The 143,561-nt window shown below is 47.3% G+C and overlaps 1 protein-coding gene across 4 annotated transcripts; it reads left to right on the top strand.

The window, feature by feature from the left end:
* Nucleotides 1-35,072: 35,072 nt before the first annotated feature.
* On the top strand, nt 35,073-122,587 carry Znf831 (zinc finger protein 831). Of its 4 annotated transcripts, XM_027946354.3 has the most exons (6): nt 35,073-35,420; nt 57,545-61,287; nt 61,983-62,122; nt 79,337-79,473; nt 116,628-116,782; nt 117,487-122,587. In XM_027946354.3, the coding sequence occupies exons 2-6, from the start codon at nt 57,580-57,582 to the stop codon at nt 118,333-118,335; spliced, it is 4,989 nt and encodes a 1,662-aa protein (XP_027802155.2). In that variant the 5' UTR covers nt 35,073-35,420; nt 57,545-57,579; the 3' UTR covers nt 118,336-122,587. The 4 variants fall into 4 exon arrangements, with proteins under 4 accessions (XP_027802155.2, XP_027802156.2, XP_027802157.2 ...); XM_027946355.3 differs by lacking the exons at nt 116,628-116,782; nt 117,487-122,587 and adding an exon at nt 85,756-86,891; XM_027946356.3 differs by lacking the exons at nt 116,628-116,782; nt 117,487-122,587 and adding an exon at nt 79,910-80,420.
* Nucleotides 122,588-143,561: the final 20,974 nt, after the last annotated feature.

Here is a 143,561-nt window from a genome sequence, read left to right as displayed (position 1 = left end):
GGGTACATGGAGGGACAGCATGCTGGACTGTTTATAAAAATGGCTGCCAGCCTCTGTCCCTCCTGGTCTTGTGCTCTTAGCAATGTGACTTTCAGCTCTTCCCAGCAAGAGGAGACGTCTATTTCCTGGCCGCCTGCTGTGGGTCTTGGCCATGGGATATGGTGCAGGTTTTGCCAGGACAGTGGCAGACCTATGTCTCCAGAGCCTCATGGGCTTCTGTTGGCTCATCCTGCTCCTCAGAAACCTACTGCTTCCATGTGGAGAGCCTGGGGAAGCTTGCTACAGTCTGGGAACCCTGTAGAGGAAACCCTGATCATTCCTGGTAAGGCTATCCCAATCCAGTCCATAGCTCCAGATACCTGAGAGCTCAGTCAGGATGGGAAGCTTGCTATAGACAGATGAAGCCCTGCTGAGACCTGGAGAACCCAATTGAACTTCAGAGCCACGTGAAGTGCTTACTGTATGATCTTGCCAAGTTTTGGGATTGTTTGTTACTCAGCAAAAGCTGACTGTTACAGACATCACCAGTTAGGCTTATTGGGCACTAAAAAGTTGTCCAAACACAATTTAACTCCACAAGTCCCAAGGCTTTGGGAGGTCACTGACTTTGAAAGCATGAGGTATTCTTGTTGCCATGGATACCCCCATTGAGACACTGGAGTGCAAAGAGAGAAACCTAGTGTTGCCTTGACAACAGGCTTGCAAATCCAAGTCTGGGAAAGCAAAGAACTATAAAAAATAGGAAGACTCAGGAGGAGGGGGAAATTAACTTTAAAAAGCACCCCCCCACCACCAACAACAACTTGCCTCCATGCAGTTGACAGTCTATTAGAAGCAAGCGCTGCCTGAATTGGGAGCTATAAAGTGAGCAACAGGAAGCTCTTCCCTTTTCACGGCCCATCCCCACAGCAGGAGAAAATCACACAGCCAGAGAGCAGCGTGAAACGGGAGTCATTAAGTGCTTCCTCTAAGAGTTTGCAATTTGCTCTCCACCAAGTTCCATTCCGAGGATCAGAGCCTGCCCCAGCTGGAGGGGGCTTAACGGCATCCCGCTCCTTGCTCCTTCCCTCTTTCCATGGGGAGGGAAACCAAGGCCGGAGGAAGGAGCAGATTGCTGAAGGTCAGACAGGACGAGAGGATTTGGGTCCAGTCTAGTGGGTCACACTCAGCCCCAGAGTCAGTCAGACGGAGTAAAAGTCCCAGTACATGTCCAGTGACACTGACTGGCTCTGTGATGTTATGCAAGCCCCTGGCCTCCCAGACTGTCTGGAAGATGGGGCTGCCGTCACGTCAGCCTCGAGGGTGCCGAGAGCTCCCTGAGCGGAAGTGTGGAGAGCACACGGCGCAGGGCTCGGTGAGCTGAGGTTTGCAGCAGATTGCTCACGATGATTCCCATTGTCATCATGTCATTCTGCCTCTGCTCTTTAGGGTCATTGAAGTCATACTGGGGAGGCCCAACGGCTCCCGCATCTTCAGGGAGAGGCTGATGGCACATTTTAAGGTGCATTTTATGGTTGGATGCGGCAGTTTATAACTTTCAAAGAAGTCACAGCTTCCAAGTCCTCCTCCCTGCAACCTGGCTGGACAGGCAGGAGGGGACACCAACCTCATGTTTTTCACTTTGTCAGGGGGGAAGCCGAGCCATAGGCTGATGATTTGCCCAAAGTCCCCAGGAAGTGCCTGGCTCTGCTGGAGGGCACCTACTCAGCTCCCTGGACTGCATCTGCCCCCGGGGGTGGCACATCCACACAGATGGCCAGATGTTGGGTTTAAGGATGTCTGGGGTGTCTGTTTATGAGAAGGTCACCAGTCGTGCAGGGTGTTCCTGCTCATGGTGATGAGCAAATACCCACTTGCATATTCAGAGACACATCTCAGACACAAACAGCTCCAGCTGAAAGGCTTGGGGAGAGGGGTGGAGGAGGTTTTTCCAAGCCTTCATGTGATCAAGGCCTAGTGATGATGAGGAGGAAGAGGCCACAGGCCTCAGGAGGTACCACACTGAGCCAGCAGCGAGGCAGGGCCTGGGGATGCCATCTGGGGAAGCAGAGGTGGGCTCATAGGTCCACCTGGGAGCACCTGGGTTTAATCTGCTCAGCAAGGAGGAAGAAGGATGCAGAAGGGTGTGTGGAAGTGATTCCAGGTCAACATTGTGAGGGGAGTGGGCTACCCCTGAATTCCTAGAGCAGGGGGTCTTCCCAGTATTGGCCAGAAGCTGTCGAGGGCGCTCACCTTCTGATAAAAGCCTGAGGTGGGCATGTGCTAAGAGCAGCATCTGTGGGTTCTGGTCCCATTTCTTATTTGCACACGTGAGGTGAGCCCCATGCAGAGCTTATGCATAGTGCACCTGAAGGGGTGCAGGTGAAAGACTATCAAAGCCTCTCCTGGAGGGCTCCCTCCTGCCGGGGTGCACAGGCCTTTGCCTTGCTGTTGTTCACTGAAGGTGAACAGTGTTGGTTCAGGTGTGGGGAGTGGGGAGGGAGGGAGGAAGGGTGTCCGGTGCAAAATAATCTGTGTTGGTGGCAACGTCAGGTGAACTTCCAGCAGCTCGAGAAAAATAAACTCTCCTCCTATGGCTGCTTCCTTTCAGGAGGTTGAGGGAGACAGTGGGCCGGCTGTCTGTTCTCTAACTTCAGCCTCCAGGGTCCTTCCTTAGGCCCCACTGGCAAAGACAAATGGTTGTTGTGTTGGTGGCCTTGTCTGGCCTCGTGTTAGAACAGGCTGGCTACAGGCACAGCTGGGTATGGATTCTGATTCTGAATAAAATTGTTGCCTCTTTTGTCCCTTGGCAACATCCCCCAGTGCCACGTAGGGTTTGTTTTTGTGTACCCGACTGGCCATCTGTCTCAGGGTTAGCCATCCAAGTCTGTGTTAAGCCAGGCTCCGCAGCCACAGTTGGCTGTGGATCTGGCTTTATCGACCCTGAACCCTCCAGTGGGGACTACAGATGCAGAGAAGCAGGCTCCACAGGGGGTCAGTCACCTCTGTGGGTACAGCATGTTCAGGAGTGTCCCCTCTGCCCCTGGATGCACCATCCTGACAAGGAGGAGGCCATACAAAGGACACGGAGATTAGAGTGAGTCAACAAGGCTCAGATAAGTCACAGAACCTCACCTGAGATAAGTCTGAGAACCTCACCTCCCCCAGGGAAAGGGCTGGCCCTGGGGGCTCTCATTCCTGGCCACTCCTTGTCCTTGCAGGTGGGTGACCAGCCTCCCTCAAGCCATGAACGCATGGAGGGTGAAGCCTCCCAGGCAGGGGGCTCTAGTTAGACATAGTAGTCCTGGCCATCTCCCTGCTCTGACTGGGGTCAGGGGCTTTTGGAAAATCAACTCTTGAGGAGGGGCTCAGGGCAGATGTGGCTGTTTCCCTGGGGTGCAGGTTGTTAGGACTGGGTGTGACGCTGTGATGGCTTCAGCCATCTTGGGACTTTGATAGCCTAGGGGCAAAGCTTGCAGGCTGGGGTACTGGTCTGAAGAGAGAAAGGCCAAGGGTCTCTGCAAGGAACTGTGAAGCCCCTGAATTTGCTATTCCTGGCCCTGCCCTGCGGCCAGACCTCTTGGTATATGAGATAATGAGAAGTCCTTGCTGGTTCCACCTTCGTGCAGTGTTGACTTCCGCTGCAGATCCTTCAGTTCTTTCTAGTGACCCTCAGACCTGTGGCACTGGCACTCTTAGTCTTGTTAGAAATGCAGCTCTGAAGCCAGGCGCAGGTGGCCTACTCTCGTCATCCCAGAGACTGGGAAGCTGAGGCAGGAGAGTCACAAGTTCCAGACAGTCTTAGGCCACTTAGCAAGACTCCATCTCAAAATTAAAAAAAAAAAAGTCCTCGAGATATAGCTTGGTGGTAGAGCACCCCCAAATTGAACCCCCAATACTGGAGAAAAAAGAAAAGAACAGAAAAGAAAAAGAAATGCAGATCTGGGTATCAACCCCAGACTTGCAGCCCAGACCATTCCTGCCTTAGATGGGGGTGCCCAGTAGTTTGAGAAGTCTGGTGGGATGTTTTTTGTTCAATAAGCCTTACTGAGGAGAACCTAGTTTTGACAGTGATGGGCTTCTCTTCCTTCAAGATGAGTAGGTGCTGGGAATGAAGGCCCTGGAATCTCATCTACTGCCAAGGAGTTGGGGAGAAGCTCAGAGAGATGGGGGGCTGGCCAGCCTGGCAAAGGAGAATAGGAGAGAGCTGTTTATTAGTTTCTGCCGCCCCCAACTATTGTTCATCGACTGGCATTTGGGTACAGCATTGATTTTCATCTGGAGCCATGAAGGCACTGAAATCTCATTAATTCAAGCCTCACCAATTTTGAAGTGATAATTGAAACCAAGGCCAGGCTGAGGGCTGGCTGGAGTGAGCAAGCGGTGTTGAAGGGCCTCTGCTCTCCAGGAGATGCAAGGAGACCTTCCAATCACAGATGAACCTCGCAGAGATCTGCTTCAGCGGGAACCACACTTGAAAATCAATCCATCAACAGATATTTATTGAGTGTCCTTTATGCTCACATCCCTGGTCTGCACAACACACTTCGTGAGAAGACTTTTAATCACTGGCCATGCTGGAAACCAATATGGATTTCTTTAGGAAGCGCAGTTTCTCCCACCGCCCATGTCCCCATCTTCTGCCAACTTCTCCACTGCCCCTCCTGCTCCATCTCCAGTGTCAGCCCTCCTCCCAAGGTGTTTAGAACTCGCTGTTATTTCCATCAGCTTACAAGAAACTCTCGAGTTTTGATCCCATGTCTTCTCTGCCCCTCCACCCATTTCCTGGATCAACTCTTCACAGGGTTGACTGTTCCCTTGTGTCCAGTGGTCCTCCATTTCCATCTACATTCGAGGCCACTCCTCATCCCTGGAGGATGCTCTTCCCTGGGCCGAGGGTACATGGAACCCTGAGTGTGGTTGAGCTGCAGACTTGTCCTGGCAGGTGGTGGTGCTCTTAAGCAGAGACATCATGGTATTATATCCACTGCCATCCCTAACCCTGTACCATGAACAGCCCCTCCCTCTTTATGATTTGTCATTTTGAGTAAGTCACAGACATTGAATGGCACTGTGTGCAAGGCCTCTCTTTCCACTCTGCGTGAAGTCCTTGAGGTGGTCTGCGTGTTCACCATGCTTGCGTGCACAGCTCACTGCTCCTTATTGATGACTGTCTGGTACCCTGAGATATGAATGTACCCCATTTAACCATTCCCCTGTGGAAGGACATTTATACTATTTACATTATTAACTAGACTTGGACCTTATGCAGATTTCAAGATGCCTGATGTATGGGGACCTTGAGCCAATGGCCCGAGTGCTGGGAGTGTGCATAGAGAGAAAAACAAACCACACAGCCTTGTTTTCCCCATTTTTCATTGAGGACAGAAGAGTCCTTTCTACCTAACATTGTTATTAACAAGAAAGGGCTGCTAACATGCGGGGGCAGGTGCTAGGAGAAGGTGGTCTTGGGTTTTCCAAGTGGCATGGCATTCACGCCTTGCTTTCTTCCCTCCCTGTGTTTTTTCCAGTGGGCTGTGAACCATCGTAGCCCTGAGATGATGTGGGTCTCCCCAATATGGAGGCCCCAGTTTCCAGGGTGTGCTGGCGGGTGCTGGTGTCTGGCCCAGGACTGAGCAAACAGCCCCCAGACGCACCTCCTTCCATCCCACATGTTGCTGAGCGAGCGCCAGAAAAATATGTTTGGGGCCTTTGGCTCATTTCCCTCCTAATGAATAAATCAGGCTTTATAATCGGGCTGGTAGAGGCTGTGTGCTTTGGCTTTTTTGAATGCACAAGGGCACTTTTGAAATGCAAGTTACTTTCTCTTGTGCTGGGAGCTGTTGCAGATGAAATGCCCCAAACTCTTGATTGGTATGAGTCTCTCATACCTTTGGAGTCTAAAGGGGATTATAAATGGCTCTTTGAGGCCCAGGTTTTCTGGTCTCTGCTCTGGGACTTGGGAATCCTGCATCTGAGTGGCACACCTGGCTCTGACATTGGCCCTGTGACTTCAGTAGTCATCTACCTCGGTGAGCCCCAGTTTTCTCTTCTGAAGCAAGGGTTGGTAATACCTTCACCACAAATTGTGGTGAGCCCTCCCCCCTGCAAAAAACAACAACAACAGGTGTGGACTTGCATTGTGCACAATAGGTGCTCAGAAACATGACACCTCACGTGTGGGCAAGGGGAAGGAAATGCCAGGCTCTTGCACTGACCTAGCAGCTCTAGGGGTGCACTGCTTGGTTGGGGTTCAGGACAGACATTCCCTCTGCTCCTCCAACTCTTGCCATCCCCTCCTTCCAGATATAGTGCAGATCCCTGACCACCAATGCCCAAGGTCATCATTTCTATACTTAAAATTCTCCTCTAGAGAGAGTGCTGATGTTCATGAGGGGCAGGACCACAAATTTAGAGATGGTGGTGACTTGTGCCAACTGTCTGCTATGAAGCCCAGGCTCCAGCTGGGACATGGATGTTCACAGGTACTGGCTCAGGGTCCTTGGGAGAGCTGGTCATTAAATCTCACCCCACAGAAGAGGGGTGGCACCAGAAGCCTTGGCCCAGAGGGACTTCAAGCGAACCTTCTCTGCCCTCCACCCAGTGGTGGCCCGTGGCCCCTCCTCCTTCAATTCACAGGCCTCCGTTCCATGGGTGTCCCTCTGGGGAGGGATCTAGGTTGGATCAGGGAGGCTGCTTCTCTGCACCAGCAGGAGCTTACTGGGAAATGTGGGATGGGAGGTGCAAGGCAGCACTGGCCGGGGGCTTGCTGCCATACAGAGCCCTCCTCTCCAGCCCGCAGGTGGGCTTATCTCCTAGCCAGGCGAGGCGAGTTCTTCAGACTCGCATTCTTTGTGCCTCATTAATTTCTCTCTCTTCTTAAAATGGAAACTGTTTTTATTGTACTTTTTCTGATTATAAAAATGATACAAGATCATTGTAAAGGATTCAAAGCACACAGGAAAGCATAAGATGAAAATTAAGATCCCTTTGGTTCTCTCCATGTGGGGGTAACATTCTGGTTACTTCTTCTCAGTGTCTTGCTGCGCGGACACACGCACACCCCATTGTATGAGCAATTTTGCATAAATGGGAACATCATCCTGTGCTGTTCTATAACTCGCTATTTTTCTGCCCAATAATGTGATAGAGACATCTTTCTAAGTCAAAAAAGTGTGGTGTCGTATTGGTATTTAAAGTAACTCATTTCTTCTCATTGTGTGGATGTCCATCACTTGCCTGGCCATGCTTCTTTTGTTGGAGATTTGACATATATATTTTTTTTTTTTGGTCATTGTCTGGCTTCAACAGACTACCCTGTACATATATAGTGTGAATTTGTCTGATTATGTTGTCAGGGAAAATTCCTAGGCGATTAATCGCTGTGTGCCAGTATTGCCAAGTTGTTCTCCACAAAGTTCACCACCCGACAGACTCGGCAGCGGGGCAGGAGCATCCTGCTCCCCAACCCCAGGACCCGGGCCTTGGCAACACCCACGTCATTGTCAGTCTGGTAGATAGAAACACCATCCTGATTTTACCTGTTTTCCTTGTGCTCAGAGATGTGAAGCATCTTTTCATTTGCCACTTGGACGTTGGCACATCTTCTGGAAACATCTTTGCCCATTTTTCCCCCCAACTGGGTTTTATCTTTTTTATACTCATTTGAAACCCTTGGGTCCCTAAATGGGGAGTTGCGTCCTCTGCATACTTCAACCTGATCTCCAGCAGCCCACAATGGAAGGAGGTGCGCCGAGTGGGTCTAACAGGCTATTTCTCTGGCCTCGCTGGCCCACGAGGGGACTGAGGCCCTGCTCTGCTGCCTCTTCTAAGGCCAGACAGCAGCCCCTTATGCTGCTGACCACAGCTGGAAGTGTCTCAACTGATCTGTTAGGGCCTATTCAACCTCTGGTGCCGCATGACTTCCATGGGGTCGCCTCCGGCAGTTGCTATGCTTGTTTTTCCAGTAAGAAAACACACCTCACCTGTCAAACTCTCACCCAAAGTCAATTTTTGAGATGATTTAAGGCAGCATATGTTAATGCTGATCTGTGCCTAGGTACCTCCATGCAGTCAGACAGCCCTGCCTGTGGGCCGGCCGGGTGGCCCCACGAGTGCCTCGATTTGACAGTTTCCAAGAAGAAAGAGGGAAGAGAAAGAGTCGATTTACAGTTATGAATGCAGGGCTGGCACACAGCAAGCGGCAGGTGAAGGCTGGCTGAAAGGGAGCAGTTAGCACCCTGTCCAAGCCGAGGAGCCAATGGAGACTAGGGAGCTCTGCTTCCTGCTTTCTCTCACTTCCTAGCCTGGGGGACAGGGTGGGGCTCACAGCAGAGATGCATATTCACCTCAAGGACTAGCTGGAGCCTGATCCCTGGCTCCTCCTCCTTCATCCCACACTCTTCCATTCTGCCCACTCTCAGGTCCCAGAGCCATGAGGTATGGCCCTAGCCACTGCAGGACTAGTGGCACTCTGGCATGCAGATAGCTCACATCCCAGTTACCTTCGTGGTCCCCAGGAAATGTCTTGGGCATGTTGGAAGTCACCTCCCTGCCACCTTCCCAGTGGCATCCACACTGTCCCAGAGCCCTCTAGTAAAGGCAACAATGCCCAGAATCCTCCCTGACCTTCTCCTGACCCAGACCTAAAAGGCCCTGCCATGACTTAGATATGGTTTGTGTGTCCCCTAAGTGGTTAGAAGTGGGGTCCCCAGGGTGATGGTATCACCTTTACTAGATGGGGCCTAGTTGGAAGAAATTAGATAAATGAGGTCTTGTGGGACCCCTGTTAGTTCTTTCTGAGGATTGTCATAAAGGGCAGCCTGGCCTCTCCTTGCTCTCACCAGCTGATCACTCTTGCAAGTGCTCCTGCCATTGAGATGCCATCCTCTACAAGGTCCTCATCAGAGCCAGGCCAATGCTGGCAAAGGCCCTTGGACCTTCAACTTGTGATCTAAAGAAACCTCTTTTCTTCACATTACCCAGCTTTAGGTATTTTGTTATGCAACAGAGCATGGACTAACACAGCCCCCTTCTATCCAGTTGGTCTTATGTGCTTATTTCGTTACTTTCTCACCCCTTGTCTGTATCTCCTTGCAGAGACCTGACCCATTTGCTCATTACTGTGACCCAGCACCAAGGACAGGGCTGGCATGTAGAGGGAGCCTCAGCTGCTTCCCTGCTTCGACTCTCACAAAGCTGAAGTGAAGAAGCCATCAGGCTGTGCTCTCTTCAGAGGCTCTGGGAAAGTCTTCCTCCAATATGTTCAGGTTGCTGGCAGAATCCGCCTCCATGCGATTGGGGCTTTTGTTTTCTTACTAGCTGGGGCTGGGGGTCATGCTTCGCTACTAGAGGCTGTAACCTTGACTCACAGCCCCCTTAAGGCCAGCAGTGGTGGTCAGGTCCTCATGAGGTGGCCCTGTCTTCCCTCCTGTTCTGGCTTGTCTCCTGCCCACTTTTCTGCTTTGAAGTGATTACACTGACTCCACCTGGATGATCCAGAATAACTTTCTTATCTGAAACTCAGCTGATTAGTGACCCCAATTCATCTGCAATGTCCCTTTGCAGCAATGCTTAAAGTTTGGAGGTCCAAAATTTTGGGGGGAAATGTGAAGAATTCTGCCTTCCACATTTGCCCAGAAGTAAATGGCAGGGCAGAACCCCAACTCTGTCCTCTGACCCTGAAGCCCAGGGTTCCCTCTGCTGCCCAGATCCTTGGGGTGCGTGAAGTTTACCCTTTAGCCTGTAAGGATGCTTTGTGGTAGATACTGTAGCTCCCTTTTGATTTCTTGATTTTCCAATCTCTCCTTTCCTCCAAGCTTTCATCCTGACAGGTGTTTGGCTCATTCTAAAATGAAATGTTGAGTTGAATCATGTTCTTTTTGACCCAGCAGGCTCCAGGTTCCTGGGTGAACCAGGCTTGGGCTATGAGTTGCCCCACACCACTTCCTTTCAGTCTCACAGTGAGCATACCTGGTTCTAGCTGCACAACGTCATGAAGAACAGGCACTTTTATCTTTTGGTGTTGCTGGGATGGAACCCAGGGGCTTGAGCATTCTAGGCAAGTGCTCTACCACTGATCATACAGAAAAGAAACAACTTTCCAACTTTTCTTGCAGTTGCATGTGATCTGATGGCTAAAATCTGGCTAAAGAGCCTTGTGCAGAAATGAATTGTGCTGTTTCCGTGTCCAGCCTTTGAGGGATGGGCACACATCCCACTCCTTGTCCATTCTGGGAGACTGTGTGTGCCATCCTGGACCATGTGGCCAGGGCTTTGCTAGAGGGAGCACAGCCAGCCAGAAGTGGCCTGGGTCCTGTGTGGCTCCATAGCCATCCCTGGACTGCCTGTGTTGTGACCGTAGCATAAAGGGAAGGTAAGCACCCTTCTTGCTTAAGCCACTGTTTGTTTTAAGTCTTCATTACAAAGCCAAAACTTTTATCCCAAGATGGGCAGTTACAGGTGGTTGACACATTACACATGCAGCATGCCTTTGATATGTTTTTTTTTTCCTGAAGGCTCAATGAAGTGTTGTGCATAAGATAAAAATGCCTGGCATTTCCCAATATTGTGTGCAACCCATCTCTCTTTACTGCCATTCACCAGTGAAGTCTGCGTGGGGAACTGTGAGTTCTGAGATGTTACTTGATGACCCTGGGTCCAAAAAGTGGGTCAACCTCAGATGCCAGCCTTTAATTTCTCAAGCTTTCTAGGGATTTCAAAGCTGAGATGCCACCAGGTAAGCATTTCCTTTCCCTCCCTCTCAGTTAAGTTCATGCAGGGGCTGGGATTCCTGTGCAGAGTGGCAGTTTGAAGCCGCAGTCAACCTGAAGCCTCCAAGTGGGAATAGTGCCAATGGAGCATTCATAGCAAATGGCACCAGGCAGGGAGCCTGGTACTGCCCATATGTTCTGGGCACAGTTGTGTTACTCTAACCATGCTAGGCCCCCTCTGACAAACCCAGCCCTTCATTTTAATGCCTAAGTCCTGTCTGTCCCACCCCTCAGTATCAAGGTCCCAGCCCCCTTCTCTCAGGTCATCTCAGAGAAAATCCCAAAGGTCCTTTGGACTTTACTGTTGGTTACCTGTGTTCAGAGAGGCATTATTTTCAAAATCCAAACACCAGGTGATAAATGTGTATCAATTACTCAGTGTATTGAATTGCAGGATTAATGCTGTGACACAGTCATGTATTTAAGGACACATTAAATGTATTATTTTAAAACTGTGATTAGCACCGATTTTGGAGCATTTTGGAAGACTAATTAAATGATTGAAAACCACATTCTGGTATTGTGATGTTTGCTCAACAAAAGCATTTGTGGAAATTAGGTGTCATTCAACCACCTCATTATACAATTAGTTGTTTAATTCTGCCTGCAGACATTTAAGGTCATAGTTAGGATGAAACTGTTGCTTCCAGGGTGCACCTGGCCTTGGGGGTGGGCCTCCCCACTTTAGGGTGCTGTCTCCTCTGCCCACTGTCCTCCCTATGCACCTATTATGCCCTTGTTTGCCCTCCCGCTGGGCCTCATTTGGACCCAGAGGCTCCTGTGGGCCCCTCTTCTCTCTGCCTGTGTGGTCATCATTGCCGCTGTTCTCCGAATATTTTTGGTTCTGCTCACAAGCATGTGGGGTGCACTCAGCTCCCCACCCGCAAAGAAGTTCTGTGTCCTTAGTAACGAAGGCATCGTAGGCAGAAGGGACAGGTGCTGTTTCTTGGCAGAAGGTTCCAGAACCCTGAGGAATATCCCCCTTTCCTTTTCCTTTGCCATGGCAACTGGAGAGCTTCCAGACAGTGGCTTCTCCATCAACCTTGGGTCTTGACGTGAGGAAATGCTTCCTCCCACTTACAGACACGAAGCATAACTTAGAAACAAACCTTTATGGTCTTAAGCCACCGGGACTTGGGGATTGTTTGTTCTGAATGATCTAACCAGCCCTGATGGACAGTCAGGGTCACTTTCCCTGACCTTCCTGTGGCTGATGCCTCTGGAAGGCATTCCCTCTTCAGAAAGTCCTCTTGTCCCTGCCCTACCCCTCCTCACTTGTATGTCCTGCCCTAGGTTCTTTGAAGCCCTTGTCCCCTTCTGACATTATTTTATTTGTCCATCTTACTCGCCTTCATTAACTCTAAGATACAACATTTCCCGTGTTTGCATTTCTGGAATCAGAAAGGGTCTTAGGGGCATGGTGTCAATCAGGCCAGGGCGTGGTTGGATGCCTGTGTGTGTGGACATGCCAGTGATCTGCACCCAGACCTGAAGTTCCATTCGGCAGCGAATGTGTCACTAACATGTCGCAGGCCGCTGTCAGCACACGGGAGGAGAATGCGGGATTGGAGAGTGTGTTAGCTCCTCCAGACATCATGGCTGTGGATCACATGTTTAGCCACTTTGCTGAAAGATGACACAAAGCAGAAAACCTGGACCCGATTTTAAAGCCTGCTCAAGAGCCTAGTGCTCACGACCCCTCATCCTTTTTTGGGTTCTGGGAAGAAATGCCACACCGTTGGTGTGCACGGATGAATGCAGGGATGACAGAGCGTGGAAAAAACCCAGTCATTGATGAGTCGGAGCTGAGCAAGCAGCTCGGAGGAGTTGGCCTGGGTGTGAAGTAATTTGAGGAATAACAACCAATTTATTTCACTTGTATTTTCATTTTTATGTATGCACAATAGTAATATGTGATAAAAATCTGTCTAATTAAGTCTCAAAGAACTCTTTCAATAAGTAAAATTAAAAACTCTAAGTGATAAGAAAGCATTGTGTCACGGTTTAATTGGCTGCATATTTTTCTTTCATAGCGGAACAAAAAATAATGGTTCTTCTTGCAAGTGTGCGTCTTAGGGCTGATGAAATGTGGCATTTTCGTCTGAGGCTGCCCTGTCACGAAGACATCTGCTGTGTCATTCAATTTAGTTTCAGTTGAGTTTAAACAAGGCCTCCGGCAGGTTAGAGTTGGCTCGTTTAGACCCAGAGGCTCCTGTGGTTTTAAATTTGATCTAACCTGGACAGGAGAAGAGCTGGTGTTCTGCCTCCAGGACCCATTAGGTGCCTAAGGCTTGGCTGTCCAGAGACTGTGCTCCTGGCTGTACCAGGTCCCCAGCACCTAAAGAAACAGCAATCCCAGATCTCAGGCCTATCACCATCACAATTTTTTTTTGTATTCACAAATCACTTGTACTATTATTTAATATTCTCCTTTTATGAAACTTTTATTTTTCAAAAGTTATAAACCCACAGGAATTTCCAGTACAGAGAGGTCCCATAGATCCTCATCTGGCTTGCCCAGTGATAAGGTCCTTATGGAACTAGAGTGTAGTATTTAAGCAGGAAACCGATACGGGAAACCGATACAGTGAGCTGTTCTGCAGAACTTATTCAGACCTGCATGTGTGTGTGTGTGTGTGTGTGTGTGTGTGTGTGTGTGTAGTTCTACAGCACTTTATCATATGTATAGGGTTGCGTGACCCTGGACATTATCTGGTTGCAGACTTGTCCCTGGGCATAAAGATGCTCATAAGGCCCCTTCGTTGTGGTACCCTATTTCCATCCCTAACCCTGGCAAGCACACTTATTTCTCTTGTTCTAATTCTATCTTCTGGGGAATGTGGCACATATTGAATTGATACATGATGTTTTTTCTCCACTCCACCCTTGAGATTCACCCAAGTTGTTGAGTTTATCATGGCTGGTTGCTTTCTGTGGTGTCCCATGGTCTGGATGTACTGCAGTTTACTTTGTCACCTACCTGTGGAAAGGCATTTGGGTTGTTACGTGCATTTTGTATGTGAAAATACATTTTTATTTATCTGGGATATATGCCCAAGAGTGCAGCTGTTGAGTTGTCTGGTACGTACATACTTAATTTTATAAGAAACCACCAAATTGTTTTTCAGAGTGACTGTCCCATTTTATGTCCACACCGGCAAAGTGTGGGTGATTGGTTTATCTACAACTTTGCCAGCATTGAGTGTTGTTGGCAATTTCACTTTTAGCTCACCTGATGGGTATGCTGTGATATTTCAGCATGGTTTTTAGTTTGCATTTTTCTGATGGTCAATGATGTTGAACATTTTTCACGTGCTTTTTGGCCATCTGTGTGTCCCTTTTGGGGACTGTCCTTTCATATCTGCTGCCCATTTTCAAATTGGATACTGTGGGTGTGTTTACCATGGAGTCTTGAGAGTTCTTGATGTATTCTGAATATTAGTTGGATATGTGGTTTGCAAATATTTTCTCCCAATTTAAAGTTTTTGTTTTAGTCTTCTTAACAGACTTTGCAGATCAAAGGTTTTTAGTTTTAATGAAAGCTAATTTAATGATTTTTTCTTTTATGATTTATTTATTTTTTGATATTATGTCGAAGGTCTCTTTGAATCCTAAATCTGAAAGCTGTTCTGTCTTTTTCTCTTAAATTATTATGGTTTTACATTCAAATGTACGATCCATTTGACTCATGCTCTATATAAGGAGTGAGGTTTACTACAGCTTTTCTCTTTCTCTTGTAACCTTCCAAGTCCAACAGCTTCAGCATCAATGAAAAGGTTACCCTTCCTCCACGGAAGTAACTTTGTCCCTTTGCTAAATCAGTCCAGCACCTCTGTGAGGGTCTATTTCCAGGTCCTTTATTTGATTCTATTGATCCCAGTGTTTAATCTCTTGATTACTGTTGCTACATAGTAAATCTTAAAGTTTGGTACTGTCATTCCTCCGAATTTATTATTTTTAAAAATTATTTTAGTTATTCTAGTTCCTTTACTGTTTTTCTGTAAGTTTTCGAGTAAAATCAATGCTTTAAATTGATGCTTAAAATTTTACTTAAAAAGGAAACACATGAGTTAGGTATATTAGATCTGTACTGTCAAAAGCACATTAACATGAAAATATAATTAAAAACTTCATCTATGAACCATGTTTAATGATTTCATGAATCAGCAACTGATCTGCTCTTCATCTCCCAGCATCCCAGCACTGGAAGGTCCTGAGAGCTGGCTGTGCTTCTCTGGGGAGGCTCACTTGGCCCTGACCCTTGGCTAGAGGGTCAGTGGTGGCTGGTGCTCCCCCCTCCCCCCCCAGCAGTCATCTATAGTCTGGTTGCAGCTACACAGTTGGCTCTAGGAGCCTCTGCCTAACTGTGAGGCTCCATGTGGACTAAGGGAACTGTCAGGCCCTCACTCAGCACAGCTGAGTGTTGGGTAAGAAAGTCAGTGGTTGGCAGTGGGCATGGGGCAGAAGTCACGTGGAAGAAGGACCAAGAGGGAGCCCAACAAGCAGAAAGTAGGTAACTCGTGTGGAGGGAGTAGCCAGTCCTGTGGGTGGGAACAGGAGCAGGGAGTGGCACACTCCTCTGCCCTGGCAGGGGCCTGGGAAGAATGAGGAAGTAGACTACCAGGCTCCGGAGCTGTCCTAGGTCCTGACAGCCTCCTCTCAGGAGGCCTGACGCCCAGGGTTGAGCTGGCTGTGTCCCCTCCCTGTGGACAACTCCCACCTCCTACAAGTAGTGTCATAGAACAGAAGACCTAGCTCTCCAACGGTGTTAGCCAAGACCAAGAGCAGGTCGTTGGGTTCTGGCCCTTCCCAAGTCCTTTAGAAAAAGAGGTGGCCTTGGCCTTAGGGCTCTGAGTGAGCCACACCCTTAAGGCTGGAGCTTAATAGTATGTTATGTTTTCATGGTGGGTTTTGATGGTGATCCACCTACCTACATTTTCCTTCATTGGATAGCACCTAGTATGTGGTAGAGCTTCAAATCACCACCCAGTGAGTGGCGGAATTGGACATTTTTTTGTCGTTATCACTCTTTGATTTTTGACTTTTCATCCTGATTGACTGTGAACTCTGAGAAGGCAGGGACTGTGCTGTCGCTTCTTCTTTACTGACTTATTCCTAGGGCTCCATAAAGTGCTGGCCCAGGAGGCCTGCTGGTGTTTCTTCAACTTACCCTCTTCCTTCCTTCCTGGGCTGGGCCTTGTCCTCACCCCACCATGTTTCCATCTACCAGGGACCTCTCCCACCCAGGAGGGAGCCAGAGTGAAATGTGGCCAGATTGTCCACTCTGAAACGGGGTCATCTGCTGTCACCTGCACCTCAACTCCAGCTTCACGTTCTCTCTTCATTTTCCTCTGATAATTTGCTGTGGGCCGAGGGCTGTGGTGAAGCTGGCTGAGGACTTCCTTAAAAGAAAAAGCCCACCCAGGCTGGATGCATTAGCATGGTCAGCGTGACCGTCCGCCTCCTTCAGAGAGAAGGTCAACAAATAATTTTCAGCTTTGTTTAAAACCTCTTTAGTGGATTCTATAAAACGCTCTAATTACAAGTGATTACCTGCCTGAGTGCTGGCAAGCTTCTAGAGCTTTCTTTCCTACACCCTTTCCACTCTGTTCACACAGAGTTCAAGTTATCTGATGTACTTAAGCAAGAAGAGGCATTTCTCTTTTTCCTTCTCATCCTCCTCCTCCTTTTTTTCATTTATTATTTCCACCCCCTCCCCCACAAAATTATACAGCTTAGAGCATCTATTGGTCAGGCCAGTTCTTTCTCTCCCTGTCTAAAGCAGGGAGTTTTTGTTCTACTTTGTTTCTGTCTTATCACTTAAAAAGAAAGTAAATGCCATTTAAAGGATATGGAAGTCTCTTTCTTACCAAATAGAAAGTTATTGGTCTTTGTTTTGCATAGAATTCTTGCATGTTGTCTCATCTGGGATCCACAGGTGGAGAAGGGAGAGGACACTTAGTCTGGGCTTCTCTACCTCAACACTGGGGACAGTGGGGCTGGATCCTCGTCTGTGGCTGGGCTGTCCTGTGCAAAGAGGAATGGTCAGCAGCATCTCTGACTCTGCCCAAAAGATACCTATACCTAGCACCATCCGGAGTTATGAGAACTAAAATGTCTCCAGACACTGCCCAGTATCCCCTGGGGGGCAAAATCACCTTTGGGTGACAATAGTTGACTTAAGTCATTTTCAGAGGAGACCAAGGCTCATGTGAAGGGGCCATAGCCAAGGGCCCAGAGATGATGTACTGTAGGGCTGGGGTCTGTCAGTCTCTTACCTTGCTTGTGTGGATGGCCCGTGGAAGCCCCAAACCCAGGAGGGGGCCTCTCTGTCTTCACCTCTCCTTGTCTGCTTCCTGCTTCCTTCCTGATAGTTATCTCAGTATGAATGCCACCGTTCAGTAGCTCCCCGTTGCAGCGCTGGTATCTTGCATGTCTGCCTCACACTAAAAGACCTCTCTTCTCATCTTCATAGTGCCAGGGAGGCCCTTCCTGCTCTCCGTCACAGGATGCCCTATCCCTGGAGGCCCACTAGGGTGGAGAGGAGGCAGAGTGACAGCTGCCGTAACAATGAGAGATATAAACTCCCACATCTTGGTCCAGTCCATGTTCTTTTCATGAACCAGGACCCAAAGTCTCAAGTTCATTGATAACTCCATGTGGCAACCAGTGTTGATGCAAACGGAGAGTGCCCTGAGGTGTGAAGCTTGCCTCGTTCCCATTCTTAGCATTGAGCTTTTCCTGTCCTCTCTGGCTATGATGGTTGATTTGGGTCATGCTAACATTGGTTGGTGTGAGTGTGTTGTGCTCTAATCATTGGTAAGAGGGGATCCTTTCATCTAAGGTCTCCCACATTGTGAGAATGTTGCATTAAACCAAGTAGAACAAGATTCTGTATTGCAGGATTTCTCCCAGTCTTTCTTGGCTGAGTACTGTGTGATGACCCAGAGCAGTGTGGGACGAAACATTGAGGAATTTGACCACAGACCCCTTTTCTGCTATCCATGGGGTACTTCCTTCCACTGTTCACAGAACATTCTTTGGGGAAAGCGCCACATCCAGAAATGAAGGTACACCTCACCCTAGTCATGTTGGCTGGTTCTCAGGTAGCTTTGACACTAGGAAACCTGAAAGAACATCAACTACGGACACCCAAAACCTCTTTGGGTTGGCTGGCGCTCAGTAGCTAGACTCTGGGAGATTCCAGAGGAAAGGGTATCTTCCTCAAATGACTGGACGTTCTCAAAGCAGTGGGCACAAATCTTCAGAACTGACCTACCTGTGCATTTTGGTGGCCACAGGGATGGTGTGGCTGGAAAACAAGGGCTTGGGGGTCCCTGCAGGGGAAGTGACCACCCTCACTCTCCTCCTCAGAAACTCAAGAAGAGAGGTGAAGTGGAGAGAGTGAAGAGAGAGGAAGGGAAGCAGAAGTTTCCATTTGTACCCAATGGTTTTGTTTTTTTTTTTTATCTGTTTGCAAATGTTCAGTGCAATGGTTTGAAACCCAGCCGTGTAGCTGCTGCCGCCCACACAGAGCTGCCGTGGCGCTCAGCTCCAGCAGGAAAACCATCTCACCAGCGTCGGCCATTACCCCCGAACCCACACCAGGGCAGGCTGCTCACCTACCCCCCGGTGTCCCCCTGCCGCCCCCCAGCGCCCCGGCACCCCCGACACCCACCACCCTCCACACACACGGTTCTTCTTTTTTTAAACCTCCAGCACTCTGTTTTCTCTAGAGGAGGCATAAAGAGAAGGCAGAGATGGGACGAGCAGGGAGAGCACTCCTGCCTCATCGGAGCCACCGGCTTTCGGGAGAGAGCAGCAGCCCCCCCTGCTTGTGGACTGACCACTGAAAGGTGAGAGAGGACTTTGTGATTTCTTTGTGCACCTGGAGGTCTGGGATGCAAGGCCAGGTGAAGGGGTCTTGACCACTGAGCCTGGTTTGCTGCCTCCGAGTGAGTCTATGAGGCAAGCGTGGTGGATGCCCCCTCCCGACACTCGCCCTTGTCTCTGACACAAGCCCCCATGCAGGGCCCGCAGAGCTTCCCACCCGGGGGCGTCCAAACCCCCTCCACCTTCCAGCACAGCCCCCGACACCCAAGTGGGATGGAGGTGTGACCCCGCCTTCGGTTGGACCTGTTGATTCCCAACCAAGGCTGCTGGCTCTTCCTCTCTGGAGTGTGTGGTGACCCACGCCGTGGGGGCCATATGGAATGCTTCTCCATCCAAGGGGCTTTGGGAAACCTGTTTCCCTAGTGGCCCCAAGCCCGGTAATCAGAAGCAATCAGACCCAGCTGTCCAGCTAATCTGTATGAAATAGGCTTCCTTCCTTGTAGAAATCAACAAAGTTTAAAATAGAAGGGACTGTAATCGGAAACGAAGCTATAGAGCTCTCTGTGTGATGCCACGGGCAGAGACATCCGCATGGAAAATATTAAGTACAGATGACATGGCTTACAACCCTGGGAGTCAGGAAAGAAGTGATTTCCTTGCTTATTAAGCATGTTTATGGGTCGGAGGGTAGCTGAGTAGGGACATCACTTCCGGAAGGTTGAAACCTTTCAACAAGAAGGACAGAAAGAAAAGGAAGAACAACAAAGATGGAGAGAAAGGAAAAAGGCCATAACGTAACGTTCATGTAGAAGAGAAGCAGAGAAAAAGGCTCCGAGTTCTGTGCAGTCGGGGGATGAATCAGTTGGCAAAGATCTATTTTTAGTTTCCAAGATCTGCTGCTACATTTTGCCTGGCATTAATTAATGTCACAGGCATGTTCCACACACGGTTCTGAAGGGCCCTAGCATGTCACCAAAACTGGAGGTGTCCGTCCTGAGCACAGGCATTCCCTGGCCCTTCGGGTCTGGTCTCTGATACAAACACGTGTCCAGGCTGTTCTGCCCTCTGACCTTGTCCTCTCCGGGTGTATCCGTTAATCTCTTGGCTCCAGCCCTTGGATGTCTGGCCACTGGCCAAGGGAGAATTGCAATTGTTATGCTTTGTTTTTCAAAAAGGAGAGGCTGTATAAGCTGAAATTTGAAGAAAAAAAAAAAGACATCAGATCATGGCTTGGAATTAAAAAAATAATTTAAAAAAAAAGGTTTTGGGGGCAACTCTACCACTGCTAGGAAGAAGAATGAGGTCCCCAATCTCCAATCTCCAAACGAGGTTGACTTTGACAAAGTAGATTTCATAACCAGGGAGCATCTTCCAACATAGCTTAGACAAAGAGCAATAGGCTGTTAGCAGGAACTAACTATGTGACTGGGTTGGGTGGATGTTGGCTGAAACTGTGTGTGGGGCACCCCCAAAACCTGTTCTTATTCAGAGATTAGGCGGTCAGTCTGAAAAGCAATGTCCAAGAAAGAGGGATCCTAAGGAAGGTGCTTTGTTCTGAGGTAAGGACAGAGGGTAGTGGCTAGCTTGAGCAGAGAGGAGGTCAAAAGCCAAGTGGAAGTTCCACACTGGGGCCACTGCTTTGTGCACTTGCATGGGTGTCAGGCCAGTGGCACCATTAGAGGTGACCTCCATACACTAAGATCATTTAAAATAGTCTCCGACTATTCTAGAATTACCTGAAGCCACGAGGGTCCCTGGTTCAGTGCCACCGTCGGGGGCTGACCACAGTCTCATTAGTTCATATGTCACCTCTGGTTGGCCCCTCCGACACGCGGCCTGGACAGGGTCCTGCTCTTCAGAGTGGGCTGGGAGAGTTCCCGCAGAGTCTTAAACCCTTTGTTGGGTACAGAGGAGCTCTGATGACCATTGGCAGAGTTGATTTTCAGGTCCTTGAGAAGAATTAACTCCCCAATTTAAAAAGTTCTTGAAAATAAGGAACAGAACAGAGGCTGTGACCCAGACAGGGCACTGACCTTGGGTCTCAGGTCACAAAGTGATTCGAGCCTAGCACTCAGATAGCTCGATCTGGGGTCCTGAGCCCACCCATCTCAGACCATGTATCTGAGGTGCACCTGCCCTTCTGACTGTCCCCAAGTGCCTTGGCCATGGCTCACAGTCTCCTTCACTGGGTGGCTTCAGCTGGTGAATGGGCACAGTGTGTGTGGGGTTCTGAAACAGGAGCACTGTGTCCACGAAGGGCAGGGCTGGTAGATGGGGGTCTCGCCCCCTTTTAGGCTGGTCATACCTGTGGCCACAGATGTGCAGGAGGGGTTCCCATCTTGGCAGACCACACAGGCAAATGGCTTTTAGGCCACTGTCTTTTGTTGGAGGTCTGATACCTGGAGGCCACTAGGAAGTCAACAGAATATCCGTCACTTTCCTCTGTGCCCCAAATCGAGACTCCCTTTTCTGCTTCCTGGTTTCTTCATGCACACGGGAGTCTGATGAATGGGACCTCAAAAAGGAAACTTAATCGCTGGGTCTGGTCTCTGTGGGAATTAATGTCCCCACAGAAGGTTATACTTGGCCTGCTGTGGCTGTGCAGGGTCTTGCCTCAAGTCCCTGCACTGTCTTTGCAAAAGTTCTTTGGGACTGCCCTCTCCATCACCACTGTATAGAGCAGAAAATGGAGTCGTACACACTTTACTTTTTGTATTTTATCTTAAAAATACAAGTCTGTTGCATTATACTCCACAGTACGTCCACTGATCTTACTGTAAGACAAGATTTCCCTCTCAAAAAGCTCTCACGGGAAAGCAGTCCCCCCTGGATTAGGTTCAGGTTCTCTGCTGGGGTCATCGGCTGCAGCACATCAATATTCAGAAGTACCTGTTCCCCAGAGTGCAGAGCCTGGCAAGGCAGGGCCCTGGAGTGCAGAGCAGATCATCCCCAGAGGTCTCTCACCCCACACCATCTAACACCTATGCCTGGTGCCCTCAGTATTGGTTCCAAATGAGTGGCAGAGCTGGGACTTGAACCCAGGTGCCCAGCTCTGTCCAGCCTCACAGGCCCCCAGTGCAGGCAAAGAATCTGGCAAGGCCCGTTTGCCCCAGTGCACTCTGGGAAGGGTCCCAGTGGACCTGTTATGGCAGGAAGTTGGGCGGTGGGCTGGTGCAGGCCCTCAGGCCGTGGGGCCAAGGCTCTCCAGGTAGACCCTGGCTCCAGCCCCAGGACTGCAGCCGCCTGGCCCACGGGCCCCCCTGTGTGCTCGCCTCTTCCTCTGCGACCCACCGTGAGCCTCACATCCTGAAAGGAACCCTAGAAACGAGCTCTGTTGATGAAAACACACATACCCTTCACCACAGGAAGCGTGGCCTCACGTTCGCAGCGATAACACTGCTCCTCACAGAGACCGGAGGGGAACAGATTTGAGATCTTTAACTAAATTAGGAAACACATGTTCTCTCTGGTCTCCCTCTCCCTCTTTCTCCCCTCGGCAATTTTCAATGTACCTCGCAGGGACCCCCGCCCTCCCTTCCTACCCTGGACTGGGAAGTGGACGTGTAGGTAGCAGAGACGTGCCCTCTGAGCGGAGGTACACTCTGCGAGAAAACAGGATGTGCGTGATAACAGAAGCCTCCGGGCCTTGGGTCCAGGTAGTGTGGTTGGACGTGCTCTGGGACTCCCAGTTAGAACTGGACTTTCAGGTAAACAGCGGACACCTTCTCACTGTGGGAGGACTGCACAGGACAGACTTCCCCTGAAAGTTCACTGTTCCCTTGAAATTCACATCCAGCCCTGCGTCCTATAGTTTTATATACTTGCTGCCACTAGTTACCAGAGCACAGGGGACCTTCCCTGTGAGCCTCAAGCAACATCGGGGCATAGTGCTAGGGAGAATTTCTCTGTCCAGCCTTGCTTCCTGTCCTCTGATAGGAATAAACAGCCTATTGTGTGCCAGCAACTGCTCAGCTCCGGGCATGGGCTGGGTTTTGAGCATGAGAAGCTCTCTTTGGGTCTGCCCAGTAGAGGTGTGTTGTTGTTTGTAGTCGAGGGGGAGAAACAGGCCCGGGAGGTCCCTGTGAGTCTCCGAAGCTCCACCATCTCTGGGCCTGTCTCCTGGCAGAGTATTGCTGGTGGTGGGTGGGGATGCAGCGTGAGCTCGGAGGAGCAGTAATAACAGGTTAGCTTGGAAGTGCTCTGCGCAGAGATGGGAAGGGCTGTGTCAACACATGCAAATTATATGCAAATACACTTGGCCTCCTGGCAAGCTCCCTTACCTGGATGAGAGACCCAGGAGCACAGCTTCCAGCCCAGCCGTCCATGGGCTTCCTGCAGGGGCAGGGGAGGAGGCAGGGAGAGAAGCTGAGGGATGCTGGCCCCGGAGGCCCACGTTTCCCCGTGCACGTGGGCTGGGGCAAATGCACACACGTGTGTTCTCTCGGTGTGGATGTGGAGGTGGATGCAGGAGGCTGTGGGGCGTGTTGATGTGTGCGTGACCTGCCACTGCGATCTGTGTATTCCCAGCAAGCCACAGGGTTTCTGTCTCCTGGGATAACCCCTCCTGAGCTTTTGGCATCTCTCTCTGAAGAGAAGGAAGCATCCCTTTTTCTGGGCATCCTCCTGATGAGATGCCCCAGGACAGGAGAACTTTGTGAATAATCCTGCCACAATAAAGGCCTTGTCAGCAGTGGTTGGGTGTTTAAGCACCTTGTACTTAATTCTTCAAGTGCGGGGTTTGTGTTTCCCAGACTTCATGGTTGAATATGCTGAGGTTTGGAAGGTGAAGGCCCTTGCCCTTGACTAGTGAGACTCAGAGCCAAGATGTGTTCCTAGCTGCCACTAACTCCTCGCTCTTCGGTTTGGTCAGTAGATTCAGCGGGAAGGGGAAGGATGAGGTAGGATAGCATGAAGACCATGTCCTGGGCCTGGGATTCCTAAAATGGGAGAACTATTTTGAAAAGTCCTCTATGGAGATTTGTAGCAGTTGCAACTGAGAGAGTTCGGGATTTGGCCTATGGGAGTTAGCTGGCCTCCAGCATTGGTGCTGAGGTATAGGGAGATATTCTCCATGCCAGGGGACACTTTGGAGAGGAGCTGCCTTGCCTTCCCTCTTTCACATGCTGCTAAAGGACAGCATGGTTCCCTGGTAGAACATGCTGGCGGGGCAAGGTGATCTCCTGTTGAGTGATCTCCTGGTGGTCACCTCCACCAGCTTCTTTCCTCATCTGTTAAATGCGATATTTGAAAGGTGTCTTTCTCTTACATGGCTTGGAGGTCTCACTGGCCAACAAGTATGATAATTATTTGTATAATAATAATAATAATAATGGTGTTAGCTCTCAGCTTTGATAATCTTACAGTTCAGTGAATCAAGCTAAATCCATTCTAGTGAGGAAGGTAAAGATTCACTCAGAAAGTGTAGCAGAGACTGTGATGCTAGGGTTCAGGACAAGGGGAAATCATGTCTAGCTGGGAAGTGCACCCTGAGGCCTTTGCTGAGGAGGCAATCTTTGGGATCCACTTTGATGGATGGGTAGGCTTTGGATATATGGATCAAGGAAGGAAGGAAATGCCACGCTGAACAGCCCACAGATTCTCCTTCATGCCATGTTTATACCATGAAGGAGAATCTATGGGCTGTTCAGTTTGACTGGGAGGTCCATTCACCATCCATCCACCCACCCACCTATTCATTCATTCATCCATCCACCCATCTACCCACCCATCCATCTATCCATCCACCCATCCATCCATGCACACTTGAGCATGGATGTGAGGCATAGAACAAGATAGAAAGGCTCCTGACCTTATGTAAACTGCATCATTAAACAACATTAAATAAGCAATGCTGTATCTGATAGTTTACTCATGATTATGGTGGGCTGGTGGGTTTCTGAGCTGGTCAGGGCATGGTGTCTAGAAGCTTCCCTGAGGAAGTTTCATTAAGAGGTAATGAGAATGCAAAGAGCACTTAGGGCTATGAGTGTGGCTCTCTGGGGACCCTGACATGCACAGGAGTTCAAGGACCTAAAAGGCCAGTGCGCGACTGGGCTGTGTGTGACAAGAAGTGGCTGGGAGGTAGAGTGAGGTTGGTGCACATGAGACCAGTGGGGCCAGGGGACATTACTTTATCTCAAGAGTAGCGGGTTGCTGGAAGGCTTTAACCAGAGGGGGGATGTGTGCATGTAATCTTGTGTTTGAAAATGTCCCTCTGGCAATGGTAGAAATGGCTTTGCTTAGGGCATGGGTTAAAGTAGGTAACTGCGGCCTGTACACTTTGACCTAAATCCTACTTGGCTACCAGCACTGTCCTCAGCACAACACTCTCAGGGCCTCACTGGTGTCTTGTTTAGACCCTGTTCCTGAGGTCAACATCCCGCTTGGCTTTCCACCACCCTTGCTTCAGAGAACATGTGCACTGGCTCCCGCCCCTGGGCTCTGAGTTCTTTCCATCAGAGCCAAATCCTGAGGAACTGGGCCCAAAGAGAACAGGAAGGAGTCAACAAGATATTAAGCATGTTTAAGACACACTGCCTGACTTTTGAGAAGGTCAGGGCCTGATTTCTGTTTGGCCCTCCTCACTGGGCTGGGCGCATCCTCATGGGGTGGATCCCTGGGGAGCCGAGGGCTTGGCAGGAGCAGTGGATTGCTTCACTGAGCAGCAAGTGCCAAGGCATACAAGGTGAAGTGCTTAATTGTGCTGGACTCTGCCCAGGCAGCCTGGGCCTCCCACAGCCAAGACCTGATTGCGAGGCTGGAGAGCATGTTTGACTGTCCCAAGGGCCACCAGCACCCGCTAGGAAGGGTGAGACAGTGGGGCAGGGGGCATCAGGAGGAACCCCAGAAGGTCAAAGACAGGGCGGATGAGGCTTTGGCCTTGTGGTCTTGAGAGAGAACCACTGCCCCACTACTTCTTCTACAATAGTAGACTCTTTCTTTGAAAAAGCCACAAACGATTTTTGCTCTCCCAGCAGAGAAGAGATCTCTTTTGGTAATTGCTTACCAAGTACTTACTCAGAGCCAGGCTAAGAAAGTTAGATTTTGTCTCCTTTGTCAGAGAATACATAGTCTGGTGGGAGAGACTGACATGTAAACCAGTCAGGACAATACACTGTCCTAAGGGCCCCAGTGGTGGAGCATGGGACTTTGGGACCTGAGAGGTGTCTGTGGTTCCCAACACCTGGAGGCTGGGTCATACCCTATAGAGGGTGGAACATTTGAGTAAGGCCTGGGTCTGTTTTTCCCACTTCAGGGCTGGGGAAACAGATGCATCCAGAGCCTGGCACTTCTCCAAGGATGCACACACTGTGTCTCCATGCAGCTTGGTAAGCCCCTAGAATGCATACGTAGCCTTTTGGGAACTGGGACTCACATGGCCCAGTCTCTGAGCAGTTTTCTGTACATTAGATTTGAAGCAGTGAACAGAACGCCATTTGATAACTCAAGTACTTGACTTGCTTGTATTTCTTGAGCTCTATGAAGAAGCATGATCCACATCAAATATTCCTTAGAGTCTCTTAATCTTAATTTCTTCTTTCTTTCTCCACCCACTTTTCTCTCTTCTCATAGAATTATGTGGAAAGTTCTTTGGTTATGACCCCTGGATTTCTCTCATGCACTGCCCCACCTCTGTGTCAGGTCCCATGCACTTGGAATCTGATTTCAGTTACTTGTCCCCGGCATCCCATCTGGCTTCCCTGTCTGCACTGTCCTCTTTGCTGTGGCCCTACAGACCCACTGACCTTGGGGCCAGTGAGCGCCTGAGACCTCTGTTCTCACTGCTCCGTCCACCTCTCCCCTCTGCCCTCAGACATCCCCATGCTGGGTCTTCCTGGTCTGCCAGGGTGGAGAAGGTGCCCTCTCAGCCCCCTGCTCAGTGCTTGTCACTGTCTAATTTTCCTCTTGTGCCATCTTTATATAAAATGGAGGGAGTGTCAGCCCAGGAGGGCAGTGACCTCATCATCCCCTTCCTCTTGGTCCTGTGGCCTCAAGCAGAGCAGGGACCTGGGTTGGTAGTTCATCAATATTTGTCCAACGAGTAACTGTTGGACGCAGTTTCCCTGACACCTGGGAGGGATTGTGACTTCTGTCACTATTTTTTTTTTTTTTTTTGCTTAGAATCTGCCTGTTTGGCTTTTGTCATTGTTTTTCTCTCCAATTATCTTGATTATGCGTTACACAAAGGATGATAGAACAGTCTGTAAAGACAAAATCCTCTCAGAGGAAGGAAGCAACGGATTGGATAGAGCTGGGCCGTTTCGTCTGCCGGGAGAGTGGGCGAGGCCAGGCACATGATGCTCTGCTGCTCTCGTCCACGTGCACCTGTGCACATGTGTCCGCGTTTGCTTGCCTCTGCTTGGAACGTGGTGCTGTGAAAGCAGCAGCTGCACCTTGGTGTTCTGGTGGTGGGTCGGTTCCCATCTCGCCCACGAGCTGGTCAGCTTTCCCTGCTCCATAGTCTTTAGAACAAGGAGTGGCAAACTGGTTTTAGCTCAGGTGCTAAGCCTCCTAGGGAATGATGGCCCTGGAGGCCTCGGGTGAGGCAGGTCTTGGATGAGCAACTGTGGTAAGAGGACTGTGGCCAAGCAGCCATGTCCACCCTGAGTGTGGGAGGAGGGAGGGCACCGCAGTGCACCTGGCTTTGCTCAATTCGATGATCCCTGAAGCACCCTTGGCTGGGATTTCAGGAGTGTCTCCACCTCTGGACACTGGTAAGAGATCAGCTGGGGACCCCGAGGGAAGAGGAGAATTCTCCCCATCAGGAAGTCTTCATTCAGGGTCTAGCCTTAGAAGACTCGATAGGGAAGCCCCTGCCTGGTGGTGTGAGGTGGATAGACCTGGAGGGTGTGCAGATAAACTTCATCCTTTCCTTGGTGCCAAAGACTTAAATCCTAGCACTGAAAATGGAGTCCTGTGAGAAGTTGTACATATGTAACTGTGAGCAGTTCCATCAAGGCCATGGGCATCCCCGTCACCCTGTTAACCCCAGCATCCTTTATTAAGATGTGTGGTAAGAACATTTTACATGAGATCTGCTCTCCCAGAAGACTTTAAGTGGTCTACACTATGGCCAGCTCCTGGTATTTGCCACATAGTAGGTCTCCAGAGCTAATTCGTCTTGAGTCCTGAGATTCTGTGCCTTTGACCACCACCCGCTTGCTCCTTGCACCCCTCAACTCCTGGCCAACACCAGGTTCCTCCCTGCCATCTTGGATTCCACAGGCAACTGAGACCTTCTGAGTCCAGCTTACCTCACCTAGCACGACACTCTCGGGGTCCAGCTATGCTGCTGAGAAGGCAGGTTTCCTTATGTTTTTTAAAAAGTTGAATAAATACTTCAATGAAGTAGTTTTCAAAGAGAGGGAAAAAAATAATAAAAATAAAAACAAGTGTTGTTGGGAGTGGGAACTGGTGTCCTTGCGCTCAAGGAAAAGTAGGACGTAGCTGGCTCTCTCTTTAGGGTGTGGGTGGGATTTGGAACTCTGCTCTTGGAGGCTTATTATTGGAGCTCTGCCTATTTCCAAGAAGAATTTGAGAGGACTTATGGAAGAAAGTACCCAGAGGACAGACAGCTGGAAATGAAGCTAGGCTGAGAGTCAGAGGACATGCAGAAGAAGAGCAAAGCTCAGGAAGGGCCAGGGTCTTGGGCCAGCACTTGGATTCGAGGAACAGCCATCATTCGGGTTCACAAGGACAAAAGCATCCTTGGCTCAGGAAGGCAGCTGGCAGAGGCTAATATACAAATCTGTGTTTTAGTCTGTTTATTGAAATATTGAAAACATATTGTTTTCCTGAATAAAAATACATCTAATGGTTGCGGCCGATGTGCCAGCCCCGCAAGCTTTGGGTGGGGCAGGCTTTTCACTTACTGTGTTGTTCCCCATCAGGTCTAGATTTTTTTTTTCTTTTTTAAAAATTTTTTTTTTAAACAGAGAGAGAGAGAGAGAGAGAGAGAGAGAGAGAGAGAGAGAGAGAGAGAATTTTTTTTAAAATTTATTTTTCAGCTTTCGGTGGACACAACATCTTTATTTTATTTTTATGTGGTGCTGAGGATCAAACCCAGCGCCCCGCACATGCCAGGCGAGCATGTTACCGCTTGAGCCACATCCCCAGCCCAAGATTTTTTTTTCCTTAAAAAAAAAAAAAAAGAATTGCTTTAGCTATTCTGGATCTCTTATTTTTCCAAGTAAATTTCATGATTGCTTTTTCTATTTCTATGAAGAATGTCACTGGGATTCTAATAGGAATTTGATTAAATCTGTATAACTCTTTTGGTAGTATGGCCATTGTGACAATGTTAATTCTGTCTGTCCAGGAGCAAGGGAGATCTTTCCATCTTGTGAGGTTTCTTCAATTTCTCTCTTTAGTGTTCTGTAGTTTTCATTGTAGAGGTCTTTCACCTCTTTTGTTAGATTGATTCCCATGTATTTTATTATTTTTTTTTGAGACTGTTATGAATGGAGTAATTTTCCTAATTTCTCTTTCAGTGGATTTATTGCTGATGTATAAGAACGTGTTTGATTTATGGGTGTTGATTTTATGTCCTGCTACTTTGCTGAATTCATTTATTAGTTCTAGAAATTTTCTGGTGGATTTTTTTGGATCTACTAGATACAGAATCATGTCATCAGCAAATAGGGATAGTATGAGTTCTTCTTTACCTATTTGTATCCCTTTAATTTCTTTCTTTTGTCTAATTGCTCTGGCTAGAGTTTCAAGGATGATGTTGAATAAATGTTGTGAAAGAGGACTACCAGACCTTAAACTATACTACAGAGCTATAGTAACAAAAAATGGCATGGTATTGGCACCAAAATAGACTTATAGACCAATGGAACAGAATAGAGGACACAGAGACAAACCCACATAAATATAGTTATCTCATACTAGACAAGGTTGCCAAAAACATTCACTGGAATGTTAAAAAGATAGCCTATTCAATAAATGGTGCTGGCAAAACTGGAAATTCATATGTAGCAAAATGAAATTAAACCTCTATTTCTCACCCTGCACAAAAATTAACTCAAAGTGGTTCAAAGACTTAGGCACTAGAACAGAGACCCTGTGCCTAATAGAAGAAAAAATAGGCCCAAATCTTCACCATGGGAGCCTAGGATCTGACTTTCTTAAGAAAACCCCTAAAGCACAAGAAGCAAAATCAAGAATCGATAAATGGGATCGATTCAAATTAGAAAGCTTCTCAGCAAAGGAAACAATTAATAATGTGAGGAGAGAGCCTATAGATTAGGAGAAAATCTTTACCACATGCACCTCCAATAAAGCATTAATCTCTAGAATATATAAAGAACTCAAAAAACTTAACACCAAATAATAATAATAATAACAACAACAACAACAACAACACAATCAATAAATGGGCTAAGGAACTGAACAGACATTTCATAGAAGAAGAAATACAATTAATCAACAAATATATGAAAAAGTGTTCAACATCTCTAGCAATTAGAGAAATGCAAATCAAAACTCCTTTAAGATTTCATCTCACTCCTGTCAGAATGGCAATCATCAAGAATACAGTAGGCAACGATAAATGTTGGTGAAGATGTGGGGGAAAAGGCACACTCATACATTGCTGGTGGGACTGCAAATTGGTGCATCAACTATGGAAAGCAGTACGGAGATTCCTCAGAAAACTTGGAATGGAACCACCATTTGACCCAGGTATCCCTCAGTAGATGAAGGGATAAAGAAAATGTGGTATATATACTCAATGGAATATTACTCAGCTTTAAAAGGAGAGTAAAATTATGGCATTTGCCAGTAAATAGTTGGAATTGGAGAATATCATGATAAGGGAAATAAGCCCATCCCACAGAACCATAGATAAAATATTTTCCCTAATATGCAGATGTTAATTCACAATAAGGCAGGGGTGGGTGTGGGTGGGTGGGTACTAGGGAAGAATAGTGTTACCTTAGATTAGGTAGAGGGAAGTGATGGGAGAGGAGGGAAGGGGATGTAGGGATAGGAAAGACAGTAGAATGAAACAGACATTATTACTGTATGTATATATGTGACTATATGACCAATGTGATTCTGCAACATGTACACTCAGAAAAATGAGAAATTATATCCCACCTATGTATGATATATCAAAGTACATAAATGCATTCTACTGTCACATGTAACTAATTAAAACAAATCAAAAAATTTAAAAAAAAGAAAGAAAACAAACTCCTTACTTAGGGAACTTCTGGGGGAGGAGATAGGGGAGCCAGCCTTGATCATTATAGTTAAAATACGACTTGTTCCTTCTGGACTGAAGAATGGACCTACAGAGCAGCGGGCGGCAGCAACAAGCTCAGGCCAGGTGGCAGCAAGGGCTTTGGTTTTAACTCTGGGGTTAAAGGTCGTGTGGTCATGAGCTCAGGAGCAACATCGTGTGTCCACTTTAGGGACACATAATGCCTGGCCTGCCACTGGCTTTCCCGGGGTCACCTGGGCACTGTCAGCACAGGGTGTGCTGTGAGAGCTGGACCCACAGCGGTCACTCAGGAATGCATTGAAGGGAGCCCTTCCAAGAGCGGGAAGACTGTCAGGCACGAGAAACCCCATCCATTCCCAAGAGTGCCGCGGCCAGGCCTGCTGCCCCCCACAGCCGGCTTGATAGAGCCAGCTCTGTGGCCCTGACGTGACAGGAACTGATCCAAAAGGGCCCTGGGGTATTTTTTTCCCAAATGGCCTTTGATGTTTTGGGAGAGGAGTGGAGGCAGCAGGGCAAAGAAGGTGAGAGTGGTCAGCTTGGGGGACACTGTCTTGCAGTCGCAAGGACAGCGTCTTGGCAGAGTCCTGTCCATCCTGTGCCCACTGAGCCACTGGTAAAGGCCACAGGGAGCACCGTTACTCAGCTTCCTCCCTCAGCTGTCCCCAGAGGGGGGTCTGGGCCAGGAACCCAGCCCAAACGCAGCCTGCAGCCTGTCCCATTGCTTAACCTGTCGAAAAATTCAGAGTGCAGTCTGGTCCCGAGACTGGTGGGCAAACCCCAGGAGGGCTTTTGTGTTATTGTTTCCTTTTCACTTTTTACCTTCTTTCTTTAACTTGAGGAGGCACTGGGTTTTTTTTTTTTTTTGGTCCTCCTTTTGGTCAACTTTATTTTGGAATTCTTTTAGATTTACAGAAAAGCTGCAAAGTGTGTGAGGAGCTCCCACATCCCTTTCACCCCCTGACCCTTGAGGGGCATCTGTCATGGCTGAGAAGTGTATGGGTCAGCAGCCGCCAGGCTGGAGCGCGTCTCTGTCTTTCATGCATGCTGCCCTTCTCTAGGAGGCAAGCTGGGCTCACTGATGCCTTTTGATATAGCTTTTTAAAAGAAGTGCAATACTTACCGAGGTATTTTAATGGATACCACAAAAATATATTATTATCATATCAACTAGTACTACAGCTTGGGGCAAATTAAACGATAAAAGCAAGTCAATTCGAAGGAAAGTGTCATAAATATGAATGGAGATGGCACACAGCTGGGCTAAGAGCAAAGCCACAGGGAGCGGAGGGCTCACTTATCACCCCCGCCCCCCCGCAAGTTAGAAGCAAAGTCCTGGGGGTGTGTAGGGATGGGGACGTACATCCCAGGACCCCTTATGCCCCTATAGTGACCCTCTTTTGGCCTGGGAGCTTGAGGGTAAGGCAGGAGGTGGAGAGGAGAGAAACCTCAGTGGGAATGAAGTTTCCATTTCAATTATTCAGCTGATCCTTGACCCCCATTACCATAGACAAATCAAAAAGTGGCTGGATGCACGAAGCTTTAAGTAAAAACAAGCATCAGTTAAGTGGCCCCAAGGATGGGAAGTGCAGCCAGATAATCGCAGGGGTGCTCATCCAGTTCCACATTTCCATATGCACAGAAGGAGAAGGACAGCCACCATCCGGCTGTCACACCTCTGTCGAGTGCTCCTTCCTGAAGGGGCTCAACAGGTACAATGCCGTTTTTCCTCATGCAGGGGTGATGGGGAGCCTCTTCTGACAATGGAGGGACCTGTGCAGAGGCCATTAGGGGAACCAGACCCCCAGAGGGAACCAGCTGAAGGTGAAGCTGAGTGAGTGTACGTGTGCAAGCAGACCAGCACTCCTCCGTGGAGTGTAGACCAGGGCCTGGAGCCTTCCTGGCCTCCCTCCGTGGGCAGGCAGGTTCCACCTGTTGTGTAGGTTGCAAGGCTCCCCAGGCTGGGTCAGTGAAGGCAGGGGTCTGGCCAGGGCTGACTGTGCCTGGCAGAGGTGAGGGGGTGCAGTGCACACGGGTGTGTGTTGGGCAGAGACAGGCGCTCACGCTGCTGGTGAGAGGGTAAAGGGCAAGGGCAGGGATCCAGAAGCAGAACCATATGTTGAGCATGGGAACAATGGTTATCTGTCGTGAGAGACTTGGGAGGTCTCAATTCCTCTAATTGTGGCTGTGGCCCCTAGGCTCATGCTGAAATGAACAAGGACATTCATCCTCCTCCACCCTGCTCATTTATTTATCACATATTTTGAGACCAGTCTCTGGGGAGAGCATGGTCAGCAGCAGGCTGTGGCGACAGGGCTGAGCCCTGGAGGAGCCATGGAGATGTGTCTGACCGTTGTCACCCACGTGGCTGCCCAGGCAGCAAGAGGTGATACACAGTTCCCTGCTTGCATGTGAGGCTGTGCTGGGCCCTTGTCCCAGCTGTCCTTTCAAACATGCCAGGTGACTCCGTTTGGCAAGGCTCTGCTGGTGACTTTCTGCCCCCTGGTTGCACATGTGGCACTGGGGAGGGTCCTGGGACCGAGCCCTGAACTCCCCCCCAAAACAAGGGAGTATCCTGCATCTGCCTGCTGGCTTCCTGCCAGCACATGGTGTGAGGCCGCGAGGCTTCTGTGGCCTGTCTGAGTGTGCCTTCTTCCCACCCGTGTGCTTCCCAACAGGGTCTGGTGTCCTCTCTTGTTTGGCTGCTTGTCCACTTAGCTGCATCAGAGTTTTGTCTTAAAGAGCAGCTTCACAGACTGCAATTTGCCAAAGAGCCTTGCTCTTGGCAAGAAAGTTATTTATCTTTTTTTGTTTGTTTGTTTCCTTAGAAAAAGAGGCCTGAGAAAGCGAATTGATTCTTTGAAAGTAATTTTTCTTTTTTTTTTTTTGGTGACTGTGGCCTGACGTTCCACTCTCTGGCTATCTGTTGCATTCTGTGTCGGTCAAACTGCATCGTGGTGCTTAGAGACATCGAGGGTACATTTGTTTAATACTCAGCCACAACTCACAAGACCATTCGAAAGTGCACCATGTGAGAGTGCAGTCAGTGGTTAGCACGGCCACACATCCTCATGGTGATCTGCTCCAGAGCCCTTTCAAGAGTCTGGAGGAAACCTGTGCCCTCCAGCACATGCTTCGGCTTGCCCCACCCCCCCAATGCCCAGACCCTGGCAACCACTGCTCTACCTTCTGTTGTTACAGATCTGCCTCTTGTGACATTTCATCGAAATAGAATTCCAAGGTATGACTCTGGTGTCACTTTCTCAAGGTTTCCCTGTTATTGCCTCAAGATTGTCCCCCTCTTATTGCCTCAAGATTGTCCTGCCTACCGGAAGCCCACATTCTTCTTTTCTGGTCCATATTTGATACTTTGTTTTTAATCAGACCACTCCAAAGTCTTTGTTTATAAAGTAGCTTTGTACAGGAAACCTTTCCATTAATTCATTTCAATGAAGTACATTCCCAGTGAAACTTAGAAGGAGAGGCAAACGGAAGTCTTTTAAAGTTCTGGAGACAGATTCTTTCCTGAGGATGTCCTTGGTAAAGACTCAAAGGACTGGACTGGCCAGGTCCAGCGGGGAGTGGGCTTGGCAGCTGCTTGGGAGACCCTGTCCCCCCTTTCTGGTCTCCTCTCCCCTTTTCATAACTCTCTGACTCTGTCCTTTGCGTCTTCAGTCCTTCCAAGGTCAGTAAGTAGAGCCCAGCCTGCAGCAGAGGCAGAGACTCCCCTTGAGAGCACAATTAAAGGCAGAGGCTCATCCTTCAGATCATAACTCAGTACAAAGTTTTAAAACAGAAATCAATGCAAATAAATTTATATTGAGCACAACATCAAAATTATTAAAGCCAGCATCCCAGTGACCATGGCTGCTCCCCATCCCCTGCCTAGCCACCTGCAATGGAAATGCTCATTCTGGACCCTTGGGAACCTCCAGAGTTACAGTGGAGGCTCTGCTAACCCCATCTCCAGGGAAATGCACACCCTGGCTCTCCTTCTTACTAACCTGTGCAGAACAGTCTTGTCTCTAATGCAATATTTTGTACACCTACCTTCCCGGGAAGCAGTCTCCATTCATAGGTTGTTAGATCAATAGCCACACTTCTAAAGATCTGAGCTGTGTCTGTACTTTTTTTTTTTTTAGGTCTCTGCTTCTCTCTCTTCCTGTTTTCTAAGGGTTGCTACTGTCACATAAAGTAACGTATAGACAATAATTGACTTCCTTTTTCTGAACCCGACAAGTTTCATCTCTGCTCGAGTCTCTTCCAGGTTACCCAAAATGGTGCTTTTCTCAGTTAAACATGGAGTTGACTCAAAGGACAAGCACTGGGAGGCCCTTCTCTTTTATTTTACTTTCTAAGGTGCTTGGAACCTCTCTGTGCTCTGAGATGCTGCCCATGGAGCAGGAACTGGTAGAGAACACCAGATACCTTCTCAGCAAAGAGGAGCAAGTCCCCTGCAGAGTGTGGCGAGGCGCCTGGAGTTCAGTTCTCCTCTGTGCAGCCAGCCTGGGGTCCTTTCTGGATCTGTGGATTTTGTCTCCAGACTGGGCCAGGCCGTCTGGGTCCGAACGGGTGTGTCTCTGGTTGGAAATGCACCTCTCTTTATGAAGGTAGGTGACTGCCCCAGGGCACAGATACAGAAGGGGCCAGTTATTTATTTATTTATTTTTAACCAACAAGCTCTTTTACCCTGTGTTCTTAATGATATATTTGTCTCCAAACCCACAGTTAAAAAGAAATGCTACGTGAAAACTGGGTCTGACCCAGTTCAGTAATTCTCCTGTGTGCCTACCACCACTGTTGTGTTTGTCAAAATATTTACTGCAATTTATAATGGCTGTCAGAAACCAGGCTCACAATCCATGTTCTGCTAAACTCGAATACATTTGTAAGGAAATTTAGTGCTTTATAAGCTGTATTTTTTTCCCCCAATGATGGACCTAATTACATTGAAGATGTGAATTGGTTAACAACATACATTATATTAGCACAAGAGTTTTAAACAGAGTATAATCTGACTATCAAGGTATTTGATAGACATGCTATTTATAGCAGCTGCGCTAATCAGTCACCCAAGGGTAGCATTTTTTAGTGAGATTTACAGGGGCCAAGGAACCATGTATTTATACACATATTTGGCTTCCCAGCCTCCAAAATAGCTGAGGGCTGGAGAGAATCTCAGATAAGCCATGGAAGCCAGGTTCTGAGTGGCAACATGTCTCTCCTTTCCCGTAGCAAATCTTTCTGTAAGAGTGACACCAGAGATCTTATCTGCTGAAATGCAGCCAGGACAGGATTCAACCTAGAGGACGATTACCGTGGCTGGTGGGGAGACGCAGTGTCAGCATCAGGGCCGGTCTGAAGGAATGTGCCTGGAACCACCCACACTCTGTATTCAGGACCACAGGCTCATACCAACCGCAGACCCCAGAAGCCAAGCCATGAGGATGGGCTGGGAAACTGGGGATGGGGCCAGTCATGGGGGGGTGCTCCACGTGAGCAGGGCAACCTGAAAGGACCGAATTGACCGCAGCACAGCTGCCTGGGGAAATGAGCTCACGGCGAGGGGCCAGGGGTCAGCAGCCAGAGAGACCTTTCTCCTGGCAGGCAGCGCAGCAGCATGTCCGCAGAGACCAAAGCTGGAAAAGGGGGTTGATGAGGGGGCAGACTCACGGGGAGCCCGCCCTGTGCCAATAGTCACATCTGTGACTCTTCTGATCTTCAACAAAGGAACGAGAGCCCACTGTGAGAAAAGGGAAACAGCAGGGCGCATAGAAGTGACTTGTTCAAGGTCACAGGGGTTGTAGGTAGCCAAGGGGCAAAGGTGGGTCCTGTCTCCCAGGCCCGGGGCTCCACTTCCCTTGCCGTCCTTGCTAGGGTGGTGCGGCAGAGGGGCCAAACCATTCTGGAACTTCACGCTGAGAAAATTCTGCAGCTGTAGCTTGGGCATGGGGCGGGGGCCCTGACCTGAGGGCTGGCTGACCCCCGTGTGCTGGCTCCTCATGTGTGTCTCTTTAGCTGTGCCTTCTTTGTGATGACTTCTGGTTGGCAGCCGCTCTGAAGCGTTTCCATGTATGGTAGCAACGCAAGCTGCCTTTGAACACAAGTGTATGTGGACAAAAAGTGAGTTGACACAAATGAAATGGGGTGGAGGAAAATGGCCTGTGAGAGCCGGTATTTCTTCCAGAGGGGCCAGGTGCCCATGGCCAGGGCAGGGTTTTAGGTCTTATGCATCAAATAACATTAAGTCACACTGAGAATGTTGTTCTGATTCTGTTTGTTTATGATTTTTTTAAAAATAGCCTCTTTGTTTTGAGATAATTGTAGATTCACATAGAGGAGGAAGAAAAAAAGCAAAGTCCCCGCGTATGTTTTACACAATTTCCTTCCGTGATAGCATCTTCAAGTTGTAGTCTGATATTGACAGTGACTGAGTCAAGGTACAGAACATTTCCATCACTGCCAGGACCCCGGGGCTACACTGACTTTCTCCTGCTCTTCCCATCTATTCCATCCCCCTAACCTGTGGCACAGGCAACAACTTACCCATCTGGTCTGCAGTTCTGGAATTGGTCATCTCAAGAGCATTGTTTCGTGCGCAGCCCTTGGGCATTGGCTTTTTTCACTGAGCATAATTCCTCTGGAAATTCATTCAAATCCATGTCAACAGCTTGTTCTTTTTTCACTGCTGAGTAGTATTTCACTGTAGGAAAGTTCTGTTGAAGGGCGTCTGGGTCGACTCCCACCTTGGACCATCATAAAGCCAGTGCTCTGAGCATTCACAAACAGGTGTTCCTGTGTCCATGTTTCCTTGGCTCTGGGGCGAATTTCCAGGAGCACCGATGTTGGGTGAAGGCGGGCTGCATGTTTAGCTGCACCCTCTTGGGATGGCTGTGCTACTTTACTTCCTAGCAGGGACATACCCAGCACGTCCGCGTCCTCACCGGCATTCTTTATGGTTGCTTTCTGAAAGGAGCACAGAGATGTCTCGTCGTGGTTTTCAGTTGCATTTCCTTGGTAGATAATGATGGTGAACGTTTTTTGGTGGTGTGTCATTTGCCATCAGTTTATCTTCTCTGGTGATTTGTCTCTTATATCTTTTGTTCATTTCCCAACTGGACTGTTATTGGATTTTTTTTTTTTTTACTCTTAGTCTTTACTCTTATTCTTAGTTCTTTCTACATTCTAGATGTGCGTCCTTTGACAGATCTGTTGCTGCAAATATCTTCTCCAGGTCTACGGCCAGTGTTCTCTAATTCTCTTATTACAAGCAGGGACTTTTACATAGTAAAAAGTTTTAATTTTAATGAGGTGAGACTTATCAATTTTTCTTGTGTGGCTCGTGCAAGTCTAGAAACTCCTTCTCGTGTCCTAGATTCAGAGCATCTTCTCCTACGGGTTTCCCCTAAAGCTGTGTAGTTCTGCGTTTCATATTCAAGCCTGTTTTGCATCTGAGTTAACTTTTGTGCATGTGAGGTGTGAGGTTTAGGTGTCAACTCTCAGTTTTGCTTTTGGCAATGGAAGTCACTTGCCCCAGTGCCTTTGTTGAAAGGCTGCACTTTTGCTACAAAAATTGCTTTGAACCTTTGTCAAAAAATCAGTTGGGCATATTTATGCAGCTCAATTTCTCTTTCATTATTATTATTCTTATTCTGCTCTGCTGATCTATTCCTATGTCTATTCCTCTGACAATACAGTCTTGATTACTGTAGCTCTATAATAAATTTTCAAATCAGGTAGACTGGTTCTCCCACTTTATTATCCTTCTTCAAAATTGTTTGAGTTATTCTAGTTCCTTTCCCTTTCTATATAAATTTTAGCTTTTTAGAAAACCTTACTGGGATTTTGATGGAAATTGCAAGAAGTCTGTATATCAATTTGGGGAAAATAGACATTTTTACTATGTTGAATCTCCTCATCTGTGAACACAATATGCCTTTCTATTATTTAGGGTTTATTTTTTTTTTAGTTTATTCATCAGTGTTTTATGGGTTTCAAGATATAAGTCCTGCACATGTTTGGCTAGATTTACACCTAAGTATTTTATTTATTTTTTTTTGAGTGAGTGGAAATGGCATTGTGTTTTTAATTTTGGTTTCCAATGATTCACAGCTAGCTCTAGACATGCAATTGATTTTTGAGTGTTGATCTTGTACCCTGCTGACCTCACTTATTAGTCCTAGGAGGGCTTTTTTGGGGGAGGGGTGGGGATTCCTTAGGACTCTCTACAGGGACAATCAAGTCACCTGCCAGCCGGGGCAGGTTTGCTGGTCCTCTGCTGTCATGTCTTCCCTGTAGTCTGCATTTCTCCCCACCCTACTGCACTGCCTAGAATTCCAGGGACCTGTTGGATCAGAGCAGGGAGAATGGGTGTCTCTGTCTTGCTGTCATCTCAGGGGAGAAGATGGTATGTGATGTTAGCTCTACGGTCATGTCAATGCTCTTTATCACATTAAGAGGATCCCTGTTGCTATTTCTTTCTTTCTTTCTTTTTTTTTTTTTGTTTAAGTACCAGGGATTAAACCCAGGGGCTCTGAGCCACATCCTTAGCCCAGTTTTTAAGACAGGGTCTTGTTAAGTTGCTTGGGGCCTTGCTCACTTGCTGAGGCTGGCCTGAAACTTGCCATCCTCCTGCCTCAGCCTGTGCTTATGGCTATTTTTCAGAGATATTTATTCAGGAAGGGTGTCAATTTCTCAGAGGCGTTCCCTTGTTGATTATTTCTCTTCACTGGGCTGGTGTGGTGGTTTGCACTGCACACACCCCTGCAGCCCCCGGTCATGGTGTGCAACTCTTTCATATCATAGAATATGAATCCTATGGCTAGTACCTTCTGAAAGCTTTTTTATCTATGCTCCTGCGGGATATCCGCCTGTGCTTTCTTTCTCATACTGTGTGGTGTCAAGATAATACCTAGGTTCTTGAAATGAACTGAAAGCATTCTCTCCTTCTCTGTTTTCTGGAAGAGATTATATAGAATTGGTGTTGACTCTTCTTTAAAAGTTGGGCAGAATTCTCCACATCGGGGCCTGGGGACTTCTGATGTGGGAGTTCAAAATCACAGGTTCAATTTGATGAGTTATAGTGCTATTCATACGATCTGCTTCAGATTAGGTGGGTTCTGGGTAGCTTGTGCTTCTTGAAGGACTGGTCCATTTCATGGAGGCTGTCAGATGTCAGTAGTACAGCGGCTTCCTCCTGAGCCTCCCGGTGCCCAGGGGGCTGTAGCGATGGCCCCTGGCTTGTTCCTGCTATCGACAGTCTGTGTCTTCTCTAATTTTTCATTTGTCTTTGAAGAGATTCTGAATCAATTTTATCAATCTTGCCCGAGAACAAGCTTTTTCTTTCATTGATTTTTCTCTATTATTTTTGTTTCAATTGTATCGATTTCTCCCCCATCTCTGTTATTTCCTTCCTTCTTCTTGCTTCAGGCTTTTCTTTCTTTCACTCGATGGGCGCAGGGCTTGGAACTTTGACTGGAAACTCTGTCTTTTCTAAGGTAGGCACACAGCGCTGCACCTTTCCCTCCCAACCCTGCTTTAACTGTGTTTCACAAATTTTGAGCTGTTGTACTTTTGTTCTCCTACACCAGCGTATCTTTTTTATTACTCCTGAGACTTCTTTCCTGACCCATGGATTATTTAGAAGCGTGTTGTTTAGTTTTCAAGTATTCCGAGTTTTCCTGTTATCTTTCTGTGACGGATTTCCAGCTTAATCCCACTATGGTCTGAGAACACACTTTGTGAGATTCCCATTCTCCAAATTCGACTATGTTATTTGACGACCTGGGTATGGTCTATCTTGGAGTAGCTGTCTAGATCCAGTCAGGAAGTTGAAGCTACCCAGAAGTTTAAGCAAGAGTGGTATAATGATAAGAGTGATTAACCACACTAAAAATGACTATGAAAAATGGGAAACTGCATTTGGTACCCCAGGATTGGGAGCGTACCCAAGGTGAATGTGGAAGGAATTCAGGTCTCAAGGAAGAAGGTGTGATCTGCCACTGGGTGACTGAGGATTGGGTCAGTTTGTCCAGACTGAATTTCCGTGTGGAGTTGCTGGGCAAACAGTAGGCAACAGTCCTAAGGGGAGGTAGGAGCCAGCCCTCTCGAGTCCTCAGAGCTTGCAAGCTGCAGGACTGGGTAGTGGGGCTGGTCACTAAGGATGCTCCAGCCCTGGCAGGCGCCATGGGCTGCTGGTGTTGCAGAGGAGTGTCAGATCCCCATGGAGCTCTGGGCCACAGGCGGACGGCCAGGGCTGCACAGGAGCTCAGGTTCCGTCCTGCAGTGCTCCTCTGGCATTTTCTGTTGGGAGGACTTAGCACTGTGCTCACTTTAAGGAGAAGAGCAGAGGGAGTTGCATTGTTTACTCCAGGTGCGCCCAGGTACAGTGGAGCAGGTAGGAGATCTACCTGCGAGGGACGCAGTCGGCCCTTCGTCCACTCAGCAGCAGGCGCACCCTGTTCTGCACGTTCAAACCACCTCATGGCCGCAGAACGGCTCTCTGCTTCTACGTGGCAAGAGCCACCATCCCCCTGTGAGTGAAGACTCTCTCATTGTCCTCACGATGAGAAGACAGTCCCTGTGTCCCGTGGCAACTGTATACATTGCTCTTCATACTCACTCGCAGTCTCGCCAAATATTCTGTTCCCTGAAGACTAAGTTGTAAAGTGAGCCTCTGATAACTCATGTGTAAAACTTAAAAACAGGAAGTAGGAAACAGGAGAATGGAGTGGAGACCGAGTCGTGTAGGTAAATAAACTCGTTCGTCTGCCATTCACAGAGAACATGTGCAAAGCGGCCCCGGCGGCCTTAACGGCCGTGTGATTAGATGTGAGGTCGCAGTTCACGCCTCTGGCCTTCTTTACGTGCCATGCCGCGTGGACCTTGCCCTCGGGCAGAGCCCCAGCTTCTCTGCTCTTGACCTCTTTGGGCATCTGGTGATCTGGGAAGACTCCGAGCATCTGCTTTTCCTCCAGTCAGTCATCCTGGTGTGTGGCCGCGGGTCCCTCAGGGGGCGCAGAGGAAGACAGACTCACAGTGTGTCCTGGTGGTGCCAGTTCAGGGTCCCCCATCAAGGGGATCCAAGCTTCCCTTCAACCAGGCGCCTGCAGGTCTGCGAACTGGCTTTGCTCACTTGTCCCTGCACTGAGGAGCAAATAACTGTGTAGATCGGGTGATGTCCTGGTGGGCTGCCCACCCATTCAGTCCTAGGGATGCCACGGTCCTTCAGCTGTTGTTGAAGGTGTCCGTGAGCCGGGCAGTCTGATTGCTGTCACGTCCGCATTGCCTTGTGGCGGACAGGCCCGTCTTGCCTTTGACAATGAGTTATGCTCCTTGGTCCTTGCTATTCTAGGATCCCTGTACCACCCTGAAACGAGGAAGCCCTTCTCCATGATGACATCCCCTGTGCCCTCCTGAGCCTGAGGAAGGAGCAGACACAGAGGTTGGGGAGGTGGGCACTTTCCCCAGTGCTCTGGGGAAGAAGGTGCTCCTGAGTCTTCCTGAGGAGTTGGGGTGGAGGTGAAGGCTGCGTGTGATGCCTCTAGCCCAGTCCTCCTATGGAGCTCTGCCTTTGGATTACCACCTTGGAAGCCCTGGCATGTCAGTCTCATTAAATGTAGGTCACCCTCACATCCAGATTTCTGCCAACCCACCTAGGAGACCCCTGAAGCCATCTGGCACTGCACAGCTGTCGCATGAGACTGAGGCTCTGGCAAGGCGCCCACACCAATTTTGACGTCTTATACATACCTGGAGTATAATTTATTTTAATTAGGATCCCACTCTTGTGGTTGTACATGATATGAAGTTTCACTGGTCGTGTACTCATATGTGAACATAGAAAAACAATGTCTGATTCAATCTACTGTCTTTCCTATTCCCATCCCTCTCCCCTCTCTTCATTCCCCTTTGTTTAATCCAATGAATTTCTATTACTCCCCTCCACATTGTGCATTGCATCCACATATCAGACAGAACAGTTGACTTTGGTTTTTTGGGACTGGCTTATTTCACTCAGCATGATAGTTTCCAGATCCATCCATTTACCAGCAAATGCCATAATCTCATTCTTTATGGCTGAGTAATATTTCATTGTGTATATATATCACATTTTCTTTAACCGTTCATCTATTGAAGGGCACCTGGGTTGGTTCCATATCTTAGCTATTGTGAATTGAGCTGCTATAAACATTGATGTGCTGGTTTCACTATAGTATGCTGATTTTACGTCCTTTGGGTATAAATTGAGGAGTGGGATAGCTGGGTCAAATGGTGGTTTCATTCAAAGTTTTTTGAGGAATCTCCCTACTGCTTTCCATAGTGGTTGCACCAATTGAAGTCCCACCAGTATGTATGAGTTTACCTTTCTCCCACATCCTCGCCAACATTTATTGTCACCTGTATTCCTGATAATTGCCATTCTGACAGGAGTGAGATGAAATCTCAGTGTAGTTTTAATTTGCTTTTCTCTAATGGCTAGAGATGTTGAACATTTTTTCATATATTTGTTGACTGATCATATTTCTTCTTCTGTGAAGTATCTGTTCAATTCCTTTGTCCATTTATTGACTGGGTTATTATTATTTTTTTGGTGTTAAGTTTTTTTTAATTTCTTTATATATCCTAGAGATTCATGATCTGTCTGAGATGCAGGTGGCAAAGATTTTCTCCCATTCTGTAGACGCTCTCTTTACGTTCTTGATTATTTTCTTTTCTGTGAAGAAGCATTTTGGTTTGATACTATCTCATTTGTTGATTCTTGATTTTACTTCTTGTGCTTTAGGAGTCTTGTTAAGGAAGTTGGGTCTCAAGCTTACATGATGGAGAGTTGGGTTTACGTTTTCTTCAAGTAGATGCAGAGTCTCTGGTCTAATGCCTAGGTCCTTCGCCCACGCTGAGTTGAGTTTTGTGCAGGGTGAGAGGTAGGGGCTCAGTTTCATTCTGCTCCATATGGATTTCCAGTTTTTCCAGAACCCTTTGTTGAAGAGGCTATCTTTTCTACAATGTATGTTTATTGAACCTTTGTCTAATATGAGATAACTGTATTTATGTGGGTTTGTTTCTGTGCCTTCTATTCTGTTCCATTGGTTTTCATGTCTGTTTTGGTGCCAATATTGAATGGTCATTTTAATTCAGCAACTTGCACCACTAAATTTTGTGTTTGGGGCCCAGCAAAGTCAGTCCTGCAGGTGCAGGAAATGCAAGATTCTTTCAGGGCTGTCACAGAAGCTGTCTGATTTTCAGACTGTGACTTGAGGTGGGAAGGGACCTGGGCTTGTCATTTTCTCTCTGTAAATGCTCAAGGACTCTCCAAGGAATCCATTTCACACCACAGTTCTTACAGTCGTCATCACTGTGGTCCATGGGAGTAGGACACGACCCAAGGCATGTGCCCCGACTGTGGCTTTATCACAAATGACTGAAGGTGGTAGCTGGATTACTTGTGATATTGTGGCATGCCAAGGGTCCTAAGCTGTGTTTCTTATTGGCAAGGAATTCAGCATCATGCTCAGGTCCAAGGCCAAGGCCAAATCAATCCCCAAGCCCCACATTTAGTGGGACTGCTCCCAGGATCAGGTCTGACCCTGTCTGTGTCCAGTTTGGAGATGTAGACTGCATGGTATGTTGTGCTGTGGAAGTGTAGCGTAAAAACAATTAACCATAACAAGATAATAACCATAAAACACAAGGACACCCTGTGCAGTGCCCGGGATCAAGGGAGAGTGTTCTGGGAAGGACAAACTTGGGAGGGGTTCAGTTCTATTGGAAAAGCTGAGCCTTTGATTACCTGAGCTGGTCTGGAGGTGCTGGGCGAATGGCTGCCAGCCTCCGGAGGGCAGTTGGGGAGCAGACAGTGACAAGTGGTGATGGGGTGTGTACTTGCAAGTCTGGGCACCAGTGAGGTCAGAGCGTAGAGATCCCAGGCTGCACGGAAGGGAGCGGGGCTGGTTGAGGGGGCAGTTGCCATGTGGACTCATGGCCTCAGGCAGGTCATGTCTTAGCTGCAGATAGCTTGTCACATCTTAGGCTGTGAGTTGCAGAGGGATCCCCTAGGCAGCTGGGGTTCAAGCAGCTTCCACAGGATGCCCTTCCACCGACTGTGTAGTTGCTCTACTGTATTGTATCTACAGGTTCTGCATCTGTGGATTCAATCGACTGTGGATGGAAAGTATTTGAAAAACATTGTGCCTATATTGAGCACTTACAGACTTCTTAGCATCATTCCCTAAACAATACAGTATAACAACTATTTACCCAGCAGCCATGTTGTACAGGGCAGGATGTGCATAGATCTTATGCAAATACAATGTCATTTTGCATAATATTTTTGGAGTTTGGTCTCCTTGGGGGGTCCTGGGAACAATCTCCTGTGTATACCCAGGGATGACTTGGTGTATAGGTATGTGACTTATCCCTGTCTACTGGGTCATTCTTTTACAGTTGGGGTGAAGTGCAGAAATTCCACCTCTTTTGATGCTCCCACTTAAATTATCTTGAATATTCAATTCTCTTAAACAGATCCTCTCCTTCCACTTAGAGCTATATCAGATGGCGTTATAATTTTTTGTTTCAATCACCAAATATAATTTAGAATCTTGAAAGGAAACACCGTTTCGCCCCAGTCTCCACTTTCTTCTTCCCTCCTGAGGTTCCGGGTCACCTCTATTATTATTCCCTTTGTTTTGAGAGCCATTCCTTGTGGGTAGTAGACCTGCTGGTGACAGATTCTTTTTATTTGAGAACATCTTGGTTCTTCTTCATTCTGGAAGCAGATTTCTCTGGATGCAGAACTTCGCACTGATGTTTCTTTACTCTCGGCCAGTGGGGAGCATCGTCCCCTGTCCTGCTGACCTCTGGTCTTGAGAAGGAACCTGCTGTGGCCAGTGCCGTCTCCCCCATGATGGAGGTGCTGCCTCCCTCACTGCCCTCAGGCTATGTGTCCATGTGGGTCTCTTTGGGCTCATCCTGGTGGGAGTCACTCAGCTCCCTGGAAGGTACTTCATGTCTTTTGCCAGTTACACTTTCTGGCCTCCTTCTCTGTCCTTCAAGGATTCCGGCGAGGCGAGTGTCGGCTCGGCTCTTGGCTTGGTCTGGTAGGTGCCTGAGGCCCTGCTCGGTCTTTCCCACCCTTGTCTTCGTTGCTCAGATGGGTGGCTTCTTGTCCCGTCTTCAGTCCCTCTGATTTCTCTTTTCTATCCTTTCCACTTTGCTGGGAAGCCAATCTACAGACTTCTAGACTTTTTGATTTTAATATTTTTATTCTGAAGTTTCGGTTGCTTTGGCCTTCTGTTTCTTTGACGGGCTCCCCGTTTTTCATGTGTTTTGAGTGTGTTTGTGCGTGTTCCCTGAAGTGCCGCCTCGATGGCTGCTTTCCTCTGCCACACAATTCCGACATGGGCACCTTGGTGTGGGCATCAGTCAGTCTGGTCTCCTTCTCTCCCCATGTGACTGGCACTTGAGTGTGAGAGGCTGGGGTTAGTAAGCCTTCTGTTTTAGCTTCCGGGGACTCTGCCCTGGCAGGGGAAGGGGGCTGTTTAAGCTCAGATGCCCACTGGGCCCCTGTTGACCCCGGTCCCAGGTCCTCACTGCTGCCTGGGGAGGGTAGTAGCTCTGGTAGTCCCAGTCGGCGAACATGGATGTCTCTCTGACAAGACAGAGAGGAGTGCCCTGTCCTGTCCCCGTGTGCCTGGCCCTGATGCCCAGCAGGTAGGGCAGTGGGCAAGTAGAGTGGACTGCTGCTGCTCATGGCAACCTGGGGGCTCAAGGGCATGGTCCTAAACCACAGGAGCCGCTGGAGCCAGCTGCTTTGTCCACAGTGCCATTTGCATGACATTGAAAAAAGCAAACCTATAGGGCAGAGAACTGCTCTGTGGCCCCAGGGTCTGGAGGCGCAGGAAGGGGCCCATCACAGGGAGGCGTGGGGAGAAGTGAGGTGACAGTGTTCTCCTGTCTTGATTGTGGGGCTGCTTGTTGAAAGTCATGCGACCATACACCAAAGGAGTGCATTTTATTGTATGTAAATAGCATGTGAAACCAGTGTCAATGCAGGGTGGCTCTGTGGAGATGGAGGGGTTTGGGGACCTGGTTGCTTGCCTCTTTCTGCAACTAGAGCGTCACCTTTTGTCCTAGATGCCTACCTTGTAAGTCTGAAACCCTCTGCTGCATGCCATGGGCATGCATGTTGTGATGAGGTGCACACCATCTTTGCACAGAGTACCCATCCACACCTTGTTTCTGAAGCAGGGGTAGCACTGGGAGTCACGTCAATGTTGGGGATGTTTTTTCTTACCTTTCTTTGAATTCAGCATTGCATCTGTTTGCTGTTTTCCTGGCTAATTATTGTAATTATATGAAGCAATCACCATCACAATACAATATTCTGAATTACATTATTTCACATCATAAACAAATCTGTTTATAGCCCGCCAGACAATTGTGAATTGGGGTGTTGTGTAGCATTTTATATTATGTGTTCCAAGCTTCAAGGATTGGTGACAGGCCTTCAACATGGCCAGGCTGTAGTGGGGAGATCCAGCCTCGGGATATGAGACAGTCCCTTAAACATGATACTCAAGAAGGAAGGAGGGCAATCCCGGGTAGTGGTTCCCACCTATGAGTTAGCCCTGTCTTCCAGAGCACAATAAGGCCTGGAGCCTGTTTCTCCACTTAGCGTAGAGGAGAAATCATCACACAGTAATCAAGACTGCTCCTGACTTGTCATCTGACTAAACATGGTGCTGCTAGTACTTGTAATTTCAGGCCACTTCATACTTGGACTTAGTTCTCCTCATTTCGCAGATGAGGAAATAGAAGCTCGAGGAAATAGAAACTCAAGGAAATAAAAACTGCCTTAAAAGAATCACAAAATGCTGTCGAGCAAGTTAGCATCTCTGAATGCAGTTCCTTGAGTTTAGGGATTCATGCCCCAAACATCCAGGCACTTCCCCCGCTCAGAGCCCTTGCTCGGGCTGTTTGCATTTGCCTAGGTCTTTTTATTGCCTGAAAACCTGAAACCCTTTTCTCTAGGTGCCAGCAGGACTTAGCGCATCCCATTTATTTTATTTTATTTTTTGAATTTATTTTTTTCTAATTAGGTATGCATGACAGCAGAATGCATTTTGATTCATTGTACATAAATGGAGTACAACCTTTCATTTCTCTGGTTGTACACAATGTAGAGACATACCACATGTACAGTCATACATAGACCTAGGGTAATGATGTCCATCTCATTCCACCATCTTTCCTACCCTCATGTCCCCCTCCTCTCCTCCTCTTTGCCCAATCAAAGTTCCTCCATTCTACCCCTGCCTCCTCATTATGGATCAGCATTCGCTTATCAGAGAGAACATTCAGCCATTGGTTTTTTGGGATTGGCTTACTTCGCTTAGCATAATATTCTCCGACTCCATCCATTTACCTGCAAATGCCATAATTTTATTTTCTTTTAATGCTGAGTAATATTCCAGTGTGTACATATACCACAGTTTCTTTATCCATTCATCTATTGAAGGGCATCTAAATTGGTTCCACAGTTTAGCTATCGTGAGTTGAGCCGCTATAAACATTGATGTGACTGTGTCCCTGTAGTGTGCTGAATTTAAGTCCTTTGGGTATAAACCAAGGAGTGGGATAGCTGGGTCAAATGGTGGTTCCAGTCTAAGTTTTCAAAGGAATCTCCACACTGTTGTACTGTATGGTTGCACCAATTTTCAATGCCACCAGCAATGTATGCATGTATCTTTCCCCCCCACATTCTGGCCAGCACTTATTATTGTTTGTATTCCTCATAATTGCCATTCCTACAGGAGTGAGATGAAATCTGAAAGTAGTTTTGATTTGCATTTCTCTAATTGCTAGAGATGTTGAACATTTTTCCATATATTTGTTGATGGATTGTATTTCTTCTTCTGTGAAGTGTCTGTTCAGCTCCTTAGCCCATTTACTGATTGGGTTATTTGTTTTGTTGGTGTTAAGTTTTTTGAGTTCTTTATATATCCTGGAAATTAGTGCTCTCTCTGATGTGCGTGTAGTAAAGATGTTCTCCCGCTCTGTGGGCTTTCTCTTCACGTTCTTACTTGTTTCCTTTGCTGAGAAGAAGCTTTTTAGTTTGAATCCATCTCATTTATTGATTCTTGATTGAATTCTTGCGCTGTAGGAGTCTTATTTATGAAGTTGGGGCCTAATCTGACATGATGAAAATTTGGGCCTGCTTTTTCTTCTGTTAGGTGAAGGGTCTCTAGTTTAATCCTTGGTCCTTAATCCACTTTGAGTTGAGTTTTGTGCATGATGAGAGATAGGGCTTAATTTCATTTTGTTGCATATGGATTTTCAGTTTTCCTAGCACCATTTGTTGAAGAGACTATCTTTTCTCCAATATATGTTTTTGGTGCCTTTGTCTAATATAAGATAACTATAGTTATGTGGGTTTGTCTCTGTGTCTTCTATTCTGTACCATTGGTCTACATTCTGTACCATATCTGTTTTGTGCCTATACCATGCTTTTTTTGGTTACTATTGCTCTGTGACAAACCCTCTGAATGAGAAATTAGCAAAACTACTCCATTCATAATAGCCTCAAATACAATGCAGTATAATGCAATACAATACAATGCAATACAATACAATACTTGGGAATCAATCTAACAAAAGATGTAAAAGACCAATACAATGAAAATTACAGAACACTAAAGAAAGAAATTGAAGAAGACCTTAGAAGATGAAAAGATCTCCCATGTTCTTGGATAGAAAGACTTAATGTTGTCAAAATGGCCATATTACCAAAAACATTATACAGATTTAATGAAATTCCAATTAAAATCACAAAAACATTCCTCATATAAATAGAGAAAGCAATCATGAAATGCATTTGGAAGGATAAGAGGCCCAGAATAGCCAAAGCAATCCTTAGCAAGAAGAGTGAAGCAGGAAGCATCACAATACCCCATCCCATTTAAAGTTGCAACCTCTGCTCCCTTCCTGACCACACCCACATTCCTTCATCAGAGTTCCAGACTTCTTCACCTTGCTTGGTTTGTTCCATGACAACCATCATTTTCCAATATATTACAACTTTATTTTTACAGTTTCTTGTCTGTATCTCTGACTGGAACATAGATTCTGTAATACAAACTTTTTCATTTACTGGTGTCCTGTACCCCTAGGGAAGCTGGCTCATCCTAATTTCCCCTGGACTTGACTGGTTTAAAAATGTAAAGTCTGGCATTCAAGGAAGTCCCTCAGTTCCAAGCAAAACAGGACCCAGCACCCAATAAGTGCTCAATAAACATTAGAATGAATTCACAATACATTTTCAATAGGTGGGAACGAAATTGAAATAGTCACCTTGCTTTTGAAAAAGTTATATACTCCATTTGGTGTCATCCCAGAGAATACTGATTCACACTTTCACTTTTTGTTTGAAATAATTTACTAAATCAAATGTAATGCTCATCAAAGTGAGTTCCTGAGCATTCCTGCATATTCCCAGCTAATGAGATCCAGCATGGCAGGCAATGCCGTCCACTCCAGGCAACCCTGTGCTGTGAGCTCTCTGGGTCACTGGGAGCTGTTTGGAGCTACTCTGCCATTCAGCATCATGGGGCTTCTCTCTCTCTCTCTCTCTCTTGCATTCTAGCAAAAATTCTGACCTAAAATTGATGTCAAAAATCATGCAAGTGCTTAGTGGGACTGACCCAAGAAGCAAAGGAAGATACTTTTGCTATATGTTAAAATAAAACCACTGCTGAGGCCCTTCAAAGAAATGGCTGAGAAAACAGGAGGTAAAGGCCAGCTGAGGGAGAGGCTGTCCTGGACAACAGGCCTGAAACAGTGACCAATGATTCTGAGGGAAGTTGAAGAAACTCGTGGTGGCTGTTAGGACCTTGGGATATCGGAAGTGATGGGAAGGGTAGGGCCATGTCCAGAGGGAGTCATCAAAATGATATTAACAATTTCAGCAGGATCACTGCCATCTCGCTGTGGTAAGTGCCATGGGGATGATGTGTTCAGTCCTCATTGACCCCATTTTGCAAGTGAAAGATCCTGAAGTTAAAGGCACTCGCTGAGCCATGTGGTGGGCCGGTGGCAAAACCAGGATTTGAACCCAAACTTTCCCTTTAACCTCCCCAGGGCTCCACAGGGCCCAAGCCGCTGTCATCAGGCTTTTCCTCCAAACATCTGCAAACTATCGACCATCTGCAGGGAAGCCACATAATTAGCATGTAGAAATCAAGCAACTGCACGAGATGCTCCTTTCCTTTGACTTGCTCAGACTTTCTGCACATCATGTCTTTGTAAACTCTCTTCTGGCCTCTCAGGGTCTTAATTTGTTTAGGCAAAACATGACTTTGTCACCAAGTGGAATTATTTTGGGTGAAGTTTTGGTGAGAATTGCATGCTGGGCACCTGGGACATGCTGCATCTAGAAGCAGGCAGGCTTACCCCTCAGAGAGACCCTCTGCTGTGGAGACCCCTCTAGGCCTTTCTAGAATCAGAGAAAATGAGGGACACTCTTGCCCTATGGGAAAACCCACTCAAGTACACCACGTAAACTGTGATATCAGTCTGTGTCCTGGCAGGCCAAACATGCCTGGGCTGATGAGGAGAGGTTGGCAGAGGGCTTTCCATAAAGAGTGGGTGTGAGCAGTGGTGGCAACCCTGTGGCGGGCCTGAGGGTGCTACCAACCACAAGACAGAGCCGCTGGCGACAATTAGGCCTGGAGAGGTCCTCCGGTGGGTGTGTGGCCTTCACAGAGACCGTGGCATCAGAGGTGGCCTCAATGCCTCCCCTCAGTCCTGCTGTGCAGTGCCTTACCTGGGCCAGAACAGCTGGACGCCAGACTGGCCCAGCCAAGGGTTTCCAGAAGGATGAAAGAGACCACCTATCTGAGAGGTCTAGGCCAAGGGTGTCCCAAATTAAGGTCTTAAATTAGAGAGGTGGTCCTCAATGTAGGAGACCATATAAGGTGGCGTCCAGATGCATATTTTAAAAATTTGCCAGAAGCAGTGGCACATGCCTTAAATCCCAGCAACTCAGGAGGCTGAGGCAGAAGGATCACAAGTTCAAGGCCAGTCTCAGCAAATTATCAAGACCCTAAGCAACTTAGTGAGACCCTGTCTCAAAATAAAATAATAAACAGGGCTCGGGATGTGGCTCAGTGGTTAAGAGCCCCAGGGCTCAATCCCCAGTAAAAAACAAAAACAAAAACAAAAAACATGCACTTCTTTGCTGGTGAGCATGAATGTGTCCCTCTCTTTTTAAAATTTGTTTGAATTTTAGAAAGTTTTTAAAGTTTAGAGACTTCGTTCTTTTAGAGCAGTTTGAGGTCTATAGAAAGTGCAGGGACAGTGCAGCGCTCCCTGGTGCCATGCTGACCCCGCCCTCCATGCTGCACTGGTCATAGCTGGTGTCACACTGGTGTCACACTGGTGTGTGGCTGAAGTTCACACTTTGCATTAGGATCGCTCTTCTGTGGTACCTTCCATTGGGTGTGGTGCATGTGCAGTGACTGGATTCCCCTCCGGCCTTGTGCAGGTGGCTTCACTGCCCTAAAGACCCTCTGCACAGCCTGCTCAGTGCCCTCCACGCCCCAGACCATGGATCCCTTCACTGTCTCCCTGGTCTCCCCTTCTCCAGAGTGTCGCAGCCTTGGAGCCACGCAGCCCTCTGCCTCTCAGGCCTTCTTCGTTCAGCACCAACACTGAAGGTCCTTCTGTGCCTTTTCTGGCTAGCTAGCTCCTTTCTTCTCATTGCTGAATAAGTATCCACTGTCTGGGTTTCCAAAGTTTGTTTTTCCATTCATCAACCGGAGGACACCTTTGTTGTTTCCGTGTTTGGGCAATTATGAATAAGTCGCTATAAAGTCTGCGGGCAGGTTTTTGTGTGAATGTAAATTTCCACTCATTGTGTAATGACAGTCCCCTCCTCTGTACGTACTTTAAAAACTTGTAGTAAAAAAAAAAAAACTGACATAAAATTCACCTCTTTACCCATTTTTTAAGCGTCCCACTCAATGGCATAAGCACTTTAACACTATCATGGGCATAGGTTCCCCTTTAAAGTAATGGTATTCTAGAAAGACAGGAGCTTATGCAGGGAAGGGACAAGCCACAGCCTGGTGAGGAAGCAGGGGACAATGGTGCAGAATGACCTGAGGCCTGGGAATCTTGTACCTGCAGCTGCTGTCTCCGCACCCTGTCTGTTCCTTCCCAAAGGCTCCACCTATTCAGTGAGTTTCTCCACATCCTTCTCTTCCAGGACCCTGAACACATATTCCCAAAGCCTATTTGTGGCATTTCCTTGTTCTCTCCCCACCCAGGCCCACCTCTGGGTTGGGTTTGATGAAGAAAGCTTGGGAAGGTCTCTTCCTTCCTTCACATTTCTCTCACCTCTCTGCTGACCTCTCCTCCATAAAGCTGCACCAAAGAGCAGGACCAGTGTGCAGGAGGTTGGGGGAGGGGTGAGCCGCACCACTGTCAGAATAAAGGGAGTCTCAGGTAGCAGCAGGGTAAGTGCTTGTCCCTGAGTCTAGGTGACTAGAATTTTTGCCCAGACCCTTCCCTGAATCTCACCCTGTCCCTCAGTTTCCCAGGGTTCCCACAGACACACTCTGCCTTGCCTTCTCCTTGGTTCATTCACAGTGACCAAAATCAGCTGTGGCCCTTGGAGTTTTCCTGCCCCACATGCCCACCCCCAGGAGGAGGGTGGCTGTGGGCTCAGCATCTTGCCACAGTATCAGCTGTTACTAAGAGGCCTTGGTGGGGCTGGGATTGTGGCTCAGTGCAGCATGCTTGCCTTGCATGTGTGAGGCACTGGGTTCGATCCTCAGCACCACATAAAAATAAATAAAAGTATTGTGTCCATCTACAACTAAAAAAATATTAAAAAAAAAAAAGATGCCTCTGTGTGTTGTGAGCACAGGACAGGCTGCAGAGGTGGCTGGTGGCCATGGGACCTGGGGTCTGGATGCAGGCTCCCTCTCTGCAGCCTCCCACCCTGCAGCCTCCCACCCTGCAGCCTCAGCCTTCTTGTCACCTACAGGGGCACGTGGTGCTGGCCCTCAGCTCCCCTGGCAGGTCCTGCCTCAGGACCCTTCAACGGTATCTCCTCTGCTCATCTTCTGGTCCTCCTGGGCCCCTCGTGGGTGCTTGGGAAGGCACTGTGGGGCAGCACTCTGTGGGTAGCCTCCAACCCTTTTGCAGGGACTGGAGTGTGGAGAGTGCTGGCCCTGTTCTTGTGGGCTGCTGGGGACTGCTCCCAGAGACCTCTCCCTCTGCTCCCCTTGGGGCGCAGGGGAAGCGCCCCTCCCTTCCCTCTCTGCTCCTCCCTTCACTTCCCCGCCGGCCTCTCGGAGCCTGGGCATCAGAAGAATTGGCTGCGGTCCATCAGGTTTCCTTCCTCAGGCTCCTCTGCTTGCCACAGGGACTCCAGCAGCCCCGCCCATCCGTCCCCTCAGTCAGTTTCGGAGCCCACTGTGGGCAGCCTTTAGGGCTCTGGCACTTTTCAGGCCCTCCGTGGTCAGGTGGGACTGCCAGGATGGGTACCTACTGGGGCCCTCCCCTCCCCTCCCCTGTGGGACCTGCCCCAGCTGCCCAGGTGGGGGTCTGTGGCACACTTGGAGCTGGCCTTCCCCACTCCCCTACTTCCCGGGGTCCCTTCCCCCAAGAATGGAATCCCTTTCTCAGGAATCCAACCTGAGACTCATCCTTTCCCAGAGGTGATGGAGACTGGTGCAGTGATTGACAGGGGAAGAGACAGGGGTAGGAGGAACATAGGGTGGGGGAGGATCCATTATTTAATAGTTCAAAATATTATGGCGTGTTATTGAACACTCAAATAAATTGAGAACTTATCCTGTGCCGGGCACAGCGCTCCGGGTTTTCACATGAATGATTTCATCTGATCTTCCCAGTGGCTCAGCCCTACTGACATGGTTCTTAGAGCCAAGGAAGCTCTTCGTTCCTCAGCCTGTAGAAAGGGCAGCATCCCAGGGAAAACTTTATCCCGTTCCATCAGCTCTGCCGAGTCTGGTAGCCACCTACTAATCTCTGAAGATCTTTTCTAAATCTTTTCTTCAAAATTTATAAGCTCTCCAGTCTTTTGAGGCCACGTGTTCTTGCAGGTGATATGGTGCCATGAGATCCCCAACACTGGGCAGAGGTCCATGGGAGGGACAGAGAATGGGTGCTGTTCAAACCACCCAGTCTAGGATGTTTTTGTGACAGAAGTCCAAAGTACTTGCTTTCCTGACCACTTTTATCTGATAGAGGGAGTACCTTTTAAAATGTTTGTATTCAAACAGGACCTTTTTCTATTGAGGCAAACCTCACATGACCTTAGATCCACCCTCTAACTATCTTAGAGTGCACCACTCAGTTGCATTTAGTTATATACAGAGTTTTGTGCAACTACCACATCTACCTCGGTCCTAGTTTCATCACCCTTAAAGGAAACCCTCTACCCACTTAAGTGGTCTCTCCTCATTCTTCCCATCCTCTGGCAACAACTGTGATTTGTTTTCTGTTCCTAAATATTTTCTGATTCTGTTTTTCTTTTCTTTTTTCTTTTTTTTAACTTAGGCTCACACTGCATGTGGCCTTCCGTTTTCTTCACTGGACGTTTCAAGCTCCCTCCTTGCAGCAGGTGTCACTTTTGTCCTGTGGCCGAGTGACACTCTGCTGCATCTGACCTGCCCACTCCTCAATTGATGGATGCCGTGACACTTTTCCCCTCCGTGTGCAGTGGAGCTACCAGGAGCGGGCACTCTGAACAAGCTTTGTTTTGAATGCCTGTTTCTGATTCTTTGGGGCGAACACGTTGGAGCGGAGATGCTGGGTCACGTGGAAGCTCTGTTTAGCTTTTTCAGGGACTGCCAAACCCGTGTTCCTCAGCAGCGATGGCATTTGATGGCCTTTGGCAGCGTTTGGGATTCCCATTTCTCCAAATCTATACCAACACTTGAATTTGCACAGGGCTATTTTTCTATTTTCGGTTTATGGTTATTACTAGTCACGCTAATTGGTGTAGAGTTATATCGGACTGTGGTTTTGTTTTTATTTCCCTAATGACTAATGATATTCAGCATCTTTTCCTGTGCTCTTGGGACAATTGTGTATCTTTCTTGGAGAAACGTCTGTTCCAATCCTTCGCTAATTTTACAATTGGGTCATTTGTCCTTTTGTGGCCGAGTTTTTTATACATTCTTTATGTATATGAGAGTTCTTTATACATTCTGCCAATATCAGATGGATGATCTGCAAATATTTTCTCTCATTCTGTATCTTTTCACTTTCTTGATATTGTCCTTAATTTTGAATCAAATTTACCAAGTTTTTTCTTTTGCTGCTTGTGGTTTAGGCTCTATCTTAGAAACCTGTTGCTAGATCTAAAATCAAGATTTTACCCTGTCTTCTCTTCAGAGTCTTATAGTTTGAGATCTTTCTTTAGGCCTATGATCCATTTTGAATGAATCTTTGCATATGGCCCCAGGTGGAGGTGACTTTGCTCTTTCGCATGTAGACACCCAGTGGTAGTATCTTTCTTGTTAATAGAATTCACCTAGTTGTAAGCTTATATAATTTGGCTTCTAATTAGGGCTGTGTTTGACAACTGGCTTGCAAGATCTCTGAAAAATGAACCACTGACTCTGTTGAGCTCATGCTGGTGTTAGCTGGCCCACCCAGTGGCCACGTCCAACACATGTTGCTCAGACAATCTTCCTGGTAAAGGCTGGAATTGGGAGGTTTTCTTGAGGAGCTGAGCTGGAGATCAAGTGCTTGTGGGGCTCCCGGGGAGTAGACTGCCCCTCGAGCATCCTCCAGCCACCATCCCTGTACACCTAGCTTTCCCTCGGTGGTTTAAGAGCAGAGTTAGCCCCTCTGATTCCTTTCCCTGGTGTTTGCTCAGCTGCTCCTTCTGCTTAGAGGGAGTTGATTCTGTCCCATCTGGATCTCGAAGTGTTTTGGAAGCTCCCTCCACCTTTTAGCCTTTTCGGGAGGCTGAGGAGTGCTCCTTTTCCCGGCATGTTGCCAGGTCAAACACAGGGTGCCCAGTTATGTTTGAATTTCAGGTCAACAGTCCAATTTTCAGTACAAGCATGAACCATGGAGATACTTACACTAAGAGTAATTCTTAGGCATATTTGGGACATACTCATTATGCATTGTTCACCTGAAATTCAAATATAACTGAGAGTCCTATGCTTCTGTTTGGGAGATCTGGCAAGCCTCCACGATGGCCCACTTTTCTCCTTGTTGTCTTCATCTTATATCAAAGGCTCAGAGCCCCTGTGGGGGAAGGGCCTGATTCCCCGTCCATTTTACAGATCTGGAAATTGAGCCCTGGGTAAGTCACGCAACTTAATGACTGTGGATGTCGAGGACCTTGACTTCTCTCTCATGAAACTGGCTCATTTTCCGAGTGTCTCCTCTGCGTGGACACTGTGCCAGTGCCAGGGGGTGATGGTGACCAGCCACCATGGGCCTAAAGAGGGCAAAAATTGGGGGTCCCTTGGAAATGTTAAATAAGATCCAGGCTTCAGAGAGACCAGGTTGATGACCCCTGTGCCATGTGTTGGTGGCATGATGGGACTGCTCTTTCCTACCAGGGGACAAGAGTACTTGGGGACTGTGGTCAGGGTTCAAAGGGGTAAGAAATGCCCGTGGGGTTAGGGAGGGCTTACTGATGGAGAGAAGAGAGGTTCCCATGGTAAAGTGTGGTTGTCACCCACAGGTTGCCCAACATCCCGGCCCACTCAGAGATGTGGAATGGAGGCTCCAGAGTCCAACTGTTCTGCCCCAGCTGCCAGGGACCAGCCAGCTCCTGCACCTGGGCCCCCAGGGCCCCCAGCTGGGCAGGCCTCACCTCACCTGACTCTGAGTCCTGTCATCTTGCCACCAGAGCAGGGCCTGCCCTCCACCGTGCTCCTGAAGGCCCTCCCCATTCCACTGTACCACACGGTGCCTCCTGGAGGCCTCCAGCCACGAGCCCCTCTAGTGACAGGCAGTCTGGATGGGAGCAGTGTGCCCTTCATCCTCAGTCCCCTGCTCCAGCCTGAAGGGCCTGGCCCCACCCAGGCAGGCAAGCCAGCTGCCCCAACACTGACAGTGAACATTGTGGGTGCCCTGCCTGTCCTGTCCCCAGGCCTGGGGCCCACACTGGGCAGCCCAGGAAAGTCACGGAATGCCGGCAGGTACCTCTGCCCACACTGTGGCCGGGACTGCCTGAAGCCCAGTGTTTTGGAGAAGCACATCAGGTCCCACACGGGTGAGAGGCCCTTCCCGTGTGCCACCTGCCATATCGCCTTCAAGACCCAGAGTAACCTCTATAAGCACAGGCGGACACAGACTCATCTCAACAACTCCCGGCTATCCCTGGAGTCTGACGGGGGTGGGAGCAGCCTCCCAGAGGAGGGGGACAGGGTTGGAGATCTCTCCACAGCAGATGGCAGCGGGGAGAGTCGGAACCAGAGGATGGGTGAAGGAGCACCAGAAACACCCCTCTCCCCAGATGCCCCTCTGTCCCTTGTTGCCAAGAACCAAGGTGTGAAGGCGGAAGCTGCTTCCTGTCCAGGGTCCACACTTGCCCACAGAGAGACCTCTCTGGACTCCACCCAGATGGCGTCACCTGGGATCTTGCTGGCCAGCATGCAGCCCCCGCGGAAGCTGCCAGAACTGAAGTCGTGCTCCCTGCAACGGCAGCAGGAGGCTTCCTCCGAGAAGCCCTGGGAAGCCAAGGTCCCGGAGGGCCGACTGAGGAAGTGCGAGAGTACTGATTCAGGCTACCTGTCCCGCTCGGACAGTGCCGAGCAGCCGCCTGTCCCCTCCAGCCCCTTGCACAGCCTGTCGGAGCACAGCGCCGAGTCCGAGGGGGAGGGAGGCCTGGGCACGGGGTCTGGGGGCACCAGGGCTGAGCCGGGAGTGCCAGGGAGCAGCCTGGAGCTGGAGAAGAAGCGGCTGGAGGAGCGCATCGCCCAGCTCATCTCGCACAACCAGGCAGTGGTGGACGACCCCCAGCTGGACCACGTGCGGCCCCGCAAGACCGTCCTGTCCAAGCAGGGCAGCATTGACCTGCCCATGCCCTACACCTACAAGGACTCCTTCCACTTTGATATCCGGGCCCTGGAGCCTGGCCGCAGGAGGGCGGCCCTCAGCCCCGCCCACTCTACCTTCACCCCTCTGGACAAGTTACGGCCCCTCTTCTTCCACTCTGTCCCCACTCAGCTGTCCACCACTGTGGAATATGTCCCCATCACGAGGAGCAATTCACTGCCTTTTGTTGAGGGCTCCAGGACATGGCCGGAGCCGCGGGCCCTGAAGGATGCCTGCCCCAGGACACAGAAGCCCCTGAGCCCCAGGCCCACCCCAGCCCGGCTGGGCTGCCGCTCTGGGCTGACCTTGGCAGATGTCCCCAGTGGCCACCCCCGGGCCCTGGTCAGACAGGCTGCCGTGGAAGACGTGCCATGTGCCCTTGCTGGAGACACCCCGGCCCTCACGGAGGACCCTGGTGGAAAGAGAACCGTCACAGCCGCAGGGGCAAGCTGGAAGGGCAGAGTGACCAGTAAGAAGGGTGGCCAGCGGAAGCTGAAGATGTTCTCCCAGGAGAAGTGGCAGATGTATGGGCACGAGACGTTCAGGAAGCTCTACCAGAAAGTGAAAAGCAGCCACCAGGGAGGCCAGAAAGCCAGGGAGGTGAGAGTGGGCTGTGGGACAGACCCGGCCCTTCCTGCCCAGGAGGAGGCAGTGGGGGGTGAGAGCACAGTTCCATCCCAAGACAGCAGGACTCCCATCCTTGAGGGTATTTCTGCAGAGGCCAAGCCAGAGTCTTGGGGAAGTCTGCCAGCCCCTGAGGGCTCCTTGGAGACTGAGCCTCCTAAGCAGAGAAAGGCAGAAGCCAGAGTAGGAGGCAGTGACCAGCCCAGGGCAGCGTCTTCCCCAACCCTCAGTAGCAGAGGATCACCCCATTCAGGCAACAGGAGCCCTCTGCTTCCTCCAAATGAGGGGCTAGAAACAGGATGGCAGCTGCCTCCAGCACCTGGGCCACTCCAAGGAGGTGACCTAGGAGTGCCCAGGCTGGCTTTGCCAGCTTCCAAAGTGGAAGGGGGCATTCCGGGTGCGGGAGGCATGCAGGAGACTGGTCCTTGCACCCAACTTGTCCTGAGACGGCCCAGTGGTAACTCTGGGGAGCCCTGGCCTGCAGAGGACAAGCATCCCTCAGAAAGGAAGAAGCTGAAGGTGGATGAGCAGGGGCCCCTGGAGCAGCCAGGACCCCTGGGAGCAGAGACCCCTGGTGGTCCCGTGCAGGCTTCCTCCGTGCCATGTCAGAAGCAGGATGGTGACCATGGGGAGATGCCAGGGGGGACACATGGGAGTGCCCATCTGGTGGCTGAAGCCCTGGACTCTTCTGATGCCTCCTCAACTGCTCCTGTTGCTTCCCCAAGCTGGGCAGGGCCAGGGGACAAGGAGCCCACATCGCTTGCTGCTGCTAAGGACCGGGGCCACCACTCCCAGCTGGGTACTCCACCTCAGGCTCCTGGTGTCCTTGCTGCTCTGGCAGAGGGCGCCTTTCCCCCCAAGTACCTTCTTAAGGTACCTCAGGGAGAGATCCCCTCGGCACTGCTTGCCACCCAGAGGCCACAGCAGGGTCAAGACTCTCTCTGCACAATTGGGCCACCTGAGGAACAAGCATCCCTTGTTGGACCAGGACTGGGGACACCCTGGTCCCTCAGCACAGGCTCAGGCCCAACCTCAGGTGGGGCAGATGGCATTCTGGAGCACCCCAGCTGGTCCAGGCCAAGAGATGGAGGACAAGAGTCTCAGATGGGAAGGGAGAAGAGAGAAGGGACAGACAGCAGAGTGCCAGCAGCCAGGGAATCTCCTGGCTCAACCACAGGGCCCCCCTGGGAAATGACCTCCTTCCCGGACACCCCCTCGTGTGATGCCCACGTGGCCCAGGATGCAGGAAGTGAGGTGCACGCCATTCATCGTCTTTGCATGGGCAGTACATTGGCAAGGTCCAGGACATCTGAGGGTGTCCTGAATCTGTGGACTCCCAGTGGGGACCTGGGGGGCCCTCATGAGCATGCCCCAGAAGGCCTTTCTTCAGAGCCACCGGCACTACGCACCCCCTGCTGCTCCCTGCAGCCTGGTTCCTTCCTCAGGGCTCTCACCAGGCCCCAGGGTATGTCTCTGAGCCAGCCAGAAGGGGCCCTGTCACTTCACTTAGGGACGCCCAGGAGCTGTGGGGCCCAGAGCCCCTTCCCCTCGCTGAGAGCTGAGCCCCGGCTCACATGGTGCTGCTTGAGCCGCAGCCTGCCTCTGCCCATGGAGCAGAAGGAGAAGGCCGCTTCAGTGTACCAGGCTCTCCACTTCCCTGGGGGCAGGCTCCAAGATGCAGGTCCTGACGCCCTGCCCGTGAGCAACCGAGGAAGGACCAGGAGGAGCCCTGGAGGAGGAGAGCTGGTGCAGACACCTCAGGTAACTCCCAGTTTCGCCTGGGCTGGGGGCTGACGGCATGCTCCATAGACAGGGTCTCTAAAGAGAAGGGTGGGGGTGAAGCAGGCCCTGTCCCTCCTGCAGCAGCGCTGTCCATGATAATATCTTGGCCTGCTCCCAAGGGAGGTGGGGCTGCCACATACAGGGCAGGAAAGAATAAAGCCCCCAGTGCAAGCAAAACAAAAGAAAGTCATAAAAAGATAAATTTCAAAGTGAAGAACCACTATACTGGAGACTGCAGGCTTGCAGCCAGCTCTCCTGCCTTCTGGGTGGAGCCTGGGGTGGGGGGTGGCATCTTTGTCACCCTGAGGGTGCAGGTCAAGGAGAAACATGTTGGAACTGAGGAGATCCAAGGTCCAGTCTGGCTCTTCTCCTTCCCATCGGTGTGAGGGTCCTGAGGAGAGGGACTCAGGAGGGAAATGGGCCCTGGTGGCCCCAGGCTCCATGTGAAGCTGGACTTTCCTCTGTGGAGTCAGCCCCGGTGGGTTCTGGAAGATGTGTTCAGGCACACCCTGCCATCACCTTGTTGAGTCCCCATATAAGTTAGGCCATTTGTCCATGTAGCATTTCTGTGTTTCATGTCCATGGACAGACGTCCATCTGCAGAGAGAACCCCTGAGGGCTGCCCATCACGAGGGCTTTGAGTAATGTCATGCCAACATGCCTGGTATTTTCAGCTCTCCAACCCAGTAGTCCCAGGGATGAGGTCCCAGGACCAGCCATCTGATCCAGAAAGGAAGAAAGGACTGTTTCGCAGGAGGGTGAAGACATTTCGTGGGAACAGCAAGCAGAAAAGGCTGAAGATCAACCCCAAAAGGTAGGACTAGGGCCTCCTCCATGCTTTCCGCACACACCCGAAGTACAACACAGTTAAGCTCAAGGAGAACTTGACATGGGACTCAGAGAGCATCTCTGTGCTCCGAGAAAGAGCTCCAGCTTCACAGGGCATGGAGCTGCACAGTTGAAGGACTGAGTTGTCCTCCCAGCAGCCCATATACTTTGCCATCTGTATGGTTTTCAGTGGTGACTTTCTAAGACCAGGAATATAGCAAATATCTGAGATAACTGGGTTGGATACACTTCCATCCAATTTAAGTCCTGAAGAGAAAGCATGTTAATTATTTATAGCTTTTATTGCTTTCTAAAAAATTATGCAAACAATGTATGGCCTTTGCAGAAAAATTAGAAAATAAAGGTAAGCAAAGGGAAGACAATAAAACAACCTAGTTTTCTGCCCTGGGAGCTAATTGCTGCTCATGTTTGGGAGTATGCCCCCAGCCTTCTCTTTGAGGCATATCCTTGCACACACCCACCAATGCAAGCCCGAGGATGGCAGGTTCTAAGACCACTCTTCCCTCATCTCATTATTTGGTCATCTTGCTCCTTTGCTCAAAATCCTTCCCATTCCATACAAGGTAAAAAGAAAGCTCTCTGCCAACCCTAATCCCCTACTATGTCCACCCCCTGAGCCTTCCTGGGCTCATTGCCCCATGATCTCCTTTTCTCCCATTCCATGTGACCAGGTCGACCTCTGCCCTTACTTATTCTCGAAGCCACCCTCTGAACCAGGACCCTAATATCTGTATGACAGGTCCCTCCCTTGAATGCTCTGGGCCTTCTCTGATCTAACCAAACCCAACCCCCAGTCTATGTGCTCCTCAGCGGTGACTCCAGCTCCTAACTCTCCCCCATTTCTGCTGGAACCCTCAGGGGCTGGAGTGCTCAACTCCTTCCAGTCATCTGCAGGACCATGAACTGGAGCTGATCCAGGCACAGTGGCTCTGTGCACTCATGCCTTCTCCCTAGTCCTCCTCGCCACACCCCGAACTCTAGGAGACAGGCTCATCATTAGCCTCACTTTCTCAAGAGGAAACCACGACTCAGAGAGGTCTGATTTGAGCTTGCCAGTTGCCTGTTTTCTGGAATTTTCTTGCAGTGCTAAGTAGAACCCAACAGCTCTGGGGAGGGCCTCAGATTCTCTATTGCTAAAGGGTGATGAAGGTGACACCGTCCCTGGAGCCTGCTAAGAGGATGGAATCTCCATGCTATGCCAATTCACGTCCTGTCCTCCCCAATGTCCATCATTTTTTGGACACATCCTTTATTCCGTGGGTCATTCAGGCTCTTGTGATAGAAGCCCAAATCAGAGTGGCCCAAACAACAGAAGGCCCATTGCCTTGTGACACAGGCTTCCAGGCCTAACCATGAGCCCTGACCTAAATGGGTGGACTGAGGAGGGGCAGTCCCCCAAGGGAAGATTTGGATGCTGTCCTCAGAGGAAGGGGATGTGCATGCTGATGGACTGGAGTAGCTGCCTGTGGGTTCCGGGATCTCTGGGATGCTGGCACCTGGTTGTTACTCTCCTTGGCTTCTCACTAACATCTGAGTGACACTGACAAGCCCAAAGTCTCAGGCAGCAGCAGGAATGCAGAAGATGTGAGGAGAGGAAGCGGGGGAGGGGTCTCCTGGATGGTTGTTCCTTCCCAAGACTTCAACCCATCGATTCCACAGTCAGTGTGCCCCTGCCAGCTGCCCACATGTGGATGCTCCAGGGGGACTTCCAAAAGAAGGCTGGGAAGCCCCACACTGGTGCCCCCAGAGGCCTGGAGATGTCTCTCCAGGATGCCTGGCAGAGCCAGAAGCAGCTGTGGGGCCAAATGCTGTGTAAGAACCTCATTAGGCCAGTTCTGACACTTTTTAGCCACATAGTAAAAATCTAGTTTCACCAAAAATCTGGATTTCTCACTCCTTTTGACTGTTAGAAGCTCTGAAGACACCAGAGCTGCCTCTTGCATGGTGACAGCTGGCTGGGGCTGAGCACTGGCCACCCTTGATGGGAGAGAGCTGTGCTTTCCAGCTTGCCGCAATCCCCACCTCTCCCCACTGTCATCTCAGTTACATTGTCTACCTGGCCCTCATAGGCATTTGGGTTTGCAGATCTTGCTCTAACAGTTGGCTTTGTGGGAGAGGGAGGTCCTCAGCAAGAGCCTGTGGAGGAAACACGAAGGGACAGGGTACAGTGGCACAAGGAGGTTTGAGTGAGGACCTAGAGCTCCATCTGGCAGCCCCCGAGTATGTGGAATGAGGATGGAGATTTTTGTATCTACCAAACATTATTGGTTAATCTTGAGTCACTCACCTCTATTCCTTTATTGGCTCGTGACTGTCCTTTCATTTAATTCCAGTTTGGGGGCCATCGTGCTTGCTGGTTCCCCTACTTCTACTAGCCTGCCCACCTCTGGCTCCTTGCCTGCTGCCCCGCCCTGTCTCAGCAGCATAGCTGTGCCTGGGCGGCTCCCTTCTGCTCTCCTACCATTGTCTGGCTGGATTTCCTTCCAGCATCCCACTGTCTTCGTTGGCCTGTTTGGATACCCACTAGCCAGTTCCCAACAGAGCGTGAGCCTTTGTGTCCCCGGCACTCAGAGCAGTGACCGGCACTAGAGACTGTTAGATATTATTGTGTGTTCAGTATTCATTGAACTTGGTGAATAAGGATTGAGAGCTACCCGAGTTCTCTATTGCTATGTAACAAATTACTGTAAGACTCAGTGGCTTTGAACAAGAAAGCCTTGTGATTTCTCAAAATTTCTGTAGGCTGAGGATTTAGGAGTGGCTTAGTTGGTGTTTCTGGTGTGGGGTCCCTCATGGAGGATGCAGTCAAGGTTCCCACTAGGTCTGCAGGCTTCTGAAATCTTGATGGGGGCTGGAGGACTCATTTTCGACTGGCTCCCCCATGGTGCTGGTTACCGGCAGGAGGCCTCAGTCTCCCACCCCACGTGTATTCTCTCCATGGATAGCTGGGGCATCCTTCCAGCATGATGACCAGCTGCTTAGAGCAAAGATCAGAGAGGGCATAGCGAAGCCACAGGGCCTTGGAAGTCACATTTCTGCTGTTTCTGCAATATCCTATTTGTAACCCAGGCCAACCCTATTCCTCATAGGAGGGAAGTGACAACCAGAAGGAGTTGGGGACCATCTTGGAGTGTACAAAGTAGGATATGGTTCCTTCTCTCAAGGTGCTCCTGGTCCAGGAAGGGAGTGAGGGATGGAGGTAAATGGAAACAACCATGAAATAAAGCAGGCTGGGGTAAGAGGAGAACTGTGGGTCCCAAAGTGAGCTGGCTACAGAGACATGAATTCCAGTCTTAAGCAGATGGCCCCATGTGCAGGCCAATGTTTTATATTCTTCACATATAATAATTAACCCATTTAATTCTGAAAACAGCCTCGTTGGGGTGTGCAGAAGGCAGAATTCTAAGATGGTCCCTAAGATTACCACCGCCTAGTGGGCACACACTGAATCACCCTCTTCTTGGGTATGGGTACATCTAAACTAACCAGAGAGGGTGTGAAGATCAGAAGTAGAAGAGATCCGAAAACCTGGAAGTGCAGTTGTTGCTCTCCTGTTGCTTTGAAGGAGCAAAGAAGCCTGTTGGTGGAAATGGCGGGTGGCCTCAGAAAGCCGGGGCAGCCCCCCTCTGATGGTCAGCAAGAAGATGAGGACTTCGTTCTCACAGCTGCAGCTGAGCAGGTTGTTCTAATAGTCAGGGAGCATACAAGGTGACCTTGAGCTCTGGGAAGGCATGTGGCCTGGCTAACCTCTGATTTTAGCCTTGTTGTATCCTGAGCAGAGAATGCAAATAAGCTGGGCGCAGACACCTGAACTTCAGGAGCTGAGAGGTCATGGGTGATGCTGTGTGTGGCTGGATTTGTGGTAGCATGTCATGCAACACAGGGAACTAAACACACAGCTGCCATGTTCACCTCTGAGAACGGAGACCCAGAAAGTGGAGGGACATGCATTGAGGCCACACAGCTAGTTAGGGCAAGCTAGCCCTCAGGCCAAAGCACTGGCATGGGAGTTGGATTGAAGAGGCTCCTAGTGAAGATGCCTCCAGGTTGGAGTAGGGACCCTTCACTCAGGCCTGTTATGTGGTAACGACTAGGTTCACTGCTGTTTATTTTTCAGTTAAAAGGTGGAACCAATGTAGATTGATGATGCCGTCATTGTGCAGGTGGGGAAGTGAGGCCCAGAGAGAAGGACAGGCTTGTCAAGGGTCCTGCTGTGAGCCCAAATCTGGGGCATGTGTCCACACCCCTCAAGACTATTGTTTTGCAGCTCTAACACCAGCAAGAAAGGGAGACCTCAGGGCAGAAGGAGTGGGTAGGGATGACTGTCTCAGGCAGAGGCTGCCACACTGGCTCCCAGTGAGGCCAGAACCCTCAGACAGGCATGAGGTGGCCTGGGCTGCTGGCCTGATCTCACAGGGAGCGCTGTGCTACCTGGCAGCACCTGGCAGGTCATCCACCTTGAAGCAGATGAAGAAAGCACCAATTCTGTGGTCTTCCTTCCAACAACTTTGGACATTTGGAGCAGATTGTAAGAAGTTTTTTCTTGTTTGTGATTCTTAAAAAGTTTCTCTGGCAGAGAGATTTCCATTGTTCATCCTACAGATAAAGAGCTGTGTGGTTCAGAGGATACGCTGGTTTCTATGACAAGTTACAAGTCACCACTTTGTGGCTTAAAATGGCACCCATTTATTATCTCAGAGGCCTGGGCATGGTTCAGTTGGGTCCTCTGCTGCAGTCCTACAAGGCCCGCATCGAAATGTGGACTGGGCCATGCTCTCATTTGCAGGCCCGACTGGGAAGGTTGTAATCCCAAACTCCCTCAAATTGTGGGCAGAGGTTGCAGTTCTGAGGCATGGGGTTCACAGCAGCTTGCTTCTTAAAGATCAGCAGCAGAGACAGAAGGTCTTTGCAGCCTCAGGTCTCTGATCTCTGAACCCATTGCCGAAGGGCTCCCCAGAGTAGGCAAAGCCCTCCCAGGGACTTTAATTACAGCAAATTGATAAGGGACTTTCATTACATCAGCCAGGTACCTTCACCTTTGCCATCTTTTATAGGCATCGAGTCACAGCTTCTCCCACCCTTGAGGAGAGCAAGGAGAGGAGATCATACAAGATGAAGTGTCTGCCACAGTGGCCTCCTCAAGCTCACATAGCTAGCGGAGAGAGGATCATGCCCAAGTGTCTCTATCCTTGCCACTCAGAAGCAATGCTGAGACTTATGATGTTAATGTCTGGACAGGGCCCGGGAGATGGCCCTGGGTGAGGGGAAATGGTTCTTTACACACCTCTCCCAAGGTGCTGGTTCTGTCTCACTTGGCCTGTGCAGATGTGACCAGGGAGCTGCTGTTGTTGGACTCCCAGAAGCCTCAAGGGTCATCAGGTTTCTGGTGATGGAATTGCCTGGATGTCAGAGCCTCTCAGAGAAATGGCTGTCCTTCAGAGGGCCTGGAGCTGGGGCCCAGTTCTGGGTGGTAGCGTTGGGATGATGCTGAAAGGGCCCCTCATCTGCCAGTGTGTCACACTCGTGCTCAAGGCCACACAAGGAGTAGCTCAGTTCTGCTCCTCAGAGGGGCTCTGCGTGTTGAAGCCAACCCAAACCCACTTTTAACATGGTAGTTTATGGCTGATTTGTAAAGAAGTCAAGAGTGACGCAGGAGTTGTTTCATATGCATTGACTTTGTGGATGACCACACAGGAATATTTTCCTGATGAAGTATGGGGCCTCTTTGTACACCTGCTTGCTTGTCTGGGTTAGTTTTCTATTGCTGATATAACACATCGCCAGACATAGGGTGTTGTTTTAATGACAAACATTCAGTAATTACTTTAGAGTTCTGAGGGCCAATATTCCAGCATGGAGATTGCCGGATCCAAGTTGGGGTGTCACAGGCTGCACCCTTCTGGAACCTCTGGGGGAGAATTGTGTCTGTTGGCTTGGGTTGGGTACAGGATTCAGCCTCTCTGCTGGTAGCTCAGGTCTTCCTTCTTGTGCTTCAACCTCCCCGCAGACACAATCCTCTGCCTCTTTTTTCATTGATAAGCCCTCATGTGATTACCTAGATTAGGCTCAACTGGAAAATCCGGGATAATCACCAGTGTGAGGTCAGTGTCCTTTAAACACACCTGTAAATTCCCTGTTGCCATATAAGGTCATGTATTCATAGGTCTGGGGACTAGGACATGGACACCTTTGTGGGGGCATTATTCTGTCTGTCACTCTATCTATCCATCTACCACCCCCATGTCTACAGGTATCTATCTACCCATCTCCCTATATCTATCATCTATCAATTATCTGTCTGTATCTCACCTACGTATCATCTATTTATCCAATATCTATCAATTATCTATCATCTAGGATTCTGCCTATCATCTATCAATCATCTGTCACTTGTGAATCCAGCTATCACCTGTCTATCATCTGAGTATCTGCCTATGTCCATCAATCACCTCTCCATCACCTATGGATGCGCCTATCGCCGATCAGTCATGGTCTGCCACTTGCATTCTCTCCTCAGAGAGTGAAAGAACCTGTGTCTTGGGTCTGCGTATCTATGTGTCTGCCATTTCTGCTTCAGTTGTCTTAATTTCTATGGAAAATGAAATCCTGCAGCAGAGATTTCCCAGTGGGCCAGAGCTCATGAATGATAAAATTCATGCATCAGAGTATCTGTTCTCTTTTCCTTTTTTTTTTTTTGAAAAATAAAAAATATGGGGAAATTTAGAAAGAAAAAATACCAAACTTCTGGCAAATGATAAAAACAAAATTAACAAACATTAACATCATTTCACATTTTCCTCCAAGCCTTAAAATAAAATAAATGAAACATTACCACAGGTATTATATATAATATAATAAGTAAATAAAAAATTGAATATAAATAAATAAATCATTACCATATGCATTATATATAATATGTAGAAAAGGAAAATAAAATCAAAAAAATAATGAGGTAGTTTCTGTACTTCACTCAAATCGTGTCAATCCATGATTTCATATGTCATCTAGAAAGTGATGTATTCATCACCACCTAGAGCGTTGCTTTTGTGCATTTGAAGCACATCATAAACCTGCAGCAGTTAGGATCCATCAGCCTGACTTTCTAGCTCAGCATTATGCTTTTGAAGATCCTATGGTGTGAGGACACACAGGCCACCCTCCACTTGTCTTCGCTGGGGATTTTCACCCCTAGGGTGAGGTCCATCACTGCTCATTGGAGTTCATTGTTGTCAGGTTTTGATGACAGGCATGCTTCACAGGATCCTACATATGCCTCAGATTTGTACGGGCTCTTTGCCTGTTGGAGACACTAGGTAGGTTTCCTGTGTGTCCACTGTGATGCGCTTGTCTGTACTCCGCATCTCACCCTCTCACTCTGTTCTGAACTTGAGACCTTCCTTCTGGGAATGTTTCCTTCTGCCTAAAGCATATCACTTAGGGTTTCTTGAGGTGAGAAAGCACTCTCTGTTTTTATTAGCTTGAAAATACATTTATTTCATCGTTGTTGAAAAATATTTCTGCTGCTCACAGTTCCGGGGTGACTGAGCTTCATCTGGGCACATCAAAGCCGTCATGGTGTGGCCCCTGGTTTCCATTTGGTATTGGAGGAGTCAGCTATTACTCAGCTCTCAGCCACGTCTCTGCTTTTCAAAGTCTTTTCTCTCTGGCCACTTTTAAGATCTTCTTTTAATCTTTGGTGTTCCACAGTTTTACTTTGATGTGTATAGGTGTACATGGCTTTTTATGTATTCCATTAGGAATCCAGGGAGCTTTTACGGTTTGTGAATTCATATCTCACTAGAAAAGTCTCAGCTGTCAGTCTTCAAACACTGTCACCCCCCCACCCCCCATTCTCTTTCCTCTGTTTCTGAAGCATTGAAATAATGTATCTTAGACTTTATCTTTCATCTATCTCTCTTTTACTTTTATCAACTTTATTTCTTTCTGCTATAATCTGGATACTTTGTTCAGAAGTATCTTTGAAATTTTGCTAGTGTTCTTAATCTACTGAATTACTTTTTGTAAAGTTTTATTGAAATATAATTGAGGAAAAAGAAATATAATTGAGTTTTAATAAATTGCACCTATTTAAAGCATACAGCTTACTAAGTTTCGACACATGTATACACCTGAGAAACTAAAAATACTATCAAGATAATGGACATACCCATTCCCTCCCAAAGTCTCCTCTTCCCCTTTGTAATTCTTCCCTCTTGCCCACCGGCTGCCTCCCATCCTCAGTAACAACTGATATACTTTTTGTCATTATAGATTAGTTTGTTTTTCTAGACTTTATAGAAATGGGAATACATACATACATATGTATACACTGTATACTGTTCTTCTGTTTTGGCCTCATGGTTTTCAGTCGGCATGATTATTGTGAGACTTGTCATGTTGTTGAGTATGTCATTCCTTTGTTTTATCAAACAGTGTGCCACTGGGAGGACATGCCACAGTTTGTTCATTCACTTGTTGGCAGACATTGGTTTGTTTCAGTTTGGGACTGATACAAAGGAAACTCTGCATGCCCATATTCAGATTGTATAAGCACACCTGCTCTAACCTCTCTGGAGGAAGCTCCTGACCCTGGACTGGCTGGGCCACATGGCAGGGGCACCGTTCCCTTTTCCTGGCACATGTGAGGCCCTAGGTTCCATCCCCTGCTCTGCAATAAATAAATAAATAAATAAAATAAAGAAGCAGAAGAAGCTGCCAAATTGATTTCCAAAGAGGCTGTGTACTTTCCATATTTGCACTGGCAGTGTGTGAAGGAGAGTGCCAGCTTCTTCACATCCCTGGTGATGCTTAGCATGGCCATTCTTTACAGTTTCAGTCATTTAAATAGGTGTGTAGCAGTAGCGCCTTATACTTAGAATTTGCTGACGATATTGCGCACCGTTTCGTGTGCTGATTTACCATTTGTCTATCTTCTTTGGTAAAGTCTTTGTTCAAATCTTTTTCCCATTTAAAAAATGAGTTGTTTATTTTTTTACTGTTGGTTTTGAGAATTCTTTATATATTCTAAGTCCTTTCCCAGTCATGTGATTTGAAACTGTTTTCTTCCTGTGCATGGCTTGTCTTTTCCTCTCCTTAACAGTGTTAAAGAAGTTGCATGCATCTTTAATTTGGATAAAATTATTTTTTGTTGATTTGCTTTCAGTGCCCTGACTAAAAATGTGTGTCTAACCACGGTCACTTCTCCTGTTTCCTTCTAATGCTTTGTACTTTTAGGCTTTATATTTAGGCCTATGATCCATTTTCATCTATTTTATATAATTCTTAAGATGTCAGATGGATTGTTTCAGCACCATTTGTTGATCTATTTGTCCATTTTAATGTGAATACCATGCTGCCTGGACTAGGCCACCTGATTTTAAGACTTATTATGATGCTAAAGTAGTCAGGACAGTGTGGTATTTGCATCAGAATAGACCAAGATCAATGGGATAGAATAGAGAGTAGGGAAAGGAACCACAAGTATTTGGTCAATTGAATTTTCATAAAGGTTTAAAGAGGAGTGGTGGGGACACACCTGCTCTTTCCAACAAATGCTGCTGGACCTAGATAGCTTCCCCACCAATGAGTGGGGCCTCCGAGGCGTACCTCACCTGCTCCTCTCCTTTCAGGGACTGCTCCAAAGCCACTGGCCACCAGTTTATGCAGTATTTTATTTGGGGTGGTGAGCAGACTGCCATCATGCATCTTAAGCCCAAGTCACCCCAGCCTCTATTGCAACAGCCTCTTAATTGACACCCCTGCTTCTATTGTTCTACTGAGTTTTAAATTCAGTTGTTAGTGGATAGTATGCTTTATTTCCAGAAATTTCCATTATTTTCAAATCTGCTTGTCAATTCTGATCTCTTAGTCTTTACTCTTATTTTCAATTTCTTTTTTTAAACACACTTACTATTGTGCGTTTGTTAATGCCTACATGTGGCATCTCCCCACGTGGGGCTCGGCTTTATGTATCAGCTTCCTCTTAAGGTAACTTGGTTCTTTGTCTGTTTGAGGGTTTTTGAACTGTGAGCTGATGTTTTTGGAACTTTGACACTGGGTTGAAGATAGATTTCTGCGGTAAATATTTGTTTTGCTTCTGCTAGGTGCCTGGGGGCCCTACCAGACGCCACTTTAAATGAAATTCCTGGCTTTAGATTTTTTCCTGTCTTCTGTGCCTTGTGAATTCAGTTGCAAGCCCACGTGCGGCTGTTTTATCCTTCTGAAATCAACAAGAGAGTCTTCTCTCCTGCACTCAGTTGAAGGTCTGAGTTGGGAGTGTTTTTGAGGTCTGTTGGGCAGGCAGTGGGGTGGCAGTATTTAGCCCTAGTTTACCCATGGGTTGGCGAGGACCTTCAGAGGGCTCAGCTCTAAGCAGGAACGGAGGTTGTCTTCTACTCTACTCTCACCTGGGCACATTCTGGGCTGATGATAGACAAATGCCCTCCAAGAGAAGGCGAGCTTGCCCATCCAGGTCTCAGTTTTCCCTTTACCTTCTATAAAAATATTTTTTAAAAAATCAATGCATTTAGATGTTTACAAAATTTTTACAATTTAATCTGCATTTTCATTTGTTTTCAATAGAAGGGTGAACGTGGGGGTGATATTCAATCTGAGTACTTAGCTCACTCTACTGTTGGAAATGGAATTCTTTTTAAAATCTTGCCTATGATTCTTTTGTCATTAAGAAGTTGTGTTGTTTGGTTTCCTTTTTTTTTTTTTGACTGAATCTCACTCTGATGCCCATGTTGGCCTCCAACTCCTGGGGCTGACCTTGTCTCCCCGTGTCAGTGTGTATGTACATCACCACGCCTGGCAAGAAGTCCTGCACCTCGATGTATTCACAGGGACTGGCCTTTTCCCTTGTAACTGTTAGTTTGGGGTCTTACTTAAGAAATCTCTCCTTACTCTCAATCTCCCTAAATCACAAATATACAAATATATTCTCTTCTGTTTTCTTATATGAGTATATATGCATTCACACACACACACACACACACTTGACTAATATATATATAATTTTATATATATAACAACTATGGATTGTGGGTCAACCATGACTTTTGATCTATTTTTACATGTCTTCAAAAGGCATGGTTTTCTGTTTTTAAGAGGACATATACATAGGCGCACACACATATATGTGTGTGTATATATATATATATATATATATATATATATATATATGAATACGAATTTGTACAGAGATCCTACGTGGCCTACTAACTCTAAAATATTTATCTGGAATTTGCTTGAAAAGCTTGTAGACCCTGCTTGAGGCTACTTCCCCTCATGTATTTGTCACATTTTGGCTTCCCGTTTATACTTGGAGTTTATTTTAAGGCCTTCCATTCTGTTTCATTTATCTCTTTGTCTTTTGCCAATTCCAAATACCACACTGTAATGAAAATGGCTGTTTTCGTTAATGAAACTACATGAGTTAAAGGAAGGGGATTAGAAAATGCAGGGTACATTTTCAGAGTGGAAATGGAAAATTCATACTTGGATTCCTAATTGCCCTGACATTCACTAGAGGCATAGAGATTCAGAGTGCTCACAAAATGCGTTTGCCTTGCCCCAAGCAAGCGCTGGACCATGGAATTGGATTTTATTGATTAATTTGTAACTGTGTACAGTGCCGTACGAAGCATGAAACACTCAGAGATTTGTTCCCGGAAGCTTCCAGCAAATGGAACAATGAGCTGTGGCGCCCCAGGTGAAGGGAAATGAGCACGGGGGTGGCTGGAGGTTGTGTGGGAGAAGGGCACACTGCAACCCTGAACACCCAGTTGTCACCAAAGGGAGCATGATGGGGAGAAGCCAGGCCCCAAGCACAGGTCTGTGTGGTGGGTTTCCTCCCAGAGAGAAGTCTGTCTGTCTGAGCCCAGGGCCTGTTCTTAATCATGGCACCATTTCCTTGTCGATGAGCCTGCACACTTGACAACGAGAGCACAGCCTCCGAGGTGATGTGAACTGAGGCCAGCCCTGCAGACATGGCCTCAGTTCACGTGGCCTCTCCACCTGTGGCTGTGTCCTGTGTCCTGCTGGCTGTACAGCCCAGGTGCTGCTGTGTGGGTGCAGGGGCTGGGTTGTGCACCCTCTACTCCACTCCTTGGCTTTTGTTGACCCCGTGGAGTCCAGAGAGGAAGCGAGAGGGTGAGAACACCAGCTTTCCCCAGAGCACATGCGTGTGAGTCAGGCCTGTGTCCCACCACGCCTTCCATCTGCCCTCCCTAGAGAGTAGGGTAGCAGCATGGCAAATAGATTTTAGCCAGTTCCAAGTTCCCAATAGAAGCCTCACTTACCTCCTTTCTTGAATTTCCCACTGAACTCCAGTCAAAATCGATGTCCCTGACCTGGCGAGCCTGGCTGACTAGGCTTCAGGCCTCTGCTGGGCTGACCGGGCAAGAAGGCTCGTTCCTGCTCCGTGTCCATGAGGCCTGTGAACAGAGGCGACTACTGGGCTCCGGAGGGCCTGTCACATAGGCTCCATCCGAGACCTAAAGGGACACAGTGGGCAGAGGCGAGAGGAGCCAACAAGTCGAATTTAAAATCTTGGACCTTAAGTGGCAGCTTATTAAAAAAGACTTAGGTTACTAAAGAGCTCAAAGTGGCAAATTAGACATAAACACAAACCTGCATTGATCTTAAAGCAGTGAGATAATGTGAGAAGCAGAAGGGACTCCATGGTGCAGTCTCACCAGAGGAAGTAGGGAGTTCACATTGCAACACCTGAGGCTGGGTTCCTGGGACCTAGGCCAGGGGGCTCTTAGGAGGCCTGGGAGGTGTGAGGAGGCAAACCTGGGTGAGTTTGAGGAACAAAGGCCTGATCCCGTGGGAACTTGGGCACGAATTGCACCAGGCCAGCTTCTTGCTCAGAGGTAAAGAGCTGATCCATTAAGTCCTACAACAGTTGGTCAATCAATGGCTTAGAGTCTTCCATACAAACTCCCCTAGGGGTAACACTGGCTCACACTGGCCAAGACAATCCTTTTGAGGCAGGGGCAAATATGTCCCCTGGACAACAGGGGGACAGATGTGCAGCCTGGGGAAGGTGTCTGATGGGCCACCAGCATTAGCCACGCCTTGGGAGTCTTGCTTGATTGTTGATGAAGGCCACTGTGCAGAAGTTGCCTGGCCAGGCTGAGGTCCCCAGCGGTTGCACAGAGAGCCTTCTGAGAGAATCCAGAAGAGAAAAAAAAGACCCTGTCTGAGTTGAACCAAAATACTGCTTAGAAAATAACACCAAGGTTCACCTTGCTCTCCCCAAGGGCAAAAGGAAGCAAATTCCACCTTGACTTGATGTAAATTCAGGGTGGAACTCTCCACCTTGATTTGATATGGATTCAGGTGGGACTATCCCTGCAATCTCCAGTTACTCTGACTGAGCTGAGTCCCTGTGGCTCAAACTATGTCATTTTTTTTCAAATGATTTTTCATATTTACTTTTTAAAAATTTGTTCTAATTAGTTATTCATGACGGTAGAATGCAGTTTGACACATCATACATAAATGGAGCATAACTTCTCATTCCTCTGGTTGCACATGATGTACAATCACATCAGTTATGTAGTCATATATGTATATGGGTAATAATGTCTGATTCATTCTACTCTCCTTCTTACCCCATATCCCCTCCCCTCCCTTTACTCCCCTCTACCTAATCCAAAATAACTCTATTCTTCCCTACCCCACCCTCTTTATTGTGAGTTAGCATCCGCCTATCAAGAAAACATTCGTTCTTTGGGTTTTTGAGATTGGCTTATTTCACTTAACAGGCAAATGCCATTATTTCATTCTTCTTTAAGGCCAAGTAATATCCTATTGTGTATACATACCACATTTTCTTTATCCATTCATCTATTGAAGGACACCTAGTTTGGTTCCATAGTTTAGCTATTGTGGGTTGAGCTGCTATATACATTGATGTGGCTGTGTCACTGCAGTATGCTGATTTTTAAGTCCTTTGGGTATAAACCAAGGAGTGAGATAATTGGGTCAAATAGTGGCTCCATTCCAAGTTATTTTCTGAGGCATCTCCATACTGCTTTCCATAGTGGTTGCACCAATTTGCAGTCCCACCAGCAATATCTGAGTTTACCTTTTCCCCCACATCCTCGCCTACATTTGTGGTTGCTTGTATTCTTGATAATTGCCATTATGACTGGAGTGAGATGAAATCTTAGAGCAGTTTTAATTTGCATTTCTCTAATAGCTAGAGAGGTTTAACATTTTTTTCATATATTTGTTGATCTATTGTGTTTCTTCTTCTGTGAACATTTCAGTTCCTTTGCCCATTTATTGACTGGATTATTTGTTTTTTGGGGGGTGTTAAGTTTTTTGAGTTCTTTACATATTCTGGAGATTCATGCTCTATCTGAGGTGCAGGTGGTAAAGGTTTTTCTCCCGTTCTGTAGCCTCTCTCTTCACGTTATTGATTATTTCCTTTGCTGAGAAGGAGCTTCTTAGTTTCGCGTTCCTATACATCAGTGATGATTTAGGAAAATTAGAAAACTCTACCATTCACAATAACCTCAAAAAATAAAATAAAATAAAATAAAATACTTGGGAATCAATCTAACAAAAGAGGTGAAAGACCTCTACAATGAAAACTACAGAATACTAAAGAAAGAAATCAATAAAGACCTCAGAAGATGAAAAGATCTCCCTTGTTCTTGGATAGGTAGAATTAATATTGTCAAAATGGCCATAGTAGCAAAAGCACAATACAGATTTAATGAAATTCCTATTAAAATCCCAGTAACATTTCTTATAGAAATTGAAAAAGCAATCATGAAATTAATTTGGAAAAACAAGAGACCCAGAGTAGCCACAGCAATCCTTAGTGAGAAAAGTGAAGCAGGAGGCATCACAACACCAGACCTTAAATTACACTACACAGCCACAGTAACAAAAACAGCATGGTATTGGCACAAAGACAGACATGTAGACCAATGGTACAGTGTGTAAGACATAGACACAAACCCACATAAATACAGTCATTTCATTCTAGAAAAAGGTGCTAAGGGGCTGGGGTTATGGCTCAGGGGTAGAGCTCTTGCCTCACGTGCATTAGGCACTGGAATTGATCCTCATCACCACATAAAAATAAATAAATAAAGATATTGTGTTCATCTACAACTAAAAAAATATTTAAAAAGAAAAGAAAAGAAAGGAAAGAAAAAGTGCCAAAAACACTCACTGGAGAAAATATAGCCTATTCAACAAACAGTGTTGGGAAAATTGGAAATCCATATGTAATAAAATGAAATTCAACCTCTATCTCTCACCCTGCATAAAACTCAATTCAAAGTGGATCAAAGACTCAGGCACCAGAACAGACATCCTACACTTAATAGAAGAAAAAATAGGTCCAAATCTTCACCATGTTGGCCTAGGATCTGACTTTCTTAACAAGACTCCTAAAGTGCAGGAAGTAAAATCAAGAATCAACAAATGGGGTCATCATTATACAAAATACACATATGAAGACTTGAATTTGGTTGTCAACATGCCTTATATACAAACAGAGATATGAAACATTATGGTATATATGTGTATTAAGAATTGTAATGCAAAAAAAAGAGTACATGTATAATGGTATAATTTGGCGTGAACATACTTTATATACAGAGTTATGAAAAATTGTGCTGTATATGTGTAATAAGGAGTATAATGCATTCCACTATTGTCATGTAATAATAATAATAAAAAAAGAATCAACAAATGGGATAGATTCAAACCAAACTGTGTCATTCTTTAATACCCGCAGGAATGTGGCAGTCACCTGCTGACTCAGGCAAAGGTGACTTACAGCACTGAATTCTCTGCACATGACTCACCTCCCTTTCTCCGTTTGTCTCTGCACCACTTTGAAATCACTCTTTACTCATCCCTGCCGAAACCCCAGTTGGATTAGGCTTTGTGATTAACCTCTCCTCCCAATCTGGCTCAGAGAGATCTTTCTGGAACCTGTGGTCTTGACCAGCAGGGAAGCCTGCTTCAAAGAAGGAGCTAAATGCCCTGGGTAGTAACAGTTCCTGCCCCAGGAAGGGAAGACAAGCTTGTCCCATAGAAACCATGCAAGTCTGGACACAAAGCCTCTCTCTCATTGTTGCTGCCAGGAAAAGCCAACACACAAGACACATTCTGCATATCTTATTTAACATTCTACAGGCAGCCCTGGGGATCAGGAGACTGTGGCCACATCCAGGCAGCAGCTCAGATAAACAAAGGCAAGTGGCCATGCAGGTTTCCTCACCTTCTCCCTAGCAGGTTCTGAGAACCATGGGAGTCTAATTCTTGTGAACTGAGACTTGTAAACAAAGTGGGTTCTTGTATTTGACCAGGGAGCTCGAAGCAGTACACAGATCTTTCAAAAGAGCTTAGTGCACATGGCAGATACTCTTCTCAGTTCCTTTGCCTGCAAGATGGGGTGCTTGACTAGATGGTATGTTATAGGGTTGCACATTGCTTTAAGTAGATTATTGTGAGCCTGTATCCTAATAAGTACATATTTGTTCATTTGCAAATTATGCAAACATTTTCCTCTATATCACGATACATAGCGTGCATCTCAGAAGTCTTGTTCCAGTGGGAATGATGAGGTTCAGAGGAGGGTAAGTGTGAGTAGAAGCCCTGGATTCTCACACCTTCTCCCTCTGGGAGGTGAATACTTTGTTTGGGGGACCACAAGATCACATAATCCAGAAGAGCTCCTCCTCATGGACCTCTACACGTGTGCTGTCCATTGTGGTAGTCACTGCCACTTGTGTCTATTTAAATTAATTAAAATGACAAAATTTAAAGCCTGATTTCTCAGACACACTGACTACATGTTAAATGCTCAACAGCCACAGGATTTAGTGGCCATGACACTGGTCAATGCAGATTACAGAACATCTTCATGGGGGGTCTGTTCAGCAAGAAGGGAGGCCACCAGTTCAGGGCTTCCTCATAGCAGCTGACCTTCCCAAAGTCTGACTCAGCGATGTGGGAGCTTCATGAAGCACTATATGGCTTAGTCCCTCCTGTGTCCTGGGTGGGGATGAGGGCTGCGGGTAGCAGGGTTGCTCCAAGCTGACCAGCGAGAGTCCAGCTGAGTTTTCCCAGGGTTGTCCCTGACTTGTGGGGCACATGCTCTCCAGGCTGGTTCCTGCACGTGTGCTTCTCTGTCCTGCAGGTACGAAGGGAATTTCTGGCAGAGCCGTGCTCCCTCGAGAACCAGCAGACTGCGTAAGCCCCCATGGGTGCCAAGAAGAAGTTGTCCCCGTCTCCGACTGGAGGGGCCAGAGCCACATGGGATCCTCAAGAACTCAGGTAAAGCTCCCCTTGGAAGTGAACCCAGATTGGACAGATGGCTGGAATGTAGGGTGCATGGCAGCTAGCCCAGCTCTAGCAGGGACAGTGTCAAAGTGGATGTCTGTGAGATAATGAGAGGGACCGTGAGGAGACAGAGCCTCCCACACTGAGCAGTCCATGCACATCCTGGAGTCAGGTCCTTACTGAGCAGAGTCCCTCCAGAGCCTGGGACAACAGGAACCAGACATCTGAGTGGTTCTGTGAGAGCCACTGCTGAGATGATCGCCTGGGAGGCAGGGAGAGCTGCCCTCCCCACGCCCAGAAGGAAAGTACGGGAGCTCTGGAGGCTGCTTCCTGGAAGGGGCTTTTCTAAGCTGCAAAGGCTGAGAACCAGGGCAAGTCACTTACCTTCTCTGGACCCCTGTGTCCCCTCCCTTTCCCCTCTTCCCAGCAGTAATGAGCCCAGCCTGGGCCTTGCTTGCCGAGGGTTAACTGAGAAGATGAAGACCATTTGTGAGAGGCTGCAGGCCCCATCTGGCCAGCGGTGACTGCATTACCATCCTTCTGTGACTGATGTTTACCTCTTTGGTTCAAAGCCTGCCCCGGGACCATGTCTGAAGACTGAGGTTTTTGGTCTTGGGGACGTGTGTGGAGCACCTTCTCTTCCACTTTTGGGCAGCTCCAATGGCCCCTGCAGGCAGAGGGCACTTGCTCCCCTTCCTTCCTCCATTCGTCAGCCCCCCAAACCCTCTGTGGTGGTGGAGGATGAAGACCAATGTTTTGTTACCCAGAATTTAAATCAAGGCAGGTGTTTGCTCTAGTAGTTGGATGGAGAGTTGTAAAGGCAAAAGATATGTTTTAAGGAATGTGAAGGTCCTTATTCCCATGGGGAATAGGGTGAGGGGAGGTGGAAGTGCACTCAAGGTGCCCAGTGCTGCTCTTTCTCGCCCTCATCTGCATCGTGTTGCTCCTTATTCCATGGCGCTCACACTGGGCTCTGCCTGGTGACCCCTACCCCAACCAAGGAAATGCCTCAAGGCCAAATGCTGCTCTGCACACCAGCCCCAGACTGCAGGCTCCCACACCAAGCGCCAAAGAACACAGTGCAACTCTTTGCTTTGTCACGGGGCCTTCCTGTGACTGTGGCAGGTGACATCAGTGTCACCTCTGTGCTTTCTAGACACTATGCGTGCCCACTTCCCTCTCTCTCAGAGCCTTTTCCACCTGTACCTACCACTGGGCATCCAGGTGCAGCCTGGCACTCTGAATGGTAGGTCACAGCTCAGAGCCCCTGGAAGGTGAGGAGTTGGGTGGGACTTCTGGGGCATGGGTGCCCCATGTGTGAGGGGAGCCCCATGGGTATCATGGTCCCGTGGCGAGCTCCTTGATTTTTGTCTCCATGGACCCTGCCTTCACCTCTCTTCCATCAAGTCCAGTTCTTGAATCTTCTGTTAGGCGGGTGTGGAACTATAGTGACAGCTGTGACAGGTCACCTGCTGAGGCACTGGCAGGGTGGCAGGCACAGCTCTGTAGGTCAGGGAGGTTTCCAGTGGGTCCCAGTGTGGATCTCATTGGACCATCTGGCACTCTGCCAGTTGACCCAAATGATGGAAGTCCCCCACCAACTAGCTCCCTTCCCAGCACCTTAAAGACAGCTTCATCCAGGAAACTCCTGCGGCCTCTGTTTCCATTTTTGGGCTCTTCACTGTGCCCCTGAAGGGGAAGGGAAGAAGATAATCCCTGCTCTGATGAATGGGATGGTGGGTGAAGCCAGGAGAACCAACTGACTCTCCTTTGCTCCCATCTTACTGGGAATGACATTGTGGCCAGTCAGCTTCCATGTGGGGTCTCTGACGGTATGGCATTGTCCCCTGTCCAGTGCCTCAGCCATACAATCAGAGACCAATGCCTCCTGTGACTCACTGAGAGGTCAGGGGAGCTGTGTAACTTATGCTGAGTGCAGTGCCCAGTGTGACGCTTGATAATAAGGGTCTTTGCTATTCATTGGAGGACCAGGCCACTTGTGGGCGTGTTAGGGGAGAGACACGCAGGGGAAGTTCTCTTTGGGGACAGGGGGCTTCTTCTGGAAAGCTGGGTGTGGGAGAACAAGGCAGGGGCTTTCTAGACGGGGATGGGACAAACGCAGGCTCATGGCCAGAGGGGAGGATTCTAGGGAGGACTCTGGGGAGGGAAGGGGGAGTGTGAGGCCCTGTGCAACGGGCAGCAGCTACTGGGCATTTCTACTGGGGTTCTTAGGTTGCTGTAAGAAATCACCATACACCTGGTGGCTTGAAGCAACTAAACCTTATTCTCTTTCAGTCTGGAGTCCAGGAGCCTCCCAGACCCTCCAGGGGTTCTGAGGAGGACACTCCCTTCCTCTCCAAGTTGGCTCTGGGCGTTCCTTGTTTTGTGGTCACATCATTCCAGTCTTGGCTTCATTTCCACATGGCTTCCTCCCTGTGTCACCATGGGTCAGACCTCCCTCTGACTTTTTCTGTGTCATTGGATTTAGGCTGCACACTAAATCCCACTTGGTCTCATCTTGAGAACCTTGAACTGATTCCTTCTGCAAAGTCAATCAACCAACCATAAAAGTGACCTTTTGCCTAGTAAGGCCACTTCTGGAGGAGCTTTGGGTTAGGACTTGGGGGGCACTATTCAAACTGCTTTATGATTTCTCCCCATCAAAACTAGTGGAAATGATCTGAAAGTGTGTTTCTAAACGAACGACACGGACACGGCGTGTACAAGAGTGTGCATCATCTGGGCTCTCAATGTTTGTCGGCTGTTTTTGCAGAACCTTAATTATAAACCTAAACCATAAAAACAGACATGTTCTTGCCCCCTGCAGGACGTGTTCCACACTCTGGGGAGCGGTAGTCTAGGTAGCTTCTCTCCTGATGGCTGTGGGACCCATCAGTTCCCTTTAGGGAGAAGACCTGTGGCTGGCTACCCGGGCATGGCAGGGCCTTTGGTGTGGCTATGCACACAGCTTTACCCCCTGGCCACAGCCATAGGACGGGGCTGGGCCAAAGCAAGTGGTGCCTGCTCTGTCTGCTTCTCCTCGGTGGTAGATCCTACACGGCTTCCGTTGCAGGCGCTGCCTCTTCCTATCAGGTGCACACACCTGGCTCGCTTGGGGTGACCTAGAAACCCTGAGACACGCAGATAGACTTTCACTGTCCTTTCCTCCCTTCTTCCCCTTAAAAGCCTCAGGGCAGAGTCCTGTGCCCACCTAGCAGGGCCTGTGGAAGAGCCCCAGAGGTCCTGAGGCTCCCTCCCTTTGGGGGAACTAGTTTCTATACATTTCCTGTCTTGATACCAGCACTTCATGGCTTTGTCACACCATGATCCCAAGAGCAAGGTGGGGTCCTAGTGAGGAATGTGTCCATACCTCAACAGAAATAAAACCTGAATATAGAGATAGGAAAGCAGGGGCCAACCGTCGTCAACTCCTGTTGGGAGCATAGGTCCCCCTGCCCACGCAGGTGACAATGCCCAGGAAACAGCCTTCAGTGGTGACAAATGTCTGTGCTTTCATTTTTATTATTTGAGCAGCAGGTTGAGCTAGAAGCCTGTGTCCCTGGTGCCCCTTTTCAAAGGCCTCCCACTCCAGCAATTATAAAGGACAGGGAGAATGGGCATTGAGGGGCAGGAGGAGCCTGCAGATGTGTTGGAAGCCATGGCCCGGGGAGTATTAATCACCTCCCATTCCTTATTGAAGTGTCAGAGGGGGACTAGGGAAGGCTGATCGTGCCGCCTGCAAGCTGGGGTCCACAGCTCGTGATGGACATGGAGTCCGAGGTAAAAAGAAAGAGTGCATCAAAATAAATGCCGCCTGGAAACCAAAGGGGCCAGAGGAGTTTATTACCACCACCTGCCAATATCAATATTTCACAGCAGAGTGACAGGCACTCCGAAGGCTCTGGGTGTTTGAAGACAAAGTGTTGTGACTTCAAAGGAACCTAAAGCTGGGCCTTGGTTGCCCCCATTTACAGACAACTTGCTTGGAGCTTCTTTGACCTGGCAGGTCCTGGAGGGGAGATCAGAGCCGACCCCCGGCTGGAGAGTCCCTTCACTCTGTGTGTGTGTGTTTGGGGGTGAGGGAGGATGACCGCTTTCCCACTGCAGGACAGGGAGGCGTGATCTGGCCTAGGTGACCCGTGATGCTGTAACTTGGGAAGCTTGATGGAGTTCAACAAAGATATTGACAATGACCTTTGGGGAAGGGGATTGGCCAATTAAAAGGTAGGAAAAACATCAATCTCAGCCCGGATACACCAACAAGATGAGGAAGACATTTACAAACAGTGCTCAGGAACATCTGTGTCCAGGGGCTGCAATATGTCCTAACCAATTTTTTTTTCTGGTCTTCTTTATGTTTTGGAGACTCTTCCTGTCAATAACTTAGGAAGATGAGAGAGAGGATGTTTTTTAAAAAAATGTTTTTTTTCAAAAGATGTTTAATTTCTCTCTTCTCCAAACTATTCCAATAGCTTGGTGCTAATCATTGGAATTAACAGATGGCTCGGTGGTGAAGTCATCTGCAAGCAGAAGGCCAGAGGAGTTATGAAGGATAAAGACCTAATTTATGAGATTTTACATTAATTAGAGCCCATGAGACACTCCTGAGAACGTGTTTTCTTTCTTAAACCTAAACCGAGTAGACCATCCTGGCCAAGTCTCCAACAAGGGATCCGACGGGGCTGACTAGAACTTTCTGTTCAGTTACTAAGCACTGTGGGCTCACCAGGCACCCCAGCTAAATGTGGAATGTGCAGGCATATCATTGATTTTTTCATATCACGGTTTCAAAGAACGCTGTTCATTGGCCACATTCACTGGAGTGTCAGGCTGTGTGTGCACTGGGTTGGGGGCCACTCACTGAAGGGACTGGCTCTTGTATATGAAGCCACTGAATGTCCCAAGGAAAGCAAGCATCTGCCTTAGACTCTAAATTGTCTGTATGGGATACCCCAGTCGGGAGGTGTGCCAGCTAAACCACAGCATAGGAGACCCTTATCTAAATTCAGACCTCCACTCTCTCTCTCTGCTTTCCATAGCATCCATACAAGCCCTTCACATTAATTTTCACAGTGTAATATACAGGAGTCCCCTCTGACCCACAGCTCTACCCTCCACTGTTTAATTACCCGCCATCAACTAACTTTGGTCTGAAAATGTTAAATGAAAAATTCCAGAAATAAGCCATTTGGAAGTTTTAAATAGCTTTTATTCAGTCTGTTGCTATTGTGGTTCTATTTCGTCATGTGTTATTATGGTTGATCTCTTAGTATGCCTAATTTACAAATTAAACTTTATGGTAGGTAGGTATGTATAAGAAAAAGCAGAGTTTTTATATGGGGCTTGGTGTTGTCTACAGTTCCCCAGCCACTGGGCTCCTGCAAGATGTCCCCTGTGGATAAGGGGCTGCTGTAAATTGGCCACCAAATGTTAAGAGACATGAAGTTGATGAACTGACCATTGGAAACCTGTGTGATTCACACTCGTTGGCAGAGTCAGACTGGGTGACAAATGAACAAGAGAGAACGAGGCAGGGTGAGAACTCCAAGAGGGAGGTGGCTGCCCCAGGCTTAATGAAAAGTCCCTGGAAAACCGATGAAGTGCTATAATGTGTTTTTTGGTGAAAAAAAAAATCCTTCTTGAAGTTCTTGCTATGAAAATAAATAGGAAGTGAGGTGCCACTGCTTGGACCACCCCACAATTTTGTGTAAAAATGTACTCTGTCCTCATCAATATGATGAACTCTAGTTGATCACAACAATTAGCTCAAAGCTTGCCATCAGAACCTGAGGCTGAGGGTTCATTTTGATTTGATGTTTGTGGGCGTGACAGCTTATTTTCACAACTTTTGTTTTCATTGATTTTTTAGGACAAATTCTCAGATGTTAATTCCCTCCTACTTATTGTGGAATTTTGGTCCCCAATGTGGATGGGTTAATTTTACCTAGTGTCCCCTAGTTGCAATGATCGGAGTTAATTAGGACACTGTTTATCAAGTTGACAGGCATCTCTGCTGCCTTGTACCCAGGTTGCCCAGCTGACCTTGTAGCTTATAGAATTGCCACCCTCGATCTTACAGATCATCTGATGCCACCCCAGTTTTGTAGATGAAAGCTCTGGGGAGATGAAGGTAGCCCTGAGCATGTGTTTTCTAGCCCGGAATCCTCTATGACATTGGAGTGGGACCATGTTTCAAAGGTGGTGGATCTCATTTCCAAGGCCAGTCTGTAAGGCAAAAATCATCTGGAGTCACAATTATCTTTGAAAATCCCGCAGATCCACCATCAGGGTATGTGTGCAGAACTCTTAACAGAAGTGTTCACACACACACTATGTTTGAGGCCCACCAAGATAAAAGGAGGAAAGCAAAAAGGCCGTCCATCTGAAGAGGAACACGCCTCCCACAGAAGAGGACCGTGAGATTCTCAAGTGCTCCTGCTTTGCTGCCAGTCAGGAGCTATTTGGTTTTAGCATTAAACCTCTAAAACTGTGTTGGCATCCTAATGGATTGGGTTGTTGTGCTGGGGATTGAGCAAGGTAATGGAGTTGTGTCTGCCTGGGTCAGGGGAGGGCCATGGGGCCCAGGGGGGTTTCTACCCTCACCTGGAACACCAGAAGATACCTGCTTGGGCATGGGTGCAATTCCCTGCCTCCTTGTGAGTGCTCCATGCCAACTCGAGCCAGCTGGCACCAGGTGGCCAAAGACCACCCCTTTGACCTGCTGGGGAAAGTCCCCCGCAAACCTTGCCTTGAAATGTTCTTTTCACTGTCTCTTCCCTTAGTCAGGGTCTCACTGGAGAAAGCAGCCTTGCTTCTGTGGTGCACGTGCCTGTGCCAGCTCACGTGCCCTTGTGTTATTTTTCCATTAGAGAAAGCCACTGAAATCCCACAGATCCACACAAAGAGCTGACCCCACCTGAGCAAGAGCCCCCACGACTCTCCTTTGTTGTGGGTACACGATTCGGACGAGGCCACTGCTCTGAATGAGTGTTCTCTTTCCAGAGCGTGGGCGGTGGGGTGAAGGCCAGCATGGCAGTTCTCTGGGACCAGGAGGGGGAATGTTCTCTCTCTGAGAGCTCAAAACCCCTCTGTACACAGCCTCGTTACAGTTCTCTTGACATCACAGTTATTGACCCTGGGCTGCAAAAAGAATCTCATAATTAGGTTTGCCCTGTTTTTGTGTTTGAATGCACATCTCTTTCTGGCTGATGACATACCAGCTTTTTATTATTATTATTATTGAAATCCCTGTGTTAAAAGGACCTGTTCCATTAACTGAGACCGATTCTATTTACTCTGATGCTGGGATACATTAAAACATTCCGTGGTATAAAGAGTGCTCTTATACATTTCCTTAGAAACGCATTTTGTGGAACTGAACAGAGAACATTGATGTGGTTGAGGTTAATTATTTGGGCTTTTGCTGGGCACATTGGAAGTCGTGCCGCTTCTCCCGGTACACAGACTAAAATTGGAACACTGAAGAAGAGCCGAGCATGGCCCTGTGCCCGGATGACACATCTGAAGTCATATTGATTGAGGGAGATGTTTTATTGAACGATAAGAACTACATTGAGTTTATGGTTTTGCAATTTCCTGCAGCTGGCGTGGCTTATAACAGTAAACACCGTGAGGTTCGGGACCACAGTTCCAAGGGAGGTTTTAGAAAACTCTCAAAAATCTAGGAAGCTCATCCACATTTCACCCCCTCACAAACTTGTGTAACTTTCATTCTCGTTGTGCAGACAGACAAACTGAGGCTCAGAGAGGCATTGGTGCCTGCTTGTTGAGTGTGGTGGTCGTTGGCATGGATTCATGTCACTCACGACCCCCTTCAGCAGCCCCGTTGTGCCCATCGGTCGCTCGCCTGTGAACTTACTCACTGGTTTTTTCCTACTCAGTCACTTACAGGAAGCTAAATACATAAAATAAATGTTTGCCACCATTAGAAACAAAAGCCAATACCTAATGCCATGAAGGGAACGTTACAAAGATTAAAACACCGCAGTGTACTTGGGTCAATAAATTCCAGTGGGAATCTGTTGTGAACTGAAGTCCATGAATTCTAGGGACATTCCCTTTGCTAGAAAGAGATCGGGAGAGCCAGGGAGACCTCACAGCCATGTCGGTGTCCAGTTAAGGCTTCCTTCTTTCCATAATCAGAAGAGTAACATAAAATTGGCAACTGTGCCATTTAGATTTAGTTAACTCTGTGCCTGTGAACCACCTAAGATCATGCCTCTCTCTGGCCCCCTTAGGGGTCCCTTTCCTGGGGCTCTCTTGTTCCTCTATGTCCCTTTTTCTCTGTCCATAGGATGGTCCTGGGCTTCTTTTGCTGATCTAGTATTCCCTAGGCTCCAGCAGAACTTTGCCTTGCATAGTTTTAAACCCTACATTCAACACAGCTGATGGCAGGGGTCACAGGGACATCCTGCCAAGCCCTCCTTGAAGAGTCCTCTTTCTTGGGCTCACTGGGGTGGCATTCCCAGCGCAGCTTTGGAAGTGCAGGTTCAAGTTCTGAGGTACTGTGTGGGTGCCCGCAGTAGGCGAGCTGCCCGTGCCGAGGGGGTGGTATGTGCCCGAAGGTGAGAGGTGACCTGTGCAACCAGGGCTTACAGGCTCTGGGGGCCACCTGCAGGGACCCCAGGCCTTTATGGGGGCCTGATCTTTCTCCTGAAATCAAAGGGGACCCAAGGCACGATTAGGGCAGGGGCAGATCATCACATTTGGGTTTTGCAAAGATCACCATTGGCACAAGGTACCAGGGCGGTGGAGGACAGAGCAGGAACAAGGAGGCTGCTGATGGTGGCCAAACCTGTTCACCCTTAAAAGGAGCTTGGAAAAAGTGGTGCTCCACCCAGAGGAACAATACTTGTGGTCATGGACAGATCTTTTTCCAATACATTGTAATATGGTAGGTGAGGCTGGCGCCCACCGTGGCCCCATCTGCAGCCCACCACCCTCTTCAGATAGAACTGCTCAACCTACAGTGGTGGAACCCCAGGGACCCCTGTGTATCACATTGAACAATGCACCATTTCTACTCAAAGAGAGGTTGTTACTCCATACCCCTGACTGCCCATCTATTTCAAGCTGGGGACCAGGGACAGAGCCTCTGGGTGGAAGGTTTTGGGATGTCACTCTTCTCTGCTGACTGGGAGACTGGGTGTCTCCTGTGCTTCATTCTACATGAGGTAGATGTAGAATGCTTCCTATTGCCTCAGCCCAAGCAGAGGGTCCCTCTGGGGAAGACCCTGGAGGAGAATCACTGTGAGAAGGGGTCTCTGAGCACCATGTTGTACCTTTCTTATAAGACTCTGAACTGGTCTCAGATTTTAGCTTCTTCTAGTAGAAGAAGCATTAGAGCACCCCCTTTCCCCAGTCTCATGGGGCTTCATCTTCTGACCCCACAATGGGGGGTGGCCTGGGGGCTGCCCACCTGCTTTGCTTCTCCCGGGGTCTGCTCCTCTTCTGGCACAGGTAACATCCAGGGAGAGAGAACATGGAGAGTCGATGAGACTATTTTTCTTTTTAGTTCACAGAGAAGTTGAGTTTCTCTTGACCAAACTTTAAGTCCACTGGGCACAATTTGATGTTCTCTCCAAATATTAATAGATTTGTTCCTCAGCAGAGGCACGATGTCTCAGCCTGCTCTGGGAGAGTCTTGTCACTGTAAAGGACACAGAGCCACGCAGGACTTCCTCTGTGCCTAGCCAATTCATTAGAACCGGTTAGCAATTTGCAAAAGAGATTAATTGATTTGCAGGCTGCTGAGCCCCGAGTGTTACTCAGTTACCTCCCAGCAAGCTCAGAGAAGCCTGGCCTCCTGGGAACTCAGAAAGCAAACAGCAATATGCGAACTTTCATCAAAGGCTGAGCATCATTCCTCATGATAAACAGAAGCCAGAGAGATGAATTTCTCAGCCCCTCCTGGCTTAGGGTGGGATTTGGGGCCACAGTCTAGACTCCCTGGATAAAATGAGAAGGCTCACGGAGCTGTGACTATCAATATGATAGCATGTTTCTTTTTTAAAGCTCTTATTATTCCCAGATACCCTGGTTGTTATCTTATTTTGAAATGTTGCTCTGGAGGCGGAAGTTTTAAGTCCTTCATACCTGTGTTATGAAGAACTCTTTGGGTTGGGAAGAAAAGAGACTAAATTCAAATTTGCCTGGAAAAGAAAGAAAGAAAAGTAAATAAGTAAATAATTCTCTCACATAACAGAGAGTGAGATGGCTTCAGGTCTGGCTGGATCCAGAGTTCCCTTGGATGTCAGCAGGACTCAGTTTCTCTCTGTTTCTTGGCAACTCTCGACCTGACCCATCTTTCCACGTTTATGTGAGCTGGTCACTTTCCATAAACCAAGTCCCCAAACTGAATCTCACTGGCCCTTGGCCCTTGAGAGGCCTGGCCTGGGGTATCCTTATACCGAGGGAGGGGTTGGGGCCACCTCTGCTATAGCCATAAGGAGTAAAGGAGCAATGATCCCCAGCAGAACACAATGTAAACTGAGAACTGTTTCTTTCTCCTGGTTTAATGTAATGAAGCAAGTACATGGGAGCAGCTGAGCCCCTACAGCCCCTGAAGAGAGGAAAAAGCGAAGGAGCTTAGGGACTGGCGGCGGACCCAGAGTCACCCAGCCTGAGGTTCACGGGCAATTACTAGGGCCTCTCTATGCCAGGCAATGTGTGGGCGCAGGGGACAGAAAAATGGGGACATGACATGGCCCCTGTCCTTTGGGAGAGCCCAGCCTGGCAAGGGGAGCCGGCACAGACCGGTAAACAAGTCATTACAGATGCGGCGCAGTGAGCTGGCTTCCAAAGGAGGGATGCTGACAGGGCCGGCTTCAGGGAGCAGGCAGAGCTGCCTAAAGAGGAACAGAACAAGGAGGGCCCGCGCTCCCCAGGCTCCCAGCCCGAGGCCCCTCGCCCGCCCGCCCGCCCGCTGCAGGGGCAGCATTATGGCCTGCAGGGACCAAAGCTAGCACTCTCTGTCCTCCTTGTCTCCCTCCTTGGATCGTAAAGAAATTTTTGCCATACGCACTAAACTGCAGGAAATGGAGGCACACAGCACTTAACTACTATTTACTTATTTATCTAAAATGCTAAGTGTTCCCCTTGGCAATTACTAATAGATTCCTGTAGAAATGGAGCAACCCATTCAGAATTCTGATTTCTGTGCCCACAGGAGGAGGGAGGGCAGACTGCCTGTGCCCTGATGACCCTCAGCTGGGCAGTGGGTGCACCAGGTGGGAATGCCATTCACAGAGAGGTGGAAGGGTGATGATTTGAAAGATTGATGTGTTTATGTTAAAAGAGAGCTTCTAGGGTGGTGGTGGTAGTGGTGGTGGTGTGTGTGTGTGTGTGGGGGGGGGGTAACATCTTCAGCCCCAAGCCTGAGATGAGGGGGAGTCTCCTTTTGAAAGAGTTTCTGAAAATGATTTTCACCTTTGGCTGGAAGAGCCCCTTCTCAGCAGAGAGCTACATATGAAACCTGTCTTGTTCTAGAATTTTCCTACGTGAGCTGCTGGAGACAGCTGCTGAATTCAGGGGACAAGGCCGGATGGGAAATGTGGATCTCAGGCACAGAGCCAACAGGCTTGCCTACTGGGCACAAATGGGGAACATTTTCATGAACCATTTCGAAAGAGAGAACAGAGCTTACTGTTCCCCCCCCCCCCCAACACCACCTAGCACCTGTTCCTCCTGGGGGCAAAACCCTTTGGTTTGGGAGGAAGGTGAGACTTTAGGATTAATCCTAAGGTGAGGCAGGATGGGGTGACCAATAGTGAGCCCGGGGGTGGGAAGTAACCCCAGGTGGTACAGCTGCCTACCTTAAGTGACAGAAGGCAATTGGCATCTCAATCCCTTTAAGCCTCTTGATGGCGTCATGGAGAAAGTCTCAGCCTGATGCTAAATATGCATTTGGCACCTGTCTACCCCCTTCCTAATCTCCCTTTTAATCAGGGAGAGGTTAGGTCTCAACCTCTACCTAGAATTCGAGAACATGGTTCTGTTTATTTCATTTATTTTTACAGGAGCATCTGCTCCTTCTAATGCCCGGGCGCCTCAAAGTCTTTGCAATCAATTGGCGCAGCTGACTTTGCAAAGCAAGTGCCCCCCTCAACTTCCTTCGAAGCTGAGGGTGGTCCGGGGCAAGAGATTTCATGTGGGGATTTAGAAAAATTCATTTGAGTCCTGACTTTTCCTAGTTTCTCAGGTCTTCATCTGTAAAATGGGGGTGCAGTTCTGAGTTCATGATTATTTACTGTGGCCCTTGGAAGGCTGGTGAAGCCTAGCTCATCTGCCCCAGAGGTAGTTGAGAGGCCCCCCACTACAGGAGATGGGGTGTGAGCTCACTGTGTGAAGCATGAGGGACACTGAGTGGGCAGGGAGGTGTGCTCAGTTTTCACCCAGGATTTGGAGAAGCCAAGGGAAGGGTGTTGGTGAGCCCTGGAGCCCCATCTTCTCAGAGGAGAGGATATTCAGAAGGCTTGTGTTTCAGCTGTAGGCACACTGTGCTGTCCCTCCTGTGGGGAGATTGGAACCAGAGTGGCCCTCTGAACTGCAGCCCCAGCCCATCCCAGCCTCCCTGAAACCTGCTCTGCTTGGGGCCCTCTCTTCCTCCAGATAATGCACACCCCCGGCCTCTGCCCCAGGCTTGGATGCTGGCGCTGCTGGGGCATGGAGAATCTGTTCCAACAACAAGCATGTTTCCTGCTTCCACATTTTGAGTTTCCTCCAAATGTTTTTCCTCATCTGATTTTCAATATGGCCCCAGGGGTCAGGAGGTGAATGTCATGGCCATGCCCCATCCTAATTAGGAGTCATGTCCAAGTTCATACGTTGAAGAAAAGAAATGCAAGTTCAGTTCCAGGATTTTTCCTCTGCTAGAACTTTTCAAATCTTGGCTGCTTATTTAACTTCAGAGACATGAAAAAGTGATGTTTGTACCACCCTCTGCATAGACATTAGCGATCATTTTCAGCTTTTCCGTTTTTGCTATGAGGCACCTGGCGTGCCGGGAACGGACAAAAGCCATTTTTCTAAGTACCAGAGTTTGAAATTATTAAGTGTTCATTAAGCACCCCCGGGTGCAAAGCACTCTCCGAGATGTTTGTTTCTCAATTTTCTATAATTTCCTTATTTTTCTCCCCTAGCTAAAGGCAGATTGAAAAATGAACTCGGTGCGTTTGAGTCTCTGAATCATAGTTAATGCACGACGCCCCCTCCCTTAACTGCGTTGTTTTCCTCCTGCCTCCTCTTGTCTCTTTTCTTATCAATCTGATAAAAGTTCTTCTTTTTCTTCTTTTTTTTTTTAACCCTTACCCACGGACTGTAACTTTTGCTTTATTCCAACCTACCCTCAGGGGGAAATGCGCAAAAACCGCCTTGAGTAGCCCTCGCCCCCCGGACTGCGGGCAGAGAGCCATGGAAAGATCGAGAAAGCAGCCGGTAGCCGTGGTGCAGCACGGCTCCTATGCGGCAGCTTGGTGTCCGGGCGCAGTGGGGGCCCTGGGCAACCGCCCGCATCCCCCCACCCCGCCCCCGGCCCCGCAGGCCCGCATCCGGGGGGCTGGGGGCCTCAGCTCTCCGAGGACTGTTCTGGAAAAACACAAAGCCCAAGCCCCCCTCCCATCCGCCTTCACGGCTCCGTGACTCCGGCTCTTACATGAGCTGAGAAAAAGGCTGTTTTTCTCTTTTCCTTTCTTTTTATTTTTTTGACAACAACCTCACATAACCTCAAAAAGTTAGCCATGAATTTACCAAAACTTTTTATGAAACTATTTTAACCTCTGGTGGGGGTTAAAAAACAAGCTCTGTGAATTTATTACCCGGAAAAAAAGCGAAGCATGACTTTGTATTTGATGTGAAATCGTCTTTCAAGCTTCAACGGCGCCCCCTAGCGCCGTTTGAGAGAAGGGCAGCCCGGGCTCAGCCGCTGCGGACCTCCCGGCGGGTCGGGGTCTGCGCCCACCGCCGAACTCCCCACCTCCTTTTGTGTCATGCCCTGGGGACATGGGATGGCCAGAGGAGAGCAGGCTGAAGCCCGCGCGGGGGAGAGCCGGGAGTGGACCCCCGAGCCTCGGTGCTGTTTGACGTGGGCTGGACCCCTGCGGAACCAGCGACCCTTGCCGCGTCTCAGCACGCAGGCGACCCCCGCCCGTTTATAACGTTTATTGCTCTCAAGTGCATCCCACCCAGATGCGCGGGAGGAAGAACCAGTTCCCGCAGAGGAGGGCGGCATCCCGCCGGCACCAGGCGTGCCAGGGTCTCGGGGAGGCTGGGACAGAGTCAGGGGGCTTATTTGAAATTGCAGGGACGAACGTGAAAGATGGGGGAAAAGGAAAGGAAGGGCAAGCGGGCTGTTGAAGGACCCTTCGGGGCCTCGCCGCCCGGGGAGACGGCGAGGTGCACAGCAGAACCCAGGATTCCGCCGCAAGACGCGGGTTCCGGGCTCTGCGCGGGGCGAGATGTTTCTATGCCCTCCAACTTGGAAACACGCTCTTTTTCTCGTTCCAAACTAGCCATGTTTTTTAAAAGCACACGGGAAAAAATACTAAAAAGCAGATGTTCCGAAGCAGACGGGCAGGAAGGAGAGCCGTGGAGCCGGCTGCCCAGGAGAGGCTGCAGTATTTCGCACGGAGAGGACGCTGAACCCGGGAAGCCGGAGAAGCCGGCTCAGGTCCGAGTCCTCCCACCTGTCGTCTCAGAGACGCGTCTCGGCTCTTCCGTGCCTTAGTTTCCCCGTTTGTAAAAAAAGGGGTGATAATAACGGTGCCCCCAGAATATATAATTTGAAACAACATTTTTTGCAACATGTAGCTCTCGGGTTCTGGGTGGTAGCAGGGTGCCAGCTCATGCTTACTAAGTTCCCTCGTAGAGGAGCCGGGAACAGAGCTTTGCATTAAGTAAAATCTCCCGTTTTTAACATAAGGGTGATCCATGCGCACCTGGGCCCCAGCACAGCTAGCTTGAGACCCTTCCCCTACCAGCTGGTAAGGGGAGATTGGGGCGGGGGAACGCGCAGAGGGGGCTGCTACCTCTCCCTGCCCCCAGCGCCCCGGGGAGGCCCCTTGAGCCAGGTGTTGAAGCCAGTGTGACCGCAGCTCTGTGTGTGTGTGTGTGTGTGTGGGGGGGGGGGTTAGAATGGATGTGGGAAACACAAGTCCTTCTCTCCCTCTGTGGGACAATACCGAGGGCTCCTACAGCCGAGCGATGTCTTCTGGAGGCTCTGCCCCCCACCCCAGCTAAGTGTTCTGCTCACCCAGCAGCCCACCAGCCCATGCACTCTGCACCCCTTGGCTCTCCGAGGCACAGTAGGCGCCCCATGAGTCCTGGAGGTCCACTGCTGCTGCCTCCCTTCTCCAGCCCTAACCCGTGCTTCCTCGGTCCCTCCTGATGACATACCCTGATGCCCTGACACTGTGACTCCAGTCTGTTCTTAGTGTCCCATGGCTTCGGTAGACCTGACGGTCCGTGCCTGGCACAGCCCTGGCTGAGGGAGCTTCCTCCACCCAGGCCTCCATGCATCTGGTGGCTCCTCACTGGGCACAGGCTCACCTGAGGCTTCCTGAGGGTAGACCAAGCACATCTCCCTGTGTCCCAAACCTCACACCTTTAAAGGGCCTCCAAGTTTACAGAGAAAACAGCAGAAACCACTCACTACAGTGATTCCGAAAGCCACACCACAAAGACCCCCAAGGACCGAGGACGTGTGTTCCCACTTCCTTTGGTCAAAGCATTAAATATGATGCTATGGATTTTTAAAAATCCACACGTTAATGATTCAAAACAAATCGGTTTTGTACATTTTAATATGAAAGCAATTGTTTTCCTTTGAAAATTGCTCCCTATGTCTGTGAGGTTTGTATTTCCATGGGTTTTTCTTTCTTTCTTCAGTCGGGGGGAGTGCTGCATACTGCCAAGCGCAAGGGAAAAGCTCTTTATTTCCACTCATTAATCCCTGCCTGTTGTGTTCAGTTGTGTCTAATTTTAATTAATTTGGATTCATTTAAGTAACATTTCATTATAGATTCAAAGCATAAATATTGTTGATTTTTTTTTTTAAATTAAGAAGTGGGAAACATTTTAGTCAGTTGTAAGATACTTGGCATTAAAGCTCAGAGAGTGCCCGCGGCCTGGCTTGTTCCACAGTCTCCTTGAAGAGCCTGAGGCGGCTCTCCATTTGTTTGGTTCTTTGTTTGTTTTCCCCATCTCTTCTCGGATCTTCTGCTGCCAGTTTAGCAGGACTGCCTTCACTCCCAACAGCTTGAGTCTCTCGAAGCTTCTGAGGACACAGGGCATATTTCTTTTTTGCTTCCTGCTTTGCCACTCAATAAATTCGAGGTGTCACCAAGCAGTCATCTGGGTAGTTAGATAAGGAAGGAAACAATGCTTTCTCCATTAGCTTGCTGAGAAGAATGGGGACTAGATTAATCAACGTGGGCGGGCAGTGCCTCCTTATGAAAAGACTGGCTTCTTCCATCAAAGTCATGACTGCCTCTCCAATGTGGGCACCTTAGATGCCGTCCAGGGCTGAGGAGCAGATGATCGAGCCTTGAATTTTAAGTCTGTCATCAGTTGATGACATTTTGCAAATCTTTTATTCCACTTTTAATATGGTCCCACTCAAGCTGGGAGTCAGCAGACCCCTGGGGGCACAAGGAAACAACAATGTCTTAAGAGCTGGGAGGATGTTTTGGTATCAGTCACAATTCTCAGTAGCAAGGGACTAAAATCCAACTCAAAAAAGGTTTAAGCACAAAAGAGAATTGGTTTGCTCCATGATGAAAGAGCCTAGGGTAGCTCCAGCTGGATCAGGAGACTTCAGCATTATGGCCTGGCTCTGAGTGTCACTTCTCAAATCTGAGTTGACTTCCTTCTGAGTCATCTTCATCAATAGGCCCCTGGTAGTCCCCAGCGGCCCAGGCTTATACCCTACCCACTCAGCAAAGATCTCTGATCAGTGCTCCAGCATCCTTTGGTCTAGTGAGGTTTGGTTTTCACAGCTGGCTCTGAATCGACTCCTTGGCCCTGTGGGTAGAAATCATGCACTTTGAGAAATGGGGTGAAGGCTCATCACCAAGAACTGAAATGGGACCTGCAACTCTTGCAAGACTGAGGGGCTCCATTCCAAAAGCAAAGTGGGATGCTTTTGGATCCCACTTTGGATGCTCCTTGCAGGGGCACTGAGGAGGGAGGCTGAGTCCAGAGAAGAGTGCAAATGTCTATGTCAAGCTACTCATGCACATCCTCATGCACTACTCATCTATGCCTAACTTCTCCCCATTCCTTTTTCTCCCTCCAAGTTCCTTAAGGAGGATACCTGTAAGACATTGCTAAAACAGGAACCCAAGAACCAGTTGCTTGTAAATCACAAAATGCAGGTATTTACCACTTAGGTCCAGCACAAGGCTAGCCCCGTTTCAGCACAAAGATCAGAAAGTTTGGGGCACATGTCTCCTCGTGATGTTTGGTACATTAGTCTCGTGGCCTACGTCCCTTTAAGTCACCCATTACATAAACCATTAGTTTTGTGACACCTTGTATTCTGCTGCTTCTCACGACACAGCTCCAGCTGAACTTGTAATGAGCGTCTTTGATAACGTCTTTGTCATCACTAGAACCACTGGTCTGAGTCATCTAATAGGGTTTTCAGAGCACGGCATTTCACTCTCATCCCGGCACTTTGAGACTGAGTGCATTTGGAATCCAAGCACGATGCCAGCTCAGAACTGTTCCATGACATTGGGGCAGTGGCTTTCATTTCTCCAGGAGGGGCCCCTTTGCAATTTCCACATGTAAACACATTCTGCTTTGCTGTCTTTAAGGGATTTGTTTACAACATCTGGTGCTTGTAATTGTATCTCAAATGCCCGAGAATGATGATTACATGTGTGTTCAAGGTCCTGCCTGCCTCTCCCCCCCCCCTTTTTTAGTGGTAGATGGACACAATACCTTTATTTGTTTATTTATGTGATGCTGAGAATCAAACCTAGTGCCTCACATGTGCTAGGCAAGTGCTCTACCACCGAGCCACAACCCTAGCCCTTTCCTAGCTTTTTTTTGAAAATTAATTTTGTCAATCTAGGAGTGACCCAAACCAGCACTGATTTCAGGCTAACGTACTTTCCTAAACAGTGTTTTACAATTCAAAAGAAAATATGGATGATCCTCAATTTACCATGAGATTTTTTTTCCTGGGAGACCCACTGTAAGCGGGAAGTATCCAAGGTCCAAAATGCGTCGTACCCCCAACCTGCCAAGCAGCTAGCTCAACCGTCCACAGCAGAGGAGGGGTCGTTCCCTGCGTGAGTGCCGATTGCTGCCACCCAGGATCCTGACAGTAGGTACCGCAGAGGGATCCTGGAAAAAGACTCAGATTCAAACCTGCATGCATTCCCCTCTCACACCATTGTCAAGTTGAAACATAATTGTCAAACCATTGTGTGATATTGGGAACTGTCCCTGCACAATGGAGACTTTGTATGGATTTGGTTATAGGGCATCTCTCTTTTCTGAGGGATTACTTTTGGGGGAAATTTTTTGGTGTACCTGTCTTACACCAAGTCTTTTAAATTAACATGTGCTCTGAGCGCCAGAAAAGGAACTGAAATGGGACCTCCGACTCTTGCAAGACTGAGGGGCTCCATTCCAAAAGCAAAGTGGGATTTGGTTGGACGTGGAGAAGGTAGACTATTTTAATATAAGCAGAGGGAGAAAAGACATAGAGTTGAAACCCCCAGGAGTGGTATGCTCACTGTGATTTGTAAATAAACATGGGGCCAAGGCTCTCATGACCCAGTCACTTCCCCTCTAAACTCTCTTACATCCTGTCACACGTGAGCCCTAGGGAGACACCTCATTTCTGAATCATGACATGGTATGACATCTGTTGTATTCTGCTGGCTGAGGTCAATCATGAGGCCAGCACAGATCCGAGGTGTGCGGAAATCGAGTCCCCCTCCTGATGGGAGACCTTGAAAGTCCCATTACAAAGGGTGAGAATACAGAGTGGTGGAGAAGTAAGGCTGGGTTTTATTTTTTGTTTTTATTATTTTATTTTATTTAAATCCTTCAACCATGCAGTCCCTTTGGGGCATGTGAAGCCACTTGGGCAACACTTGCAAGGAGCTAGTAACTCACAAGGGACTTGCTGATACAACAGGTGTCTAGGGACAGAATCCTGGGCTAGCCCCGCTGGCCAAGGACCTCACAGGTGACCCAGGTTCCTCTGCTCTCCTGCTACCCTGCCTTCACCCTACACCACTCATTCTGTGGGGAGCATGATGGCTGCAGCACAGGGGGCAGGGAGAAGAGTGTCAGGGGGACTGTGAGCAGCTGGAGGGGGGGAGTGCAGAGGCTGTGCAGTGTCTGCCCAGCAAGCTTCCATCCAAGGCCATCCCAGTTAATTAATTAATTAATTAAAAAAATAATCTTAATTAAGCAACAAGGAGAAATCATTAAACGTTTTAGGTGATGCTTGCATGGGACTGGGGTCAGCTAGCTCTTTCTGTGCAGTACCTAGCAGGGCTGTGCAGAGACAGCTCTTGGCTGTGCTAAGCATGCACTTCCTGTTGCAATGACTCAACCCCACCACTGCGGGCAGAAAACATCCGATATGTAAATTGACAAGCGTGGGTGTGTGTCAAAAACTTCATCTGCAAAAACTGGTGTGGGGGGGGGTGAGGTTTGTCCTTTGTCATTTGCTGATCCCTGGTCCTCATAACTTGCAGATATGGCAAAATGGTGAAGGCTTAATGCATGGTGGTCAGCAGGTCTGGACCATTTGCCAAGGTCATGGGGGATAACAACATTTAGAAACTAGGCTAAAGTTTACGCTTTCACATCAAATGTTTCCCATGGCAGTGGAATGAAGTATGATAAAGTTTAGGTTTCTCTCATGAAGACTGAAAATAGCAATGGGCTTAAAAAGATTTATGAAGTTTCATAAATAACCATTGGGTGTAAATCATCTGGGTCTCATGTGTGGCTCTGTGGTGTGTGGGGACCTGGGCTCCTCCCATCCTGGTACTCTGCTTTCTTCACCCTAGGTTTTTCTTTTGTGTGGTTCAGAATGGCTGTTCCAGCTCCTATCATTAGATCTGCATTTCAATCAGTAGAAAAAAGGGAAAAGGAGGGTATACACTTTCCCTTGAACGACATGCCTTGGAAATTGTATTTATCACTTCTTCTCACATCTCCTTGGCCAGAACTGAGCTACCTGGTTATGCTTGACTGCAAGGGAAACCAGGAAGGATAGGTTTTAGCAGAGCAGCAATGCACCCTGATAAGAAAGAAGACTTACTAAGAAAAATGATCAGAAATAGGTATGAGTTAAGACATAAGCAAGACCTGTAAAAAGAACATACTTATTTCCCTTAGAATAATTTAGTCAGTATTCAGACCAGCAATGCTATTTTCCAGGTACTATTTTAATGTTAAGTCTTCTGTTTGTGTCTTGACCAGGCACCTTTCCAAGCAGTAGGGCGATCTTATCCATTATTGCTCTCCCCAGCACAATAAAATGTAAAATTAAAAAAAAAAAAAGACAGAATTTGTGAATTCAAGTTTGAGGGAAGCTGGGGCGTCCCTTCTAGAGTCGCAGCAAATTCACATGTTGGTGTCCATCAGCCTGGGAAGGTGAGAAACTGCATCCCTGCCCCCTCCACTCCCTGCATACCCCCACCTGGTAGTAGATGAGGACCAAGGTCTGGCCTGAGTGGGGAGCCTCCAGGCTGAACCTGTGCTGCTGCTCTCCTGTCATCTCTATGGAGTCCTTGCTGCCTTTCCCATGGTCACCCCTGAAGAAGTCTCTTGTTCTACGCTGAGCTTTGGGATGACGTGGAAACTCCGTGCTCTGATTTATACAAAGGCACCACCCCACAAAGTTGTGTGAGCCTCTGGTAATCCACATACTCCTATGGTGACCTCCCAGCAGCCCCACTGACCCCTGGGAAGAGCATGTGGTTCTGCTGAGACTCTACTAGAGTGGACCTTGCAATCTGTTCCTTCCTTAAAGTGCCTTCAGACACAGGGTCTGTTACCTTCAAGATCCATATTTAGCCTTTAAAGAAAACTACCTCTTTAAAGAAGGGGGAAAAAAAACCCTGATGAATGCAAATTGACATTAAATGGAGTTTTAAAAAAAGATTGAGGTTTTAAAATATGATTATAATCAGTGACAATAGTGGAGGGGAATCACATCATTATTGATCTCACCCATGGGGGGTGGGAGGGAAGGACTGCTGGGAATTAATTGGAAAAGGAGCATTTCTGTTAAGCCATTCCAGCTGTTAACTCTCCCTGAGTGGCTCCAGACCAGGGACCTCTGAGATGCTGAGCTGTTGGTCACCTTGTCATGACTCTCCCACGGGATCCACAGTCGTGCAGAAGGGGACATCTCCAAGCAGGTGTCCTGTATGGGATTTTGTGGAATGGAGTGGAAAGAAAACCTGGAATGCAGGCTTTAGGATCAGACTGACTAGTTTTCAGGCACTAAGCTCATTGAAGAGATTTTTAGTGAGCACCTGTTATGTACTGCATGCATTGTTTTAGGTGTTGGGGACACTGGTGGTTGGGACAGGCCACTAGTGAAGCTGATGGTCCTGCAGGAGGGCAATGGCCCCTGTGCTGGAGGCTGCCCCAGATATGAGCTTGGTGCTGTGGTATCTACTCTCTTCACTTCTTCAGCCTGTCCTGTTGGAAGGGCTGGGATTCAGCCCATTGTATGGATGAGGTCCAGTGAGGGAGTGACCTCTGCCTGGGCGCCATTGTCCACAGGTGGCAGAGACAGGACTTCAGCCTGGCAACTGGCTCCAGAGCCTGAGTGCTGGGGGTGTGTGGGGCCAAGGCCCCCACTTTGTTTGACCTTGTCCTGTTTCTGCCTTGATATTCTAAATAATGTTGAATAAAGGCAGCATGTCTGGGTTTGCAGGGGCTCTGCTTGCAGCTACTTTGTCTTGAAGGCATTATGTCCCGGTGACTGTTGAGGAAGTGGGGATGAGAGAACTGAAACACAGGTGTGCTCATTTCAAGGACTACTGAGAGGGAAAAGATCCTCCGTGCAGAAGAGCCCTTAGTGGGGGGGTGAGGTTCTTAAATCAGTCTAGGTTTTGAGACAGCTGTCCCTGCACAGCTCTTCAGCCTCCCCAGGGGGAAGAGGGTGAAAGTGTGGATTTCCAGAAGGTTCTTAAATCAGTCTAGGTTCCGAGACACTCCAAGCAATAGAAGTGAAAGAATCGGTCCCCGGAAGTCTCCCCCAGGAGAAGGGAGTCTGCACGGAGTTTCCAAGAACACAGGGCCTTGAGTGGGTTTTTATGTTTCAATAAACTTCTAATTTTGCAACATTTACAGTAAAGTTGTGAAGGTAATAGAGAGTTCCCACCTACTCCACTCCAGTCCCTCTTCCTGGGCATCTGGGCTGATTCATACCCTGATATACTCACTATTGATACATTATGGCCAAAGAAACTTTGTGGTTTATTTACATTTCCCTAATTTCCCTCCTGAGCTTTCCTTGTCCCAGGACCCCCAGAATTCCATGTGACATTAAGTTGACATCCCTCATGGCTCCTCTGGGCTGTGACTGCTTCTCCACTTTCCTTTCTGATCATAGTTTGGAGGAGCACAGCGGAGCGTCCGGGGGGTCTGTGTGGTGTTCCTGTCACCACTTGGCGGGGTCTGTGGGCATTGAGGAGGCCTCGTCACACCTGCCCTCGTCCCCGCTGCTAGCTCAACTTGTGGCTGATGATGCTGACCTGGATCACCTGTTGGTGAGCCTGGCTTCTCCTCCGTCAGCTTCTCACCCACAGAGTTCTGCTTTTTCTCCTGGAAGCATCCAGCGACGCCTCCTCTGCTCCTGCACAGCTTTCCCTTGGAGGCAGCCTCTGCCCTCTGTCCCGGGGTCTCCCCGCTCACCCACTCACGTCCCTGTGATGCATGGTTTAATTAGCGTTTCTGGAACACAGTCAGGCCAGGCCCTTTCAGAGCTGCCTCGTGAGCTCAGTCCACCACCGTCTCTGCCATTATTGGAAAAGTAAATTACTCATATTTTTCTTGAAAATACTTGATAGGAACTGCATTAGAATCGTCACTGAGAAAATATACCCTGAGCCTATAATCAGAGAAAAGATGTTACCTATAAAATAAATAAATAAAAAAAGAACCATAGGGTTTGTTTCTGCACAGAAGCCTATTTTAAATTTTATTATTTATCCTGGAGTATTTCATCAATCCCACCCCCTCTTGGTATTTATTAGCAGGTGAGCCCGGCTTTCTCCCCCTCAGAGAACCATCATAACAGAGGAGCGAGTTCCAGGTTGTCTTCCGGCAAGAGGAGGCTGCAGAGGCTCCGCGTGGGAAGACGGATGGCCTTGGGTCCCCCTAGGCAGGGAGAAATATTTCTGAGGGAAATAGACTAATAATTTTTTAAGATAGAATTTTCGAAGGCTGTTTTTGCATAGTGAGGTTAAAAATGTCTCTGACGGGAAGGACACTGGAAACCAATTTTTCACGCTGGCCATCTGTCAGTCCCTGCCCTTCTCAATATGTGTCTGGGCCTCCTGAGTCCCTTTGACATCCTTGTAGACTTTTTCCTCCTTTGGGGCCTGTCCGGGATCCTCCAAAGAGGCTCTGGCCATGTGGTGGTAACTTTCTCTGACTAGATGCAGCCACGCGGTGACCCAGTGCCTGTCTGCCGTGGCCCAGTGTGAGCCCCTCGGTCCATTCTGCCCCTCTGGTTCCTGCTGTGGTCCTCCAGGTCCAGGAGGAGTTAAGGGCATGGAAGGCTGTTCCTCCCCCTGCGAGGGGCTGTGCTTGGCTGGCCCTGGGCCTTCCAGGGGTCTGCAGAGATGTTCCTGGTGGAGTGAGCCCACTCGGCCCCTCACGGAAGTCCGCCTACAGACAAGTTGAACAGTGAGAGCCAAGATGGTGCCCTTTTGTTCCCCTCCAGCTTAACAAGAGAAGAAAAGGTTTTTTTCCCTTTCTTTTTTTTTTCCCCTCCGTTTCACAGATCTTGAGGGAGAAGTTAGGAGCATAACAAAACTCTCATCTGGAAAATGTCCCTGAACCTGCAATTATGGGAGAGTGGCGCCCTGTTCAGAGCAGAGGACAGCCTCAACACGACGCCTCTTCAGAGGCTGTTGTCTGCACCAAGCCACCTCCGCTCCTGTGTCCCTTCCCTCTCGCATTCATCTGAGGCCAGCTCAGGTTTCTCACCCAGAAACAACCTTCAAAATAATGAACTAGACTTAATAGTCTTTCCTAGTGGTTACGGACCATTTGGAGAGAAAAGGGACAGCCTTGGGTTCTCGATAATGGAGAGAACGGGAGAGTATTTTTGAGATCAGATGGACGAATAATTTTTCAAAATGGACTTTTTGAAGGTTGTTTTTCATGGTTGTCTTAAAAAGGACGGAAGGGCCGTGGGAGGCTGTTCTCTCTTTGTACCTTTCTGTCTCGCTTTTTTCCTGTGATTTTTGTCTCCAGAATCTGTTGGAGCCCCCATAACTTATTCTCTTGCAAAGGCTTCAGGGTCAACCCCATGTTCGGGATCTTTAGGAGTTGACCCATCCCCTACAGGAAGGTGTCTTTATTGGTAATAATTACTAATCCTAAATCAAGGCTGTGCCCACAACCAGCCCTGGTCAACAGCCCCCAGAGATACAGTGCCGGAGCCAGGTGGAGGCGGAGTGACAGACCTCCCTTGGGCAGTGGGTCCCAGTCAGTTTCCCTGCCCTCCACCTTGAGGCAGGGTGGCCAGATTTAGCAGAAAAAATTGCACACTCTCAGTTAAGTTTGAATTCCAGATAAAACAAGGGAAGCATGTATTTTTTAGCATAAGTCTGACCCAAATGTTGCATAAGACATGCTTAAAATGACCCCTTGTTTGTCTGAGATTCAAATGAACTAGGCACCCCCATCTTTTACCAGGCAACCCTTCCTGAGTCCAGGCTGTGGAGGGGCAGACCATCACCCTTTCGGTCATGGTCCCCCTAGGGGGATTCTGTATGCTTGGACATTTCAAATCTGATTTCAAATTTTCATTCTGATCAGTTTGGGTTCCTGCCCACACCTGCCCAGCTGTTCTGGGGCCCTTCTTCTGATTTCTGGGCTGTTATTTCAAGACTAAGCTGGTTGCCCCGTAGAGGGATGAGGCTAGTTCCCACCCACTGGGCATCCTGAACCTGCACCCCATGTGCCTGGAATCTGTGCATTCTGGTTCCTTTGCTTCCCTGCACCTGACTGCTGGGCTCGGTGAGGCACTTCCTTCCCCAGGCTCTGTCTCAGTGGAGATGAGGGGAGGGCAGCCAGGGTCCTGACTCTCTATTTTTCCAACCTTAAAAAGCCACATTTATACTCCTTCTTTCCAAAGCCAATATGTGGAAGAAAAGGGGTTAATTTCTTTCCTCTCTGAGACTGGAGACAAAGCATCAGAGCTGCACCCTTCTGGCTTACAAAATAGACGCAGGAGCCATGATCTACATGAGCCTCTGTGCAGGGCACATTTTTACTCTAAACCCTATTTTAAATTTTATGACCTAGCTCATGCTATTTCATCTCTTCCCGCCCTCCCCCTGTATTTATTAGAGGTTGGGTATGGATTTCCTTCCCTGAGAGAACTTCCATAATAATGAAGCACACTTGACAGCCGCTCACACAGGGCAGGGGATCTGAGGAGGTTCTGCGAGGAAAATGGATCGCCTTGTTTTCCTCTGTGGAGAGAGGGATGCACGCGGGGTAAAGTAGACTCATAATTTCTCAGTGTAGAAGTTTGAAGGCTGTTTTTGCATAGAGACGTGCAAACTCCGGTGAGTGCGTGGCTGTTCCAGTGACCATTTCCTGCCACGTGCTCCTTGCCTGTTCTACCTTTGTTCATGTTCACGAGGGGCCCAGGGGCCTGAATGACAAAACTGAACAGAATGGTTCTCTGCGGGGTGTCAGGCCTCTCTCCTTATTCTCCTGTCGTGGGGACAGTGTGAGGGGCTTAAAACCATCGGCTTGGTTTACTCCATGACCATTTAAGCTGGGCTTCTCTTTTCTGATTTGGAATTAGTAATAACATGTTTTAAAGCTAGCTGGGGAAGGGTTCCTGACTAGACAGCACCTGAGCTCCGCTGTCGCCTGGAATCCCTCTTCACTGGACCTCAGTTGTTCACACTTGGGTTAGTTTCTCTTTCTGTGAGTGTTTTGAGCAGACCCTGGGACTTCCACTGAGAGGAGATCCCGGGAAGGTTATCCCACATGCCCAGCTGTCTCTCACTGGAGAAATCCCCCAAGCTGACAGTATCATCGGGTTGGGTGCCCAAGGCCCCAACCACTGGGACCTGCCTAAGACCGTGCTGGGTGGGAGCCTAGGAATTGCCAAGGAAGGGGTGACCTCTGAAGTGGCCTTCCTTCCCCTCCAGGCAGGTTTGCATCTTTGTTTTCCTGCCCCCCCCCCCCCCCCCCCCGACAACCCTGAGCTTCTGGGTCCGTCTCTCTCTCATCCTTCTGCAGCCTGCTCCCCTGGGATTTTCAGGGTATGTGACCTGTTTTTGTTCTTCTGCAGATGGGAGCGAGAAGCTGCCAACCACAGTTTCCTCTCCTGTGCTTTTGTAGGACTGCAGAGTGGACTCCTTTTGTGAGCAGCGGGGTAGAAACCATCAGGAAAGACCTTTCTAGTTTTTACAAACCTTCCAGTGGACATTCTAGGTGGTTCTCCTAGGTCAGTTGCTGCTCTTAAAAAAATAGCCCAGAACTCAGAGTTCCCGATGCATTTCACAGGCTACAGGTGATCTCTAAGGCACCTGTTACTTTCTGGCCCTCTCCCCTTCCTCCGCCTTGTTAGTAGTCCTACTGTATTTCTAGGTGGGCTTTTGGGCTTGGGGGGAGTTGAATTTTAATTTTCAGTGCGCTTTCACTTTCAAGTGTGAAGACACTGGGGTAAGGAGTCAGGCAGAGTGCTCCTGAAGTGAGAATGTTCTCTAATTCCAGATCCGTATCACAAAGGACACCTTTTCCAAAGCTGATGTGAGGACAGGAGAGAGAATTCATAGCACTTTGTAGGCTGAGGTCCATCTCCTCCTATTGACTCTCTCCCCTTTGTTCCTCCCACCTCAACTTCCAAGTTGAGTGTGACCTTGGAGTTCAAGTCCCCACCATTTTCTCAGCAGGGTTGAGCTGGCGCTGGAGATTTTGTTCTCTGCTTCAGTCTGAAAGAACTCAAGACCGTTTCCGGTATTTCTTGTTGGAATCCATAGAAACCACGTCCAGGCTTTTGCTAAGAAAACACCACTCCAGACGCCTTACAGAAGCTTTGCGGGCGCCCAAGGACTCTTTCTTTTTTCTTTTTCTTTTTCTTTTTTTTTTTTGGAGGAGGAAATCTTGAGAAAAGATGAAGAGAGGAGAAAGCATTTCAAATATCCCATAGTCCACCCCATTGACTTTCTTTCATTATTAAGTAAACCGCACTTCTAGAATAAGTCAGTAGATTTTGGTATGGACATTTTCAAAGAGTAATTTTGGACCTTGTTTGTTTTCCCCCCTTTATTTGGGACCCCTTGTGTTCAGGCGGTGTTTAAACCTTCCATCCCTCTACATTGCTAGGATATTTCAACTGGCTCTTCCACTAATATTGTTTGGAAGAAATGTCTGAGTGGACAAAAGTGTTCAGCTTCCCAAACCTTTCCCCTACCACGCAAAAGGGAAAGAGAACTCCAGGGCAGGAGGTCTGCAGTGGGAAAAGCCTCCCGAGCTCCACCGGATCTGTACCTGAACACGTTATGGAAACGGAATAGCCCCCCCCGCCCCACATCCTCTTGTCTGATTTTCTTAACAAATTAAGCTTCATGATTTTAATTTCAGTTTGAGTCTAGGTTCTTCCTCGGCGTTGACCTTTCCATGGAGGCTGAACCTAGAGGGTTTTGGTCTCTTTTTCCTAAGTTGATCAGAACCCCAGATTTGGCAAGGGACCCATGTTCTCTTTCTCATACCATTTCTAATTTGATAGGAGCCTACTTCTCCCCCTCTCAGGACTCATGAGGAAGTACAGGGAAGCTCATTCTTCCCAGCTGTCATCAGTGAAATGGACTGGTTTCTCCTTTTTAAGGATGCAAAACTTGTGGAGAAATGAACCTTCCCTAATACCTCACATTTGGAGAAAGGGGCAGTTGTTTCTGGATCCAGTAATGAGAAGCATTGGAAATGATAGTTCAGAGATCAGATACTCTTGATTTCAGTTTTGGACTCGTAGATTTCCAAGGACACGTGAACGTGTGGCATTATTTTTCTCTTCATGGGTCTTCTTTTGCTCCTTAACTTTCAGGAACAGGCAGTGGTTCAGGCACAAAGTAACCTGAACTTAAGAATTGATTTTTGAATGTGACTTTCCACTACCCATCTTTCAGGAAGAGAAAAACAAACAAACAAACAAACAAAAAACCAACAAGACAAAACAAAACAAACCTCTGACAGGGAAATTTTAAATAGATTGCCTTTTGTCAGAGAAAGAGAAAAGAACTGAGTGCCACTAAGAAAAATTGTTTCTGAAATAAAATGTGTGGTTACTTTGAAGAGACAAACCTACAGAGAACTGCACTGTGGAGAGATGCCCTGGCATGTAGCTGGTTTGGGTGGACGTGTTTTTCTGCTCCTCTCTGAGGCCTCGGGACCTGTAGGCCATTTTAGAGATTCCTCAGGCTGTCCACTTGTGACACTCCAGCCAGATTAGGTGTCCTTGAGCTGTGATTCATAGCCCATCTCTTTGCGGCATTTACCTCAATACCAGTCATTGTATAATTATGTGCTAATTTTTCTCTCTTTAGCTAAGTGTGTACTGCATCAACGCTATAGAATTGAGCTCCTTAAATGATTCGCTATCAACCTGTTCTCAATTCCAGGGCAAGGCCAGGGTGGAGGTCTTTGATTTTTTTTCTCACCTTGCCTCATTTATTTTCCTTCTTGCTGGAATCTCTTTTTAAAATTCTGCACATAGTTAAACTTTTAAATGACTGAAATAGTTTAACTGGGCTCCTCCCCACAACATAGTTTAGGGAAAATTCCTAGCTGTCTTTCGTTTAAAAAAATTTTTTTTTTTAAGTATAAAGAACTGTTCCAACATGTCCTCCTAGAGGTGAAATGTTTACCTAACTGTGTAAGAGACAGAGGACCTAAACTGGTGTGAGATGGTGGTATACTTCTCTAGGAGTAACTGGAGGAGGAGGATTTCTTTCAGACTTCACCGTTGTGTCATTCTGCCATGAGGAGATGGACAGGTGGGGTGGGGGCTCCCACTCTATCCCTGTGTCCTGCTCTCTGCCTCAAATCACCTCAGAATTTTTTTCCCAGGGAAAAACAAAATGGCAGCCTGAACTCCAGGGCTCCCTCTTCCACCAGCTCCCTCCCTACCTCTCCGACTAGAGCTAATGGCTCTGTATCATTATTTTTCCTGTCAGAATTAATAGGGAGATATTCTTTTCCCAGAGCCATTAGTTAAGTAATATTGCTTACAGAATTGCTGAAACAGGATAACACCTTCTTCTCCAGGGTGTAAATCTTAAGAAATGATGAGGCAAGTGCTTAAACACATCAATTATATTCCAAAGCCTGAACTTTTCTCTTTACAATTTTCATTTAGATTAAGAAAGTTTGAAATTAATGATCCATAAAGTAGATTCTCTTGATTTAATTTTGGCACTAAAGAATTCAAATAATATTAGCTTTCCTCCCTTCATTTAGTTTCCCTTCTTCTCCACAATTTGTCCTCTCTTTAGTTTAGAGCATTCTCTTATTGTGTGGGCATGATTAAAGTTTTGAGAACACTTTTCCACTAAATTTTTTTTTTTTTTTTAGAAAATGGTAAGTGAAGTGTTCTCAAATTGATTGCCTTTCATCAAAGAAAGAGAACAGAAATGAGAACCTTAGAGAAGAGTGGTTTCTGAAAAAGAAGATTCAAATGATTACATAGAAGAAGGAAAACTCAAAAAAAAAAAATGGAATTACAGAAATACTCTAGGTTCAGCTAGAGATGGAAAAATATCTTTCTCTTCTTTTCATAGGCTTCATAGCTTTTCTCTGCCAAAGAAACTGAACTTTAGTTACCAGTGTGTGGAGACTTATCTTCTTCTATCAGCAGTTTCAGTAAGAGGACTGACTGAACTTTTTTTTTTTTTTCTTTGTGGTGTTGGAGATTGAACCCAGGGCCTTGTGCATGCAAGGCAAACACTCTACCAACTGAGCTACATCCACAGCCCATCATTGGACTTTAGCTTTGCCTGAACATACTGGACACATCCTGGGAATTTGTTTTATTATTTACAGTCCAAATTTTGGAAGCACTATCATAAGTTGTCTTATTTTTTTCTGACCCACTAATGGTATCAAGTAATACCATGCTTGTTGCAACATATACAACAGCACAGACATAGTAAGAAAAGTCTGACAACTCTCTGTCGCCCGAGGCCACCAGAGTTAGGTTGGTGCACATCCTTCTACGCCTTTCTCCACATGCAAGCAAATATGGACAGACTCTTTTTTCTTTTCTTCTAACAGAAAAGGACAATGCCCCAGTAGGAATCACCAACTCTTCTTCATGTACCTTGTAAAAAACTCTCGGCCAACACATGCATAGATCATTTTAGTACTGGCATAAACTCCCACAGTCTGGATATACTATCCTTCGTTTCTCCAGCCTTTCCTCTGCTGACAGATGATCATGTTGATTCCTGCTGGTTTTTTTTTTTTTTTTTTTTGCTATCGTTGCAGAGAACATTCTAGCTCAGTTTCCCAAGGAACAATTGATGGAACAATAGCTTTATCATTATTTTTTAGCTCATCTTGTAAGATATTACCAAATTGCTGTTCAGAAACAGATTCACTCTCCCATAAATGTTTTTTAAACAGTATTTAAAAAATATTTTTAGCTGTAGATGAACACAATACGCTTATTTTGTTTATGTGGTGGGGGGATTGAACCCAGTGCCTTAGTAGGCAAGGGCTCTACCATTGAGCCACAATCCCAGCTCTTAAATGGTATTTTAAAAAGGAAGCTTTACCTCGGCAAGAGGGGAGAACTTTGCTCTCACCGTCACTGAGGCACTTGAGTTTCCTAAATAATCAATGGGTAACCTACTGGCCTCTCATTGGCCAAATTCAGGACATGGAGATGTTGGGTAGCACAGTTGTTGTGGTGGTTTTGAAAATTAGCTATTAATATTTAAAATCACATCAAATGTCAATGTCTAGTTAGTTTCTCTTGCAGAGTGGACAGCTGTGCTGATCAGGAGGCTGGGTCCCTTCACCACCTCTCTCAGGGGCCCCTTCAGTCTGGGCATGAGGATGCTCCCTGCTGCCCCCAGAGCCCCCCAAGGGTGGGATTCGCCTGGCTCCTGCAGCATCCAAGTCGGTCATCTTTGGGGCCAGAAAACTCAGTCACATTACAGGATATTCATCAGCACCCAGGGGCTCACCCAGGAGAGGTGGAGACACCCCCACTCCCACACTCTGAGTCAGGACACCCAAAAAGTCCCCAGTTATCACTTTGGGTTAAATCAGAACCCCTGGTTTGAATGCACTTTCCTGGGTAAATTCTGAGATAAAGCTAACTCTGCAATGTCTCTGGCCAGCCCCCTTCACCAAGCAGAAAACATCCAGAGGACGAAGTGGTCCAAACCTGCTCCTCTCATCTGCAGCGTGGAGATGCAGGACAAGTGGATTTGCAGGTGGTTCTGGGGTGGAAGCTTCGCCTAGTATCTCTCTCTCTCTCTCTCTCTCTCTCTCTCTCTCTCTCTCTCTCACACACACACACACACACACACACACACACACACACGACTTGGTTTTCTAAATACCGTGTGAGGAGTACCACGAGTCCCTGGTGCAAAGGTAGACATCGCCTTTGTTTGCTGCATTTTTTCTTTTGCAGGTGGCCAGCCACCTGCCTGCTGCCCTGCAGCTCCCCCCACAGGGGTTTCTGGGGCCAGCAGCGGGCTGCCAGGGACCCCGGGCTCCCCTTCTCTGCCAGGACATCTCCATCTCTTCTAATGACCTCCCGGTATCTTTTCCAGTTAGAATTAATGGAGAAGTATTAATTCTTTCCCCAAAGCTATTAGTTAAGTTGCAGTGCTTGGAAATTGCTGAAACAGAATAATTTCTCCTTCATCCCAGGGTGTAAATCTTGAGGAGCGATGAGAAGCTGTTTCAGGGGTATCGACTATATCCTAGAAAAGAGGCCCACATAGACAATTTTCACCCAGCAACAAGAAACTTTTAACATGATGACGCATAATACAGAGTGTCTAGGTTCAGTCTGGGCATTTCATGCTTCAAACAGTATTTCTTTATTGTCTCCATTTTTCTTTCCGTGATTTGAGAATCCTTCTCTGTCTCTGTGTTTTAAGGCCATGCTCTTATTGTCTGGACATGATCAAATTTTTAACTTAGAGCAAGATTTAAAATACCATTTTGCCCTCAACACAGTTTAGGTGGAGGTTGTTGGAGAGGGAGAGGACTCATTCTGCTCGCCCTTCATCACAGGAATAGAAAGGAGATGAGAGTCACTAAGAAAAGTGGTCTGCTGAAGTGGAAGATTTGGTCATGATTACTTAGAGGCAAACTTTCCAAAGATCACATTAGGATGGCGCAGAGTGCCCCAGGCTGCGTGGGTAAATGTGCTCCTTGGTGCTCTTGGGCCTGCCCACCTGGGGCTCTTGTCTGGAGCTGCCTCGGTGGCCCACCTCCAGGCACTGATTGCTTTCTGATTGTCATGAACTTCATCCTGCTCCCCTGAGAGGAACAAGCCTCTCTCTACCATTCTTCCTAGTCATGTTTTTTTCCTAAATAGGTTTTATAAAAAAATTATAACAGGATTGCAGAAACCCAAGAGCTTACTGCCAACTGTATGATAACACCAGGTATACAGAGGGCAGTAAAATGGGTAGAATAATCTCATGAACACATGATTCCGGCTCAGGATGATTGATGGCGGTGTGGCCAGTGTGGTTTCCCTCCTTCCCGATGGTATAGGTTGGGTCGGGACCCTCTGGTTTTCCCTTCATAGTGTTCACTATATTTGTTTGGTAGATTTTCTGTGCAATTCTTTGCTTCCTGAATCTCTTCTCCATTAGAGAGTCATCTCTGTGAGGGGGATCTGAGCCTCCTCCACTGTTGAGCTAGCCCCCTGTGTGTGGCTTGTTTCTCTCGGGGCACCCCATCAACATTCCATCAAGGCTTAGGCTCAATAATCAGGGTCAAAAGGGGGCTTCAAAAGTATGGGCTTAACAAACGAGCTCCATAAATATTTGAACAAATAAGCAAAGTACTGTCGACAAGGTGATTGCTTTTAAAGACCTTCCGGCTCTCTAAGTAATCGCACTTTTTAATCGCCAGTGAGTTGTCATCCTTTAATGACAGGAATCCTTCTAAACAGGTTCATCTCCAGTTGACTGACAGCCGAGGAGATGGTGCCCGCTTTTGTGACCATGCTGGCAGCTTTCTTAGAAGGCCGATGCCGGGCACCCACTTTTAGCCCCTGCCAACTCCATCTGTAGACTCCATGGTAATGGAGTTGGGGTGTATGGGAACAAACCCAAAGAAATGTTTCAAATGACTTACATTTTCAGATAATGATACTTGAGTAGTACATGGACTAGCATTTTAGCAAGGCCTAGAATTCTGGCAGCTGTAAGCAGGTTTGAGCCGGAGTGGGCAGCGACGTCCCAAGCTCTCATCCTTTCTTTGCCACATTTTCTTTTTAATTATCTTACATTTCCTATGGCCCTTTCAAGAGGGCTAAATTTACAATTGCTGTAATGGCTGAAGCCGTTGCTTCCTCCTGACGTGGCGTGGCAATTATTTCTGAGAGACATTATTAAAAACGCAGCCTTTAATCAGGGGAAGAACAGAACAGCAGCGAGCGGCAGTGAGAGATGGCTCCTCTAATGAGATCCACGTAATGGCGTAAGAGCAGCCGGTGCTCCTGAGATGGCAGGGCGACGCGGCATCTGTAATTTCTGAAGACGGAGGAAGTGATTCATGCAGTGTGATTCTGAAGCTGGCACAGGAGCACATTCTGTGCCTTCGGATGTGACCAGGGCATGACTGACTTTTTGGAAAGGCCATTCGTTTAAAAGCAAGTTAGTGTCCTGCTTCAATAATCCAAATTAGTTTAACACACTTCGGTGACATTATTTCAGCATTTTTCACAATTATTAGAGATAACTCACTTTTCTCTGTAGACTGTAGGGTCAAAAGCAAATTAAATCAATGGATTTTCTTCCTCCATGCTCTCAGATGAGCCAGAAGTTTTCTGTCTGACTTGCTCTGCCCTTTCTGTTTGAGCTTAAAAACCCAAACAACCTGTTGGGGAGACATTGCCAATTTGATTACTTTCTCTTTGCTAATTAGTTTTGCCTTCCTGTTGGATGGAATGAATGGCCTGGCCATTTTGTCACCGTGGGGACAGAGCTTAAGTGGAGCAGTTGTCCTGGGAAACTGTGGCCACAGGAATGTCCCCATCATTATTAATGTCTGGAGATTCGTCCCCTTAATTACTTCTGTCTGGAGATGTGTCGCAGAGTGAAAATCTGTCTTGACACCATCACTTTCTCCACTCTTACTTCCTTGCTATGATCAAGTCACCCCATGTGGCCCCAGACCCCGGCAACCCTCAGGGATGCCAGGCACAGCCAGTCTAGCAGGGGATGAGGGACCTGCTGAATGGTAGTCTGCCATGGAGCCCCATACCTCCTCCCCAGCCCTGACTCAGGGACCAGCAGCCTGCCTTGCACTTCCTAGGCAGCAGGTAGGAGGACCCTTAGATAAAGATCCAGAGAAGCCTCAGGGCTTCCTACTTCCCCTCGGGGCTGGGGGATTGCCAGACGCTGGGGCCCCTGGTTGAGAAACTGCACCCATGAAGTGCTAGCACCAAATAGATTTTTACAGCCACTTCTTAAATATGGGCCAATATTGAAGATGGCTCCTTCCCTCAAGAGAGCCTGTGACAGGAAGAGAAAGACAAAAACACACTGAAACAAAAGAACACGGGAGAGAGACCCCTGCAAGGAGCAGCAAGACCCAGCAGCCACAGCAATAAGCTGTCATCTGAGTTGCCAGAGAAAAAAGGGAAGGTGACAAAGAACAGGATGCAATTTTAGAAAATGGAAAAGGACCTTAGAAATTTAAAGAATGACAGCAGAAATAGCAACTTATGAGCTGGAATGTAAAAATGGGCACCCTATGGAACCAGTTAGGTGTCCATCAGTGGATGCATGGATAAGGAAAATGTGGTCTATGTACACAATGAAGTTTTATTCATCCACAAAGATGAACGAAATTATCTCATTTGCAGGAAAATGGATGAAACTAGAGACCATCATGTTAAGTGAAATAAGCCAAACTCAGAAGGTCATGTTTTCCCATATGTGGAGACTAGAGAGGAAAGGGGAAAAAAAGGTGGGGGCAGATCTCATGAAAATCAAAGAGAGATGAGTAGAGTAGAGGAAAGAGACCAGGGGAAAGAGGAGAGGGAAGGGGAAATGCAGGGAAACAGTATTGGCCAAATTATATTGTTCTATGTGTGCATGCGTGAACAGGTAACAACAAACCCCACCACCATGTATGGTTAGAATGCACCAATGGAAAAAAATGTGGAAAAAAGATGATGGAATTCTCCCAAAAGAAAACAAGAAGACAAAGATATAGAAAATATGGGGGGAAAAAGAAAAAGAAAAGATTATAGCAGGAGGTACAATAACCTAACAAGAGAAGTTCTATAAAGAGAGAAAATACAAAATAGAAGGAAATCAAAGCAATGGCACATAAGTCCAAGAGATCTTTCAAACAACACAGGGCCATCGTTAATAGCAATGCATTATATTCTTGAAAATTCCTGAGAGTAGATTTTAGGTGTCCTCACTCCACACCCACAGAAAGATAAGTATTTGAAGCAATGCATATGTTAATTTGTTTCATTTAGCTTTTCCATAAAGCATAGATAGTTAAAACAATACAATTTTTAAAAAAAGAAAGAATGAACCATATTTTTCTAAAATCAAAGGACAAGGTTTAGATGGAAAGGACCCACGGCACGCCAGCAGGTGCCTGAAGACACCAGGATCTGCCCCCACCTTTCTCTTTCCCTTTGCTCTGTAGTCTCCACATATGAGAAAACATGACCCTTGACCTTCTGACGTTTGGCTTATTTTGCTTAACATGATGGTCTCTTGTTCCATCCATTTTTCCGCAAGTGACACTGGGCGTGAGGGGAGCCACAGAGCTTCCAGAAGAGGAAGCACACACCATTGCACCAGAGGATGGTGAACCATGAATCATATTCACACAGAACCTGACAGTGCCGCACCATGGGTTCTGGTTCTCTTTCCTTCTTTCCCCCTAACAAGATTTATTATGGGCCCAGAACATGGGAGTGTTAGACTCTCAATAGAGATATTTCTAAAGAAATGAAATGAAATCTTAGGCACTTGATTTTCTTAGGGGAATGATTTTAGTAATATGTCCATCGAAAGCTAAGCAAAAGAGAAAAAAAAATTATTATTTACTCCCAGGGAAGCAGCTTGGGCAGGAGGTGCCCAGCCGTGAGGGTCAAGGGTGCGCCCCTAGACACTGTTTATATGCCCAAATGAAGCCTGGCTCAGATTGCAGAATGGTGGGCAGAGGATGAGAAGTGTGGTGTTGGTGTTGGTGGTGGGAAGAGTGATGTGGTGGACAAGGGTGTGGGAAGGGCTGACCTCTGCCCTGATGGGAAGTCATCAAGTACACAGGGTGCTGTCATCCATAGTCTAGCCTGAAGCTTCTACTGGGGCCACCTGTTGTATGGCAGATAAATCAAGCTGATCTGAAATGAATCTGAGTAAATATGGCCAGGAAGATGATTGGTGGTGGTGGGGAAGGGAGTGGAACACCACATGAAGTAGCCTTTACAATGAATGGGGAACTGTTTGGGGAACTGATGCTGCTACTTCTGTCCTCCACAAAAGTGAAGACGACTTATCTGACCGAGTGTGGACTGGTCAGAGGTAAAGGGAGCTAAGTGACGTGATGGGAGGTGAACCTGGAAGTGACAGGAAGACAAGGACCAGCTCTTGGGAAGTTGTTTCTTGTGCCTTTTATAATTCCAGATGTCTATACTCATGTCTCCCCGTCTTCAGGTCTAAACCTGCAAGGAGACCTTGCCACTTCAGAATTTTCTCTTGGTTATGGGAATGAAGAAGAGAAGGAAGATGACTGTGGCCGCATCTCAGAAAACGCCTCTCCTAGTTCAAGTTCAAGGACCGTCAGGGAAAGAGACAAATTAACTGCGAAGGTGGGGATCATGACTTCGAGCTATCTCTGCCTGCCTGTGGTCTAGAATTAGGGCTCCCCTTTTCCTGTTGTCATTGTTGGCTGTTGCAAAATGAGCTGGGCCCCTCATTAGAGCTTCCTGGCCCTGAAACACAGGGTGACTCTGCTTGTGAAGCAGTTGGGATTATTTCTGATGGTTTATTGCAAATCCTCAGGACATTAGTAATTCATACCTGAAGGAAGATGTTGCCATACATCAGACAGTACTGGGACAGGAGGTCACCCCTGGCAGATCGTGGGGCCGCATGTTGAAGACCACTAGCATACAGACCCAGACCACAGGTTGAGCAGTGCTGATGTGGATCCACTGAACACATTGTGCCATAAAATCACACGGCCTTGTGTGAGCTGTGGGGACGGCCAGCAGGAAGCTTAGGCCTGGGTGGATAATTGAGTGGTTTTGTTTTTAACACAGCTAGATAAAAACACATAGCAATCTCAGCAGCCTATTTTGTATCAATAAGGAACCTGACTTGAGTTAATGCTCCAATTAGTTATTAATGGAAACTTATTGAGGGCATCACATTGAAGTTCACGCTCGGTAAAGAATCATTAAAACCTTGAGACCTTGTTTTCATTGAGGACCACGTTTCTGACTAGTTTTTTTCTTGTACCAATTAACCTTTTCTCCCTCTTTTTTTTTTTTTCCTTTGCACTCTGTTGCAGGATATTTCTCCATCTGCTGGCAAGCATGATGGCTGTTCTCAGCAGCATGACACTGCTGCCCTGTCAGGGTTATCCCTGCAAGTTGACACCTGTGTGGCAGTGGCAAAGGATGACCCTATGTCTCGTGGCAAAGGTCTTGAGGCTGGATATCTGGAAGCTCAGCTGCCACCATCCCAGGGTTCAGTCTCGGGAGATCTCAAGCCATGTGTTTCCTCTGATGCTCAAGAGCCTCCTTCTTATGAGTCCAAAGGAACCTTTCCCCACCATGACATTGCTACCTCTGTTGCTGCCATCTGTATTTCTGTGGGGGCGGCAGCAGGTCACACAGTGCTGGGCATTCACAGTGCAGAGCCTCAGGAGCACAGCTGTGCTGCAGGGGAAACTCTGGCCCAAAGCTCCCCAGACAGAAGAGCCATCACCGAGGGCGTATCACAGACACCCCTGCCAGCAAAACTTGCATCTGGACACAAGACTGTAGGCTCAGTTCCCCTGGACTCAACCGGAAAGGTTCATCTTGAAATACCAGCTTTAGGACTAAGTTCAACTTGTTCACACCAAGAGGAAGGGAGACACCAGGTGGCCTTTCCTTCCAGGGGTCAATATGGGTGTGGGGAAAAGGCCTTCCCCTGTCCCACTATAGGAACTGACAGTGGGAAATGCCAAGTATCTGGATTGATCACTCGGAAGGGCTGTGGGGTTTCTTCTAACCCAGGGCAGCCCTCAGAAGTCCCTGAGGCCCCTTCTAGATCCGTGAGGAAGAGGAGTTTGGAAGGAATGAGAAAGCAAACTCGGGTGGAGCTCAGCGACTCCAGCAGTGATGATGAAGACCGCCTGGTCATAGAGATATGACATCTCCGTGACAAGACGAAGTCCCTGGCTGAAGACTGTTGATGCTTCACAAGAAAATGTCCTTAAGCTGCAGAAGCACTGATGGTACTTACAAAACACCTGCAGACCAGAAAGCCATCTGGGCTCCTTCCAAGCCAGCTCCAATCAGCTCCAAACCCCAGTTGGCTGCACCCTTTCCCAGTTCCTATTGGGCAGGCCTAACAGGCTCCTCCAGTGCCATGAAGCTCCGTCTGAGAAGGCTCCACGTACACAGAGACGGGCCTTGACTGCAGCCTAAGCCCAGAGTGGGTCCCACTGCCTCACTCTGAGAGGAGCACATTCACCCAGGGAGCCACAGTTGGCCCACTGACCAACTGGTGGACCTGGGGTCAGGCCACTGACTTCTCCACTAGTAAGCGGAGGGTTTGCTTCAGGTAGTGAGCACACATGGGATGATGGGGGGGGGGGGGGCTTCAAAAAAGGGAGTGTGACTTGGGCAACATTCCGAGACAAAATTCAGATGTACTGAAAAACTGATTTGGTCGAGGTAATTTGCCTCCTTGGTGGAAGCTGTAAATATACTTCAAAATGCCCATGGTCTGGTGAAGTGCTGATATCCTTCAATGTTGCACAAATGGTCAATGCTCATTTATGGTCAAATGACGCACGCACTTGCTGCTCTTGTACCTGGTGCCTTTTCTGTGAGACCCCTGAGACCATTAGTTTTTCCAGCTCTTTGCAAAGGAACGCTGTGTTAAAAGTCAATAGAACAGTCTTTCTGTAATGAGTCATTTTTTGAGGGGGAAAAATTCACTTATTTTCCTCTGATTCTTTTTGTCATATTGTGCTCTGAGCAATTTCAATTAGAGGGTTCCATTTTAGTAATCTGTGCAGCTTGAATTGATGCCTGCTCCTCGTGACGGGAACCTTTCAGACTTCCTCCAGAAGCTTCAAGGATACAAAACTAATTGGAGTTTTGACGCTGTTTTACATCTCAGTAATTTTATTTTGGGGGCTTGGTGTTACTTTGCTGTCAAATTAAATCAGCCTCTGTATTGTGCAAGTCAGAACAGCACAGATAAAATTCCCCAGTATTCCAAGCCAGCGCACCCCTATGCAGAGGAAAATAGCAGGTCTACGTCAGCCAGCCCACTGAGCAGAGCCTCAGATTTCCTGCTTCCTCTCCCTCTCCTTAAATGGGAGAGGAAAAACTTAAAGAGGTTTATACTGCTGCATTTCAATAAAATTTTTATACTTGCTTTTGGTATGATTTTGTACAATTTGAAATTTATAGCCGAGCTCTTTTGGCTTAACTTTGATGTAATGATGTTCATATGACATCTTGTACTTCAAAGGCAAAGCAACAATGCAAACCATCTCACACATGTGAACACACTTTGCCAAGCCCTCGCCTGTGACCATGTGTGCTCCCATCTCAAGTCTCTTCATGTGAATTTTCCAATTCTGATGTTATTCATAGAAAACTTCAATGAAGGACCAGCTTCCCCTGGTTACTTAAAATATGTCAGTGGTCATTTCATATGCATTCACAAATAGCTCAGTGATCACAACCTCAGAAGAAGGCATCAGAAGGGAGGTGGATAGGTGCTAGACGTCAATGGAGGGTAATTTTTAAGCCAAGCAAAAGTGCTGCAATGGTCATCAACTCCTGGGAATGGCCTATGCCACTTCCTGGGAGAGGTAGTATAGGGAAGCAGTTGTAGCTCTGGACAGAGAGAGGTGAATTCCCAGCTTGGTCTTTAGCTAGGAAACATTGGTGAAGACCCTCTCTGCACCTCCATTTCCCTAAATGAAATTAAGAGAATTGGACAAGATGAGCTGAGTGTGTTTCCAGATTACAAACCTGGGGAAAGTGGATGACAGAGAAGCTGTCCTCTCCTTAACATGCCTGGGCTCCATGGTTTGGAGATGTTCTTCATGGAAGCCTTGCCCTAGGGGTTCTGCATGTGAGAATTTGGGTGACAATCACGAGGAACAGAAGCAAAAACCTCTGGTGCGGTAGTGCTGCAAAGCTTCATTTAATTCTTTCCCAGAGTTCCGGATTTTGGTGTGATGTCACCAATCTTATAAATGTTGGTTTATAATCCAAATACTAAAAAGCAAAAGCAGAACACTACTGTGTGAGTGGAAGAAAACCTATTTGTTGTCCAAATTGTCTGCTTTGTCTTGGAGGCACTTAATAGGGGAAGGGAATGATTTTCCAGATCCTTCCTTCCTGGATGGCTGCTGAGGTGTCAGCTAGATCTCAGGACCTAGTAAGCTAAAAGTCCAAATAGTACTGGCCACAGGATCGCAGTGGAAGCTCTGTCATTCTGTGAGCCACTGTGAATGGCTGTCATATCACAACCTAGATCCAATATGGCGGAATGCTGATTTCATCTTTTTAACTCCCTCTATGTCCCTCAGAGGTAGGCAGTTGACCAAGTAGTTCTGTTTCACAGGGTTATTTAGCTAGTTGGTGGCAGTGTTCCCAAATATACCTTACTTTGTATTAACATGAATTTGTAAAAAGTTCAATGGATTTTTTAAAAAATCAGAAATGTTTTTTTGAATGATACTAGGAGAGCTGGCTATTGAAGACATTGTAAGCTGAGTTTTGATTCTTTTGTTTTTAATGAAGAATTCTTTCAGAAAGCAACAAACCGATCTCTGATTTTAGAAACCCAATTTTCCTATGGGTTTTCTTAAAATGAAATGCAACCATGGGAATACATTTTAAGGGTAACATCAACAACCTGTATTCCAGTTTGGACAATTGAAAATAAAATTTAAATATTGTCAGCTGATAATTATTTTCATACTGAATGGGTACATACTGCATGATGTTCAGAAAAGATGTTTATTTTACCACAATGCAAACTCAAGTATAAAGATCAGACGTTTCTTTTTCCCCCTAGTGCTGTGCATTTATTTTCAAGTAAGGGTCTTAATCAATTGGTGCCTCAGCTTCCTCAATGGAGAATAGCTCTGGGGCTGCTGGCATGGGCTGAGGTGAAGGACACTTCAGATTCTTTGCCTCGCTCTCAGGCAAGGTAAGCCAGGGCTACAGCTCCTGATGCTTGAAGTGTTTACCAGTTCATTTCTTTAACTCTATTCCCACCCAGCCACGTCTCACTTCTTCAGATGTTTAAAGGAAAGGGGCCTCACCTCCTTCCTTGGCAATATAAATTTTTACCTGACTTTTAAATTCACATGTTTTTTGGTGGGCAAACTGGATCCTCCTTGTTATAAGCTGTGATGAATAGCTCATCCCTCCTGGTAAGGCCAACCTTCGGAATTCTAGATGAAGTGAATCCTCTTTGGTTCACACTTCACAGTAACCAGGAGGACATGTGATTCCTTTGCCAAGAAATCAAAATAGAAGGGGGTAGGGTGGTATCTCTGAAATCTAGCCAAAATGTGGCTAATACCTTTGTGGGTGACCTAGAGCAAGTTACAATTTCCCTTCCTAAAATCCCACTTCTGAAGCTGAGATCAGAAGAGTAATCTTGAAAATGCATTTTGACCACAGTCCTTGGCATGAAAGAAACGATTTGCAGTCTTATGCCAAAAAGTATTTCCTTGCATTTACATTCATTACTTAGAATGATCACATTATTCATTTTTTCCCCAGCATAGAAATTTGCATTTTGCACAAAATTTGCCTGGTGCAGCAGATTTTTATAGTTATGGAAACTGTCATCATGATGGGAATATGCTGCTGCTCAACTCCCTAGACATAATTTAATATGGGGAGGAGAAAATGGCCTGCCTGGCCTATGGGTGATCATATTTCTACTACTGCAGCAAGAAAAACTTGTGTATCTTTCCTCACTGCAGTGGTTATTCCCATAGTTCGTGCGTGGGAGAAACTCTGGATTTTGAAACACTACATTTCTTGTCCTTATCTTTCAGAATTCATTAACTACCAATGTCAGGATCTAGAAAACCTTGTATGGTTCTTTGCACCCATGCTTTGTACTTACGTGGGAATCTGCATAATTTGGTCTAAAGAAGTATAGGAATATTTGAGCACATTATTTCACCACTGGAAGAAAAGGAGTCAGGGAAAACCATCAGCCCTTGCTGTATGGAGTCCTGGAGGATGACTCACTATCTTACATGCATAGTAAATTGTCAGGACTTAATACTCTATTGACTGTCCATAATCAGGGAAGCAATTGGCTTCTTGGTTGTTTGTTGACATTTATTTCCATCTTTATATAGTTAAATTATTTTGTTTTGATAAAAATAAAACTTATAATGAAAATGTCTTATCTGTTTTGTTAATATTTTAACTGAAACCACCACAAGCAGTATCCTGTATGACTTGGACATCTGATTATTTCCAACAAGTTGGCCAGATACCCTGTCCGCCATATTGGTATTCCATTCCACTCAACAAAAGGATTAGATAATGGTGAATTATTACATTTTCTTGTGCCGTTTCTTTCTCCCGTGTGTCTCATTTGTCATTATCTGCCATATTTTATAGTTTGTAACTTAGAAATGTGTTTTTAAACTCTTAAATGTAGCTAAACTTTGAAGCCACATGAGGGCACTATCCACAGTGCAATAATCCAAAACTTTCCCCCTCGGAATTGGTGTTTTTTGGATATTTAATTTTATTCATCAACAGAGAAAACATACTTACATCAAAATTGTGCCTCCTTGCAAATGTAATTCATGTACTTCTTGCAAGAATAAGTAGGCTTATTTTATATCCCAACACAATATTCTTCTTCTGGGTATATATTGGTTGAAACCACTTGAACCCAACAGGGATACGATGCATTGGGAATAAAAGTGGAAACTTGGAAGAAACAGATACACTAATTGAGGACTCTTAATTTTTTTTCCTAATCTATCAAATTATAATAGTAATAAATTAATCCATTATTTCCAAATTTCAGTCATTTGAGAACCATCTTTTTGCCATATATATCAACAGACTATATGTAGTCATATTATTTACTTAATACTATTATTCAAATAATCTCTGTTAATGAAGAGATTATTGCTGTCATCAAGAATATCTGTGAAATCTCAATTTAATTTGCTAGTTAGGTATATTTTCTAGTTTGTGTTATGATCCATTAAAACTATTAGAAATTGTTTCTCCATGCACCACTTCAGTATCATCTTCAGACCACCATGGTATACTCACTACATTTTGGGAAACACTGAATTCATCTAGAAGGTACACGTATTATTAAATTCTCTACAATGTTCTATTTCCTAGTAAGCATAGCTCTGTCTCACTTTTTCTCCAAGTCAACAGAGTTGGTGACAACAAGTAAAATGGTAGATATACAGATAGCTTTCTTGAGTCAAAATTTACAGTTGAATAACTAACATTTCAAATCAAAGGATTATCTCATTATTTAGTCTTGAAGTAATACTATAAGGTCTCATCGTGTGATTTTTTTTTCTTTGTTTTTGTTTTGACTTTTTGTTGGTTGGCCTTTGGTGAACACAGAACAACACACAGGGATAGCAGATTCACACACACACACACACAGCTATCAATTCTGTTGAAAGACCCACTTCCATATTTTAAAATGTGAAGCAAATGGATTTGGCTGCACTAACAGCCACAGAGAGCAAGTTTCAAGTCTCCTCCTTGGTGACAGCTTGTTGATCTTCAGGCTGTGAAGGCAGAAAAACTTGCTCTGTGGCATCTGGGGCCTTTGTCTCCAGCTGTGACAGACATCTTTTCAGTTTCCCTCAGTTTCTGCCAGAGATACACTCAATGCCCTTCACCAATGAGCAACCTGGGATTAGTTCATGGCCATTTCAGCCCAGAAGTAGGTAAATTATCTTTCTGTGTAAGTGCACAGAGGATGGATTTCTATAGGGAAATGAAGATTTTATTTGTGCAGCTTCTGGTACAGAGAGACTAAGCCCTGTCCTTGACCACAGAGATCTGGCTGCCTCCAGTGTGTGTTCCATATGCAATGGGATGTTACTCAGCAGGACTGAGGCCTTGCAACTCCCTTGTAAACTAAAGGCCAAATACCCAGTCTTGTTTGTCTATATGATATGTGAACCACAAATGCTAGTGCTCTAGTCAGACATATTTGCTTGAAAGTAGCCCCTTAAACTCACACACACACACACACACACACACACACACACACATAAAGATACATGGAAAAAACGTACTCAAAAAGTTTTTTCTCTTATTGAAATAAAAAACTGGGTGGGCTGGGGCTGAGGAGCTAGGAAATAAAACAGCTATGATTTGGGCCAAAAGGGATCTCCTTGGGAGCAATGGCCATGGTCTCTTCATCTTGGTGCTTCTTGTCATTGGAACAGGGCTCTGCTCTTAGCATTAACTCATGTTTGCTAAGTAAACAAATGAAAATGGCTCATCAGGAGTCAGAGGAAGGAAAGAAAGACTCTTAGAAAAGTAATTCAGCCTAATCCCTTTTTTCCTGAAGACCCATCTCATTATCACAGACGGGGCAAACTCCCCATTTCCCCACTACTTTGAGAACACAGTGGCGATTTCCCATTGACTACTCCATCTTCTTGTTCTTTGAACACAGGCCGGGAAGTTTAAGTCTGCCATAGGCAGGAGGATGCAGGAGTGAAGAAGACACATAAAGGAGGAAGGGACACTAGGAAGCGCTACCTTTACCCTGATTCAAACCATCCCGACTTAACAATGACATGATTCTCTATTTAGAACACCCAAAAAACTCTACCAGAAAGCTTCTAGAACAAATTCAGCAAGGTAGCAAGATATAAAATTAACACCCATAAATCAATTGCATTCCTATACACCAATGATAAATCCGCTGAAAGAGAAATCAGGAAAACTATCCCTTTCACAATAGCCTAAAACAAAACAAAATTTGGGAATCATCTAACAAAAGAGGTGAAACACTTATATAATGATAACTACAGAACACTAAAGAGAGAAATTGAAGAAGACCTTAGAAGATAGAAAAATCTCCCATGTTCATGGATAGGCAAAATTAATATTGTCAAAATGGCCATACTACCAAATGGGGTATACAGGTTTAATGCAGTTCCTATTAAAATTCCAGTGATGTTCTTCACAGAAATAGGAAAAACAATCATGAATTCATTTGGAGAAATAAGAGAGATAAGAGGGCCAGAATAGCTAAAGCAATCCTTAGTGAGAAAAGTGATGCAGGAGGAATCACAATATCAGAACTTAAATTATACTACAGAGCTATAGTAACAAAATGACATGGTATTGGTACAAAACAGAATTGAAGACCAACGGAACAAGATGTAAGACACAGAGATAGGTAGGACGCACTCTCCATCATGTTGGCTTAGGAACTGACTTCCTCAATAAGACTCCTAAATTGTAAGAAGTAAAATCAAGAATTAACAAATGGTATGGTATCAAACTAAAAAGCTTCTTCACACTAAAGGAAACAAGATCGTGAAGAGAGAGCTTACAGAATGGAAGAATATCTTTGCCACCTGCAGCTCAGATACAGCTTTTAGCTCTAGGATATGCAAAGAACTAAAAAAAACCTACCCCCCCCACAATAACCCAATCAATAAATGGGCAAAGGAATTGAACAGGCACTTCACAGAAGAAGAAATACAGATGGTTAAAAAAAAATATGAAGAAAGGTTCAACATCTCTAGCAATTGAGAAATGCAAATTAAAACTATCCTTTTTCATCTCACTCCAGTCAGAATGGTAATTATCAAGAATACAAGTAACAATAAATGTTAGCGAGGATGTGGAGAAAAAGGTCCACTCACACTTTCCTAGTGGGACTAAATATTGGTGTAACCACTCTGGAAAGTAGTATGGAGATTTCTTAGAAAACTTGGACTGAAACTACCATTTTACCTAGTCATCCTATTCCTCAGCCTATACCCAAAGGACTTAAAATCTGCACACTATAGTGACATGGCCACATCAATGTTCACAGTAATTTAATTCACAACAGCCAAGCTATGGAACCAACTTATGTGTCCTTCAACAAATGAATGAATAAAGAGCCATGTGGTACACATGCACACTGAAATGTTCTTTAGCCACAAAGAATGAAATTATGGCATTTGTTGGCAAATGGATGAATCTAGAAACTATTATGTTAAGTGAAATAAGCCAATCCCCCCAAAATCAAAGGCTGAATGTTCTCTCTGTTATGTGGTTGCTAACCCACAACAAGGGAGAATAGAAGTCCATTAGATTAGAAAAAGGGGAACGAAGGGATGGGAATAGGAAAGAGAGTAGAATGAATTGAACATAACTGTTCCATGCTCATATGTGAATATATGACCAGTGAAATCCATATACAAGCACGAGAATGGGATCCTAATTAGAATAAGGTATATGCCATGTATGTACAATATGTCAAAATACACTCTACTGGTATGTGTATCTAAAAAGAAAAACTAAAAAAAAAAGAACAGCATATCTTATAAAGATGTTCTGCATCAAGTTTTGAAAATATTGATGAGTTTCTGATTAATTGAAACTTACCTTGATAATCAAATTATCCAGACTCTCCCATCCCCTAAATGTTCCAGTTAATCAAGGTTTGGTTGTGTTTGTTTTGCAAAAACAAAACTTTTCTCCTAAGACATTTAGACTCAAATAGATGAGCACGGTTCTTATGTGGTCTCCTAATTTATGCACTGGAGTCGCTGTTCCGTGGGCAATTTGGCAGGGATCACAGGCACAGACAAAGAAGACGTTAACAGCAAAAAGACATCACCAGAAAGCCTTTGGAAGACAGGCACTTCACATCTTCAATTATAAGACAACCTGATGCAGAAAGAGAATAAATTAATTTAAAAACCTCCTGCACAAAGAAAATAATGGAAAAATACATCACAAGTAGTTATCCCTTTTGTGCTAAAAACAAGTGATTTGGAGAAAATAACTGCATGGGGCTGAATGTGTTCGTCTTATTATCTTTTTCTGGTTTTAAATTCTTAGGGAAGAAACAGAGAACAATAGAAAAAAAAGCTTCATTGTCTCAACAAACATTTATTGGATATTTGGTATGTCGCCAGGCACCAGGCTACCCTTTCTGAGACTTCCTGTTCTTAAAGTCATTTTCACTCATGTAAAAGTAACTCCTAGATGTCTCATTGCTGATTCCAATAGTGGTTCAGAAAGTCTGTTTTCTTCCATGCACTTCCCAGTAGTGTTGTGGTTCAACTTAGGCACAGCTGGGAATGTCATGTGGAGCTTCCCCCCAGAACCTGACTTTGGGGCTGGTTTATCCTAGCCCTTGAGGGGCACCCATTTACAAGGAGATGGTCCAGCATTGCTCGGGTTTATAAGTGTTTCTGGTTGGGTTCTCCTGCAAACAGACTGAAGTAGAGGTCAGCATGTGTGATGTTGACTAGGGAGTACCACTGATATCCACACCTGTGCAAAGGAGGTGGGCCAAGAGCATGAATGGAGGGAGAGGCAGCTCCCTGCAGATGGAGCAGTTCCCAAAGGGCCCAGAGGCTGAGGGCTGCCTGCTGATAGCCCTCCCAGCAGCTGGGCCTGCAGTCTGCCACTAAGGGGATCTGGGTGGCCCATTACAAATTCACTACAGTGAGGATCCACCTAAGGCCCCACCCTTCCTCCCTCTTTCCCTCCTTCCTGCCTTCTCTCCCTCCCTTCTTCCCTCCCTCCCTCCTTCCTTCTCCCTCCCTCTCTCCCTCCCTCCCTTCCTTCCTTCCTCCCTCCTTCCGTCCTGGCATCCAACAAATATTTATTGAACATCTGCCAGGCATAGCCTGGTAGAGAAGATGCCATTAAGCATAATATTACATGGGTCTATTTACAACTTGATAAATGCTAGAAAAAGAATACACTAGCTAAGAAGAGAGAAATCCATTGGGGGAACCCACAGAACCAGGGAAACTTCAGGCCGATGCTGAAGAATGAGCTGGGATGAGAGGGGAATAGGTTTCCCGGGTGAAGCATGCTCCGTGCTGGAGGGACTGAAAGGACAGGGATGTGGCCCAGGTATCGCAGATGGGGGAGAAGCCTGCAGGGATGTCAGTCCGGAGGACTTGGTGGGGGGAGTTGAGATGGGTTTACCCTATTCACTATGACTATGAAGTTGACATCTTCTGGGGATCCCAGAATGAGGTTCGTCTGAGATTGAAAAGTGAGAAATTGGCTTAAAATTTATTCCTATTATTATTCATGCTACTGGGGATGGAACCCAGTGCTTTGTGTACTCGAGGCAAGAGCTCCATCGCTGACCTACACCTTTGGCCTTGGTTTAAACCTGAATTCACACTCCTGCCTGAAAGGTTGGTATTGTTCCTGAAAATGGGAGGTAACTGAGATTTAAAACAATTTAAAAAGCTACATCTAATGCTGCTTGGGAGGGGGAGAGCTTTTCAGAATGGCACAAAATTCCATATGACCCCTTGATGTGGACCATTGTGATTTCATAACAGCTCATCTTAATGGGATAACGTAGGCTGTGAAAGAAACTCTGAAGAGGTCAGTCAACCACAATATTTGAGAACTGTGGTCCATAAACCCTCTAATAAAGAAGCAGACAGCGTGAATTGACGTGATTTTGCTTTTATCTGAACAGACAGATGAAAGAGAAAAGTCACTTAACATCCAGAAGATTCCAAATGTCTGCCGCCGATGGTGTCTTGTGGGATTCATGGAGAAAGACGCTTCTCTTCTGGCATAAGAACAGAATCTAAGAGAATTGGGCTCTCAGAAAATTCCAGAAGCTTAGATTCATATTTGGAGTCTCTATCCCTGCCCCGCCCCTCTCTCATTCTCTCCTTTCAGAGGAGGGTGGAGGAACACTTGGAGGACGCCTGTTTCTGGCTAGAGGAGAGACTGGCCTGTGACTGCTGTGATCTCGCTCAGGGCCCACTCCTCACCCGCTGGGCTGGGCTGCTTCATCTTGTTCTGTGCTCTCCATCCTTATTTAACACAGATTTAAAGTTTGAAAAGCTTAACCTTTTCAATTAGTAGCTGAGCTCTCCCCCATAGAGATTGTCTAATTAAAAAAAACGATTCGTGGGTCAGTGTGTATTAGTTGCCTTTTATTTGGTACTTATAAAAACAGTCCGCATCCGCCAAGGAGCGCGTGGGGAAAAGCTCTTCAAATGTGCTGTCTTCAAAGTGTCAAAGATGACACTTGAGGCCTCCGCGCCTGGGAGCGGAAGGTGCATACTGGTCTTTAATTAAGGAAACTGTTGAGAACCAAGAACGTTTAACAACCTCAACTTCGGGTGGCTTAAAGGCAGCAGGAAGCCCATGGTAGCCAAGATGGGCTTGCCATCCCAGTGTCCTGTTACCTGCTTCGGCCTGCATGGCTAACCCTCGGCTAACTGTCACATGGCCACTCTCATGCTGTGACAACTCAATTTTCACAATGGCAAAGAAAGTAAAGCTGTGGTCCCCTCCCATGGGACTTGTCCGCCACAATGCATTAACAGAGCTAGAGAAGAAGTAGCCCTCTTCCAAATGAGACCCACAGACATGGGGACATGCGAGCTGCCCTGAACCTCACTGTGTAGACCTCACAACTATTTCATCTGGGGAAGAAAGAGCCTCCAGAAAGACAGAGCAGGGAAAAACCTGCACAGATTGTACTTGATTTTCTAACCAGATTGTTGGAAATTACTGACAGATTGAATAAAATAATGTGCTTTGGAGCATCAGGAAACTTAAAGGTGGAAATTTAATTGACTTCTACTCCAAACCTAGGAGCAGGAGGTGGGGAAAGCTAGATTATTATCGCCACTGAGTCCACTGCTTGGTGGCTTCATGTGTGACAAGAGGAAATGTAGCTTTCAGTTCATACAGATGAATTTCAAATGACAACCTGGTGCATCCAAGAGGAGAAAACACTCAGAGTAGAACTGCAGTCATGTGGAGGTTACATGAGCAGAGCCACCTCACCCTGGGAAAGATGCAATTAGGGAACATGTGGTGGTGCCACGGTGGGGGGTGTGAAGTCCCCATCCACAAGGGTCTTGCGTGTCAGCACCCTGTGGAAGAGTGTGCCATTTCCTTCCTAGAAGGCCTTTGCAATAACCCTGACTGGAATAGATTTTAGATCTGCCTTGAATACGAAGTTCCTCTGGTTGCATTCAGCCATTTTTTACCCTGGAAGGCAGAGGGACAAAAGTTAGATTGTGGCTGGCTTCAAATGACATTTCCAGAGTTCTCTAAATGTCAAGATAGAAAAGTTGTGTTGCAATTGTATACAATGAATCAAAATGCATTCTGCTGTCATGTATACCTAATTAAAATAAACAATTTTTTAAAAAAGATTAAATTAGGGGTAACATGGGGAGGCTTTCCCTAATTAATATGAACTCTTGGCAGCCAGCATCGCAGGCTGAAGCTTCCACAGTTTTCCTCTAGATTTCAAGCAAAGGGAAGATGTTTTTTAATGATGGGGTTGTTGATAAGAGCCGAGGATGGTTTCCTTTAACAAGGCAGACTTCTGCTGTCAAGAAAATGAGACTCCCCCACAACTAAAAAATAAATAAAAAATCAAATATTAAAAAAAGTCTGCCCTGGGCATGTTACTTGTGTACTGAATAGCTACTGTGAGTCCAGCCTGTGCTGGGCTTGGGAGCCTCAGCAGTCAGTAGAGACAAGTCCCTGTTCTCAGAAAGCGTGTCCAGGCAGCATAGAGCCGTCTTGTGGTGGGCACACAATGGTCTGCAGAATTATATTGCGTAAGCTGAATTTCATCCACTTGCTGATTCCTTTTGCAAACCTTCTCAGGGACCCTCATTCATGCAGATTAATAGTCAGGTAGCCGCCAGATGGAACAAGGTAGGGAGAGAAAATAAACTCAATGTCTTGCTAAGTACATGGGCTTTGGACATGACCGACCTGGGCTTGCGTCTGGCTCTTCTCTAAATCTCTGCCTGGTGTTGAGTCTTCTCTTCACCTCAGTTTCTGCTTCTGTAAAATGGGAACAATACAAACACAACTTCCAGGTTTTTTGCATTCAGTGAAATACCAGCAGCTCACATTTGGTACTCTTCTGAAATGCTTTAATGGCTATTATGTTGGCAGTTGTGATCATAAACACTCTGAAAAATGATTGAGATTCCCCAAAAGCCTATGTTAAAAAGCTTCTCTTTCTGTAAATCTCTATTATAAAATACCCATCCATATTTATTGTATTATAAATTAAAACAGAAAACATTTAAACTTGTTTGCTAAATTCATTTTGAAATAACAATAATAAACTTATTACATATTTTTTTAAATAGAAGAGAGCATTTTTCAAAATAAGCATTTAGTGAGAAAAGGGACATTGTTTTCCACTTTGTGCACATCTCTTTTAATGTCTGTTGCAATGTCATTTTCCAATGTTGTCTAGAAAACTCCACTGTGTGCTAAGAGGCTCTTGGTAGGAAAGGTCAGCCACATCTTAGCATTGCCGTGGAAGCCTGTCTTCCTGAGGGGCTGGGCCCACCATACCTGAAGGAGCCACTGCTTTAGTCACTCCCCTGCAACCTTCCAGGTGAACCCCAGGCACAGGAAAGCTTAGGAACTTGCCCAAGTTCGTGCAAGGAAGAGCAGTGGAGCTGGCATTTAAACCAGCTGCTGGCTCCAGGTTGATCTCCCCACTTCCGTGACTCTTGCAAGGAACCCAGAGCAGTGGTAGATGGGCAAGCTGTGTGCTTGCACTCCACGTGTTGTGAAGACCCCCTCCCCCATCCTCCGAGAGCCCTTTTGTTTCCCACCACGATCCTGGGTCAGCCCTTCGGAATCAAGATGGGAGCTTTGCAAAATAGTCATGAAAATTCTGAACATTTCTTTAATCACCTGTATCTTCACCTGAGAGCTTCTCCAGGGGTTAAAGTCACTCACAGAGGAAAAGTGGGTCCATCTGATCCTCCAGGAAGCTTGAGAAACCCTGAGCCATCAGGAGGCTCCCTGCCTGTTTGCTGTGTGGTGGGCACACAATGGTCTGCATAATTACATTGCATAAGCTGAATTTCATCCACTTGCTGATTCCTTTAGCAAGCCTTCCCAGGGACCCTCATTCATGCAGATTAATAGTGGGGCCTCCTCATGTGCACAGAATGAAGAGCACAAACAACAGGCACACTGAAGGGCGAGCATGGAGGTGCTCCAGTAGGGGGTCTCTGCTTTGCCTCCTTGGACTCAAAAGGGCAGGTGGTTGATTCAGATGACTTGGGTGTACTGAGGCCAAGCCAAACCAGGATCGTGTCTCACTTCCTCTCTCTCTTTATGACCCATCTCATTATCACAGACGGGGCAAACTCCCCATTTCCCCACTACTTTGAGAACACAGTGGCGATTTCCCATTGACTATTCCATCTTCTTGTTCTTTGAACACAGGCCGGGAAGTTTAAGTCTGCCATAGGCAGGAGGATGCAGGAGTGAAGAAGACACATAAAGGAGGAAGGGACACTAGGAAGCGCTACCTTTACCCTGATTCAAACCATCCCGACTTAACAATGACATGATTCTCTATTTAGAACACCCAAAAAACTCTACCAGAAAGCTTCTAGCACAAATTCAGCAAGGTAGCAAGATATAAAATTAACACCCATAAATCAATTGCATTCCTATACACCAATGATAAATCCGCTGAAAGAGAAATCAGGAAAACTATCCCTTTCACAATAGCCTAAAACAAAACAAAATTTGGGAATCATCTAACAAAAGAGGTGAAACACTTATATAATGATAACTACAGAACACTAAAGAGAGAAATTGAAGAAGACCTTAGAAGATAGAAAAATCTCCCATGTTCATGGATAGGCAAAATTAATATTGTCAAAATGGCCATACTACCAAATGGGGTATACAGGTTTAATGCAGTTCCTATTAAAATTCCAGTGATGTTCTTCACAGAAATAGGAAAAACAATCATGAATTCATTTGGAGAAATAAGAGAGATAAGAGGGCCAGAATAGCTAAAGCAATCCTTAGTGAGAAAAGTGATGCAGGAGGAATCACAATATCAGAACTTAAATTATACTACAGAGCTATAGTAACAAAATGACATGGTATTGGTACAAAACAGAATTGAAGACCAACGGAACAAGATGTAAGACACAGAGATAGGTAGGACCCACTCTCCATCATGTTGGCTTAGGAACTGACTTCCTCAATAAGACTCCTAAATTGCAAGAAGTAAAATCAAGAATCAACAAATGGTACGGTATCAAACTAAAAAGCTTCTTCACACTAAAGGAAACAAGATCGTGAAGAGAGAGCTTACAGAATGGAAGAATATCTTTGCCACCTGCAGCTCAGATACAGCTTTTAGCTCTAGGATATGCAAAGAACTAAAAAAAACCAACCCCCCCACAATAACCCAATCAATAAATGGGCAAAGGAATTGAACAGGCACTTCACAGAAGAAGAAATACAGATGGTTAAAAAAAACATGAAGAAAGGTTCAACATCTCTAGCAATTGAGAAATGCAAATTAAAACTATCCTTTTTCATCTCACTCCAGTCAGAATGGTAATTATCAAGAATACAAGTAACAATAAATGTTAGCGAGGATGTGGAGAAAAAGGTCCACTCACACTTTCCTAGTGGGACTAAATATTGGTGTAACCACTCTGGAAAGTAGTATGGAGATTTCTTAGAAAACTTGGACTGAAACTACCATTTTACCTAGTCATCCTATTCCTCAGCCTATACCCAAAGGACTTAAAATCTGCACACTATAGTGACATGGCCACATCAATGTTCACAGTAATTTAATTCACAACAGGCAAGCTATGGAACCAACTTATGTGTCCTTCAACAAATGAATGAATAAAGAGCCATGTGGTACACATGCACACTGAAATATTCTTTAGCCACAAAGAATGAAATTATGGCATTTGTTGGCAAATGGATGAATCTAGAAACTATCATGTTAAGTGAAATAAGCCAATCCCCCCAAAATCAAAGGCTGAATGTTCTCTCTGTTATGTGGTTGCTAACCCACAACAAGGGAAAATAGAAGTCCATTAGATTAGAAAAAGGGGAATGCTAGTTAAAAGAAATTAGGAAAGGGGAAAAAGCCCCATTCAAATCATGGGAAGAAATGAGATTGTTTTTGAGACACAAGCAACTGAATTTCGTTGTTTTATTAACATAGTGAATTATTAATTCAGCCCAGATCTGTTATAGAAAAAAATCATCAATATCACTGGAGACCTTCGCACCCAGGATGGTGATAATGCCATCCTTGCATTTGCATAATGCTTGTGATTGACGAGGCCTTGCTGTTGGCTCCTTGGCTTCAAGTTTGACAACTGTGTGGAATGGCGTTTCTTCCTGACTGGAATTGGTAAGAAAGTGTGGGTCTCTTACTTCATTAATTACCACCGTGTCCCAAATCAGGGACAAACACTCCAGATTTGAGCAGAAACACCTGGTAGGACATCCTTATCATTATTTCACATTCTTTTTTTTTTTTTTTCTGCACTCCCACTCAAACTTTTCCAAACTGGCTTTGGAGAATGCAGCCACACAGGATCAGCTTTGGGGATGTTCTATGAATGCCATTGCTTTTACTCCTAACGGGGTGGAGCCATTGGCTGGGGTGATCACCATGCAAATAACCGCATTAGCCATTTGTTGTATGACTGCTTTGTATGCCTACACACACACACACACACCACGCTTTGGATGTGTGTCTTGATGGACCTCACATGTCTGTACTCACAGCCTCCATTTGGTCAAGACTCAGATGTTCCCAGCAGCTGCAACATGGGTGCTCTCAGTATACTACCCTCTCCCACCTGAAGTAATCACTCCTACTTCCATCACCACAGATGAACTTTCGCATGTATTTACAATTCACACCTTTGGCCTTCTTCTTTATCTTGTTCTCCTCCTCAGTTGTTTCCCTTAAGTCCTATTATGATCCATCCATGTGGCCAGTGTCTCCCTTACCTATAATAGCTCAGATATGCCACTGCCCTGGGAGGTCCCAGTTGCTTATGCTCCCAGCGGCAGGGTAAATGTCTCCCGTGGGTTTGTGCAGGGCAACCTGTGGGATGCCTCAGTTTGCTGACAGCGGAGGAGGTCATGTCTCAGTGGGGGGGAGGGTAACTAGGCCTTTTATGTGTCACATCCTAGGGCTTTGGTTTTTTTCACGGTACCTCCTTGAGCAAGGAGTGACTAGGCAGTGCAGCCACACTCTCTGCATGCAGGACCCTCCTCCCCACCCCCAACTGGACTCACGAAGTCTCCCATTGCCTCCTAGAAGTGCCTCAGGATGACACTGATGATTGCAGTGTGTCCTTGTTGAAGTGGGATTTGGAAGGGCACCCTTTCTGCATGGCATGGGAAAGGTGGAGTGTGTCTGTCAGTTGTTCCTGTGAGGGGTTGCTCACCACTGCCTCTCAGCAGCCCAGAAACTCTGATAAGATTTTGAAGGAAGCCCCAGGGAGGGCAGGGAGGGAGGTGGAGCCAGGATGGGCCTGCAGTCTTGTTCCCACTGTGTATAACCGTCAGAATGTGTGGTAGAAGACCAGGCTGTCACTGGCTTCAGGGGCATCCATCAGCGAAAGAGTTTCTGGGGGGCCTGTCAATGAGGGTGTCCCAGAAAGGAGCCATCCCTGTTTCCTGCCGAACCAAACATTAGGGACAAGACAATCGAAAAGCAGACTGGGAAGCCTCTTGCCTCAGGGCCGCCTGACCCGCCCCGGCGGAGCCACTTGCTGAGGAAGCAGCAAATCCTCCTCATCCTGTGCAATTTCAGGACGATCAGGAAGGTTCTGCTGAGGGGGATTTAGTAGCTGAAGTTGATGGAGAAAGAAAATAAATGAAAAAAAGGAAAATAATCACTGTCTTCTAGTACAGTGGGAAAAATATCAACAGAATCCTGATTTCATGTAATTCAAACCAGATGAAGAGAACCTCACATCCAACCAATTCCTTTGATTTCCAATTGATCTTATGGGAATGACCTTAACAGAGTTTTTGGGAGTAGAGGGAACTGTGGCAAGCCACCTGACTCTAGGCACACCAGCGAGGGCAGGCAGAGTTGGAGGTGACAGACCCAGGCTCAGAAGTTGGCAGGACTGGAGCCAAATCCGCATTTTCCCACATATCAGTTGCATGATTTGGGGCAAATTACTTACCATCCCTGACCTTCAGTTTTCTCATCTGTAAAGTGAGGGTCATAGCTACCCCTCTCCAGTGACACACCCACGAAGCCTTGTGGACTGGGAGGATGAGCTGGCCCAGCATACTGGGGGTCTCACTGGTCACCAGCCCCATGCTCTGATTTCACAGGATGATCCCCAGCCTTCATCTGGTGGTGACCACTTGCCAGAAGAGCAAGGCTGGGGTCTTCAAGGTCTATCCACAGTGAGGTAGTGTCCACTTTCCCTTTCCATATTGTGTCCACTGCAAGACACTTGTCCTAAAGAAACACATTCACAAGCACAGTGAGACATTTATGCTAGGGTACAGCACTGTTCGGCAGCAGGAACAGAGTGGGAAGACTCTAAATGTTCCTCCAGAGGTCAAAGTCGAATGAGCCGTGGTGCCTCCATTCAGCGGGACATTCTGCAGCATTTAAAAGAAGCAACAGGTTGATAAGTGTGGCCGGGAAGGGGCCGAGTCCTAAAAGGAAAGCGTGTCCCAGCAATCACAGGGTGTCCATGTGTCCACACCATGAAGAAGAAACAATGGCATGTCAGAGAGCACAGAGGAGAGGCCTTGGGCGCCTGTGCACCAAGCTGCCACCAGCTGCTCAGGTCTGTGGTCACAGAGCTGGTCAAGGTGGGCACGCCCTCTGCACAGGAGGTGCCGACCTGGACCTGGCAAGCCATCTGGGACACGTCACACACTTGAGACTCTTCTGTTAGTGACAAATCCGTGGCCAACCTGCTCCGCTGATGCTCCTGTCCCTGAGACCTGCATCCCTGGGCCTGAGGTGAACCAGGACTGGAGGGCAGGTGGGAGCCTGTGCCAGAACTTGGGACATGAGGCAGCCCACGGGAGTGGAGGTGGCCTGGCCCCAGAGGGAGAGGGAAAGTGAATGTTCTGGAAGAACCACCAGCCTCCATGTCCAGGTGCAGCCTTGGAAGTTTGTAAGACCTGATGTCACTGGGGCAGGTGTCACTGGGGGCTGGAGGAGGAGCCTCATGAGAAACCTCTGAGGGTAAGGCGGGGCGTGTGGGATGCCACAGTGTCAGCAGGGGGAGGAGGGGAGGGGAGAGCAGACAGGGTGTGTGTATTTTTCCTTGGGCCGGGGTGAGGGAGCTGGCTTTGAAGAGCCAGCAAGGGGACGTGTGAGAATGTGGGGCTCTGGATGGAAGTCGGCTTCCCTGATTGGAAGCAGCTGTGGGCCTTTGACTTTCTGGAGGATCACAAAGTTTGGTGTCCTTATGGTGTTAGGGGTTATTCCAGATGATTTCCTGCCACCCAGGCCCTGCTGAATTGGAACCATTTCCTACCCACTCAGACATCCAGGACTTGTGGGGGTTCTGCGGAGGCAGCGGCACCGCCCTCCACATCAGCCTCCCAGCCTGCTCCCTGGAGCGCCGTGGTGATTCAATCACAGGGGCTCGGTGCCCCGGCCTTGCAGCCTCCACTTCTCCCCTTCCCTCTGAGTGATTTGGGTCACTCATACTTCCGAGCAGAGAAATTACCTCTTTGAAATCTTCTTTCATGATCTAATTCTCAGGAGCCCTGGGGTAAACAGGAGCTTGAGAGCAGGGTTTGAGAAATTGCTAGATTGATAATCAGGTTAGGAGACAGTGATTGGAACTCCTCGGGACAGTCTCCTCACCCATCCATTATGGCGAACGATAGCATCTACCCCAGAGGGTCATATTATTTAGCAAATGGATTTTATTGAAATTAATTTTCATTTTAAAATCCTTTTAGATTTTCAGAAAGATGCAAAGACAGTGCAGAGAATTCCCATAAGCCTTTCTTGGTTGTGGTCTGTGCCCTTGCCAACTCCTGTGCCTTCAACCTGTGGCTTTCTTGTCACAGAGCCGGCCTTGGTGCTTCCCCACTGACCAGACCCCATGGTTCATGCAGATGTTACTAGTTCCCTCCTAGTATCCCACTTTTGCTCTCTGATTCCATCTGGACCCCCTATTATATTCAGATGTCACATACCCTCAGGCTCCTCTGTTCTGCGACATTTTTTTAGACTCGCCTTGGTTTTGATCACCCAGAGAGCTTGGAGGGGACGCCATCAGGAAGTTCATGGAACATCCTTCAATGTGGGTTTGTCTGCTGTCCTCCTCATTAGACTAGGCTCATGGGTTTTGGATAAGAAGATAGCAGAGTTGATGCACCCCCCTCATCACACCACAGTAAGGGTTCCTGCTGTTGGTGGGGACTTTGACCTTGACTCTATAGGGGAATTCTGAGGAGTCAGTGATGTCATGCAGGTCAGTTGCTCAGAAAAGCAAGTCCACGAGGACAGAACAATGCACTGTTGAGCAGGTGGTTATGGAGGGTTTTTCTGGTCAGGGCACGTGTCAATTTCAGATGAGAATGAATCAGATCAGACTCCTGTCCTTAAGAGACCTGCAGTTGGGGTGTCCACGATGCCGGCACCTCTGGTATAGCATTGCTCTTATCACTGTGCTTTGTTCAGCTACTTCTGAGCCACGGTCTCTGCAGGTAACTATGGCTCCCACTGTGGGCAACAGGGCATGTGCGAACATGAGTCTGAGTTGACATAACAATTTCTGGCCAGGAATGAATAGCCCAGGAGACAAAGGGATAGATTTACAGACAGCAGTGAGCCACAGGAAGGGAGAAGAGCCTTTCACAACAGCAGAACAGCTCTCTTGGGGACTGTGTGGCCAGGGTGGACACCCACAGCAGCTGTTGCTAACTTTCCATGCAACTGTGAAGACTCCCTCCTCAGGGTCCCATTCTTGGTTCCCTTGTGCATAAAGTGGGGACAGCAGTATTCAACTGGCCTTGCTCACCAGACTCTCTTTAACCTAAATTGATGTTTAAGACCTTTGGGTAAATGTGGAGACAAAGGCCATGTCCCAGCCCCCTGGAAGTTCACAGTCTTCTGCTGTAAGACTTGGAGAGCCTTATGGTAGTAAGAACTTTAAAAAATAGGAGGCTCGATACAAATGTAAGGCATTTTGAATAAAAGGTGGAAAGGGCCTCATCTGTTTTTCTGATTGCTTTTTTCACCGGGATGGCTCTTGTCGGTTCATCCTGGAGTATGAAACACCCAGGATGGAAGGTGTTCTAGGCCTGAGGGTTGGTGGTGAAGGGTGAGCAATCTTCTCCTCCATCTCCCACAGCCATCGGTGATTTCCAATCAACCCACCTGCAACCACGATGCAAGATGGTCAGTGATTCCCTGAAGCTCGGATCCACCATGTCCTCCCCCATCCCTGCTGAAATCACCCAGGAAACAGTTCAGTGATTTTGTTCCCAATCAGTGAACTTTGTGGTTTTAAAAGGCATCTAGAAATTGCCCTGTACCCATGCTCCTGGACTCGTGATGGGACGACCCCTGGAAAGTGCATGGGGTGTTGACATGTCTGTTGCACCCATAGGGTGCACTGGACACCCTGAACCCTAGATCGTCCTTGCTTGGCCCAGCCTGCTGTGAGTGTACTCCCAACACCAGCAGGAGCCTCCAGTAGGGCAAAGCCATCTGACACAGAGGCTGTTTTATAAGAAGGTGTTGCAGAGCTCACAGAACTTTTTGGATATTATACTGAAGTGGAAACAGAATGACCATGTGGGTACTTGAAATACAGTTTCCACTGGATGCATATCGGTGAAGACTGTCGCCCAGGTTGGCCCCCGGTGGGGGACACTGTCTGTGCTTTGTCTCCTGGGTCTTTGCTCCAACTCAGAGGGGTTTCCATTGTCTGGTGAGGAGCAGTGAAGTCTACTCTTCCTCTTTGTAATGCTCTAGACCTTTTGGTCCCATTTTCCTAATTGTTGAAGAGCTCTTGGCATATTTGGAGCCACAGTAAAAAATGGATATTAGGGAAAACCAATTATTTTTTATTTGGGGAGATAAGAGAAAAATGGTAGCTCAGCACTATGCTTGGCCTAGACTCTTAGGACTTAGAAACGGTTGAAAGCACACCAGATACCCTCCCAGAGCTATGCTGATCAGCAGGACTACAGGAAAGGATCATTTTGTACCAGGAGTTTTATGTTATGCTGTGTATAAATTGAATTTGTATTTGCCATGATTTTTGAGGGATAAGTTCACAGCCTAGAGGAATATTAACCAGTCCTAGAAATGGTCTACAAAACAATAGAAAATCAAAGAGCCCCAACTCATTATGTCCTCCTTCTCCATAGATGCAAAACAGAAGTTCTCTGCCTAGAGCAGACCCTGTCCTCAGAAGGACATGCGCACAGAAAGGAGATGCACCTGAGTTTTGCAGGCATGGGGGCTGTCTGAGCAGCGTGTATGGGAGCACTGAGCTATGAATGGCTTGAGAAGGTTGCTGCTATGCTTGGGAATTAGTGGGGCAGTGGCCTCACTGTTCTTCTGAGCCCCTGAGAATGGGATTTAATTTCTTGGAGCCCAGAACCCCCTCTGGATAGTATGCACCAAGCCTAGTGTGCAAACGTTGCTTAGTAAAGGTTTGTTGTCTGACCCTCTGGACACTCTAAAATGTATGGTCCTATGGGTCAAGGTTCCACAACCTTGGCACAGCGATTCCAGGGCCTGGTGATTCTTTGTCCTGTGCACAGTAAGATGCTTAGCAATGTCCCTGGGCCTTAACCATTAGATGCCAGTAGCCAACAAAATCCCACATACACACCAGTTCTGAAAACCAAACGTTCCAATGTTGCCAACTGTCCTGGTGGGGCAGATCACTCCAGCTGAGGACCTCTCGTGCAAGCACACCTACAAGATCTCATTTTGAAGAATGTACCAAACTCCTCCAGTAAGAGGTCCTCTGGGGATCAGATAAGAACACCAAAAAGCAAAATGGAATAAGATGAAATCAGATGAGAAAGTCAAGATCTTGTTCTTCATGCTCAGTATGGTTTATCAGAGGCTTGCAATCCTCACATGCAGATACTAATACTGACCAAAGCCGTTTACCTTCCAGAAGTTATTGGGAGGAGGGCTGGCTGTGTTTACCCAAGGCCTGCAGTCCCTGCTCACCCACAGGTCTGCTTGGAGTTGCTCGTTTCTTCATGAACACTTCCCATCTGGCTCACAGTCGCATCCTGTCCGTCTTCCTCCCTCAGTGATGGAGGGGGTTGGTGTAGGTAGAAGTTGGCTTATCATCATGATTGCACTTATTCATTTAGAACACTGAATTCCCCTTGAGATGACAAATTTGTTCTCTGTTGAAGGTATGCAGCTGGCTGTTTACACCAGGCCCTATAATTAATTGGGTCCTGTCACTGGAACGCATGCTCTCCTTCCTTGGCTTTTCAAGTGTGAAATCTTAGAAGTGGCCCTGCAAAGTGGAAGCTTCTGGTCACATTAACTGAAGGGAGCAGACCTTCAAGGCCAAACCTTCCGCACCTCTATTTTTTAATTGGCTCTTGACATGGGATGTAGTTCCCTAACCATTCACGTCCTTGGTTGAATCTGGACTGCTTTAAACATTCATTATTCCATAGAATTGGTCTCAGCTTGTTTTAGAGTTATTGTTTTGCAAAGCTTATTTAGACACCACTCTGGCCTCCCTTCTAGTTTATGTAAGTGTTTTCTCCTGAGACCCACTGCTTGCTTCCCCAAGTGTCTAAGGCTTTACTGACCATGAAATCTTATTCATAATCTATTGTGAGGCAGAACAAAGGCACCAATTGGACATGGCCTGCGCTCACCCAAACTTTCCCATAAACATATATATGTATGTGCTTCTGTTTCTTAGAAAAGTGTCAGAGTTCTCGGGTGTTGTGGAAATGTACCTTTGACAAAAACCAAAGCTGAAAGTATAGAGCTGACTGTGCTCCTCCTCAGTTCAGCTTTCATTTCATTGCTCCAGTCTTGGCCTTCATTTCCAAAAATCTCCTAAGGTAAGTTTCCAGTCATCTCATCATCTCCCTCCTTTCCATCCCAAACACACAAATTTCGGGTAAAGAAGAGGGAGGGCAGTGGTCAAGAGAAAATGTCAGATATTAAGAGAAGATAATCGCATATTCCTCAATGACACATGAAAGATTGATATTAAATTGATTTGATTAGCCAATGCAGGACAAACAAAACAACAGACCCAATTGCTCAAGATGTCAGGTTTTTAAAATGATTTGATCAAATAAATGGTTGATCTGAGGTCCTGCCTCGATGAACTCATGTAAACATATATTTTAAAACAGATTTTTCAAGGAAATCTAATGGACTTAGAACATTTAGGTCAAACAACACAAGAAATGTGTAAATACAGAAGAATCTTGTCTCCTGTAACTGACAACTCTCTTTGGAACAATTTATCATTTAATTTATCTGAACATCAAAAGAATTCCTCATTTTGAAATATATTTTTTCAAAAAAGATCATTAAATTACATGTTTCTTTCAAACACAATCCAAGCTGGAATGGAAGTCTTCGTGTATGTATCTATTGGTGTTTAAAATTATAATTTCCCTCAAGAGACACCACCTGGTCAAAGAGAGCTTGGTTCTGTTCAAAGGACAGAAAAGTTTAAAAATTATAATTTAGGTGATCCCCTTCCAAAAGGATGTGAAAACTGTTAAAGGAACTGCATTTATGAAGTGGCATGAATGCCTTTTTCTTTCTGAAGGCAAGGATGGTCTGGGTAGCCCAGAGACCAGGCCCCTAGGAGATTAGCCTCACTGCATCTTCGAGGCCAACATGACTCAGTTTTCGATGTTCCCAAAGAGTGAGTTTATTCTGTAACAAAATTCTGTGTGTTTGACAGTGGGGACCACAGCCCCCTGCACCATCTCTGTTTCTTGTTCATGGAGAGCCAAGGCCACTGAGCATTCCTGAATGGAAAGGGACAGGAGTGTGGCACCGGGGTGTGCCCTCCCATTCCCTAACCACAGGACCTCTTTGTTCTCTCCTTCCTCTTATTTTAAAAAGAGATTTGGAACATCTGTTTCACTTGCAGAAAACTTGTCTTATTTGCAAAACTCCTGCCTCATCCCTTACTAAAACTCCTTTGGAGACCCTGCAACTGAGCTAGCCCATTACTCAAACAGCACAGGGATCAGATTCCAAGTGCCTCTGGGCTCAGCTGGCCAAAGGAACAAGGGTGGAATGTCAGTGGCATACCTGGGGTCACAAGCTCAGTTTCCCCTCCCCTTTCAAGAGTTTGTGGGAGGAAGATTTTGAGCCGGTCACCATCAACCACTT

This window comes from Marmota flaviventris, chromosome 2, assembly GCF_047511675.1.
Source record: "Marmota flaviventris isolate mMarFla1 chromosome 2, mMarFla1.hap1, whole genome shotgun sequence".
Taxonomy (NCBI): Eukaryota; Metazoa; Chordata; class Mammalia; order Rodentia; family Sciuridae; genus Marmota; species Marmota flaviventris.
The sequence above is the reverse complement of the archived record's forward strand: the minus strand, read 5'-3'. Positions and strand labels throughout refer to the sequence as shown.

What these genes read in the sequence shown, in the direction of transcription:
- Znf831 (XM_027946354.3), top strand. Translation starts at nt 57,580, where the DNA reads ATGGAGGCTCCAGAGTCCAACTGTTCTGCCCCAGCTGCCAGGGACCAG. An exon ending in TGGGATCCTCAAGAACTCAG is followed by an intron (nt 79,474 to 116,627) that starts GTAAAGCTCCCC and finishes CCCCGTCTTCAG; the next exon opens with GTCTAAACCTGCAAGGAGAC. An exon ending in GAGACAAATTAACTGCGAAG is followed by an intron (nt 116,783 to 117,486) that starts GTGGGGATCATG and finishes ACTCTGTTGCAG; the next exon opens with GATATTTCTCCATCTGCTGG.